At 41.1% G+C, this 125,549-nt stretch overlaps 1 protein-coding gene and 1 long non-coding RNA gene across 4 annotated transcripts; both read left to right on the plus strand.

Annotated features, from left to right (window-relative positions):
* The first annotated feature begins 5,386 nt into the window (after nucleotides 1-5,386).
* LOC138762612 (uncharacterized) lies at nucleotides 5,387-9,543 on the plus strand. The gene is made up of 2 exons (XR_011356975.1): nucleotides 5,387-5,431; nucleotides 7,737-9,543. It is a non-coding gene; the product is annotated as an uncharacterized lncRNA (long non-coding RNA).
* Nucleotides 9,544-12,246: 2,703 nt separating this feature from the next.
* mon1a (MON1 secretory trafficking family member A) lies at nucleotides 12,247-63,254 on the plus strand. Of its 3 annotated transcripts, none has more exons than XR_011357293.1 (8): nucleotides 12,247-12,490; nucleotides 25,279-25,338; nucleotides 33,940-34,085; nucleotides 47,436-47,885; nucleotides 48,444-49,209; nucleotides 50,558-50,705; nucleotides 57,903-58,761; nucleotides 61,771-63,254. XR_011357293.1 is itself a non-coding variant. In XM_069936566.1 (8 exons), the coding sequence occupies exons 4-8, from the start codon at nucleotides 33,959-33,961 to the stop codon at nucleotides 58,041-58,043; spliced, it is 1,632 nt and encodes a 543-aa protein (XP_069792667.1). In that variant the 5' UTR covers nucleotides 12,247-12,490; nucleotides 15,336-15,396; nucleotides 25,279-25,338; nucleotides 33,940-33,958; the 3' UTR covers nucleotides 58,044-60,933. The 3 variants fall into 3 exon arrangements, 2 of the variants coding, with proteins under 2 accessions (XP_069792667.1, XP_069792666.1); XM_069936566.1 differs by lacking the exon at nucleotides 61,771-63,254 and adding an exon at nucleotides 15,336-15,396 and having other exon boundaries at nucleotides 57,903-60,933; XM_069936565.1 differs by lacking the exon at nucleotides 61,771-63,254 and having other exon boundaries at nucleotides 57,903-60,933.
* The last annotated feature ends 62,295 nt before the right edge of the window (nucleotides 63,255-125,549 follow it).

Below are 125,549 nucleotides of genomic sequence, written 5' to 3' on the forward strand. Positions count from 1 at the left end.
TTATATTATCCCTTGTTGCTAGTTCTTTTTCTGTACTTACTATCTCCCTTTCCAACTGTTCTATTTCCCGATTGTAGTCCTTTTTCATCTTAGTTACATAACTTATTATCTGCCCTCTAATGAAGGCTTTTATTGCATCCCATAATATAAATTTGTCTTTCACTGATTATGTATTTATTTCAAAGTACATTTTAATTTGACGTTCAATAAATTCTCTAAATTCCTGTCTTTTATGTAACATGGAGTTTAATCTCCATCTATATGTTCTTGGTGGGATGTCCTCTAACTCTATTGTTAATAACAGGGGTGAATGATCAGATAGCAATCTAGCTTTATATTCCGTTTACCTAATTCTCCCTTGAATATGGGCCGACAACAAAAATATGTCAATCCTTGAGTATGTTTTGTGCCTACTCGAATAATATGAGTATTTCTTCTCCGTTGGGTGCTGCCTCCTCCATATATCCATAAATTTCATTTCCTGCATTGATTTAACCATAAATTTGGCCACTTTATTCTTTTTGCTAATCTTTTGTCCAGTTTTATCCAACTTTGGGTCCAAATTAAGGTTAAAATCCCCTCCTATCAATATGTTCCCCTGCGTATCTACAATCTTCAAAAAATATCTTGCATAAACTTTTGATCCTCTTCATTAGGTGCATATATATTGATCAAATTCCAGAATTCTGAATATATCTGACACTTTATCATTACATATCTCTCTACTGGATCTCTTATTTCCTCCTCTATTTTGATTGGTACATTTTTATTGATTAATATAGCTACACCTCTGGCTTTTGAATGATATGATGCTGCCACTACGTGTCTTACCCAGTCTCTCCTTAATTTATTCTGTTCCTCTTCAGTTAGATGCGTTTCCTGCACAAATGCTATATCTATTTTTTCTTTTTTCAGTAAATTTAATAGCCTCTTCCTTTTAATTTGGTTATATATTACATTAATATTTATAGTTATATAGTTCAACATGGCCATCTCATACTCTGTTTACACCTCATTTCTGCTTCCTCACCACCACCTTTCCCCTTTTCATCTCTCAGTTTTCCATTTTTGAACTCAATGTATGACAACACTTCTAAAACATAAAATACTTCAACAACTCCCACATCTAAAATTCCCTTAACCCAAGTGCTGCCCCCCCCCCTCTCTGAGTTGCCCCTTGTCCCTTGCTGGGCAACCACAACTCCCCTCTTCATTTGGATTGCGAACCCGCTCACAACCGTCAACTGATTTCGCAGTGACTGTTATTCCTTCCCACCCAACCCCCTCCAGAAAAGACTTTTATCTCCACATTTAATGAAGCTCACCCTCTTTTTTTTCCTCCTTTTTTTCTCCCCCTTACTTCCCTTTTCTTTCCCTTCTTTAGTAGGCATGCTTGGATCTTTAGATAAATAAAACCTTTGGGCATTACTTCGTATTTGTGAGTGGTCATTGATCGCGCTACAATGGAATGTCATAACTTCTAAGTGGTAGATGTAGTGTGAAGGGTCATGTGACCTCTCTGGTAGGAACCTGATCGACTCTGGAGAATCGATATCAAAATGTGTGCCAGTAACAGGTGTGGGACTTTTGTGATGCATACTAACGAACCATGTTTTTACCATGTTTCTTCTTAATTAATCTTCGTAGCGGGCAGGAACCATACTAAGATTAATTCCTGCACTGGGTCAAGGGGAGCGGATACTGTGTTTTTCCTCTGCACCATATATGTATATTTAGCATGGTTTCTAGTTATTACCTGTTTAATTGCAGCTGCTGCATGTCCCTTGTGTGAGTGTGTGTGATTCCCTGTGGCAAATTTCCCTTGTGGGCAAATAAAGACTTTTGTTGCAATCAATCTGTGTCCATACTCATTGCTTCTCGGATCTGTTGATCTTGTTCCTTACATAACAACCCAAACCATATCCCTCCACCCTCTTCCCATCCACGTACATGTCCAAATTTTTCTTCATTGTCAAAATTGAGCCTGCTTTCACCACTTCATTTGGCAGCTTTTTCCATGCCCCCTGTGTGAAGTTTCCCTCATATTCCTTTTAAACTTTTCCCCTTTCACCCTTAACCCATGTTCTCTAGTTTTTATCTCTCCTAACCTCAGTGGAAAAAGCCTGCATGCATTTACTCTATACCCTTGATTTTCTTGTGACAACCATTCTGTTGCCAATGTTGGTTTGACACCACAGTAAGAAGGTGTGGGGGAGTGAAGGGTGCCTTCCTCTTTTTTAGCATACCCAAAGAAGAGCTCAGGCTTGAAACATAAATTACCTGCTGCTTTCCATGGATGCTGCGTGACCAAATAAGTTCCTACAGCAAGTTTGTGCACTGCCCTCAACCCCAGCATCTTTAGACTTCTTGTTTATCTTGCATTTGATGGAGTTCATTGCTGTGGTTGAGTGATTCAACAACTGTTTTGTTAGGTTTTCTTAAATCAATCAAACTTAAACCTTTGCTTTTGAAAATGTATTTACTAATCTTTATTTACTTTATTATTGACTTTCTTTCAGGATGATTAAAGTTCCAATGAAACTATATGGACTCCAACCACATTATTAGGGATAGTTTTTAATTTATCTTCATCATTAACATTGTTTGCAACAAACAAATGCATCTGTCAATATTCTTTCAATATCTGGGTTTAAGTCAAATAAATGTGTGGTCACTTCACTTCTATAATTAGTTTTTAATTGCTTTAACATTTTGGTTGCAAAAATTAGTTTCTCTTTGCTCCTGCCTGACTTTGGACACAGTTTTCCTCATTGCCAGTCTTGTATCGTAACAAAGAAACAGCAAATTGCTTCCATACTGTATATTTTTCAGTGTTCAGAGAGGACACCAGCAAACACAGGCTTCACAAAGATTAGTAAAAATGGCAATGGGTAAATATCAAAATAATGGCACAAAATAAGCCACAAACGTGCTGGCTTATAAAATTGGAAACATTGATTTATCTGCATAAATTATATATTGTGATGTTTCTTCTATTGTGATAAAGTTTCTTTTGTATTATTAGTGGGACACATCCATTTTGTGCATCTGACCTGAGGTGGGACCTTCCAATTCGAACACCCTCTAGGGGTCAGGCAGATCACTAACTCCCAATCACCACATCCCCCTTCCTTAAGATATTCAATCTAGCACATTACTCATTCATACAGTATTCATTTCAATTTAAAGTTAAACACAAACACAAATAGCACAAACTTTTTAAGTGTGCAGTTCTTTTTCTTTTAGAGATTCAGCCTGTCAGGTGCTTTGATAATATGTGGATCTTCTCAACACAGGTGCATGTTTCAACTTTGCTGGTCCACTACTGTCTGGCTCTGGTGGTGTTTTCTCTGTTGCGGCGCAGGCTGGATCTTCTGCATTTGTCTATTCTTGCAGTATCACTTGAGTTTTCAGCAGGCTCTTTCAATTCCTCCTCTGTATTTGACCATCCTCTGTTCTGACTGTGTAGTATCTTGGATTTACTTCCTCCAGAACAGTGGCCTTCTTGTCCCATGTGTGGAATCTCTGAGTCTCACTGTGTCGTGTTGTGCCAGTGGCCCTAAGCTTCTTGCTGACTCATCATAATTTGCTTTTTGTCTCCTTTGCAGACACTTTTGTTTGCATTTGGCATCTCTTCTTGTTTGGGTTTGCTGTGGAACTCTTATTGGGTGCTTTGCTCTGTGTCATTGCCCTGGACAATGCATCAACCAGCACAACAGGATTCCCTGGCGTGAACATCAATTCAAAGTCATATCACTGCAGCTTCATCATCAGTCTTTGGATTTGCGGCAAAAACTCACTGAGGTTTTTCTTGATAATGGCTATTAATGGCTTGTGGTCTGTCTCTATCACAAAGTTGTTAGACCATACACATAGCTATGGAATTTCTCGAGTCTATAAACCAGACCTAGGCACTCTTTCTCTATCTGCACATATCAACATTCAAATGTGGTCATCCTCCTTGATGCTTATGCAACTGGCCTCCAATTTTCTCCCACAGACTGAATTAGTACGGCACCTATTCATTTGAAGCATCTGTAGATATTTTCATCTTTCTGGATGGGTCAAAGAATGGCAAAAGCACCAGTTCTGTAGTTAGAATGGTCTTCAGTCATCCCCATTCTTCCTCATGGTTGGCTGTCCAGTTGAATTCCCTTAACTCCCTCAGATACATTGTTTTGGAAGACAGGTTTGGTATGAACTTACCAATGAAATTGATCATTTCTAGCACTCATAACATGTCCTTTTTGTCAGTGGGTCTGGGCATCTCTAGAATTGCTTATACCTTACTCTTGTCTGGCTTCACACCTGCCTCAGACAGCTTAAATCCCAGAAATGAGATTTCCTTCACACCAAACTGACATTTTTCTCTGTTTAACTTTATACTTCTGGATGCGTAGTAGCACTTTGATGAGCCTCTCGTGTTGCTCCGGTGTGGATCCCCATAGGATCATGTTATCCATATACACACATATCCCATTCATGCCTTCTATGATGTGCTCCATTGTCCTGTGGAACACTTCAGGAGCTGAGGAAATTCCAAAAGGCATCGTCAAACAGGAGTATTGAATGTGCAGTATCTTGTGCTATCTTCATGCAGTTTTAATTTCCAGAAGCCCTGTGATGCATCCAATTTGGTGAAAAATTTTCCACCGGTCATCTCACTTGCAATTTTATCCCTGGTTGGAATCTGATAATCTTCCCTTTTTATATTGGCATTCAAGTCTTTTGGGTCCATGCTCAAGCATAGGTTACTGTTCCTCTTTTGTCACCCTGCAGTGAGTCATGTCCATCTGGGACTACTCAAACATGAGGTAGTGCTCTTTATCTTTAACTTTCACCTTGAGTCTCCATGTGCCTTTTGTGCTATTGTAGGCCTTGAGCAGAACAGAAGTTGAATGGATGTGCGGCTTTATCTTCATTCTGATCTAATGCTCACAGATCAAATTGGCCTTTGCCCCTGTGTCCAGCTTGAAAGGAATATTTGCTCCATTTGCATGCAATGGAACCATCCACTTTTCCTCCTCAAATCTGTTCATGCTTGGCTGTTCATTGTCTGTTGGTTTGAAACCATCCTGCGCTACCATGTCCAAAAAGAATGAATCATTGAGGATAGTTTCTTCTATTGTTTGTATACTTTTCCTTCTTTTTTCCCTTTGGAAAAACATTGCTTTGCACAGTGATTCTGTCCTTTGGACTTGTTACAGACTTTTCCATAGGCTGGGCATTGTTTTGGTGCATATTGAGTGCCACATCATTTACAATTGAATGTTTCTTCAACTTTTTGTTGTTTCCTATGTCTCATTTTCTGTTTATGGGTGCGGCCAGACACTGGCTATGGGTGTGTCTTTGTTTTCCACTTTCACCAAACTTTTTTGCGTGCTGCAGAGCTAATTCACTGGTGTGGCATATTTTCACAGCTCCAGCTAAGGTAAGATCTGTCTCTTGTAGCAGCCTTTCTCTTGCTTTCTTGTCAATAATTCCAAACAATTTGATCACAAATCTTGCAGCAATCCAAAACTGCATGTTCTTGCTTTCAATTTCTATTTAAAAATAAGTATCAACGCTCTCTCCCTGTAGTTGCGTGTGTGATTGAAACAGTACCTCTCCAAGGTTTCATTTTTCTTTGGTGAGTCATGTTCATCAAACATCTTGATAACCTTGTCGAATTTGCCCTGGTCTTCTGCCTCGGCAAAAACAAATGTGTTGAAAACCTCGAGTGCTTGAGGTTCCACCATGGAAAGTAGCAGTGCAATCTCCCGTGCCGGTTTGCTGTCGAGTCCAGATACAGCATGAATTGTTGTTTGAATAACCACCACTCATGGTCGACATTCCCAGTCCAATTCACACCCTCAGATGGCTTCACAGTTTCCATAACCCCTGCTGATATCCACTGATACCCACTCCTGGTACCATTTGATGTTTCTTCTATTGTGATAAAGAAACATGGGATCTTTTGTATTAATTATATTTTATTATCAACTCATGACCTCGTGGGACACATCCATTATGCATCTAACCCGAGGTGAGACCATCTGTCTCCGATGCCTGTAGTGGTCAGGAGAATCACCAACTCCCAATCACCACGTATATTATTACATTATAAAGCATTAACAGTTTATTTAAAAAAAATTAATTAGGCATACAGCCCTATAACAGGCCCTTCTGTCTCATGGGCCTATGCCAACCAAATATACCAATTACCATACAACCGCTGGTACATTTTTGAAGGGTGGGAGGAAACCAGAGAGCCCGGAGGAAACCCATGCAGACACGGATAGATCGTACCAACTCCTTTCAGAATCTGAGTCACTGATACTAACTGCCACCCTTAAAGCATGAGATGGTGTATGCTTGAGACCTCAGTGAATACTCAGAACTATTGACCTTCTATTTCAGTGAGTGTGTGTTGATTATCTGTGGCCAACACACATTCATAAACAGTTTCTCCTTGATCGTCTGAAGAGAAACAACCCCAAAGCCAGGTTCATTAATATTTTAATTGCCTTTAATCTTGTGCTTTCAAGCAACTGAGGATATTATTTGCTTAATAGCATAACTTTTAAATATCTCCTCTGTTCAAGTCTTTTATGTGAAGTATTCAGACAAAAGGCTAGGCATATTCAGAAATGGAATTACCTGATTTGCAAATGTTTTTATGTAACAGCAAAGGAGTCTGATTATTGAAGACAGTTCTAAGAACCTTAAAATAATGTATTTAGTTGAGTAGGAGATTGAACTGGTGCACTAGTACCGTTTTGCTCTATTTCTATGAGAAATTACATTTTCTATTGGAATTGTGTTGATAGTTTTATTTTTGTGCATTTAAAACAACGAGAGAGAAAGTGTCTTTGAGTATATGGTGATGTTTTGATATTAGTTAGTGGTGAAAGGAAAGGTTGTTCTCTGTCACAGTACTTCATAAGTAAGATTATGAATATAAATAGATTGATGAGGGAAGCTTATTTTCCTATTGGAACGTATGCAATTTAATTCCACCCTGCACCACCTCTTTCTTGTGAGTGGGGACAGGGAGGGACAAAGGAAAAGAGAGAGGAGATAGGAGAACACAAAATAAACATGCTGGGATATATGGGTATCAAAGTCCATGTCCTTGTCCTTCACATTCCTGTTCTTTCCATATCTCAGGTTGAACCGTACTAGCAATAATTGACAACTACAGTGTGGAGAAAAGATCCTTAGATCCAGTTATTTAGTATTTTTAAGAGGTTGCAGGTGAGGCACACTGGGCAGAGTTGAGTTAACTAAGGCCCCTCCTTAGGTGCATCTAAATTAATATTCATGTCTCTATTAAGCAAGCGCAGTAGTGGCCATGGGTACCTTAGGTCACCGTGCCAGTCCGAATCAGATTCCTGCATCCTTGAGGCTTCCGACAAGAAGGGGCCCTCTAGCTCGTACTGTCTACTCTCAAGCTTTAATCTACATACTTTGTGTTCCATCACTTTTCACAGAATGGAGCGAGTTTAATCACTTTCGGCCATTTTTCACAAACCCGAGTTTCTTGTAGCCAATCATTTGAACTATCCCAACCATTCTCCATTGACATGCCCATCCTTGGCTTTATCCATTGTCAGGGAAAGCCGAAATGTAATTTGAAGAACAAAACATGGTATTCCTCCTGGACAGCCTTAAACCAAACAGTGTGAACGTTGATTTTTCTAATTTTTGGTAACTGCCCCTTTCTCATGATTCCGCTCTTTCCATCTCTTTACCAGAAGGAAGCAGCTTTGAATATGTGATTAAAGACACAATAATTAAAAGATTTATAACAAACACGTACATCAAACTGCAAGAGAAAGAGAATGAGGAAATAAGCTGTCAACCCAAACAAAAGTGGGAACAAGATAAAGATAAAGAATGAAACATGAGAAAAGCTATGCTCCGGAACTATGAGAAATACAATAAACACGAGTTACGCATGATACAATATATTTGGTTACACAGGCTATACACCACGCCCCAAAAGTTAAATAAATGGGACCCAACATTATCAGATAGATGTTTTCGCTGTAAGAAGGAAATGGGAACACCAGTATATGCAATTTGGGCATGTGAGAAAGTAGAAAAGTTTTGGGAAGATCTAAATCAGGTATTAAATAAAATCACAAAAAGCAACATACCAAAAAATCCAGAGATCTTTCTTCTAAGTAATATAAGAAGTAAAGAATTAAGCCTTAAATTGGATGAAGCACAAAAAAGATTTATTATGATAGCCTTAGCTGTAGCAAAAAAATGTATAATGTCAACCTGGAAATCAGAAGAGAGCCTGAGAATACAGCAATGGTACATAGAAATGAATAATGTATTCCATTGGAAAAAATAACATATAATTTAAAAAATAACGTCACAGTATTCGAACAAATTTGGAAACCGTACATGGAACACAACAGAGAGGGCCTACCGCGGACCTCCACCGCCTAAAATGACAGAAGGAGAAGAAAACGAAATGAACTGACCCAGTGTGTAAAAGTAGAAGACACAAATTTCTTGTTTATTTTCATTGTGTGATGACATTGTTTATGTTGAATGTCTAATGGGTAGGGAGGGGGGTGGGAAGGAGGGTGGAAAAAGGGGAGAAAATGACACTGTGCATATTCAAGAGGGAAATGTTTGTGTATTTTGTGTGGTTCATAGTGTGAAAAATTTAAAAATAAAAAAAAAATTAACTACATCCATTTTACTATTGACCATAGCAACTAGGTCCATTTGAGTTATTTCTACCCTTTCTACTTGTCTCTACAGTTCCTATACTTTTGGAGCCCTCCTCCAGCTTCTTTCTTGCTTTATGCCTGAAATTTTACCTCCATCATCTGTCTTTTTTTTAAAATATAAAACCATTTAAACATATCACAATATTTCAAACTTAATCCAAGTACATGTGGTATTTTATAAAAAAGGAAAAATGAAAGTAAAGAAATACAAAAGAAAGAAAACTTCCCCTAAATCCCCCCCCCCACCCCCCAACAAACTAAAAAAAAGAGGAATGAGAAAACCACAACACTTTGCGATATTTTTAAACATATAAATATTCATAGAGACCCCTAAGAGAAAGGGAATGTTACAGATTCATTTAAATTTTAATACCAACAGTTTGTAAGTATGGGCTCCACAAACTCTATTTTTATCTCTTAAATTGTAAGTCATCTTCTCAGTGGAATACGTCTCTGAACTTCTGCATGCCATCTATCCTTTCCCAAATCAGTATCCAACCTCCAAGTTATAGCAATACATTTTCTAGCTATTGCCAAGGCAATGTGAACAAATTTCACTTGGCGCATCGTCAATTTTAATTTAGGTTTAATTCCTCTAACATCACCCAGTACAAATAACATTGGATCCTGTGGGAATCTTACTCCGGTTGTTCATTCAAATAAATAACCCGAATCAAGCTAAAAGGATTTATTTGTGGAACACGGTCGAATGCAAAAAAAAGTACCAACTTTTTGTCCACGTCGAAATATTCATATTATGTAACTTTTGTGGTGTTAAATATAACTGATGAATAAAGTTATATTGAACTGAGCAATATCTCACATTTATTGTCATTTTTATTCTCTCTCTATATATCCGAATCCATCTAAGTTCATCTCTTTGTTTATTTAAATCTACCTCCCATTTATGAACTTTTTGAGCCTTTTTTGGTAATTATGCATCTCTGAAATAAGTTTTTTTTTACACCCCTATTGCTTAATAATAATTCTACGTCTGCCTCAGCTGCAAAATCTTGACCCCCAAAAATTCTCTTCAATTAACAATCACAACATTTTGCATCTCAGCCTTGAGACTGAACTTGGGAGGTCCTGCTTTTTTCCCCCCTTCTGTTGAAGGGAATTGAGTGAAACGGGTTCCCCATGTCTTTGGAAGAGGGGGTTCCCCATGTCTTTGGAAGAGGGGGTTCCCCATGTCTTTGGAAGAGGGGGTTCCCCATGTCTTTGGAAGAGGGGTTCCCCATTTTTAATCACACTTTGTGTGAAGAAGTGTTTCGTGTGGCGCCATGTCTTTGGAAGAGGGGGTTCCCCATGTCTTTGGAAGAGGGGGTTCCCCGTGTCTTTGGAAGAGGGGGTTCCCCGTGTCTTTGGAAGAGGGGGTTCCCCGTGTCTTTGGAAGAGGGGGTTCCCCGTGTCTTTGGAAGAGGGGGTTCCCCGTGTCTTTGGAAGAGGGGGTTCCCCGTGTCTTTGGAAGAGGGGGTTCCCCGTGTCTTTGGAAGAGGGGGTTACCCGTGTCTTTGGAAGAGGGGGTTCCCCGTGTCTTTGGAAGAGGGGGTTCCCCGTGTCTTTGGAAGAGGGGGTTCCCCATTTTTAATCACGCTTTGTGTGAAGAAGTGTTTCGTGTGGCGCCATGTCTTTGGAAGAGGGGGTTCCCCATGTCTTTGGAAGAGGGGGTTCCCCGTGTCTTTGGAAGAGGGGGTTCCCCGTGTCTTTGGAAGAGGGGGTTCCCCGTGTCTTTGGAAGAGGGGGTTCCCCGTGTCTTTGGAAGAGGGGGTTCCCCGTGTCTTTGGAAGAGGGGGTTCCCCGTGTCTTTGGAAGAGGGGGTTCCCCGTGTCTTTGGAAGAGGGGGTTCCCCGTGTCTTTGGAAGAGGGGGTTCCCCGTGTCTTTGGAAGAGGGGGTTCCCCGTGTCTTTGGAAGAGGGGGTTCCCCGTGTCTTTGGAAGAGGGGTTCCCCATTTTTAATCACGCTTTGTGTGAAGAAGTGTTTCGTGTGGCGCCATGTCTTTGGAAGAGGGGGTTCCCCGTGTCTTTGGAAGAGGGGGTTCCCCGTGTCTTTGGAAGAGGGGGTTCCCCGTGTCTTTGGAAGAGGGGGTTCCCCGTGTCTTTGGAAGAGGGGGTTCCCCGTGTCTTTGGAAGAGGGGCTTCCCCGTGTCTTTGGAAGAGGGGTTCCCCGTGTCTTTGGAAGAGGGGGTTCCCCGTGTCTTTGGAAGAGGGGGTTCCCCGTGTCTTTGGAAGAGGGGGTTCCCCGTGTCTTTGGAAGAGGGGGTTCCCCGTGTCTTTGGAAGAGGGGCTTCCCCGTGTCTTTGGAAGAGGGGTTCCCCGTGTCTTTGGAAGAGGGGGTTCCCCGTGTCTTTGGAAGAGGGGGTTCCCCGTGTCTTTGGAAGAGGGGCTTCCCTGTGTCTTTGGAAGAGGGGTTCCCCGTGTCTTTGGAAGAGGGGGTTCCCCGTGTCTTTGGAAGAGGGGGTTCCCCGTGTCTTTGGAAGAGGGGGTTCCCCGTGTCTTTGGAAGAGGGGCTTCCCTGTGTCTTTGGAAGAGGGGTTCCCCGTGTCTTTGGAAGAGGGGGTTCCCCGTGTCTTTGGAAGAGGGGGTTCCCCGTGTCTTTGGAAGAGGGGGTTCCCCGTGTCTTTGGAAGAGGGGGTTCCCCGTGTCTTTGGAAGAGGGGGTTCCCGTGTCTTTGGAAGAGGGGGTTCCCGTGTCTTTGGAAGAGGGGGTTCCCGTGTCTTTGGAAGAGGGGGTTCCCCGTGTCTTTGGAAGAGGGGGTTCCCCGTGTCTTTGGAAGAGGGGGTTCCCCGTGTCTTTGGAAGAGGGGTTCCCCGTGTCTTTGGAAGAGGGGGTTCCCCGTGTCTTTGGAAGAGGGGGTTCCCGTGTCTTTGGAAGAGGGGGTTCCCGTGTCTTTGGAAGAGGGGGTTCCCGTGTCTTTGGAAGAGGGGGTTCCCGTGTCTTTGGAAGAGGGGGTTCCCGTGTCTTTGGAAGAGGGGGTTCCCCGTGTCTTTGGAAGAGGGGGTTCCCCGTGTCTTTGGAAGAGGGGGTTCCCCGTGTCTTTGGAAGAGGGGGTTCCCCGTGTCTTTGGAAGAGGGGGTTCCCCGTGTCTTTGGAAGAGGGGGTTCCCCGTGTCTTTGGAAGAGGGGGTTCCCCGTGTCTTTGGAAGAGGGGGTTCCCCGTGTCTTTGGAAGAGGGGCTTCCCCGTGTCTTTGGAAGAGGGGCTTCCCCGTGTCTTTGGAAGAGGGGGTTCCCCGTGTCTTTGGAAGAGGGGGTTCCCCGTGTCTTTGGAAGAGGGGGTTCCCCATTTTTAATCACGCTTTGTGTGAAGAAGTGTTTCGTGTGGCGCTTCCGAAGAAAATGCAGAGATGAATTCCACAGATGGGAGTGGGGAGCTGGTCGGGCGAGAATGTCCCTGCTTGTTCCGAGTGCAGCGGCGAACTACAAGTCCCAGCAGCCCCTGCGGCAGGGGCGGGGCGGGGCGGGGGAGAGGCGCTTCCTCTTTGCGATGTGCGCTTTGACCTCTGTGACGCAAGGAGGAAGTTTGCGAGGGTCGGGGAAACGAGACGTGTCCCTGGAGCCTGGACGCATTGCAAAGGAAGAAGGAAACACGAGCTCGCCGTATAATGAACGGCCCGAGTCAAGCACAGGGGCAGAGAAAATAATAGCACATTTATAACCCCCCCCCACCCACCCCACCCCCCTCCCCACAACCTCCAGTCCAAAGGCCTGAGAGTGAGCAGGTTGGTACAGGGTATCGTCTCCTCAGGAATTAATCATTGGTATGTTGGGAAAGTCATTTCTTTTTTATTGTTATTTCCTGTCGATTGTGGGGGGGGTGGGGGTGGGGGGGGGTGGGGGGGGGTGGGGGTGGGGGGGGGTGGGGGTGGGGGGGGGTGGGGGGGGGGGGTGGGGGGTTTGCATCGAGTGGCTCATTGAATGTTGGCCATTGACAGTTCAGGGGGACGAATGAATGGAGGGGGAAGTGGATGCAGTTAATAGAAGTGATTCTCAAGATGAGGTGACTAAACTTCGGCTTTCATTCATTGCTTTCTCCCCTGCGAGGGAAGAAGCTGAATGAAAGTTGGCTGGAGGTGAGATTATTGAACAGAATCCTTTCCCCAGCATTAAAAAAAATTGGAATTCTGGAGGACTTGCATTGCTGGCGAGAGGGAGAAAGTTGAAAGGAGATGTGCCAAGCAAGTCTTTTTTTATTATGTGCTGGAACCAGATATGATTGTAGCATTTAAGAGACTTCTCAATAGGTGTACACATATGAAAGGAATCTTAGGGCAATGTACCATGTGCAAGCAGCAGAGATTTCACTGAATTCGCACATTATGTTTGGCACAGACAGAGTGGGCCAAAGGGCCTGTTCCTCTATTGGTTCACCCCACAAGAGATCCACTGTAAGGTGAAATTTCAGACTTGCTCCAGTGGATAGGAACTTGAACATTTCCCTGTTTTTTAAATTTTCAAGATACATACATTTTCCTTCTTAAATGTCGTTTTCTCCCTCCTCCCCTCCCTCCCTCCCATTTATTTAAAGTTCAGAATATAAGATACATGAAACCCGTCAAACAATGTTGTCACTCAATAAAAATAAACAAGAAATTCCACTGAGTCAGTTCTTTTCGTTCTCTTCTCCTTCTGTCATTTTAGGTGGTAGATGTCCACGGTAGGTTTTCTCTATTATGTTTCATGTATGGCTCCCATATTTGTTCAAATATTGTCATGTTATTTCTTAAATTATAGGTTATTTTTTCTAATGGAATACATTTATTCATTTCTATGTACCATTGTTGTATTCTCAAGTTATCTTCAAATTTCCAGGCTGACATAATACATTTTTTTTGCTACAGCTAGGGCTATCCTAACAAATCTTTTTTGTGCACCATCCAAATCGAGTCCAAATAGTTTGTTTTTTATGTTACTTAGGAGGAAGATCTCTGGGTTTTTTGGTATATTGCTTTTTGTGATTTTATTTAATATCTGGTTTAGATCTTCCCAAAATTTTTTCACTTTTTCACATGTCCAAATTGCATGAATTGTTGTTCCCGTTTCCTTTTTACAGCGAAAACATCTGTCTGATACTGTTGGGTCTCATTTATTTAACTTTTGAGGTGTAATGTATAGCCTGTGTATCCAGTTATATTGTATCATACGTAACCTCGTGTTTATTGTATTTCTCATCGTTCCTGAGCATAACTTCTCCCATGTTTCATTCTTTATCTTTATGTTTAGATCTTGTTCCCATTTTTGTTTAGTTTTACCATTTGTTTCCTCATTCTCCTTTTGTAGTTTAATATACATGTTTGTTACAAATTTTTTGATTATCATTGTGTCTGTAATCACATATTCAAAATTACTTCCCTCTGGTAGCCTCAGACTGCTTCCCAATTTGTCCTTCAAGTAGGATTTCAGTTGGTAGTATGCCAACACTGTATCGTGAGTTATATTATATTTATCCTTCATTTGTTCAAAGGATAATAATTTATTTCCCGAAAAACAATTTTCTATTCTTTTGATCCCTTTTTTCTCCCATGCTCTAAAGGAAAGGTTATCTAATGTAAAAGGGATTAGCTGATTTTGCATCAGTATTAGTTTTGGTAGTTGTAATTTGTTTTATTCCTTTCTACATGAATCTTCTCCCAAATGTTGAGCAGATGATGTAATACTGGAGAGTTCCTACGTTGTACCAATTTTTCATCCCATTTATATAATATATGTTCAGGTATCTTCTCCCCTATTTTATCTAGTTCTAATCTAGTCCAATCTGGCTTTTCCCTTGTTTGATCAAAATCTGATAGGTATCTTAATTGTGCGGCTCTATAATAATTTTTAAAGTTTGGCAGTTGTAAGCCTCCTTGTTTATACCATTCTGTTAATTTATCTAGTGCTATCCTCGGTTTCCCCCTTTCCATAAAAATTTCCTTATTATTTTCTTTAACTCCTTGAAGAATTTCTCTGTTAAGTGTATTGGTAATGCCTGAAATAGGTATTGTATCCTTGGGAAAATGTTCATTTTTAATACAGTTTATCCTTCCTATTAGTGTTAGTGGTAAGTCTTTCCAATGCTCTAAGTCGTCTTGTAATTTTTTTCATTAGTGGATAATAATTGAGTTTATATAGATGGCCGACGTTTTTATTTATTTGTTTACCTAGGTATCGCATTGCTTGCGTTTGCCATCTGAATGGTGATTCTTTCTTAAATTTTGAGAAATCCGCATTATTCATTGGCATTGCTTCACTTTTATTTGCATTAATCTTGTACCCCGACACTTCTCCATATTCCTCCAATTTCCTATGTAATTCTTTTATTGATATTTCTGGTTCTGCAAATAGACTGATTTTATATTCCTTGTCTTTTATTTTTATCCCTTTTATTTTATTTTCTGTTCTTATCAGCTCTGCTAGTGGTTCTATGGCTTACGCGAATAATAAGCGAGTTAGTGGGCATCCCTGCCTGTTGATCTGCTTAAGTTAAATTGTTTTGATATATATCCACTTACTGTCACTTTTGCCAATGGCCCCTTATATAATGCTTTAATCCAATTAATATATTTCTCTGGTAAGCTGAATTTTTGTAGTACTTTGAATAAATAATTCCATTCTACTCTGTCAAAGGCCTTCTCTGCATCTAAAGCAACCGATACTGTTGGAGCTTTATTTCCTTCTACTGCATGAAGTAAGTTAATAAATTTACAGATATTGTCTGTTGTTCGTCTTTTTTTAATAAATCCAGTTTGGTCTAGATTTACCATTTTTGGTACATAGTCGGCTAGTCTGTTTGCTAATAGTTTAGCTATTATCTTATAATCTGTGTTAAGTAAAGATATTGGTCTATATGACGCTGGTGTGAGTGGATCTTTCCCTGTCTTTGGTCTGGTTGATTACTTCCAGAAGGGGAGGAATTAATAAATCTTTAAATGTTTTATAGAATTCTATTGGGAATCCATCCTCTCCTGGCGTTTTATTATTTAGTATTTTTTTATTATCTCTTGTATTTCTTCTATTTCAAATGGTTCTGTTAATTTATTTTGTTCCTCTGTTTGTAATTTCGGTAGTTCAATTTTAGTTAAAAATTCATCTATTTTGTCTTCTTTCCCTTCGTTTTCAGTTTGATATATTTGTTCGTAGAATTCTCTGAAGTTTTCATTAATCTCCGTTGGATTATATGTGATTTGCTTTTGTCTTTTTTCCTTAATGCCAATACCATTCTCTTAGTTTGTTCTGTCTTAAGCTGCCACGCTAGAATTTTGTGCGTTTTTTCTCCTAGTTCATAATATTTCTGTTTTGTCTTCATTATGTTCTTCTCCACCTTATATGTTTGTAGTGTTTCATATTTTATTTTTTTATCTGCCAATTCTCTTCTTTTAGTTGTGTCTTCCTTCATTGCTAATTCTGCTATTTCCCTTTCCAACTGCTCTGTTTCCTGATTGTAGTCTTTCTTCATCCTAGTTACATAACTTATTATTTGCCCTCTGATGAACGCTTTCATTGCATCCCATAGTATAAACTTATCTTTCACTGATTCCGTATTTATTTCAAAGTACATTTTAATTTGTCGTTCAATGAATTCTCTAAAATCCTGCCTTTTAAGTAGCATGGAGTTTAATCTCCATCTATACATTCTTGGTGGGATGTCCTCTAACTCTATTGTTAATATCAGGGGTAAGTGGTCCGATAATAGTCTAGCTTTATATTCATTTTTCCTAACTCTGTCTTGCATGCGAGCTGATAACAGGAATAGGTCTATTCTTGTGTATGTTCTATGTCTACCCGAATAATATGAATATTCCTTTTCCTTTGGGTGTTGTTTCCTCCATATATCCAAAAGTTGCATTTCTTCCATCGATTTAATTATAAATTTGGTCACTTTGTTCTTTCTGTTAATTTTTTTCCCAGTTTTATCCATGTTTGAATCCAAATTAAGGTTGAAATCCCCTCCTATTAGTATGTTCCCTTGCGTGTCTGCTATCTTCAAAAAAATATCTTGCATAAACTTTTGATCTTCTTCGTTAGGTGAATATACATTGAGTAAATTCCAAAGCTCCCAATATATCTGACATTTTATCATTACATATCTCCCTGCTGGATCTATTATTTCCTCTTCTATTTTGATTGGTACATTTTTACTGATTAATATAGCTACTCCTCTTGCTTTTGAATTATACGACGCTGCTGTTACATGTCCTACCCAATCTCTCTTTAATTTCTTGTGCTCCATTTCAGTTAAATGTGTTTCTTGCACAAATGCTATATCAATTTTTTCTTTTTTCAGTAAATTTAGCAGTTTCTTCCTTTTGATTTGGATATGTATTCCATTAATATTTAAAGTCATATAGTTCAACATAGCCATTTCATACTTTGTTTATCTTTCCTTTCCGTTTCCTCATCATCACCTTTCCTTCTTATCCATTTATGCTTTCTTTTTTTGAACACTTTATAAGACAACATTTCTAAAACATAAAACATTTCCCTTATTCTCCTATCTAAAATTCCTTTAACCCCACTATCCCCTCCCCTTCCTGAGTTGCCCTTTGTCCCATGTCGGGCAACCACATCTCCCCTCTCCATTTGGATTTGCGAATTCACTCGCAAGCGTCAACTGATTTCGCAGTGACCATAACTCTTCCCCACCCAGCCCCCCCGAAAAGATTTTAATTTTCATTTATTACAAAGGTCACTCTCTTAATTCCCCCCATACTTCCTTTCTTCCCTTTCTTTCCCTTCTTAGCTCTTACCTATATTCTATTTTTTTTATATATACATACACACATATATATATATATCTTTGGCTTGGCTTCGCGGACGAAGATTTATGGAGGGGGTAAAAAGTCCACGTCAGCTGCAGGCTCGTTTGTGGCTGACAAGTCCGATGCGGGACAGGCAGACACGGTTGCAGCGGTTGCAGGGGAAAATTGGTTGGTTGGGGTTGGGTGTTGGGTTTTTCCTCCTTTGCCTTTTGTCAGTGAGGTGGGCTCTGTATATATATATATATATACACCAACATACACACATACATATAGTCTGTGGTCATTTTTGTTCTCGTTACATATCTTCCTCTCTCTGTCTGTTTTGTAGTTGTTCTGCAAATTTTCTTGCTTCCTCCAGATCCAAGAATAGTCTGTTTTGCTGCCCTGGAATAACTATTTAAAGTACCGCTGGATACTTTAGCATAAATTTATATCCTTTTTTCCATAGGATCGTTTTTGCTGCATTAAACTCCTTCCTCTTCTTCAGGAGTTCAAAACTTATATCTGGATAGAAAAAATTTTTTTGACCTTTGTATTCCAGTGGTTTTTTGTCTTCTCTTATTTTCCTCATTGCTTTCTCCAATATATTTTCTCTTGTTGTATATCTTAAGAATTTTACTAGAATGGATCTTGGTTTTTGTTGTGGTTGTGGTTTACGGGCTAATGTTCTGTGTGCCCTTTCTATTTCCATTCTTTTATAAATTCTCTCATATTCTTGCCTTCTTCATCTTCCTTAAGGCCCACTATCTTTATATTGTTTCTTCTATTATAATTTTCCATTATATCTATCTTCTGAGCTAACAGCTCTTGTGCCTCTTTAACTTTTTTATCAGATTCTTCTAATTTCTTTTTTAAGTCACCTACTTCCATTTCTACGGCTGTTTCTCGTTCTTCCACCTTGTCCACTCTTTTTCCTATATCTGACATGATCATCTCTAATCTATTCATTTTTTCTTCTGTACTTTTTACTCTTTTTATTTCACTGAATTCTTGTGATTGCCATTCTTTGACTGATTCCATATATTCTTTTAAAAAAAATATATCCGTATACTTGCCCTTCCCTTCTTCTTCCATTTCTCTATGTTCTTCCTCTTCTTCTGAGTCCACTCCAGGATTTGTGCCCTTTACCTCTGTCTCTTCTGGTTTCTTGTTGGTTTGTTTGTTTTATTTTGTTGAGTATTTTTGGTCTTCTTATTTTTACTAGAAGTGTCTTGCTGCTGGTCTTTTTCCTCTGGGTTGGTCATCTGTTGTTTCTTTGATTTCTTTTTACTCTCTTCTTTCTTGCTCTCGTTATTCTCTGTGTTTTCCTCTTGCTGCTTTGTTGTGGTTGTCAATTTCAGCTGTGGAGATCGACTCCTCAGCTGGTCCCCCCTCCCGTCAGTGTTATTTTTGTCTTGCGCATCGCGCATGCGCGACTCCTCGCGCATGAGCAGTTGCGCACTTCTGTTTGGCTCCGTGAGCCATTTTTGTAGTCCCGAGTTCGGGGCTTCAACTGACCTTAGGGTCTCTCCGCGGCGGGCCTCCTCGGACAGGTAAGGCCTTCACCTTCTTCTTCCGACGTCCTTTCTTCTTCTCTTCTTCCCGTTGCTTTTGGCTTTTCTTTTTTCGCTGCCATTTTCTCCACACCTTTACTGTCACTTTATTTTGGTTTTTGTGTTTGTGCCTTTGTTTTTTCACTGTCTTTTTTTAACTTTTCTGGAGAGGGCTGGAGTTCCCCGACAAGCCACTACTCCATCACGTAACTCCTCAACATTTCCCTGTTATGGGAGTTGCAAGGTTCTCCTTCCCTTGATATAAAGCAAGCTCCAACTGAGAGTTAGTCAAGCAATAAAGTGGGAATTCTACCCCATTAACTTTTCAGTCACAAAGCCAAACAGTGCAAAATGATTCCACTTGGTGTGGCATACCTGCGCCATACCTCTTCTCCATTTGACCACAGTTCTGCATAACTTTCCTTTTTAAAGTTGCAATGGATCCACTTCTTTATATTTTTTTCAACAGTACATTTTAGATTACATCAACCAGTTGTGATTTTTATTGAAAAGAACTTTCCTTGTCTTCCATTCAATTTTTTTTCCCATCAGTAAATGAAAATTTGTATCCTCTGTTAACTGAACTATTTAACGTTGAAAACTTAAACTTTAAATTGGAGCACTTTCTAACAAAAATATTCTATATGCCAAGAAAAGCAAGTTGGATCTATGTTAATTTAAGCAGAAACTGATCTTTATGTAATCCCTGTGCAATATTAGTTTCATGCTTCTGAATTGAATTGCTAATTGTCACATGTACAGCAGTAGAGTGAAAAACTTTGTTTTGTGTGCTATCCAGACAAAAGGGTGCAGGGGTGAGTGTTACAATAAAACAAAAATGCAGTTTATTATACCACATGAGCAACTTGGAGCTGTGCACTCATTCTGGTCCTGTTCACACTACTGACCCATGACTAATGCCAGATCCAGCTCTAACAGAGTCATCAAGTTTACAGTAGTTGTCTCGTCAGCAACAACAAGTCGAGCTACAGTGAAGAGGTGGAAAAACTCTTGAAATGGTGCAAGAGTAACACACTTGAGTCTCATTGTGGACAAGACAAATGAGAGGATTGTTATGGATTTCAGGAGGACTAGGGATGACCAACCTCCACTGCACATCGATAACTTGAGAGTGGAGAGAGAAGAGAGCACCAAGTTCCTTGGAGTCCACTTAAATGGTGACCTATCCTGGACACACAGCATCTTCTCATTTGTCAGGAAGGTGCAATAGCGACTGCATTTCCTGAGGGAAAACTAAGGCAAGTAAGACTACCAGCCACCATCCTGTTGACTTTCTGAAGGAGCTCTATCAAAAGCATCCAGAAAGGCTGCTATGGTTGTTGTGGAGCATGAGCTCAGAGGTCAATTCACAGGGCCATAAGAGCAGCAAGTTGGATCACTGGGGTCTCCCCTCCATTGACATGATCTGCCAGGATCATTGTCTGAAGAGGGCATTAAGGACTCCTACTACCCCACACACAAAGTATCTTCAAGTTACTCCCATTAGGAAAGAGATAGAGGAGACTGCTGAATACATTGCTGAACTGCTCATACCACCCTTCTGAGACACTACTATTATTTAACAATATTTATTTATTTTAATATATGTACTGCGTATCCTGTAAATCTGTGCTCTGTCTATGTATGTTTGCATGGTTTTTTTTTACACAGAGGACTGAAGAACAGCATTTTTCCCATTTGTACTTTATAATGGTATGATAATAATGAACTTGAGCTTGTAACTTAATAAGGGAAAAAAGAAGAAGGGTATCATGTTGAAGAGAAAATTAGTATTAAACAGTCCATTATTTTTTTTCTCAATGAGAGGTCCATTCAAGGGCCTGATAACAGCAGGAAGGGATCTGCTCTTGAATCTAAAGGTTTGTGTTTCAAACTCGTGTATATTCTGCTTGATGGGAAAGGAGAGAAGAGATAGTGACTTTGGTGGGATATGCCCTTCAATATGTTGGCTGATTGCCTTAGATGAAGATGGCGAGGAGGCTATTGTGACATCTGGAGCTATATTCGTAACACTTGGGTAGAGCAATTCCCCTTCCAAGCTGTGATGCATCTGGATACTTTCTACAGTGCATCCATAAAAATTGGTAAAGGGCACTGAGGAAATGCTGAATTTTCTGGGACTTCTAAGTAGAGGTATAGATGTGCTTTCTTGACTGTAGTATCAATGTGGAAGTACCGGATGGAATCAAGAGTCTGGTTGGGTGGTGCCAAAATAACATTTGCTGTAAGCATCACTAAGAACAATAAGCTTATTGTTGATTTTAGGAAGGGGGAAGCCAAGGGACCAGTCACCTGCCTGCATTGATGGGACAGGTTGAGAGGGTTTGTACATTCAAATTTATTGAGTCCATAATATCAGAAGACCTCTCCTGCAGCCAGTACGTTGAGGCAACAGTGAAGAAGGGTCCACGATGGCAATAGTTCTGAAGAGATTTGGCATGTGGTCGAATAGTCTATGAACTTCTACAGAAGTACTGTGGGAAATACTCTGACTGATGCATTGCAGTCTGGTTTGGTAATTCATGTGCCCAGGAATGCAGAAGGCTGCAGAAGGTCATTCATCCTCTCCCTGTGCCTGACGCTCATTATTACAATTTAAAGTAGTACTCCGAGCTCACTATTCCAAAATCCGATTGGCTAAATTCTATACGAATCTCTCTAATAAATGTGCTAAATGTATAACTGAAGAAGGCACTTTGTATCATATGTTCTGGTTTTGTTCTTCTCTTTCCAATTTTTGGGAAGGGGTATTTAGTACCTTGTCATTGGTTCTTAACATTACTTTGACTCCAAATCCTTTTCTCACTCTCTTTGGAATAAGTGGGCCATCTGGTTTAATTCTGACTGCTTCACAATCCCATGTGGTTGCCCTTACCTTCCTTTTCGCTAGAAGGGCCATATTAATGAGCTGGAAAGGTGCTGTCCCTCCCACTCACACTCAATGGTTGTCCGATAAGATGACGTCTGACTTTGGGGGGGAAAAAATAGATATTCCACTATTGTTTTTTTATGCAGTTCCTTCCTTAATTATTTTCAAAATCTGTAAGATTAACCAGTTTCTCGTCTTTGATCCCATTGTTTACTTTCTTTTTTATTTTCTGTTTGTGTTATGCCAGTGGCCTCCGAAGAAAGGGGATCGATAATTAGATAACTGGTATAATGGATTTTTTTTTCTTTTCAATGTAATGTAGATTTCAATACCATTTGTATTACTACACACAACTTATTAATATTTTATTGCCATGTACCTATCTAACATTTATGTGATGAAACCAATAAAAATATTGAAAAAGGAAGAAGGTAGAAAGCATAGCTAGGTCCATTAAAGGCTCTGATTCCTATCCATGGCAACCTGCACCATAAAGGACCCCCATCACCCTGGTCACAAACTCTTCTCGCTGCTACTTTTAGATTCAAGAACAGCTTCTTTCCAGAAGTATCAGGCTTCTCCTTTTGTACTCATCATGAATTGTTCCCCTACCACAATTATAATGCCACTATGGTAACTGAATATTTATTATCTATCTTTCTTTAGATTTATTATCTCCTTTCAATTTACATATATAATGCAGTTGACTTTTTGTTAAAATACTTGTTCTGTTACAGCAAGTAAGAATTTTGATGCATATGTTCATTGTACAATGTATGTGACAATAAACATTATCATTATGGTAGGTTGTTGGTTATATTTACACCTAAAAAAATGCCATTCCTGCTACCCACTAAGGTTTTGGTCTGCATGAAGGTGCTATTATGAATGACAGAGGAGAGGGTGACATGAGGGATATTAAAGAAAGAACATAACAATTACAGCACGGAAACAGGCCATTAGGCCCTTCTAGTCCGCACCGAACCAAACACCCCTTTCTAGTCCCACCTCCCTGCACAATGCCCATAACCCTCCATCTTCTTCTCATCCATATACCTGTCCAACCTTTTCTTAAATAATACAATTGACTCCGCCGCCACTATTTCTCCCGGAAGATCATTCCACACGGCTACCACTCTCTGAGTAAAGAAGTTCCCCCTCATGTTACCTCTAAACCTCTGCCCCTTAATTCTTAACTCATGTCCTCTTGTTTTAATCTTTCCTCCTCTTAACGGAAATAGTCTATCCACATCCACTCTGTCTATTCCTTTCATAATCTTAAATACTTCTATCAAATCCCCTCTCAACCTTCTACGCTCCAAAGAATAAAGACCTAATCTGTCCCATCTCTCCCTATACTCTAGATGCTTAAACCCAGGTAACATTCTGGTAAACCTTCTCTGCACTCTCTCCACTCTGTTTATATCCTTCCTATAATTAGGCGACCAGAACTGCACACAGAACTCCAAATTAGGCCGCACCAACGTCTTATACAATCCACCTCCCAACTCCTATATTCCATGCAATGATTGATAAAGGCCAGCATACTAAAAGCCTTCTTCACCACCCTATTCACGTGAGTTCCTACCTTCAGGAAACGATGTACCGTTACTCCTAAATCTTTCTGCTCTTCTGTATTCCTCAATGCTCTCCCATTTACCACGTATGTCCTATTCTGATTCTTCTTACCAAAATGAAGCACCTCACCCTTATCAGCATTAAATTCCATCTGCCATTTTTCAGCCCACTTTTCGAAGCAGCCCAAATCCCTCTGCAATCCTTGCAAACCTTCTTCATTATCCACTATTCCACCTATCTTAGTATCGTCTGCATATTTACTAATCCAATTCACCACCCCATCATCTAGATCATTAACGTATATAACGAACAACAATGGGCCCAATACAGATCCTTGAGGCACACCACTGGTCACCGGCCTCCAACCTGACAGACAATTATCCACTACCACTCTCTGGCCTCTCCCTTTCAGCCAATGTTCAATCCATTTGACTATCTTAAAATTTATACCTAAAGACTGCACCTTCCTAACTAACCTTCCATGTGGTACCTTATCGAAGGCCTTACTGAAGTCCATATAGACAACATCCACTGCGCTACCCTCATCCACATTCCTAGTCACCTCTTCAAACAATTCAATCAGATTGGTCAAACATGACCTTCCTCCCACAAATCCATGTTGAGTGCTCCTGATCAGACCCTGTCTATCCAGATGTTTATAAGTACTATCTCTAAGAATTTTCTCCATTAATTTACCTACCACAGACGTGAAACATTATTAAAGTGACTGTATGTGCTGCAGATGTGCTATGATTTTTTTCTATAAAGGCAATTTTGGGTCATATGCATTGCTATCTTTCAAACTAACTTGGGAAATAACAATGAACCTGGAGGGAATAAATATAACTTATTGTTTCAAAGTTAATACCTTTATTTTAAGTAGCTAGAACTTATTATGCAAAATAAGATTAAACTTGGTGGATGTGCATCCAAAATGGACTAAAGGTAATGAATCGCTATAGTTGCTGGATACATGAAATAAGATGTCGTGCTGGAAATATTTATCAGGTCAGGCAGCATCAGTTGAGAGAAATAAAATAGAATGCATGTTTCAATTGACTGGGATATGCTTAATGCCAGAACCTTAGAGGGGGCAGAATTTGTTTGTTGTATCCAGGAGGCAGCACATAGATAGTTCAACCAGGGAAGGGATCATACCAGAGTGAAACACGGAAATCTGCCATTGCTGCGATTGTAGTAAAAACACATAGAACGCTGCTAATACATCTTTTCCTCCTTTGGATGTTGCGCTTCAGCATTTCTGTGCCTTCACAAAAGGGATTATATTAGGCCTTGTAATGGGAAATGTGACTGGCCAGGTGATCAGTGAGAATGCATTTCAGGAATAGTGATCACAATTTAAGTTTCAAGATAGTAATGAACAGGCCTGGACCTTGCGAGAAATTGGGGAAGGCCAAGTTATGATATTATTATCGGGGTGGGGGTGGGGGGGAGAGTAATTGGGAGCAGCTGTTATTGGGCAGGTCCTCAGCTGACATGTGGAAGTTGTTTAAGGACCAAGTAATGAGAGTACAAGGATACCTTGTATAACATGGTTAATACATTCCAAACAAGTTCAGTGTAATGGAAAACCGCACTGTTCAAAGCTTTATTACAATATACTTTAATGTAATATGTTCCAATCCTATAATTATTTATTCTTTTACCTAGAATTCTATGCAAACATGTGCATAAAATATTTAAAAGGGATATAGAAAACTGAAAAATGACAGATCTTTATTGGCAATAAGTGAACATTGTTTATTTAAGAAAATATTTGTCTAATGTAGTTTGAACTTTTTTATTTCCAGCTCCTTCTGCCTGACTCTGGCAAACTCAGCCTGCAACGTTCATCGTGCATGATCTGTCAGGTGAGGATGGGTTGGGTGGTGGCAGTCTCGGGGCTCCAGAGACGTAGAGCCAGGTGATCTTTGGATACCTTCCTTTGGCTTTGTTTGAGACAACACTTACCTGAAGTTTTGAGATGATATTACATTGACTGGCCAGGATGGGACCGCTGAGGATGGTGACTACTTGAGACGGCGCCTGCCCAGAACGGGCACTGACCGCATTATATCAAAACCCGTGCTGTTCAAACCCACATTATATAAGGTTTGCCTGTACAGGAGTGGCATGCTTCAATAAGGAGGGAGGATTGGGATGGCAAGGCAAGGGAATTTTGGATTGCGAGGAAGGTAATAAACTTAATCAAGAAGAAAGAAAAAACACATGCAAGGTTCAGGAAGCTGTATTCAGGGCCCTAGAGGAACATTGAGATTGAGGAAAGGGCTCAAGGAGGGGATTGAAACTGAACGTGGGTCCAAATGTTGTCTCATGTAGATCAATTGACCCTCTCTCCATAGTCATTGCAATATTGTACAACTGTCTCTTTTCCTCATCCATTCCATGGCTAGTGTTTTATGCATCATTTTGAGGTTAGCAGTTCATCGTTGACAGGAAGTCACACTTATCTGAAGCTTTTTCTAATTTTAATCAGGATGTTTGTTTTACCCATATTTTACTGCGTTTACCTGATCCTTCTCAGTGTTATACCCGAGCTTGTGACCAGCACATACAGCTTGGATGTGTGCAATTTTATGCCTCCTTTTATGAGGTATCTCTTTCAGATAACACAGTTGAATTTGAGACTGGGCCTGCTGTGTCATTGTGCCTTATGCCAGAACAGAAGGTCAATGCCACTATCATGTGGAACGCCTACACTGGACAATAATTTTTTTCAGAAGATTTCCTGAAAAAAAAATTTTGGGGATTATGATAGGTAACTTCAAGCTGAACACAAAGATAATTTCAGATTTGCCGTATCACGTAGGAAGTTGGAGAAAGATTAAATGAACCTTTATTGAATTTTACATGTTTGATCACATGACACTGACACCTTCTGTTAGTACAACTGACCTAAAATGTTTGGCTACTGATTTTTGTTTGTACTCAGCATCTAAATATCTCTCGTGCCAGTGTCCAACAATAGTCGGCCAGCGTTGATGGATTCTAATTGCCCTGATACCAGTTTTCCATGATAGCGATGTCCTGGTGAAACATTTAACCATGTTTGTCACTGGCTGCACCAAGATCAGCAGGGAGGAAGTCCCAAGTGTGAATGCAGAAAATGAATTTTCAATGACATATTGCCTCTGGTGTTGTATGCTTGAAATGTGTTGTCAATCAGCTGGACGTAATTTGGTGCTCAGCGGTTGCCAGGAAATTCTCAACATCTTTAAATGCCTTCCAGGCCTCAGACAACATTTGCATTGTACCTGCGCTGAGTGCATCCCCAGGCAAGCTTGCACTGACCAAAATGGCTTGCTTTGTGGGCAATATACTAGTGAACTTAAAATATGACATAAAATCACAAAAATAGATTATATCTTTTAAAAAAAAAACGGTACACAAAAGGAAAATTTTAAGGAGATTTTCATGACCAGCAGCCTAAAATCCATAAAACACAACCAAGTGTTCAGGAAGAAAAATCTTCATTGTCCAGTGTAATTTAACAAACTTGGGACTTGATGTTGGGTTTGGAAGAGTATCAGGTTCGCTCACTGAACATTTTTGAATGCTTCTCGGGGAAGGGGAGGGAGTTCCATAGCGGCAAAAATGTTTGAGAATGGTTGGCTTAGAGTATTTGTAAATTTCGCAGCTAAAAAGATTTAAAAAAAAGAATGAGTATCGGGTTCAATGGGTTTACAGAGAGACAATTCTGAACATATGTGTTACAATCACAGGTAACTTTAGTGAATATATGGGAGACAAACAGGAGAATGCCAAATGAGACTCAATTACTAAATTACTAAACACCATAGATATTCACATCGGACCCAGGTTCGACTCCGATACCAGTGACTGCCTATACTCTACTCACACACTCTACAGACAGGGGCTTTCACACGCACACACCCGGTTCCCTGTACCAACAGGGATCCAGCTCTCTGCGAGCACTGATCTGTGGCGGTATTGCAGCTCAGCTTAAGTGTAGCACACACCTTACCCACAACACTTCCAGCGATGTCTACAGTAGTGACCTGGCATTGAGTGATGTCCGGGGCTTGGACCATGAGGCATTGATGCTTTACACAGTTCTGATTTGGGTGCCTTGCCAATAATAACCCGAGGTAATTTAAATGAGCCAATAGCAAGCTGTGCACTAATGGGTGGGCGGATTCCAGCCTTGATTGACAGGTGATGTAACTTCCAAATAAGTTTCAGATAGGGAGGACATGTGACCACCTGCAATACACAATATTCCAGACAAGCAGGGAGGCCACGTGTTTCTCCACAATCCACATATAACACTTGAGAATCTTTCATCCAGTTTTCAAAATTTCTGTTCTCTTATAAGGAATAATGTACTCCTGGGATGATCTCACAGATTTAAATTTTCATCACACAATATATATTGAGCTGAAATTGGAGGAGGGTGTGTGGGTGTGTGTGTGTGTGCGCGCGCGGGGAAACAAGCTAAACAGGAAAGTCTGCAGGTGCTGGGGTCAAGTGTGCTGGAGACACTCAGAAGGTCATGCAGCATCCATATGAAGGAAAGAGTAACAAATGTTTTGGGCCTGAGCCCTTGATCAGGAAATAAGCTATTTTCATGCCAACAGCTGTGTCAGATGACATGTATAACACACCTTCTGCTCATGTTTCGTACATATTTCCTTTTATTTAATCATCCATGGTATCTGTAGCACAAATTACATTTCAAATAAACTTCCTCATCTTGTTAAATTTAAAACCAAATTTAGACATGCACCACAGTAACAAGACCTTTCAGCCCATGAGCCCGTGCCACCCAATTAACCTACATCCCCAATGGGAGGAAACTGGAATCCCCGGGGAAAACCCATTCCTTACAGACATCACGGGATTCGAACCCCTGTCACTGGTGCTGTAACAACTTTGCGCTAATCATGTCACCGTTTTTGTCGGCAGAATTTCGGAAAGATTGTGATGATGCCTGTTGTCTGGAAATGAATGCCTTTTCCATGCTAATTACAAGAACCAAATTATATGCTCAATTAATAGATTAAATTAATTTTTCCATCAAGGTATTTACAATGTTCATCTTGTTCATGTTTAAATACATACTATTGAATATTGTGGCTTTTATGTTTAAAAATTATTTATTAGAGTGGCACATGTCTGAGATCTATAAATAGAAGTTACACATTGGGAATAGAGAAAATGTGACAGCTGCTTGTTAGTTGCAAGCTCTGCCTTTCCCAAGGGTTTCTGCATTGCCCAGAGCATGATTTATCTTATACAGTGCCCTCCAGAAGGTTTGGGACAAAGGCACCTTTGTCCCTGAGCTTCACAGTTTTAAATTTGTAAACAAACAATTTACATGTGATTAAAGTGCACATTACAGGTACCGCAGCCGAGATAGGTAAACTGGTTGACCGTTTTGAGTCAAAACGGTCAACCAGCTTACCTATCTCGGCTGCACCATTTCATCAGATGCAAGGATCGACAATGAGATAGACAACAGACTCGCCAAGGCAAATAGCGCCTTTGGAAGACTACACAAAAGAGTCTGGAAAAACAACCAACTGAAAAACCTCACAAAGATAAGCGTATACAGAGCCGTTGTCATACCCACACTCCTGTTCGGCTCCGAATCATGGGTCCTCTACCGGCACCACCTACGGCTCCTAGAACGCTTCCACCAGCGTTGTCTCCGCTCCATCCTCAACATCCATTGGAGTGCTCACACCCCTAACGTCGAGGTACTCGAGATGGCAGAGGTCGACAGCATCGAGTCCACGCTGCTGAAGATCCAGCTGCGCTGGATGGGTCACGTCTCCAGAATGGAGGACCATCGCCTTCCCAAGATCGTATTATATGGCGAGCTCTCCACTGGCCACCGTGACAGAGGTGCACCAAAGAAAAGGTACAAGGACTGCCTAAAGAAATCTCTTGGTGCCTGCCACATTGACCACCGCCAGTGGGCTGATAACGCCTCAAACCGTGCATCTTGGCGCCTCACAGTTTGGCGGGCAGCAGCCTCCTTTGAAGAAGACCGCAGAGCCCACCTCACTGACAAAAGGCAAAGGAGGAAAAACCCAACACCCAACCCCAACCAACCAATTTTCCCTTGCAACCGCTGCAATCGTGTCTGCCTGTCCCGCATCGGACTGGTCAGCCACAAACGAGCCTGCAGCTGACGTGGACTTTTTACCCCCTCCATAAATCTTCGTCCGCGAAGCCAAGCCAAAGAGAAAAAGAAAGAACAGGTACCGCATCGGACTTGTCAGCCACAATCGAGCCTGCAGCTGACGTGGACATTTACCCCCTCCATAAATCTTCATCCGCGAAGCCAAGCCAAAGAAAAGACAGTTATTATTCAAGGTTATTTGTATACATTTTGGTTTGACCATGTAGAAATTACAGTATAATCTCCTCACTTCAGGGCAGCATAATGTTTGGAACATTTGGCTTCAAAGGTGTTTGTGACTACTCAGGCATGCTTCATTGCTTCATTGGTGCAGGATTAAGGTAGCTACCACCTTTGCCATGGTTTGCATCTTGCAGTGTTGCCTCTGTATTTCTGTTCATGAAATTAGTGGACAGTCGTCATTCACATATCCACACCTGCCTCCTGAAGAGTGTTTCTGATCTGTCAGACATACATTTGGGGATTTTTCTTCATTATGGTGAGAATTCTTCTGTTATCAGCAGTGGACTCTTCCTTGGCCTCCCAGTCCCTTTGCGATGACTGAGGTCACCAGTACACTCTTTCCTCTCAATGATGTTCCAAATTGTTGATTTTGATAATCCGAAGGTTTGGGCGATGTCTCTTACTATTTTATTGTTGTTTTTCAGCTTCATTATGGCTTCTTTGACTTTCATTGGCACAACTCTGGTCCTCGTGTATTAAATTTATTTATTTTAAATTTAGATATACAGCTCGGTAACAGGCCAGTTCGGCCATGAGCCCATGCCACCCAATTTACACCCCATTAGCTACATCCCCAGTACGTTTCAAATGGTGGGAGGAAACCGGAGCCCCGGGGAAAACTCATGCAGACACAGGGAGAGCATACAAACTCCTTTCAGTGTGGGATTTGAACCCTGGTTCCAATCTCTGGCGCTGTAAATGCCTTGGACTAACTGCTACGCCAACTGTAGCTTCAATGGTAACTTCAGACTCCAAAGATGATCAAAAGCTTAGAAGCAAGCCAAGCTCTCTCATATCTGCACCAATGAAGCAATTAAACATACCTGTGAAGTCAAATGTCCAAAACATGGTCCCCTGAAATGAGGAGACTGTGTATAAAAAGTGCTGTAATTTCTACATGGTCAAATCAAAATGTACACAAATAACCTTGAATAAAATCTGGAGCATGCACTTTAATTACATGTGAATTGTTTGATTACAAATTTAAAACTGTGGTGCACAGGGCAATTAATGGAAAAAATGTGCTTTTTTCCCAAACCTTATGGAGGGTGCTGTATCTGCAATGCCTAGAAGCTTGCTTTACCAAATTCACCTTGAGTTTGTGACAGGGTCCAATTTAACAGTTTCACTTTGTGACACTTTAATACAGCGAGTTCCAGATCCCTATGATCCACAGAATGGGGAAATAAAATCTGTTTTCTGCATCTCCTCTAATGTTTCTACCAATTTAAATCAACGCCCTGGTTATTGGCTACACTGCTCAGGAAAACTGAACCTTATTTTCTTGAAGTCCCTTGTTGTTGTTAACTAAGAACCCTCTTGAGCTTCTCTATTCCAAAGGAAACCACTGTAATTATCGCATGTTTCCTCCTCACTACAATTTTCCATTCACGGCAATATTTTCTCTGTGACCTCACTTGAGCAATCACATCTTTAATGTGTTCAAGACTATATCCAGGACAAGTTGAGTCCCAGCCAACGTACAGTTCCAGCATACACTATTCCTCGTCACGGCAAATAAAGGATACATAATATGTATTTTTATTATCTGATTAACCTGTTCTACTCTCAAAGATGGATTTAGAACCTTTCGGCGCGGCCAGTTTAGCACAGCCCAATTTGCTGCAGACCCATTTAGGTGCAGAACTATTTCAGCGCATATTCAGGCTCAGTTAAAAGCATTAATGAAAGCAAGATGGGAATTGATAATACTTTATTATGTTTACATGGAACTAAAAAATGTTTCTTCTCTGTAGTTAAAATGTTAGATAGTAATAAGTTAATTACAAAAAATCTAAAATATAACCTTTATCTCTCTTAAATACCCAACATAATTTCTCCCACTAAATCTTTTTACAAATGTTTATATTCGAGCGTCTGCTTCCCTGAATTTCTTTAATTTCAATGGAATATCATGCCCTTCTACAAGATGTTCATAGTAAATGTCCCTTCCTCCCTGAACTTTTCGTAAGCTGCCAATAAATTTCCAAATAACTGGATGTTCCACTCCAAGTTTGCATTGTAATCTCATGTGAGCAGCTTCTTCATGATTGTTTGTTCTATCCTCATTGTTTAAAGTTCTTTCATATAAATTCTACATTCCAACTGGAAAAAGCGGTGGATGCCTACCATTTCCTCTGCGCAATCTTCTACCTACATAGTTATCTTTGAACCAGTCCAGCAGCAGTTGCAGTTCATCTGGAAGCGCGTCAGCCAAATGTTCAATAGCTTCATCAATGTTTTCATTCGGAATAAATGCAAGACCAATTATCATTTTAGCTCTCAAAGAAAACTCCGAGTCAATGTTATACCTACTCAAGTGTCCCAAACTAACAAAATGTTTTCTAATATTTTTAGCCAGGTGGAAAAAAACATCCCCTGATTTCCACAGAAGGAAAATGCTACTGTAAACTTCTGAAATTTGCAAGTTCAAAGTCACAGTTGATAATGTCAGGGTGACATTCAGGCTGTATTTCCAGAACCATATCAAATAATTTATCATATGTTGTTCGTAACTTATTTGGGAATAAAGCAATCAACAGTGGGAACACCTTTATGTATTTCCCCTAAAATAACATAAACTTGTGAAAATAGAGGTGGGGAAATTTTGAATGTTCCATCAACCTATAACTTATTTGCTTGCCTCAGATACTCGGCATTCCTTTTTCTTCTAAATATAAGAATTCTGCAGGTGGTGCTACCGCTGTGGGCTAGTAAAAATTGTTCTTCGTTATATTCATCAACAGAATATGTTTTAAAGCTATCTGAAATTACAAGTTCTTCTAAATTTCTTGGATTTACTGGATAAGCAGCAATTTCTTTCCTTGTCCTACGGACCATTTTCTTCAGCGTTCTGTTGTTAGGCGTCGTTCCTTAGCAAGCTTCAGACAAATTTTCTAGGCACTTGTTAATCACTTCTGTAGTTCCCTCAACCGGTTCAGCAGCTCGTACTTTTATCTTTGAAATGACGCTATCTCTTTCCACCTTCGATGCCGAAGCTACATGCGAATGTTCATTACTTTGTTTCACTGGTTCACCATTTCTAACGTGAATTCGAGCTTTGCAAATGTCCTTCCTCTCACATCTCCAAAACTTTATCTTATTCAGCAACATATTTATCAAAAACATATATGTAGCCATCGTATTCCTTTCCACGTTTTGTCATAATTGTTGATGGTATTTTAATGCATGCAATAACTACTTGACACTACTTATTTATTAGTTTTGCACCAAAATTGGTCTGCGCCGAAGTGGGCTGCGCCCAACTGGCCGCGCCAAATTGCTCGCACCAATGGTCCCATTCCACTCAAGGATCTATCCACATATACTCCAAGGCTTTGTTCCTCCAGACTGCATAATATCCATCTGTGCTCTATCCTTGGGTATAAACTGGAACTTCTGGTTGTCAGCCATTTTAATTCCCCTCTCCATTGCCATGCAAGCATGTCTGTCCTTGGCATTATCTGTTACCAGATGGAGGGAAAACATAAACTTTAGGAACAACATATCATATTCTGCCTGGTAACTTAAAACCTAAGGATAGAAACATTGTATAAACAGTTTTTTTTTTGCACTACCAATATGTGGTAATTCTGTCTCACCTGCAGAAAAAAAGAATCTCAGGTTTGTACGTGATGTCATGTATATAATCTGACGATAAATCTGTGATTATGCAGGTATTGCTTAAGGTGGTATGTGAGTGGAAAGAAAAAGATTTGAAAATCACTGTTTTAACCATACCTAATTGACTCGTTATGTGCACGGTTTCTTGACTCTGAAGGAAATGAGCCAATGACAATTTTTCTCATGCAAAATATTTCAGTAACAATTGGGTCTTGAGCAGTGGTTCCTAACCTTTTTTCCTCCATTCACAAACCACGTTAAGTAATCCTTTACTAATCACAGAGCACCGATGGCACAGGGATTACTTATGGTTGAATGTAAATTTAGGGGGGCATTTTGAAAACTACTGTTCTAACCTAACTCAAGAGGCTTGAACAATCCAAGTATTACCAGTTCATTATTTAATTTAATGCCCAATTGTCTTGTCTGCTTACAGTCATCCGAGGAGTGAGGACATGGAGGCTGATGTTCGCAACAGGAAAGTATCTTGGGATGTCAATGGCTCTCTGATCCCAGGTGAGATGCAGCGTGACCACAGATCAGAAAGTCCCACTCCAGGACTGCTGGAAGGCACCGAGCCAGGTAGGAGATACTGATCGGGAGCTAGGAAATGAATGCGTGAAAGAGAGCAAGGATTTTCCAAGCTAATGTAATAACACTGCTTTCCAAATGTGGAAAGTTTAAAGGTCATGTTGATATTTGGATTGAATGATTTATTGTCGCATGAACAATGTTTTGTGTGGTATCCAGGCAAGTCAACCAATACTTAAGTACAAGTGGTGCAATAATTAAATAAAAGTGCAGGATGTAGCTGGAAAGTAAGTCCAAAAAGGCGCAGGGAAGAATGTCACTGGACAAAGTACAAGAAAATGCAGTAAAAGCTATGCAAGGGCATCATATTTTACCAACGAGAGTGTGATCATGGCAGAAAAGAAACTGCCCTTGAATCTAGTTGTATGAGTTCTCCAGCTCGTGTATCTTTTGTGCTACACTTCTCGTCAAGAGGTAATGAAACAAGCTGTGCTCAAGTTATGGATCAGGCTGAATTATACTTGCCTGCAGCAACTTATCTTTATATTGTGGACTTTTACACTTTGAAACATGGGCCTGGTAAAAGTCAGTTTATCTGCTGCCAGACTTGCCATAGAGCCCAGTATATGAAAGCTAATGTGCTGAACAGTGGGTCTGGTTGCCTTCTGGATCATTTGGGAGGCAGAAGGGGTGATAGACAGAAGCTAGGGAGATGGTCACTCCCAAAAGTCAGGAGGTAGGTGGTTGGGTGGCTGTTAGGAGAGGGAAGGGGAATAGGCAGTCAGTGCAGAGCACCCCTGTGGCTGTTCCCCTCAACAATAAGTATACTGTTTTGAATGCTGTTGGGGGGAATGATCTACCAGGGACAATTCGTAGTGATCACGTCTCTGGGATAGAGCCTGGCCCTTTGACTAAGAAGGGAGGGGGGAGAAGAGAGCTATAGTGATTGGAGATTCAATAGGTTAATAGATAGAAGGTTCTGTGAACAAGATCGAGACTCCTGGATGGTATGCTCTCCCCCAGGTGCCAAGGACAGAGACTTCTTGGATTGAGTCCACAACATTCTCAAGCAGGAAGGAGAGCAGCCAGATGTTGTCGTCCACATTGGTGCTAATGACAAAGATGGGAGTAGGGATGAGGTCCTGAAGAGGGAATATAGGAAGTTAGGAAGGAAGCTTAGAAGCAGACCTCAAGGCTGGTAATTTCAGGATTCCTGCCTGTGCCACGCGCCAGTGAGGGTAGGAATAGGAAGCTGTGGCAGATGAATGCGTGGCTGAAGAGTTGGTGCAGGGGGGAGGGGTTCAGATTTGAAGATCATTGGGATCTCTCCTGGGAAGGTACGACCTGCACAAAAGATCGGCTGTACCTGAATTGGAGAGGTAAAGATATCCTGGTGGGCAGGTTTGTTAGAGCTGTTGGGGAGAGTTTAAACTCATTTGGCAGGGGAATGCGAACCAGAGTGTAAGGACAAAAGTAGAGCAGAAGGTGAAAAGGATGATGCAATCTGTTGTAGGTTTGTGGGGAAGGACAGGTAGGGGAGGAAGCATAGATGTAGTCAATTAGAGGGTTTGAAATGTGTTTATTTCAATGCAAGGAGTATTAGGAATAAACAAGATGAACAGAGCATGGATCTGTATATGGAATTACAATGTTATGGCTAATGCGAAGGCAGGTTTGGCTGATGAGTCCCCAGGACCAGATGAGATGTACCCCAGGTTTCTGTGGGAAGGGAAGGAAGAGATTGCTGGGGCATTGGCGATGATCTTTGCATCCTCCTTGACCATAGGGGAGGTGTGGGAGGATTGGAGAATGGCAAATGTCCCCTTGTTCAAAAAAAAGGTAATAGGAAGAATCCAGGGAATTGTAGACCAGTGAGTCTTGCATCAGCAAACTATTGGAGAGGATCCTTAAGGAGAGGATTTATGAGCATTTAGAAAAACTAGTCTTCTCCAGGATAGTCAGTATGGCTTTGTGAAGGGAACGTTGTGCCTCACAAGTCTGATTGAGTTTTTTGAGGAAGTAACAAAAGAAATTGATGAAGGTAGGGCAGTAGATGTGAAGTACATGAATTTTAATAAGGCATTTGACAAGAGTCCCATGAGAGAATCATTCAGAAAGTCATGAGGTGTGGGATCCATGGAACCTTGGCGGTGTGGATTCAAAAAATGGCTTACATGTAGAAAGCAGAGAGTAGCAGTGAATGGAAAATATTCTGCGTTGAGTTCAATGACTAGTGGAGCTCTGTAAGGATCTGTTCTGGGACCCTGCTCTTTGTGATTATTATAAATGACCTGGACGAAGAAGTAGAGGGGTGGGTCATTAAGTTTCAGGATGATAAGAAAGTTGTAGGTGATTGTGGATGGTGTTAGACAGCATGCAGAGTTGGGTGGAAAAGTGGCAGATGAATTTTAATATAGATATGTATGATGTGATGTATTTTGGAAGGTCAAACTTGAAGGATACTTAACAGTATGGAAGAACAAAGGGACCTTATGGTCCAAATCCATACATCTTTCAAGTTTGCCACACAGGTTGAAAGGACAGTTAAGGAGGTCTGTGGTATGCTGGGCTTCATTAATCAGGGGATTAAATTCAAGAGTTTTGAGGTATTGTTGCAGCTCTATAAATCTCTAGTGAGACCACACTTAGAATATTGTGTTCAGTTCTGGTCACCTCATTACAGAAAGATGTGGAACCTTGCCTGGATTGGAATATATATCTTTTTAGGCAAGGCTAGCAGAGCCAGGGCTTTTCTCTTTGGAGTGAAGAAGGCTGAGAGGTGAATTAATGGAGGCCTACAAGATTATGAGAGGCATAGAGAGGGTAGACAGCCAACACCTTTTCCCAGGGTGGGAGTAGCAAACACCAGAGGACAAAGTGAAGAAAGGAAAGTTTAGGGGAGACATCAGGGATAAGAGAGTAATGGATGCTTGGAATGTATTGCCGGGGTGATGGTAGAGGGTGGAACAATAGGGGTATTTAAGAGACTCTCTGACAGGGACATGGATGAAAGAAAAATAGAGGATTATGAATAAGAGAGGGTTTAGTTTGTTTTTGGTAGGTATATATAGGTCAGCACAACATCATAGGTTAAAGGGCCTGTGCTGCAATGTTCTATGCACTTTGCATCTGGTCCCTCATATCTCCACCACATGCTCACATATCCCTGACCCTCATCATTTACACTGTAGAGCACACATGTCAAACTCTGGCCCGCGGGCCAAATTTGGCCCACGATATAATTATATTTGGCCCGCAAGATCATTTCAAAAATGTATTAGAGGTGGCCCGCCCTGCAGCGAGAGCCGATGCTGTTTTTTGGTAATGTCACCCCCCACCATCCTCCCCCTTCATTGCACATCCTTCCCCATTGTAACACGTGAAATTGTAACACGAGAAGTCTGTCGATGTCATCAGCCGGCAAGCCAGTTGGAAGGCTCCCCGCACAACCAGTCACTTCTCCCACCTGTCGAGCGGTGCGGCGGATGGGCGAGCACCTGTGATTTTCTGTCGGTGCGACAGGCATGGCAGGCTGCGCACGGCCCCCGAGCAGCGCGAGCCCCGCGCGACTGGCACCGGACGGCCCTTCCACAGCGCGAGCGCACTTCTCCCAGTCGCCACGGCCTTCAGCGCTTGCACCCGTGCGGACTCCAGGGATGGCTGGTTCGGCCCTGCACGTGAAGAGAGAGATGGTGGCTGTCCGCAAAGGCTGATCTGCAACGCGCTGGGCCTGAGTGGATGGGTAAGCAGGGGTGGGCAGAGGGTGTAGGTGAGGAGTAATGGGCAGGGGAAGTTATGGTGGTGCGAGGGGCAGTAAGAGGGAGGGATGAGTAGAAGGAGGGGTGGATAGGGAAGAGGTAAAAGGGGAGGGGCAGGGCGAGTAGGGGAGGGGTGATTAGAGGGTGAGAGACGGGTAGAGGGAGGAACAGGTTGAGGGAAGAGGCAGTAGAGGGGCGTGTATAGGATGGGGTGGGTAGAGGCAGAGCGAGTGGAGTGAGGGGTGAGTAGAGGTTGGGTAAAGGACTGGTCAGGTAGAGGGATGGTGGGTCGAGGGTGAATAGAGGCCTAGAGCCTGAGGAGTGAGCAGGAAATGCTGAGTGCTGATGCAGGCCAAAATGGAAACAGCCTGTAAATGCTGACTACATCTCCACAGGGACCAAATATGTTTCCCTCAGGTCAAGCAAAGGGTGAACTTGAGCTACCTACTCCTGACCTGTAGCATTATCCTCCTACAATTTAACATTACATATGTTGAAAGAAGAGAAAACATGCAGATGTTGTTGAAAATTTTCAATAAATATTTAGTTCGGCCCTCGACTTAGTCCAAGTTTTTAATTTTGGCCCTCCGTGAATTTGAGTTTGACACCCCTGCTGTAGAGGAAATCAAAATAAACATAGATACAAGTGTTTTTGAGGTATTTTATTTTAATGCTTTTTTGTCAATTAATTATTGGTATTTTGAGGTATTTCCAATCTAAGTTTTAAAAATTTTGTTTATTTCAAGCTCTTTCTAAGTAGTTTAAAAAAAAACAGATTATCAAAGGCCTTTGACAGTGATGAGCTATCAAAAGCTGTTTGGATAGTGCACTGTGACTGCTATTTCTTCATTCTATATTCCTCTATCTCACATTCTCCTAAGATCAGGTAAAAAGCTGAGGGAGTCACGTGATGGAGTAGTGGCCGGTAGGGGAATACCAGCCCTCTTCAGAAAAGAAGAAATAAAGTGAAAAAAATACAAAGTTCAAGAAATACAAAACATAACAAATAAAGGATAAAGTTGTAGAGAAAAGAAACAAAATGGCACCCAAGAAGGAAAAAGTAGAAACAATGGAGAAAAGACACCGGAAGAGAAAGGAGAAGGCCTTACCTGCATAAAGAAATAGGGAGCTGTCATGGAAAAGAGAGCCCGTTCTCCAAGGTTGGTGACGACCCCGCAGAGTTGCGACCCTCCAACAGCTGGACTGCAAAAATGGCTCTCTGAGCCAAACAAAAATGCGCAACTGCGCTTACTAAGGAGAAGGAGAAAACTGACAGGAGGGGGGCTCAGCCGAGGAGCGGGCAAGCACAATGCGACCAGCTGAGAGATTCCTGACACCAGGGCTCTCAGCTGGAAGAAGAGGAAAGTGACAGGAAAAGGAGTGAAAGGAAAGAAGAGCAGCAGCAGGAGACCCAACAGATGAGTAGCCCAGAAGAAGAGGACCAACAGCAAGAAGCCAAGCAAGAAGAAGCCCAGCAAAGTGAGACAAGCAACTCATCAGGAAAGTCAGAAGAGACACAGATACAAGAAAGAGAAGAAGACCAAACACAGATACAGACACAGAAGAAGAGGAGGAAGAAGAAGAAGATCTGCACAGAAAAATAGAAGGTAAAACAGATGGACAGAATATAGATAAAGTTCTTTTTCAAGAACAAATGAGTGCATTAAAAGAATGGTTGACATTAGAATTTAGTGAAATTAAAAGAAAAATGAAAAGTACAGAAGATAAAGTGAATAGATTAGAGCTGGTCATTAGAAGCGGCTGTAGAAATGGAAGTGAATGACTTAAGAAGAAAATTGGAAGACAGTGATAAAAAAGTTAAAGAGACACAAGAGTTGTTATCTCAGAAAATTGATATGTCGGAAAATTATAGTAGGCGAAACAACATAAAAATAGTGGGCCTAAAGGAAGATGAAGAAGGCACAGATATGAAGGAATTTATAAAAGAATGGATCCCAAAGGTCCTGGAAACGACAGAAATGGAAATAGAAAGGGCACACAGAACACTAGCTCCAAAACCACAGACACATCAAAAACCAAGATCCGCTTTAGTAAAATTTTTGAGATATACGACAAGAGGAAATATACTGGAGCAGGCAAGGAATAAAATTAGAGAAGACAATAAACCATTGGAATACAAGGATCAAAAAATATTTTTTTACCCAGACATAAGTTTTGAACTGTTAAAGAAGAGGAAGGAGTTTAATACAGCAAAATCGATCCTATGGAAAAAAGGTTATAAATTTATGTTAAGAGATCCAGCTGTGCTTAAAATATTTAAACCTGGGAGCAAAACAGACTGTTCTCGGATCCGGAGGAAACACAAGAATTGGCAGAATGCCTGGAGGACAGAAGGGGAGATGAAGAGTTGTAACAAGAATGAAGAACCGCGATAAAATATATATAAAAATAATGTATATGTAAGAAATAAAGAAGGGAAAAAGAAGTGAAGAAAGGAAGTACGTGGGAAAAAAAAGAGGGTGAACTTTGTTATCTGTGTTAAAAAAAAAAAAAAAAAAAAAAAGTTTTCTGGAGGGGTTGGGTGGGAGAGAATAACCGTCACTGTGAAATCAGTTGACACTTGCGAGCTGGTTCGCAATCCAAATGGAGAGGGGAGTTGTGGTTGCCCGGCAAGGGATAAGGGGCAACGCAGGGGGGTGGGGGGGGGACATTTGGCGCTAAGGGAATATTGGATGTGGGAGTTGTTGAAGTATTTTATGTTTTAAATGTGTTGTCATACATTGAGTTTAAAAAGGGAAAACTGAGAGATGAAAATGGGGAAAAGGTGGTGGTGAGGAAGCAGAAATGAGGTGTAAACAGGATATGAGATGGCTATGTTGAATTATATGACTATAAATATTAATGGAATACATAACCAAATTAAACGGAAGAGGCTATTAAATTACCTGAAAAAAGAAAAAAATAGACATTGCATTTGTGCAGGAAACGCATCTAACTGAAGTGGAACATAATAAATTAAAGAGACTGGGTAGGACACGTAGCGGCAGCATCATATACTTCAAAAGCTAGAGGTGTAGCCATATTAATTAATAAAAATGTACCAATCAAAATAGAAGAGAAAATAATAGATCCAGCAGGGAGGTATGTAATGATAAAGTATCAGATATATTCAGAATTTTGGAATTTGATCATTATATATGCACCTAATGAAGAGGATCAAAAGTTTATGCAATTTTTTTTTGAAGATTGTAGATACGCAAGGAAACATATTGATAGGAGGGGATTTTAACCTTAATTTGGATCTAATGTTGGATAAAATTGGACAAAAGACTAGCAAAAAGAATGAAGTGGCAAAAAATATGGTTAAATCAATGCAGGAAATGAAACTTATGGATATATGGAGGAGGCAGCACCCAAGGGAGAAGAAATACTCATATTATTCGAGTAGGCATAAATCATACTCAAGGATTGATATGTTTTTGTTGTAGGCCCATATTCAAGGGAGAGTTAGGAAAACTGAATATAAAGCTAGATTGCTATCTGATCATTCACCCCTGTTATTAGCAATAGAACTGGAGGACATCCCACCAAGAACATATAGATGGAGATTAAACTCCATGTTACTTAAAAGGCAGGAATTTAGAGAGTTTATTGAACGCCAATTAAAACATACTTTGCAATAAATACGGAATCAGTGAAAGACAAATTTATATTATGGGATGCAATGAAAGCTTTCATTAGAGGGCAGATAATAAGTTATGTAACTAAGAAGAAAAAGGACTACAATCAGGAAATAGAGCAGTTGGAAAGAGAGATAGTAAGTACAGAAAAAGAACTAGCAACAAGGAATGATATAACAAAAAGAAGAGAATTGGCGGACAAAAAAAAACAAAACATTACAAATGTATAAGGTGGAGAAGAACATAATTAAAATAAAGCAAAAGTATTATGATCTAGGAGAAAAAACACACAATATTAGCCTGGCAACTTAAAACAGAACAAGCTAAAAGCTTGTATTGGGATCAAGGAAAAAGGACAAACAAATTACATATAATCCAATGGAGATTAATGAAAACTTTAAGGAATTTTATGAACAATTATATCAAACTGAGAACGACGGGAAAGATGATAAAATAGAAGAGTTTTTAGCTAAAATTGAACTGCCGAAATTGCAAGAGGAACAAAACAAACTGATAAAACCATTTGAAATAGAGGAAATACAGGATATATTAAAAAAGTTGCCAAACAATAAAACGCCTGGAGAGGATGGATTCCCAATAGAATTCTATAAAACATTTAAAGAGTTATTAATTCCTCCTTTCCTGGAAGTAATGAATCAGATAGAAGAAACACAAAACTTGTCAGATTCATGTAAGATAGCAATAATTACAGTAATACCAAAGACAGGGAAGGATCCACTAACACCAACATCATATTGACCAATATTTCTACTTAATTCAGATTATAAGATTATAGCAAAATTATTAGCAAACAGATTGGCCGACTGTGTACCAAAAATAGTAAAACAAGATCAAACTGGATTTATTAAGAAAAGACAAACAGCGGATAATGTCTGTAAACTTATTAATCTAATTCATGCAGTTCAAGGAAATAAGAAACCAATAGTGGCTGTTGCTTTAGATGCAGAAAAAGCCTTTGACAGAGTTGAGTGGAACTACTTGTTTAAAGTATTACAGAGGTTCAATCTCTCAGAAAAATATATTAATTGGATTAAAGCATTATATAATGGACCATTGTCGAAGGTAACAATAAATGGATATGTATAGAACCAATTTAAATTAAGTAGGTCAACTAGACAGGGATGCCCATTATCTCCCTCACTATTCACTTTCACAATAGAACCATTGGCAGAACTGATAAGAACAGAAAATAAAATAAAAGGGATAAAAATAAAGGAGAAGGAGTATAAAATCAGTTTATTTGCAGATGACATCATCGTATACTTAACAGAACCAGACATATCAATAGAAGAACTACATAAGAAATAGATCAACGCAAATAAAAGTGAAGTGATAACGTTGAGTAATGCGGACTATACAGAATTTAAAAAAGAATCACCATTTAAATGGCAAACAAGCAATCTGATACCTAGGTATTAGGTTAGATAATTATTTAAGCCACTTGTACAAATTAAATTATCAGCCAATGAACATGTACATCAAGCTGCAAGATCAGGAAAATGATGAAATAAGCTATAAACCCAAACAAAAGTGGGAAAAGGATTTAAACATAAAGATAAAAAATGAAACATTGGAAAAGTTATGTTCTGGAATTGTCTCTTTCTTCTCTTTGGCTTGGCTTTGCGGACGAAGATTTATGGAGGGGGTAAATGTCCACGTCAGCTGCAGGCTCAATTGTGGCTGACAATTCCGATGCGGGACAGGCAGACACGGTTGCAGAAAATTGGTTGGTTGGGGTTGGGTGTTGGGTTTTTCCTCCTTTGTCTTTTGTCAGTGAGGTGGGCTCTGCGGTCTTCTTCAAAGGAGGTTGCTGCCCGCCGAACTGTGAGGTGCCAAGATGCACGGTTTGAGGCGATATCAGCCCACTGGCGGTGGTCAATGTGGCAGGCACCAAGAGATTTCTTTAGGCAGTCCTTGTACCTCTTCTTTGGTGCACCTCTGTCACGGTGGCCAGTGGAGAGCTCGCCATATAACACGATCTTGGGAAGGCGATGGTCCTCCATTCTGGAGATGTGACCCACCCAGCGCAGCTGGATCTTCAGCAGCGTGGACTCGATGCTGTCGGCCTCTGCCGTCTCGAGTACTTCGATGTTAGGGATGAAGTCGCTCCAATGAATGTTGAGGATGGAGCAGGGACAATGCTGGTGGAAGCGTTCTAGGAGCCGTAGGTGATGCCGGTAGAGGACCCATGATTCGGAGCCGAACAGGAGTGTGGGTATGACAACGGCTCTGTATATGCTTTGTGAGGTTTTTCAGTTGGTTGTTTTTCCAGACTCTTTTGTGTAGTCTTCCAAAGGCGGTATTTGCCTTGGCGAGACTGTTGTCTATCTCGTTGTCGATCCTTGCATCTGATGAAATGGTGCAGTCGAGATAGGTAAACTGGTTGACCGTTTTGAGTTTTGTGTGCCCGATGGAGATGTGGGGGTGCTGGTAGTCTTGGTGGGGAGCTGGCTGATGGAGGACCTCCGTTTCTTCAGGCTGACTTCCAGGCCAAACATTTTGGCAGTTTCCGCAAAACAGGACATCAAGCGCTGAAGAGCTGGCTCTGAATGGGCAACTAAAGCGGCATCGTCTGCAAAGAGTAGTTCACGGACAAGATTCTCTTGTGTCTTGGTGTGAGCTTGCAGGGGCCTCAGATTGAAGAGACTGCCATCCGTGCGGTACCAGACGTAAACAGCGTCTTCATTGTTTTTTTTAAATTTTTTATTTTTCACACCATAAATCACATTAACCATGGTACACACTTTTTCCTTTTCACACATATACAGTGCCATTTTCTCCCCCCCCCTCCCTCCTCCCAACCCACCCTCCCTACCTCCCCCCTCCCGTCCATTTAAGGTATACAATCTAGGATACATTAAACCAGTCAGACAATGTTGTCATTCAATAAAAATACACCAGAAATTCTACTGAGTCCATTCTTTTCATTTCCTTTTCCTTCCATTAACTTAGGTAATGATTGTCCCCGGTAGGTTTTCGCTATTGTATTTAATGTAAAGCTCCCATATTTGTTCGAATATTTCTAAACAGCGTCTTCATTGTTGAGGTCTTTCATAGCTTGGTTCAGCATCATGCTGAAGAAGATTGAAAAGAGGGTTGGTGCGAGAACACAGCCTTGCTTCACGCCATTGTTATTGGAGAAGGGTTCAGAGAGCTCATTGCTGTATCTGACCCGACCTTGTTGGTTTTCGTGCAGTTGGATAACCATGTTGAGGAACTTTGGGGGGCATCCGATGCGCTCTAGTATTTGCCAAAGCCCTTTCCTGCTCACGGTGTCGAAGGCTTTGGTGAGGTCAACAAAGGTGATGTAGAGTCCTTTGTTTTGTTCTCTGCACTTTTCTTGGAGCTGTCTGAGGGCAAAGACCATGTCAATAGTTCCTCTGTTTGCGCGAAAGCTGCACTGTGATTCTGGGAGAATATCCTCGGCGACATTAGGTATTATTCTATTTAGGAGAATCCTAGCGAAGATTTTGCCTGCAATGGAGAGCAGCGTGATTCCCCTGTAGTTTGAGCAGTCTGATTTCTCGCCTTTGTTTTTGTAAAGGGTGATGATGGTGGCATCACGAAGGTCCTGAGGCAGTTTTCCTTGGTCCCAACAAAGCTTGAAAAATTCATGCAGTTTGACATGCAGAGTTTTGCCGCCAGCCTTCCAGACCTCTGGGGGGGATTCCATCCATACCTGCTGCTTTGCCACTTTTCAGTTGTTCAATTGCCTTATATGTCTCATCCTGGGTGAGGACCACATCCAGCTCTAGCCTTAGGGGCTGTTGAGGAAGCTGGAGCAGGGCGGAATCTTGGACTGAGCGGTTGGCACTGAAAAGAGATTGGAAGTGTTCTGACCATCGGTTGAGGATGGAGATCTGGAATTGTGAAGAATATAATAAACACATGATACAGTATGATTGGTTACACAGGTTATATATCACGCCCCAAAAGTTAAAAAAATGGGATCCAACATTATCAGATAGATGTTTTCGCTGTAAGAAAGAAACGGGAACAACAGTACATGCAATTTGGGCATGTGAGAAAGTGAAAAAGTTTTGGTAAGATCTAAATCAGATATTAAATAAAATCACAAAAAGCAACATACCAAAAAAATCCAGAGATCTTTCTTCTAAGTAATATAAGAAGTAATGAATTCGGCCTCAAACTGGGTGAAGAGGAGAAAAGATTTATGATGATAGCCTTAGCTGAAGCAAAAAAATGTATAATGTCAACTTGGAAATCAGAAGAGAGCCTAAGAGTACAGCAATGGTACATGGAAATGAATAAATGTATTCCATTGGAAAAAATACATATAATTTAAAAAATAAAGTCACATTATTTGAACAAATTTGGGAACCGTACATAGAACATAACAGAGAGGGCTTTCCTCGGACCTCCACCCCCTAAAATGATAAGTAAGATAAAATGACTTGATCCAGTGTGTAAAAGTAGATGACACATTTTTCTTGTTTATTTTTCATTGTGTGATGACATTGTTTAATGGTTTTATTATATTGTATATGTTGAATGTTTATTGGTTTTGGAGGGGGGTGGGAAGGGGGGGAGGGAAGGTAGGGGGGAAAAATGGGAGAAAATTCCACTGTGTATATTTAAGAGGGAAATGTTTGTATGTATTTTGGTTGATATGGTTCACAGTGTGAAAAATAAAAAAAATATTTAAAAAAATCAGGTAAAAAGCTTTTGGCCAATCAGATGAAATGCAGATAAAAGAGAATGTTACACATCTCAAGTATTGATACTTTTAATAACCCATGAGGAGAAATTGACAAATTAGATTTAGTAAAAACTGCCCCAAAAGAGTGTGATGCTGAGTGTTAATGAACTTTAAGTTGTCTCTTCAGTTGTGTACTTCTGATATTTCCTGAGAATGCCACAAATAATTGAAAGTTGTCACATCATAGAGAAATTGTCATGTCACAGGCAGCGCAGTTCGTGTAATGGTCAGCACAACGCTTTTACAGCGTGAAGACCTCGTTTCAAATCTAGCGCTGTCTGTCAGGAGTTTGTATATCCTCTCTGTGCCCTGTGTGGGTTTCCATCGGATGCTCCAGTTTCCTCCCACTCTCCAAAACTTGGTAGGTTAGTTTGGAGTAATTGGCTGCCATGTGTTTCATGGGCCAGAAGGGCCTTCTACCGTGCTATTTCATTAAAATTAAGTCATCATTACTGCTCAATTGTAATTTGCTACATGTCCAGTTGCCCTGGAGTTCCCCTTCTGATACTTCTTTGTCCATCCTTCCCATAAGGCTCATGAAAACCAAAACCAATAAACATTCAACATATACAATACAATAAAACCATTAAACAATGGTTTAATCACACAATGAAAATAAACAAGAAAATTGTGTCATCTACTTTTACACACTGGGTCAGTTCACTTCGTCTTCTTCTTATTTTAGGGTGTGGAGTTCCGAGGCAAGCCCTCTCTGTTATGTTCTATGTACGGTTCTCAAATTTGTTCAAATAATGTGACTTTATTTTTTAAATTATATGTTATTTTTTCCAATGGAATACATTTATTCATTTTAAATGATCAAATTTTGACAGATGAGTCTTCTGAGGCACTCGCTGTTTATTACCAAAAGCCCCACAGTTTCTTCCCAGACATTTAGTGATAAAATCTAACTCATCAGTTACATTATAAATGTACACCTGTATTTTTGTGGCAAAATTATCCTGGGTTTCCTGGGCCCTGCTTTTTTGATCTATGCAAAACTTAATCAAAGCACTATTGCAAAATAATTCCTTGTTCCAAGTGCCTATTGTTCTACAAACCATGTGAACTTCATGTTAAGATTACTATCTACTGTGTCTCATTGCCAGAGACATTGTTGTATAGCTAACAAACCTTTGAACCCTTTTGTTTAAAAGACTACTGAAACTCTCTTATGCAGTTATTATTCAGGCCTGCCACTTATCACGAATGGCAAGGCAGGTAGGGGATGGCTAATTTACTCACACATTCCTTTATTTAGGTGCAGGACAGGAGAGTGCAATGTTTGTCCACACAAGGTCCTACGAGGACCTAACTGCAGATGACGAAGCGAAGAGATGTCTGGACAGCGAGGACGAGGGAGGGACTAAGCAATCCCAAATTGAAGAGATCAGCAAAGATTTCAATGAGTTGAGCACCCAGCTGACCGGAGTGGCAATGGATGTCAACAAGGAGATGAGAGACAGTGATACAGAAAATGAGGTGACATGTGGGCGTCCAAGCAGAGAATCCGTGTGTGACAAAGAGGAGGACATGATGGACAACTCGTGGAGGCAGCACCGCAAGCATATCTTTGTTTTCAGCGATGCTGGAAAGCCAATATATTGTCGTTACGGGACAGAAGAAGCTCTTTCCTCCATGACGGGGGTAATGGTAGCCCTTGTGGCTTTTATTGAGGCAAGCAAAGATGTGATCAAGTCCATCCATGCAGGTGCGTTTAGTTTCATTTTATCCTGTTAGCTCTCCTGTTTCATATCTTTGTGTGATTGGGGGGGTGGGGGAGTGGATTTGTTTATAACTTTATTCATTCATGGGTCGTGGCTGTTGTATTTAATGCCCGTTCCTAATATTCTCAGAAGTTGAAGGTTCAGTATATTGGAGGGTATGTGGAGATTGCATGTTGTCCCTGTGACCGGGTGCTCTGGCTTCCTCTCGCGTCCCAAAGGTGAGCAGGATCAGTAGGTTAATTGATCATTGTAAATTCCCCCCGTGTGGACAGATAAATGATCAGATCTAGGATTGTTGATGAGATTAAGATAGGATTAGTGTTTATGGGTGTGCATGTCTCAGTGACCCAATGGTCCTGTATCTGGGTTGCATCAATGACTCTAAATGTTTTAGTTATGGACGGCTGGTACATAGCTTCGGTGAAGCTGTGCCAAAGTAAGTAGTTTTTTTTTATCCAGCAGGATACTATGTTCCTGGACTGATAATCACCTCCCTCTGCTTTCTCAGAGTGCGTTGGCTAAGTCTAACCTTCCTTCCACAGAGGGTTACAAGGTGGTTTTTATCCGTCGAAGTCCTCTGGTCCTCGTGGCAGTCACGCACACCCGCCAGTCAGAGCAGGAAGTAGCCAAAGAACTTCTGTATGTTTATTACCAAATCGTTAGTTTCCTGACTTTAACTCAGCTCAATAGAATCTTTGAGCAGAAGAAGAACTACGATCTCCGGCGGTTACTTGCAGGGTCAGAGAGAATAACAGATAATCTTCTCAATCTAATGGATAAGGATCCTAGCTTCCTCATGTGTGCTGTGAGATGCCTACCATTGACTTCTTCAGTGAGGGACGTGATTAGTTGCAGCCTCCAGCAAGCCAAAGACAAAAGTCTCGTCTTCTCTATTCTGGTTGCCCAGAATCAACTGGTATCATTGGTGAGGAAAAAGGACCAGTTTCTCCATCCCATTGATCTCCATCTTCTCTTCAACCTCATCAGTGCATCTACCTCCTTCCGAGATGGAGAAGTCTGGACTCCGATATGTCTACCCAAGTTCAATTCCAATGGTTTCTTTCATGCCCACATATCCTACCTTGATCAGGAAAACAACCTATGTCTGCTCCTCATCTCCACTGACAGGGAGCACTTCTTTACTATCTCAAACTGCAAAAGTAAATTCCTTGAGCGGCTGAAGAAGCGGAACACTTTCCAGGTGCTGCTGGAAGAACTGCGGACACCGTTCTACAGTGTTTCTCAACTTGGCATACCAGATCTGAGGCACTTCATCTACAAATCAAGAAGCTCAGGTTTGTTCACCAGGTAAGATAACTCCATGCTTCTGCACTATTCACCAGGTTATTCACATTCTCAAAGACGAAGAATAAATTGGATATATACTTGCACACCTCTTGCCTCACAGCTCAAACCTGCCTTCTGCTGCTTTGTGGAATTTGCATGTTCTCCTTGAGACCACATGGATTTCCTTCTAGTGCCCGCGTTTAACCCCACATCCTAAAAACCGAGTTGGTAGGTTAATTGGCTGCTGTAAATTGTCCAAGTATGCAGGTGAGTGATGGCGTGGCGGAGTTGATAGGAATGGAGATAAATAAACCTGGATTTGTGTTGAATTGATTAGAGCAGGTGAGTGGTTGACGGTCGCATGGATTTGCTGGGGCCAGTTCTGTTCTGTCTAACTTCATGATTCCATGAATCAATCAAAATAAGAATACCATCAAGGTTCAGAGTAACTTGTGACTAACTCTCGGTGCACTGTCCCAGATTCAACTCTGAATGATCAGGTGAAAGGATACAAAATTGAAATGTCGTCTCAGTCCAATTCGGAATTAACAAACTCCCAAATTGGATGCAACACTGATTCAACAATGCAGTGCCGGACATGCTCAGTTGTTGTACTTCTTAACAAAGGCACCCCCTAGAAGTAGTGAAAATCACTTCATGGTGAATTACTTATTTTACAGAATATTGTGCCATTTGGCCCTTCATATCCATTCTGTCCCTATTTGTGCTCTTTCCCCAGAGCCCTGCAGATGATTGGAAGTACCTATACAATTCCCTTTTTTCGGCCCTGTCTCCATGATTCCTTCTTGCATTGAATTTTAAATCTACGTTCCCTGGTCTTTGCATCTTCTTCTAATGAGAAATACTTTCTCTTGTTTACTTGAATTAAATCAGTAACAGTTTTGTATACTGATTGAATATTTGAACCATAAAAAAGCAAAATACTGTAGATTCTGGCAATTTGAAATAACAGCAGAATACTGAGCAACATATCGACTTAAAACATTAAAATCCATTTCTGCTTCCACAGTTGCAGTGTTTGGAACATTTTCTAAACTCCGCGTAACCACTAACCCTGAGGCGAACTGCCGCATTTTCTCCAGTCTCACCTCCACCTGAAGAGCTTTATTCCTGTAAGCCAGCCTAATGAATCCCTTTGTAATCGAAAAGGGAGAAGGTCTCTCTACATGCAGATTAAACCACGTAAATGGATGGTGTGGTGAAATTTGTCAAGCTTTTAATTGAGAGAATCCTTCCTCAAGTTCAGCCAAGGCAAGACGAGCGCCATATTCTGTTCCCACCTGATCTGAAACTGTCTCAACGATTTGTATGAAGCAATGACGTGCATGCATTTTGTTTCCTCTTGTAGTCCTGAACTAGAAGCACCTTACACAAGTGAGGAGCAGCGGGAAAGACTCCTGGAACTGTACCAGTATTTGTACAGTCGCATTCACAACTCTGCAAGGCCTCTGAAGTACATCTATTATGCAGGAGAACAGGAGAACCTTTTAGCATGGGTAAGAAATTACACTCGTATGATCTCTGAAAGGCACCCAACCTTTGGACAGAAGTAGATTATTTTCATCAATGCTCCACAAGAAACTCATTCCAACATTAATAAGACCTCCCCTCCCTCATCATAGAAATTGAATTCCTCAGATGCCAGTTAGAACCTTTTGCTTGATGTCATACAGTATAATATGTGTACAGAAATTCAGATCATAATTAAATAAAATTATAGGTCAGGGACGCAAGGGGAGCAAAAGAACACGGCAACAAGGTATTATATTTGTGACAGGCTGCACCAAAGGAAAACACAGGCACAATATTGTTTGGGGCAACACAGCTTTATTCCACTCACATAAAGATCTAGTTGGCTGCTAGCTGTGCTGTGTTTGCAGTGATCCTGGAGAGAGAGAGAGCGAGAGCACACAGTCAGGACCTCGGCTTTATACCATAGGCCCTCTGGGCCCACCTGGTGGTCAGATATCATTCGACCGAGTGCCGTGTCTCTAGGCCATCTGTTGGCTGAGTGATGTACCGCAGCGTATCATCATAATATTGACATCTGTTCTCCCAGATCCAGGTTAGTGGGAGGCCCAGCCCAGGAGCTGTTCTTGCATTGCTATTTTCAAGAGAAACACAAGGATTGCAAATGCTGGAGTTTCGAGTAAAATGAGCTGCTGGAGGGATTCACTGGGTCAGGCAGCATCCATAGAGAGAAATGGTCACTCGACATTTATCGTGTCCAAAGTAAAAAGGAGTTGATATGTGTATGAGGGAGGAAAAGAGCCGCGGAGGGGCCAAGAGTTGGTAGGGTGTGGAACACATGGTGGGGAAAGGTGGTGCGACAGGAAGAAGGAGAGACCATTAGGGGTTAATGACAGCACTAGGTAAAGAAGAGATGAAAACAGTGGAATGAGATAGAAAAGAGATTACCTAAAATGAGGAAAAATCTATATTCATCCCATTAGGTTCAAGTCTGTCCAGGAGGAATATGATGTGTTGTTCCTCAAGTTTGTTTATTGAGAGTAGACCCACAGAACACAAATGTAGATTTATCAAACTTTGCCCATCAGTAGTACAACAGTTTTTGTATCATCTTTTCTGCAAATAGCTTTACGAATCTCTGAATTTCTGGCAATTGCAAAGTTTTTAAATCATTGGGCATTGAAACCTTCCACATTTTGGGTTCATTTCCTACAAGAGCCATAAATAATAATCAGACTCCAAGTCAAAAAGTATGTGGGAACATTAACATGGTTAAGGGAGGATTGAAAAAGGATGTTGAAATGGCCAAGAATGTTGAACTCCAAACTTGTGCTGAAACTGATATATCACTGTTTGACAATGCAAGTTCAAGTTTCATTTTGTTATCACACGATTGGCATGGTTTGTACCAGCGATTTGGTCCAGGGTTCGAATCCCGCGCTGTCTGTAAGGAGTTTGTACGTTCTTCCCATGTTTGCATGGGTTTTCCCCGGGGGCTCCGGTTTCCACCCACCATTGGAAACGTACCAGAGATATAGGTTAATGGGGTGTAAATTGGGCAGCACGGACATTTGGGCCGAAATGGCCTGTACGTCTAAATTTGAAAAAAAAAATTAAATTTAACTAAATGCAAGGATGCAGGGAAAGGATTTAAATTTGAATGATATCAGGAACAGCGAGTTTAAATTTAGTCATATAGATATACAGCATGGTAGCAGGCCGTTTCGGCCCACTAATCCATGCCGCCCAATTTATACCCCATTAACCTACACTCCCGGTAAGTTTTTGAATGGTGGGAGTAAATCGGAACCCCCGGAGAATACCCATGCAGTCACGGGAAGAATGTACAAACTCCTTTCTGACAGCGCAGGATTCGAACCCCAGTCCGGTTACTGGCGCTGTCAAGGTGTTGTGCTAACCACGAGTTTGTTTCATGAGCAATCCATCAAGTCAAGGCTTAACATGCATATAGAAGTGCAAAGTCGAAGAGTAAAGAGAGTAGTGTTTAGATAATCAATTAGAACATTCCAGAGGCAGCACAAGATTTACTATTATGAGGCCCATTTAGAAGCCTGATCACTGCAAGGAAAAATCTGTCTTTGAACCTGTTGGTGCGCAATCTCATGCTCTTGAACCTTCTCCCCAATGGGACTGTGGCCAGGGTGGGATCAGTCCTTCAGTGTCCTGGCTGCTATTCAGAGGCAGTGGGAAAGTGTAGAGAGTTGATGGAAGGGAGAGAGGTTTATCTGATCTTCGGAGGTTCATTCACTGCCTTCTGCAACTTCTGAATTGGGCAACATAAGAAATCTTAAAGCAAAATGCTGGGAATCTGAAATAAAAATGGAAGTAATAAAAGCACTCGGCTTCTAATGTAGGGAGAGAAAAGCCAAGAACAATAACATATTCTTATAGAAGCTCATTGACATTATTTTTAAAATGGAAGCGCATGAGGCTGCAGCGGCCAATTCTACTCTGTTTAATGGTAAAATCCACGATCCTACATATCATTTATGATCATCAAAAACCCAAGGAAATTAGAAACACAACATGGAATTTTAAAGCAGAGAGGATCGGGCTGCTTAGATACTGAATGATTTGGACTTGCTGAAGCAAGAGGACCAGTCCGTAGTAAACTGTGGAGCAGACTGTTGATGACTTGAGAAAAGCCACTGTAGACGTGAGGGAGGCTGTCGGACGTGCTGTGCGAGAGGGCAGAAGGCAAGAATGAATCCCTTCAGACTCGCGGTCCTGTCGATATTACTCGTAAGTGTAAAATCATTGGAGAAAAGATGGATTACCTGAGACTGCATATGAACTAGAAGGAACAGCAGGGCTGCTAGGCTCTAGTGTCTGTGTGGTAAAGATCTGCTCAGCAGAGATAGAGTATCTGATGATGCAATGTTTAGGCCCTCTACCCGTCCAGGGAATTAACAGCCACACCGATTGCTGTAGTCTACATTCCGCCTTCTGCTAATGAGTGTGAAGCCAAGAAGGAGTTTTACGGTGCTATCTGCAAAGCCTATACGTCCCACCCTAACCATGCCATGTTTGAAGCTGGTGACTTCAACCATGCCAACCTGAAAGCAGTTCTACCACGGTTTCAACAGCACATCAACTTAACCACCAGGGCAGAGAACACCCTGGATGGGGTGTACATCAACATTCCTGGTGTGTACAAGGCTGCCCCTTGCCCCCATCTTGGATGCTTGGATCACATATCCATCCTGTTGACTCCAGCATACAGACCGCTGGCAAATGAACAAAGCCAATTCACAGGGACATCAGGATGTGCCCGGGGGGTGGGGAGGAGGGGAGTGGTACAGCAGCACTACAGGACTGCTTTGAGATAACGGACTGAAACCCTTTCAGGCAGGTGGCTATATACAACCAAAAACCATACTTTGATGAAGGGCTCAAGCCCGAAACATCAGTTATGTATCTCTGCCTTTGCTACATGTTTGACCTGCTGAGTCTCTCCAGCATTTTGAGTTTTTACAAAAACTATGGTTGGATACAGAGCTGAAGATGCTGCCTTCAGGACAGGAGACCACATGGCACTAAGATCAGTCAGGGCTGAACTCTCCCTTGCAATCCAGAAGGCAAAGAATGGGTATGCACAGAAGATCCACAGACAGCTGTATGAGTCGCATATGGCAAGGGATCAAAACTATAACGGACCACAATGCCTCCCTTCTAGGCAGACTGAACATTTTCTGTGCACATTTTGATGAGAACAGGCTGAAGCTGAAGAAAGCTCTGTGTCCACCTGATGAACAGCACCCCCTGCATAACCGCAGCCAAGGAGAGGAGAACCCTATCCAAGGTGAATCCACGCAAGGTAGCAGGACCAGTCGACATATCCAGTCAGGTACTGAAGGACTGCGCAGACCAATTTACGGAGGTCCTTACAGACATCTTCAACACCTCACTGCAGCAGTCCATCGTTCCCGCAGGGTTCAAGACAGCACCATCATCCCGGCACCAAAAAGGACAACAGTAACAGGCCGCAATGACTACTGCCCAGTGGCACTGACCTCCACCATTATGAAGTGGTTCGAGAGTCCGGTGATGGAACCCATCAAAGTGAACCTCCCAGAGTCGCTGAAGCCACTTCAATTCACCTACAGATGGAACCTTTCTACTGATGATGCAAAAGCCTTATCCTTCCACTCTGTCCTGACCCCCATGGAGATTAATGCCTCATACGCCAGGCTGCTGTTCATTGACCAGCTTGGCGTTTAATATGATTATTCCCTAAGGCTGGTGGAGAAGCTGTCCTCGCTGGGACTCCATACTTCTTTCTGTAACTGGATCCTGGACTTGCTAATGGAAAGATCCCTGTCTACATGGGTTGGCAGTAGAACGTCGAGAACCATCGTGTTGAGCACTGGAGCTTGTCAGGGCTGTGTACTCAGCCTGCTCCTGTTCGTGCTACTGATCCATAACTACTTTGCTAGATCCAGCTCCAAGAGTGTCATCAAATTTGTAGATGACACACTGGTAGTTGGCCTCATGAGCAATGAGTTGCATTATAGCGAAGAGGTGGAAAATCTCATGATATGGTGTGAGAATAATAACCTGAGTTTCAATGTTGACAAGACAAAGGAGATGACTGTTGACTTCAGGAGGACCAGGGATGACCACTGTTCACTACACATTACTATCTCGGTAGTGGAGAAAGTAGCGAGCTCCAAGTTCCTCAGAGTCCACTTAACTAGTGACCTATCCTGGAGAGAAAACATCTCCTCACTTGTCAGGAAGGCGCAACAGTGACTGCATTTGCTTATAAGACTGAGGTGGGAAAGGCTACCAGCCATCATCCTGTCAGCTTTTCACAGGAGCTCTATTGAGAGTGTCCTGGACAGCTGCATCACAATATGGTATGGTTGCTGTAGAGCAGGGGTCTCAAACTCAAATTCACGGAGGGCCAAAATTAAAAACTTGGACTAAGTCGAGGGCCGAACTAAATATTTATTGAAAATTTTCAACAACATCTGCATGTTTTCTCTTCTTTCAACATATGTAATGTTAAACTTTTTCTTATTAAAATAAATGTTTAATAATAGTTTTGGATAAACTCTTTCCAGAAGCATTAACAAATGAGAAATAAAATATTCAATAAATAATATTTCTCTATAGAGGATTTGTCAAATGTTGCTAGTGTGCTGTCGAATAGTAAAATCTGAGGGCTATTGAGAATGTGGGAGAATAACATGATTCCTGAAACAATCAAATGGGTGACTGATTGTGGGCATGAACTCTAGCAGGGTTATTTGCCATGCCCTTTTTCCATTGGTACAGCTATCCTTTAATTTACACACTTTTCAAGTTTTATGCCTAATGAGCTTGTATCCAGGTGCAGGACCATTTTTAACCAGGAATATATTTATCACTGTGACATGAAACTATTGGAAGATCGTTTTATCCTGAGATTAAAATTCATAATCCTTACTCAGGCCTGTGCGCGGGAGGGCGGGGTTTGCGGGCGATCGGGTTGGACAACGACAGTGCGGGGGCATCGGCTCTCGCTGCAGGGCGGCATCTCGGCGGATCAGAGGCCCCGTCACCGTGAGTCGTGGGTCGGCCTGCAGCAGGGAGGGGGTGTGGGCAACGGTCCTGGCGAGGTCAGGCCCGAGGCCTCCGGTTCCGGGCACTGGGAAGCGGCCTTGGCTTCCCCTGACACTGGCCAGGCCCCAAAACCAGAGTCCACGGTGAGACCCTGCAACGTAAACAGAGGAAGTGGGGGCGATTAGCGGGCTGACGCCAATGCATTCTGGGATTTATAGTATTAGCTGTGCATGCGCTATACTGGCGCGGCGGCCAGCGGGCCACCTATAATACATTTTTGAAATGATCTTCCGGGCCAAATATTTGGCCCGCAGGCTAGAGTTTGACATGTGTGCCCCGCCCCCCCCCACCATCGTTATGATCTACAAGGATCTTTGTCTGAAGAAGACTCGCAAAATTCTTAAGGACCTCGACTACCCACAAACAGTATATTTTACCTGCTCCCAACAGGGAGGAGATACAGGAGTATCAGAGCTAGAGCCACCAGACTGAGAAACAGCTTCTTCCCTCAACCAGTGAGAATGCGGAATAATCAATGAACTGCTCATACAAACCCTTCAAGACTCTACTATTTATTAAATAATATCTTTAATTTTATATATCTCTATATGTACCACATATGGAATTCTTTGTAAATATATGTGCTATGTCTGAATGTGTGTTTCAATGTTTTTAAATGGAAGACTGGAGAATAGTGTATTGTCGGATGATAATAATAAATGCATTGGCTTAAAGTCATTGGTGGAAGGATTTGAGGGAAATTGGGAAGAAACTTTGTATCCAAAGAAGATCATGGTGGAATTCCAGAATTTAGGATGACAGTGGCCCAGCAATTGAGCATCAGAAAGCCCGAAATATTTATCAATTTCTCCCTATACAAATGTGTGGGTTTAGTGTTTCCAGCATCTTCTGTTTCATTAGACACAAAATTTCCACTCCGTAAATGGTTATATGGTTACAAAACAAGACAAGGACCCAGGGAGATACTTGATTTCACATGGTAAATGTAAAGGCTGTGACCCAACCAATCCAACAGCAGGTCCAGCATTACACGGGTCAAGTGAGCTGTTTCTTGTATCAGAGTGGAGGCTCCGTGGGGACTGAATCAAACCAACTCTTCAAACCAACTCTTGCAAAGTGACCAGCCTGATTGCAGCTCACATTTAATCCTTCCTCGCTGTGATCTGAGTATGTTTTGTCAGAGATTGCAACAAAAGCTCTCACTCACTGCGCATCTGCTTGGGTGACTCAATATCACTGTTTAATAAAGTCCCCATTATCTAGAATTCAAGCAATTGGCAAAAAAAATTGTGGAAAATAAATAGGTAAAGAATATGGAAATTTAAAATAGGCACCCCCTAGCGGTCAGTTTGCCAATCCGCACAACACACAATTTCATGCAACTGGAAAATTCATTTGTCCAGCATCTACCAATCCCCATTGGTGCTGGAAACCGTGGGTTTTTACTGTCTATGGAAATGAGCTAAGTTAAAAGAGCTGTAGCCGTCCTTTATATAGTGCTGGTCAGAAACTCCTGGCCCTTGATGACTTGGCTAAATAGAAACAGGAAGGACAAACATTAAAAAAGGCAGAAAATCTGTTCTTTAGAAGAATTTGTTTACTAACTCATCCCCTGTGGTTCACTTCCTGTGTAGGTAACAAATGGATTTGAGCTCTACATGTGTTTTACTCCACTGGGAACCAAAGCAGCAGCAGCAAATGCTATCACCAAACTGATGAAGTGGATCAGAAAGGAAGAAGACAAGCTTTTCATTCTCAACCCAGTGACATACTGACACTGTCTGCCCTGACCGTCTCCCTCACAAGCTGCAGAGAAAACCACGGTGGACTGGCTGCTGAGATCATGGTGTGCCAAGTAGTTTGAAAGCTGACAGGCCTTCCAGCTGGTTTTAACACCAAGAGTGAGGAACATGCTGTTAATTGTTTGTTTAAGAAAAAAACACTATTTTCATTTCAAAAGCTTTCCCGTTTCATTTCAAAACTTCTCATCTTCGTCTCCAGTGCTAAATTGTGTGGGTATATTTGTATTAGTAGAGCAATAAATAAACCCATAGGACCCAAAGCACTGATAGAAAATGGTCAGTGTTTGAAATTGGTGAGGGATCGTGCACCTCACCAGGAGTGAAAAATCAACCATTGGAGCTTGATTCGTTTATCGCAAATAGGAGTCTCCATTTAAAAAAAAACTACATGAAATATTGTTCAAAACAACAAATGGGTTTGCTTCTAGTTTGATACTTGAGTATGCAGCTCTTCAGTCCTGAGCATAAGGATTCTGACTCCAGTCTTGTACCAAAGACTGCTGCACCCTGTCTTGGATGTTAAGGATCTCAAGGCCTTTGGGAAGAGAGGAATCTTGGCCAGTTTGTCTCACAATTAGCGTCATAACATGATAGGCGATCTATTCTTTGTCACATTACAGTTCATAGGATTGTGCTGTTGAAGCTGACTGCCATCTTTTGTCCCTGATAGCAGACACTACTTTTAACAAAGGTATTTCAAAGATTTTGTGGTATCCTTCGATTGTCAGAAATGATATAGAAAGTACACTAAACTGTCCTGTACCCTGATGTGGATTTTGATATGTGTGGACTCTTTTGTTATACAAATGAGCTTTATCACCTTGAGAAGCCTCTGGTGGGGGAAGTGTAAACGCTGAAACGTTTGGAGTTCCCCAGATCTTGAATCTTTAGAGCATTTCTGGTTACAAAACTGATTGAAGTTTCCGTTGATTTGAATTAAGAGAAAACCAAACTAGCTGACCTGGATTTGTGACACTTCTAGTCAAATTCCCATCTTTAATCTGTGCTCTAAGAGGGAATGTCACCTCAAGTGGAGAAAATGGCAAAGACGTAGCCAGTGGGCTCTACTGGCTTCCATTTCTATTGCTTCTTTAATGGTAAAATGTTCACGGGAGGGTTTCCAAGATTTAGTATACAAGTGACAGAGGCAGACAACAAAAAACTTGGATCAAGAAGTTGATTTTAAGGAGCTCCTTAAAGAAGGGGATGGAAGTGGTCAGGTTTAGGGAATTAATTACAGGACTGAGATCTTTAGGGGCTGAAGACACAGCTGCCAGTGGTGATGCTTTTAAAATTGGGCATTATAAAACCCAGGCAATTGTGCAGGTATCTTGCAGGGTGGCAATAATGAATATGGGAGGAGCTGCATTCTAATGTGCTTCTTCAAAGCTTTTAGTTTTTATACCATGTCTGCTCAGAGGTGGCTTTTTTTTCTCATTCAGCTGTCCATGGCATTATTCCAACAGGCTATTATCAATTTGTCTGATACGTTACCTATTCCTCTCCACCCCACAGAAGTATGTCCTGACTGTGACATGAGATTGGTGTTGATAAGTAGCACTGGACACTGTGGCCACAGAGCCTGTTTTTGTACTGTATGATTGCGATACTCAAATCTCTATCTACTTAACCTATTCTCCTGCCCTTTCCTCATCTATTTCCTTATGTCTTTTTTGAATATCTTGCTTTAATATAAATATCCAGTGTTTTAATATGCTTTGCATTGCAAAGTGAAACAAAGCTTATTATGTTTGCATTAAGTATCCTGCCTCCCACGCAGTTTACTACAGAGTAGAGCAGAAGGAAGTCACACGATAGGCTGGCAAGAGGAAGGGCCAATAGACTGGCAGTCATTGAGACCACACAATGCCAAATTACAATCTGCTTCAAATTACTATATAATCTATTTCAAATAGCCCTTGTGATTGTGTTTTGAAAACTGCTCACAAGCAGGAGGTCCACTGAGGACGTGTAGGTGCAATGTCGTGACGCTCAGTCTAGTCTAAGAATGATTAGGCAAAGGTGTCTTGGGGAGGAGCAATTAAACCAGATCCCTGATGTTGCATCTCGATGTACAGGCTTTCCATCTACATGGAGTTATTGTTTGTTTGATACCAAATGGTATTACTGGTTCTTGATTAATTCTCCATTTGTTCCTGGAGATGAGTAAAGATGGCTGACCTTAATTTTATCTATTTTTCAATTATATCATTTGGAAACTGAGCCCTTTCATTACGTTTTGCTCCTGGAGTGTTTGTGTGTAAAGGTCTATTTGTGTGTGCTTTTGGAGTGTTAAGTTTGAGTAGTGTATATTCAAGCCAATGAAGAAAAAGCACAGAAATGCTAGAGGAACTCAGCAGATCTTGCAGTGTCCATAGGAGGTAAAGATATATAAATGACATTTCAGGTCTGAACCCTTCTTCAAGGTGTGAGCAGAAAGCAGGCCTGAATGAAAAGGCTGGGGAAGAAGAGAGGAAAGGGCTGGAGGGTGGGGAGAAGACTGGGGGAAGAGCAAGGAGCACAGGCCCACAGACAAATGGTGATAATTGGCAAGTTTCTTTTTGTCTGTGGGCCTCTGCTTCACCCCCTTCCCTCCAACCCAACCCAACCCCCCCCCACCTTTTCCTCCCTTCTCGCCCAGCCTTTTTATTTGGGCCTGCTTTCTGCTCATACCTTGAAGAAGGGCACAGGCCTGAAATGTCAGTTATCTTTACCTCCCGTGGACGCTGTGTAACATAATGAGTTCTCCCAGTATTACTACAATTACAGCTTCTGCAGGCTTTTGTGTTTCACTTCATGCAAATGAATGTGCTTTGACCTAAGATCGTTCCCACGTTCTCTTATTAAAAATGCCAGAACAATCCCTCCCATTTATTTTATTTCTGTAAAGGTTGCCATTTGAGGCCTTTTCCTGGAGATTTATGGTAGTGGGGCCTGAGGATTTAATAAGAGCATGGAGACAGAATGAAATAGAGGGATTACGCATTGTCCTAAAGCAGATTGCCAACACTTGGTTCACTCTTCTTTGGGTACTCTGGCCAGACTGGATGGGCACTAATGGATGTTATTGAACCAGGTTTGTATTACAGAAACAATTTTTAATTTAAAATTTCTAGATTGATTTAAGTACTTGAATTGCCTCGGTGGGATTTGAACTCGTATTTTTGATTCAATGAATTAGTAACTTGTCCATTATGCTATGGTATCCCATAAAATGAGGAGCTCAAGAAGGCAGCAACCTAATCGGGCAAATGGTCAGGGAATTCTTTATTGTTTGCAGGTTTTGTTCCTTTGTGGGCATATTTGCCCTTGCTACCCATTTTGGTGGGGAAGGGGGAGTGGTGGGGGGGGGGAATAGTGGGTGGGGGAGTGGTGGGGGGGGGGAATAGTGGGTGGGTGAGGGTTGAGAGTGTGGTGCTGTAGAAGTTGGAGGATAGGAGGGAGAGGGTGGTTATTTGATCGTGCATCTTTCCAGTGCTACAAAACACAGGGATTTAAAAACCTTGTAGCAGGTTGCCAGCTTGGTGAAAGCTTCAATTTAGTGAAAGCAGGCATTGATTGAAGGGTAGGGGAGAAGAAGTACACACTAATAGGAAAATTATCAGGTCTTAAATATAATGATGGGGAAAAGCTAAATGCACATCACCCATAACTATGCTATTCTGTCGAAGTTCATTCTTTAATTGACGTGTTTTTACAGGCAGAGTGGAATTCATTGCCTGTAAGATTGGTGGAAACAGAATAATCACTGCCTTCAGAGCAGAATTGGATAGGCACTTGAGAGAGCAGGAAAATGGAATTGAGCAGATCTTGTGTTAGCACTATCGACTCCTTTTGTGCCTTGACAATTCTGTGATTCTAGGCCCACCAACTGTACTGCATTGGAAGTGGAAGCAAGTGTCTGTCTTATAAAGGTGAGCATTAATATAAAACTGAGTTTGGGGAGACTAAGTACCATGAACAGCTACTTTTGTGGGAGGAAGATTTGCAAGTGGGGAGAAAATACTCAAGAATTGATTAAGTGTTCCTGAAACGAAGGGGTTTCCTTCCATTACAGTTTTAATGCCTTTTGAGTTTTCAACCCAACAAGCGCCAAATGTGATTGTTCCAAGATATGGAGTCGGACTTCGTTCATGAGTTTGGATTAACGAATTGCTGGAGTCAGACTTGCTTCAGGAATGATCTGTCTGGTCTTTGGTTTATAGGTTGTTGGGATGTGCCATCTGTTAAAACAATCAACTGCTCACTGTCACCCCACTGATAGTGAGATGGACAGGGTGGTCTGTCATTTTTATCTCAAGTACCTCCCGGCCAGAGGTACAGCAGTGGTATGTGACCCAGAAGTCTAGACCAGTTATAAAACAAAATCTTGTCAAGGGTTATACATCTCTCTTGGCAAGGGTTATACATCTCTTCTATGCTCCCATTGATGCAATGGTCATCAAGTGCAGCCACCGTAAATCTGTACCACACAAAAGCTGCAGATGCTGGAATATTGAAGTTCTGAGAGAAGTCTTTGCTTTACTTTCCAAAGTTGCACCAGTTCTGAGCAACAGGGACTTCAGGAAAATAAACCAAGTTCTCCCAACCCTGCATAACGTTTCTGATAATTACTTGCATGCTTCATCAGATGGAAAATACTCCTCTGATTTTGGGATGGTGGGATGGAGTTTCTGGGGAAGCTTTACAGAATTGTATTCTAAAACTGGATGCCTGCAGATTAATACAAAAGCAAGGCAATTGCTTCAGAGAAATTTAGTGATAGTTTTGAATCTGTGTTATCAATCACAGACACCTACAAAATCAATTGTGATTAGTAGCCAGGGAAATTAAGCGATCACCTAAATTCACACTGGCTAAGATATTGGTGCAGTGTGCAGCTTCGTAAAACTCAGCTGTATTGGCTGACCTCGTCAAGAAACGATGGTCTTGTTTCACGGCTCTCTGCCACCACTTGACAAAAGTGTGACAATTTAGTGGTGGGTTCAAGTTGGCTTCATTTGAAATCGGAAATTGGAGCCTGAAAGATTTAATGCTGACTGTAAAGATTTTTTTTTGTTGACTGACATAATTTAATCTTCAATTACAAATGTTTGATGATTGATGTAAAACTGATTCAGGTAGGATGTGTAATGGTGGGACCTGATTTTGTCATAAGCTATTAAAAACATGCTTTTGTTGGTATTGTTCTTGTATACTTTTATTTGCATGTTGATTAATACAAAGGTATATAAAATATAGTAAGTGAATAGAATCATTCTGAGGTTCATTAGTCTGCTACTAAAATTGGAGTGAGACAATGCTCCCTCTAGTGGCAAATAAATTTAAATAGAATGAAAAACTCAATGCTGAAAATCATTTTAATCAAACATGGAAATAAATTTACTATTTTCCTTAAAATTTCTAATTACTGCTTTTCAGTGGAAAATGGGGAAAAACAGTTGTAATTTGAATGAAATATTGATAGTAAATGAATTTTACCATCAATTATTTTGCAAATATTGTATAATTCAACTTCATTTGCGATTCTTTGGGTACTACTAGTTGATTGAAAAATAATTAGAGTCAAGTTGATTTAATTTGATCGGGGTTATCAAGATGCCATAACATTTGAATCATGACGTACAAACCTGAACTTGTCTCATACAACAGGTCAATAATGGCAAGGTAGCATCTTTTGGATTGGCTTGCACGGGTGTAAGTGAGCATCTAATACACAAGTTTGCCCACGAATCTGGAATATTTCCCAAATCTATGCAATTTACCATTCAGAGATAAATGTTTATCTCCTTTACTACTGCATTGTTACATAATGTAGGACAGTACAAAGATACATGTCTGTCCATGATCTACCAGACTGAGACCACCTGCAGACTGGAGGAACAATACCTCACCTTCCAAATGGGTGGCATTAGCATTGACTTCTCCTGTTTCTGTTAGCCCCCTCCTCGCATCTGCAAAGTCTCTGTCTCCCTTCCTCCAGGTCTGCATTCACAGAGCCACCCCCCAGCCCCCTGATCAATTCCCACCTTGCCTCTTCTGACCTATCCATATGCAATTATTACCTGTTGCCCTGTGTTCCTCCCCCTGCCCTTTCTTCCCTCCTTCCCCAGCCTTTTTATTTAGGAGCTGGCCTGCTTTTGCTGATACCTTGACTCAGGGCTCAGGCCCAAAACATTGTTTATATATCTTTGCCTCCTATGGGCACTGTGAGACCTGCTGACTTCCTCCAGCATCTCTTGTGTTTTTACTATAATCACTGCAGGCTTTTGTGTTTCACTTTAGGTTCACACAGGGACAGCATTCTGCTGATCATTGTAGCCCGATTCCACCAGAACCAAATGAGAGCTGTGTCTGGGGAGACCACCTCAAAACAAATGCCCACTTTGATCTCAGATCCTTGCGGTCTGTTAGTGGATGTCGTACAGGAGAGGTCCGCTGCAGGCCATGGCCAGTGAGGTCTGGAGCTCTGGCAGTGCGAGGGTGAGTTGCCGCTGATATCTCCGCAATGAGGTGAGGGTGGTGCATAGGATCATCTGGAGAAGCGGTGAGAGCAGCAGTCATTGCTGTGCAGGTACCTCAGATCCTTGTGCACGTACCCCAGCTCTGACCTCACTGGGACAGATTTTCGTTGGAGCATTCAACAGAGGATTGAGAGAGAGAGAGAGAGAACAATGCAGACATATAGTCAGTGGATATTGTTAATAATTACCATTTAATAATTAGCAAGCATTATATTTCATTTATTTCTATTTTATCTTCAATTAACATCACAGAGGTCCCACTCACAAAACATTAATCAGCATTTGAAATCACCAGGACAAAACTATCAATAAAGATGGCTGGTGTATTTGAAAGGCAATGGCCCTATGTGTATACGGTCTGCAGCCACTTGACACATTACTTTTTGTTCTACCTTGCTTCCTGTAATTCTCCTTTTTCCTCTGTTTCTGTTGCATTTGCAGACAGGTACTTCTGAAATGTCTTCTCTCTAACTGAGCTGTGGCTTTCCTTCTTTCACTGTTAAGAAAGCTCTTGACTGCATCACATCCATTTCCTGCATCTCTGTTCTCACCTGCTCTAACATCGTGGACAGAACAAAGATAGAGTTCCCTTGATCTGGTCCTTCCATTCCACCACATCCTCTGTAATTTCCACCATCTTCAAAGAGATTCCACCACCTGGCAGATCTTTCCCTTTTGTCCCCTTTCAGCATTTTGCATAGGCTGTTCTCTTTGCGATTCCTCAATTCACCTTTCCACCTCTTTTTACAGCACTTTCCCTGGCAACTGCAGCAGACTGCTTCATGTCTTACCAGCCTGGGACATAGTAAGTGAATCAATGCAACAAGAAAGTCTGTGGATCCTGTGATTGTAGTTAATACACAAGTGCTGGATGAAATTCAGCAGGTCTTACAGCATCCATGGTGTGGTGATTGGGAATTAGTGATCCTTCTGACCACTAGAGGGCATCAGAGATGGAATGTTCCACCTTGAGTTAGATGCAAAATGGGTTGTGAGTTGTTAATAAAACAAATAATACAAGAGAACCTAAGTTTCTTTCTTACAATAAAAGAAACATCATATGGTACCAAGAGTTGGTATCAGCAAAAGACATGGAAAGTGAGAAGTCACCTGACACTGTGAATTGGACTGGGAATATTGACCATGAGCAGCGATTGTTCAAACAACGATTAATGCTTTATCTGCAAGCCATTGGACTGTATAGCAAACCAGATGCATGGAAGTTTGCACTGCTACTTAGCGTGGTGGGACCTCGAGAACTAGAGGTTTTCAACACATTTGTTTTTGCCGAGGCAGATGACCAGGGAAACTTTGACAAGGTTATCAAGATGTTTGATGAACACTACTCATGAAAGAAAAATGAAGTGTTCGAGAGGTACATGCTTCATTCACGCATGCAGCTGATACTTTTTTAATGAACTTGAAATTGAAAGCAAAAATGCAATTTTGGATTGCTGTATGATTCGTTGATCCATGATCAAATTGTGTTTGGAATTATTGACAAGAAAGTAAGAAAGAGGTTGCTATGAGAGCTGGAGCTGTGAAGATGTGCCATGCCAGTGAATTATCTCTGCAGCATGCAAAAAAGTTGGGTGAGAGTGAAAGAGCTGGTGAAAATAAAGATACATCTATAACTACAGTGTCTGGATGTACACATAAACAGAGAATGAGACATGGGAAATAGCAAAAAGATGGAGAGACATTCAATTGTAAATGATGTGGCACCCAACATGCATAAAACAATGCACAGCCTATGGAAAAGTGTGTAATAAGGGCAAAAGACAGAATCAGTAAGCAAAACAATGTTTTTCCAAAGGGAAACAAAATAGAAGTGAAAGTTTGAACACTATAGCAGAAACTGCCCTTAGTAGTACATGGTACATTCTGCTAGCACAGGAAGTTTCAAACCAACAGACACTGAACAGCTAAGCACGAATAGAGTTGAGCAGGACAAGTGGATGGTGCCATTGTATTGCAAATGGAGCAGATATTCCTTTGAAGCTGGACACAGGGGCAAAGGCCAATTTGATCTATAAGGAAGACATCAGGGCAATGAAGATAAAGCCACACATCCATCCAAATTCTGTTCAGTTCAAGGCCAATAATGGACAGCACATTGAAGCGAAAGGCACATGTAGATCAAGGTGAAAGTTAAAGAGCATCACCTCATGTTTGTAGTAGTCCTAGATGGAAATGACCCACTGCTTGGTAACCAAGCATGTGAAAACCTAGGTCTAGTCTAGACTGTGTACTGCAATAATAGTGCCAATGCATAGAACAGTGCAGAGGAAATACTGGATCAATTTCCAGACTTCTTCAAGGGGTTTGGTGTACTACCATTCACCTAAAAGATACAGTTAAAGAAGAACACACAGTCAGTAGGGCACGTCCCAAGGCGGGTTCCAGTGCCACTAAAAGACAGCCTCAAGCAGGAACTAAGGGCATAAAGAAAGTGGAAGAGCCCACAGAATGGGTGAATTCAATGGTGTCTGACAAAATGAAGAACGGTGAATAAGTATGTGCATGGACCCAAAAGACTTGAATGCCAGAAAAAGAAGGAACATTATCAGATTCCAACCAGGGATGAAATGCAAGTGAGATGGCCGGTGCAGTTTTTCACCAAATTGGATGCATCCCAGGGCTTCTGGCAAATTAAACTGCATGAAGATAGCACAAAATACTGTACATTCAATACATCGTTTGGCTTATACTCCTGTCTGAGGAAGCCTTTTGGAATTTCCTCAGCTCCTGAAGTGTTCCACAGGACAATGGAGCACATGAATGGGGTATGTGTGTACATGGATGACATGATCCTATGGGGATCCACACAGGAGCAACACAAGAGGCTCATCAAAGTGCTATGACGCATCCAGAAGTATGGATTAAAGTTAAACAGAGCAAAATGTCAGTTTGGTGTAAAGGAAATCACATTTCTGGGATTTAAGCTGTTGGAGGCAGGTGTGGAGCCAGACAAGAGCAAGGTGAAAGCAATTCTAGAGATGCCCAGACCCACTGACAGAGGGAATATTGAGAGCGCTGGGAATGATCAATTTCATTGGTAAATTCATATCAAACCTGTCTTCCAAAACAATGTACCTGAAGTAGTTGTTACATGACAAATGTGAATTTAAGTGGACAGCCAACCATGAGGAAGAATGGGGATGACTGAAGACCATTCTAACTACAGAACTGGTGCTTTTGCCATTCTTTGACCCATCCAGAATGGCAAAAATATCTACAGATGCTTCAAAAGATGGGATAGGTGCCGGACTACTTCAGCCTAACGGAGAAGATTGGAAGCCATTTGCAAGTGCATCAAAGACGATGTCCACATCTGAATGTCAATATGTGCAGATAGAGAAAGAGTGTCCATGTCTGGAGTATGGACTCGAGAAATTCCACAGTTATATGTATGGTCTACCAACATTCATGGCAGAGTCAAACCACAAGCTATTAATAGCCATAATCAAGAAAAACCTCAGTGAGTTTTCACTGAGAATCCAAAGACTGATGATGAAGCTATAACATTATGACTTTGAATTGGTGTACACACCCGGGAAACTTATTGTGCTGGATGGCATTGTGCAGGGCAACTACATAGAATGAAACTCACAATAAGAGTTCCACAGAGACAGATGTAAATCTCTTCCTGTGTCTGACATGAAATCCAAGCAGATTGCAGCTGAAATGGAAAAGGACAGTTTTACAGAAGATCATCAAGGATCTGAATGAATGTTGGCCTAGAGGTGAATGTCAGCCACACTACAGCATCAGAGAACAGCTGAGTGTTGTCAATGGGCTTCCACTCAGACAGAGCAGAATTATCATTCCTCAATCTCTGCGACAAGATATGCTGAAAAGGTGCATGAGAGGTACCTTGGAATGGAAAAATGCCAGAACTGCTGTTCTTTGGTGAGGGATAAATGCTGACATCGACAGAATGGTCTCAAGCTGTGAGACCTGTCTGAAACATCACACAAAGCAGCCGCTGCCTGTGCGATCAAATATATGAAGTCGATCTTTGCAAGACATGGAATTCCTCAAATCGTCTGCAGTGACAATTAAGTAGAGAATTAACTACAGTTACAGAGAATTCCAGAACTTGCAGAAGAGTATGATTTCTGACATGTCTTCTGCATCCCCAGTCAAACAATAAATCAGAGAAGAGTTCATATAGGTAAACACCTGCTCAAGAAAGCACAAGACAGTGGCTCAGATCCTTATCTAGTTCTGTTGAGTTAGAGAGCTTCACCACTTGAGCATGGCATGTCACCCACTGAGCCTCTCATGAGACATAGACTACACTCCACACTTCCTTAATCTGCAGACCCAAACAAGGAAAGATGTCCAACGGAAACAAAAGTAGACAAAAAGTAAACTATGACAAGTCAGCAAGAAGCTTATGGGGACGGTACACCACAGTGAGACTCGGAGATTCCAACACATGGGATAAAAAGGCCACTGTTCTAGAAGAGGTAAATCCAAGATCCTACACTGTCAGAATACTGGTCAAATACTGCGAAGGAATCGAAAGCATCTGCTGAAAACGCAAGTGACACTGCAAGAACAGACAAGTGCAGAAGATCCAGCCTGCACAGCAACAGACGACATCTGTGCTGGACAGTAGTGGACCAGCGGGGTGAAACATGCACCTGTGTTGAGAAGATCGACACACGTTATTAAAGCACCCGACAGGCTGAACCTCTAAAAGAAAAAGAACTGAAGATGTAAAAGGTTTGTGCTGTTGATGTATGTATTTAACTTTACACGGTAATAGAGTTTTCATTTCAATTTAATGTTGCTAGATTGAACATCTTAAGGAAAGGGGGTGCGATGATTTGGAGTTAGTGATCCTCCTGACCACTAGAGGGCATCAAAGAATAAAGTTCCACCTTGGGTTAGATGCAAAATGAATGTCCCTTGAGGTCGTGAATTATTAATAAAATATAATTAATGAAAAAGAACACAAGTTTCTTTATCACAGTAGAAGAAGCAAAGGTATATAACCAACATTTGGGCTTGACCCCTTCATAAAGGTATGATCAAAAAGCAGACTGGTGCCTGAATAAAAAGACTGGGGGACGAGGGAAGAAGGGGCATGGGGAGGAGCATGGGCCAACAGAGAAGAGGCCATAGGTGGACATGGATAGGAGAACAGGAGAGGAAAGCAGAGATTGATTGGAGAGTGGAGTATCTCTGTGAATGCAGAGCTGGAGGAAAGGTGACAGGAATAGGGAAAGAGAGAAAGCAAGTGGAGCTGAAGGAAAGGAGATATAGCGATAGGGAAAAAAGAGTTGGGGTGGGGCTAATGGAAACTGGAAAAGTAGATTTTTCCTTCTCCACCCAGAAAACCTCATCACCTCTGGTTGCATCCCTCTCACGGCCTCCAATTATATTGTTTCCCAACCCTTCACTGCCTGGTTCTACCTCTTAAACAAGATACATAAACCCAACTATCCGGGTAGACCCATTTTCTCTGTTTGTTCTTGCCTCATTGAAGTGTAATCATCTTATCTCAACTCCATCTTTTCTCCTCTGGTCCAATCCTTCTTCACCTGCATCTGTCATACCTCACATGCCCTCCATTTCTTCAATGACTTCAGATACCGAACTTGACTGCCTCATTTTCCCTATGGATATCCAATCCCTTTACACCTCCATCCCCCATACAGAAGATCCAGAGTAGCCAGCTGGCCAGGATGAGGTGTCCACAAAGAGGAAGAAGGCTTAAAGTGGGTGAAGGGGTCTTGGGTAGGGGTGGAGGGTCACAGTTATGGAAGTAGGCCCGGAGATGGAGGCGACGGAAGAAGAGTTCAGCATCATGGCACTTGCGGAACTCATTAAGGTATGGGTAGAGAGGGATGAAGGTAAGGTCTCTGTTGAGGACCAAGCGCTCCGTCTCAGAGAGGGGGAAGTCAGAGGAAATAGTAAAGACCGCACCTTGAGAGATTGACACCATGAGCCACTGCTGAGATAGGATAACAATGGATAAATGAAGTAGGTGTGGAATATACCGAGAACAACCACACAGAGGAGATGGGCAGGGTGGAATTGGACAAGGCATTAAGATCACGATGTTTATAAAAATTAAGATACTTGGCACTGTTGCCCAGGGGCAGGGACCATCTGTTTCAAACTTCTGCATTGTCAAAAATGGTCATGGTCACATTTAATGGTCTGCCAATCACTTGCACCTTATTGAAACTGAAGTGTAGTCACGACGAAGGACCCCAACCCAAAACATTGACTGACCATATCTCTCCATGGATGCTGCCTGACCTGCTGAGTCCTGCCCAATTTTCTTTGTTCACGCACAAGTCCAGCATCCGCAGTCCTGTTTCCTTTTTGTATTGAACCTTGATGTTTGATTCTCGAGGACTCTCTCCTGCACTTGTTGTGATTGAGTGAAGCCTGGATATATGTGTTGTTCTGAATGGCTCTTTATTCATAATGTGAGTGTGCTGTGAAACTCCATGTACCTGCTTATAAGCATGAGGCACAGGATGATCAGAAATCTTGACGAAGGGCTCAGGCCCGAAATGTTGGTTATATATCTTTGCCTCCTGCAGACACTATGGGACCTGCTGAATTCCTTCAGCGCTTTTGTGCATTAACCATAAATCTTCAGATGGTTTTACAACTATCAGGAAGAGTTTAAAAATCAACTGGCTTAAAGAAGCAATTGTGTGTGTTTAGAAGGAGTGCTGTTCAGTTTGAGATTAATGTTCCGTCAAAAAGTAAATGAACCAAATCATCTGGCTGAATTGTACTGTTCCAGTTTGACCTGAGGTGCCGGAAGCATCAGAGTCTCCAACAACTCACGTTCATTCTAACCTCTGGTATGTCCTTGAGATGGAGTGGGTTTCCTCAGGAGTTCTGCTCTCCTCCAATAGATGTACAAGTGCGTAGGTTAACAGGTCACAATAATGCCCTCAGTATGCCAGTGAGTGGTGGAAGCTGGGGGAGGGATGGGATCTCAGATTTGTCAGAATACATACATAAATGACTCGGACATACAAATGAAACGGTTAGTGCAAAACCTTTACAGTGCCAGCAATCGGGACCAGGGTTCAAATCCCGCGCTATCTGTAAGGAGTTTGTGCATTCTCCCCGTGTCTGCGTGGGTTTTCCCCAGAGGCTCCGGTTTTCTCCTACCATCTGAAACATACTGGTGGTGTAGGTTAATTGCGGGTAAATTGAGCGGCACAGACTGGTGGGCCAAAATGGCCTGTTACCGTGTTGTATATCTAAATTTTAAAAAATTAAAATGACTTCATATACAACCCTGAGATCCTTTTTCCTGCGAGTGAGGCAGAATTACCACTCATTGGTACTGCAAGAAAATGTGTACTCAATGTATACATTTAAACAAATAAAGAAATGTTAACAAACTGCAATACAAAAAAAATGAATAAAGTCTGCAAATAAGAGTCCCTGAATGAGTTTGTTGTTGAAGAATCTGATGGTGGAGGTGTAGCAGCTATTCCTCAACCTAGTGGTGCGAGTGTTATGGTATCTATACCTCTTCCCTGATGGTAGCAGCGAGAACAGAGCGGGTACTGGGTGGTGTTCCCCCTTGATGTTTGCTGCTGCTCTCCGACGGCAGCGTTTCCTGTAGATCACACATGTCAAACTTTGGCCCGCGATATAATTATATTTGGCCCGCAAGATCATATCAAAAATGTATTAGAGGTGTCCCGCTGGCCGCCGCGCCAGTATAGCGCATGCACAGTAACCGCTGTGTCCCAGGGTGAGAGAGAGAGAGAAAAATCCTGGTCCTTGAAAAGTAGTGGTGGGTGGTTTTATAAACACGCTGTCATGTCCCCCCGCCCACCCCCCCCACCACAGCACGGCCTGGCCGGTGTCAGGGAAAGCCAAGGCCGCTTCCCAGCGCCCAGAACCCCAGTGGCACAGCGTTTCTTGGAGCTACAGATGGAGTCGGGACGCCGGAGGGAAGATTGGGGCTCCCCGCCGGGCGATGGGGGCGCCGGCTGCTGGCCACCCTGCGCTTTCCCACCGGACCAGCAGCGGGTGCCCGGAGTACACGTGGAGAGCGAGGCTGGTTGGGCAGGTAGGGTGGAATCCCCCGCCAATCTCGGGAGCGGCGTGGGCTGGATCGGGATTAGCCGCGCTCACCTGCTCCTCCACCGCTGACCGGGATTCCAGCGTGGTCCTGAGCGCAGAGGCTGCCCTGGAAAGGTCCTGGGACACCGGCACGGAAAGAAAAGGGGGTCCGGGAGAAACTCAGCAGGTCAAGGGAGGTCCGGGAGAAACTCAGTAGATCAAGGGGGGTCCGGGAGAAACTCAGCAGGTCAAAGGGGAATCCGGGAGAAACTCAGCAGGTCAAAGGGGAATCCGGGAGAAACTCAGCAGGTCAAAGGGGGGTCCAAGAGAAACTCAGCAGGTCAAAGGGGGGTCCAAGAGAAACTCAGCAGGTCAAGGGGAGGGGTCTGGGAGAAACTCAGAAGGTCAAGGGGAGGGGGTCTGGGAGAAACTCAGCAGGTCAAGGGGGGTCCAGGAGAAACTCAGCAGGTCAAGGGAGGTCCGGGAGAAACTCAGCAGGTCAAGGGGGGTCCGGCAGAAACTCAGCAGGTCAAAGGGGGATCCGGGAGAAACTCAGCAGGTCAAGGGAGGTCCGGGAGAAACTCAGCAGGTCAAGGGGGGTCCGGCAGAAACTCAGCAGGTCAAGGGGGGTCCGGCAGAAACTCAGCAGGTCAAGGGGGGTTCGGCAGAAACTCGGGGGGGCCTGACCTCGCCAGGACCGTTGCCCACACCCCCTCCCTGCCGCAGGCCGACCCACGACTCACGGTGACGGGGCCGCTGATCTGCCGAGATGCCGCCCTGCAGCGAGAGCCGATGCCCCCGCACTGTCGTTGTCCAACCCGATCGCCCGCAAACCCCGCCCTCCCGCACACAGGCCTGAGTAAGTATTATGAACTTTAATCTCAGGATAAAACGATCTTCCAATAGTTTCATGTCACAGTGATAAATATATTCCTGGTTAAAAATGGTCCTGCACCTGGATACAAGCTCATTAGGCATAAAACTTGAAAAGTGTGTAAATTAAAGGATAGCTGTACCAATGGAAAAAGGGCATGGCAAATAACCCTGCTAGAGTTCATGCCCACAATCAGTCACCCATTTGATTGTTTCAGGAATCATGTTATTCTCGCACATTCTCAATAGCCCTCAGATTTTACTATTCGACAGCACACTAGCAACATTTGACAAATCCTCTATAGAGAAATATTATTTATTGAATATTTTATTTCTCATTTGTTAATGCTTCTGGAAAGAGTTTATCCAAAACTATTATTAAACATTTATTTTAATAAGAAAAAGTTTAACATTACATATGTTGAAAGAAGAGAAAACATGCAGATGTTGTTGAAAATTTTCAATAAATATTTAGTTCGGCCCTCGACTTAGTCCAAGTTTTTAATTTTGGCCCTCCATGAATTTGAGTTTGACACCTCTGCTGTAGATGTTCTCGATGGTGGGGAGGGTTTTTCCTGTGATGTCCTGGGCTGTGTCCACTACCTTTTGGAGGGCTTTACACTCAGGGGTATTGATGTCCCCATCCCAGAACGTGAAGCAGCTGGTCAGCACACTTTCCACCACACACCTGTAGAAATTTGCCGGGGTTTCCAATGTCATACCAAACCTCCACAAACTCCTGACCAGGGCCAGATTAACGTGGTAGTGAAAGTAGCATATGTTATGGGCCCCAGATTTTCAAGGGCCCCGTATTTATGTACTCTGAATTATGAGAAACATTTCTGTTTTCATTTTTGTGCAGTGGCTATGAGATACCACACTGATAATCTCTGTTAATAGCCCTGATTAAAGGTGATAATAGGCTAAAGTGGCTAATCTTAAAGGGGGGGGTGCCACTGTCCTCACCTCATTTGACCTCCTCACCCCAGCCCATCCCACTCCTGATGTGGCAGCAGGGTTGCAGTGCTGCTGGGGTTCACTGGAATGCCATTCTGGCACCTGATCGGGCTGCTTCAGGGCCGCCCCAGCAGCTCGTGGCGACAGCTCAATGTGGGAGTAATGGCTGCCTTCGTTACCCATAATCCCCCATGCAGCTGGAACTGCTGTGCCAGCACCGGGAAGAGCAGTGTGGTTCCAGTTGCATGGGGGATTATGGGTAACAAAGACGGCCTTTGCTTCTGCATTGAGCCAGATGCTGCTGTAAGTTTTGAGGAAGTAGAGATGCTGACGTGTTTTCTTCACGATGCCATGGGTGTGTTGAAAATGGCATTAGCTGATGAAAATGTGGAGAGAATAATAAAGGGCTTGGTGTAGAATTAGTGTAAATGGATGGTTGATGGTTAGTATAATGGCAGAGGGGCCTGTTTCCATGCTGTATTTCAGTGCATCTGCTTGGAATGGATGCTGGGGGTTACTCCCATTCCTGCTGTAAGTTGTGGCCAATCTTACAAATGCCCAAGAAGTAGAACATCGAAGTTCCAACCTGGAAATTCCTGACCACTGGCAAAGCTGGGTGCACAGTTTCTCCACTTCTCAATCTTGCTGAGTCGAGCAATCCAGCTGAATCCCATAACCTTTTTTTACACAGAGACCCCATTTAATTGGCGTGTGAACGACCTATGTTTAAAGCCAGCTTGGGTCATTCACACTGAACCAAGAAGCGGTTAATTCCCATCTTTTAATGGCTGTGTAAAAGGGGTACCAAGTTCCTGCCTTTCCCTGACAATGCACAAAAGTTCAGTATTCATTTCAGACTGGACCAGTTCAATCGATGTGTTGTGGTTTCCAGCTTCATGTACTTGTATGTGGGGAGAAAGGTTTAGCTTCAAAATGTCACCAATCTTGGATAAATTTATATTTTATCCCAGTTCATTCTAGCCAATGCTGCATTTCCGGAGCACAGGTAACAGAGGAGGTATGATAGAGCTTTGCAGCATTGTGCCTGTCTTTCTGGTGCAGATTACACATGTCCTGGAAGAGATCCATGAAGCTGAAGTCCTCTCTTCAGCACCAGCTCTCTAGGTGTGCATTTAACTGTAAGTACTATCATCCTATTTCTGCCCTCACTAAAACATGGCAGAGGGAGGAAACCCAAGACTGCAACCCTACATGGTCTACCTCATACCCTAAATTTTCTATGCAGGACCTCAGCTCTTTTTCTGCCTATGTCATTAATTCCAACATAGACTGTCACCTATGACAGTCCGCTCTGACTGAAAAACGAAAGTCTGCAGAAGCTGTGATTGGAGTAGACACACCGAAATGCTGGAGGAGCTCACCCGGCCTTTCAGCGTCCATTGGTGACAAAGATATATTGCCAATGTTTCGGGCCTGAGGAATGCTTCCTTGAAGAAGGGCTTACACCCAAAATGTCAGCAATATATCTTTGTCTCATATGGACGCTGAAAGAGCGGCTGAGTTCCTCCAGTATGTAAGTGTGTTTTTATTACCTCTGGCTGCTCACCCTCCTGTTTTTTTTAGAATGTCCTTGATCCTGGCACCAGGGAGGCAACAAACCAACCTAGAATTTCACTTGTGGTTACTGAAATGCCTGTCTGTACCCCTGATCAGAGTGTTGCCTGCCTAGTTTCTGACCTACTTAAGTGTACAATATACATAATCATAATGCCACTGACCTGGTTGCTGCTATTACTTTCCCTGGAGAAACTGACACCACAACAGTACCCAAAATGGTATTTTGGGGAATACCAAGAAGAATTGCTCTTACCTGAGTCCATCTTCCTCAGCTCTCTGGCCTGTCCTCCTATTATCTCCTATTTTCTTACTTTCTCCTCCTATTTCTTCCCCTTTCCACACAATTCCACATCACCTGCCACCCTGAGCTTCCCCACCCTTTTATTCAGGCTTCTACACCTTGCTCTCCTGATGAAAGGTTATGGCCCAAAATGTTGACTGTCTCTTGCCTTCCATGGGTGCTGCCTGAGTTCTCCAGCAATTTGTGTGTGAATCCAAATGTTACACTTGTTTGTAAGGGGGATGGTTCAGATTTCTGATTTATTGTCAGAGTACATACATGACAAAACATACAACCCTGAAATTTTTTTCCTGCAGGCGAGGCAGAATTACCACTAATTGGTAGTGCAAAACAAAACTGTAGACACCATATGCATGCAAACAAATAAATAACAGTAAACAGATAACAAATATAAACAAACTGACTGTGCAGGACAGAGAGAATAAAAAATTACGAGGTGCACAAGTAAGAGTCCTTAAATGAGTCCCCGACTGAGTTTGGTGTTGACGAGTCTGATGGTGGAGGGGCAGCAGCTGTTCCTGAACTTGGTGATGTGAGTCTTGTGGCACTTACACCTCTTTCCTGATGGCAGCAGCGAGAACAGAGCAGGTGCTGCATGGTGTGGATCCTTGATGATTGCTGCCGCTCTCCAACAGCAGTATTCCCTGTATATGTTCTCGATAGTGGGGAGGGTTTTGCCTGTGATGTCCTGGACTGTGTCCACTACCTTTTGGAGGGCTTTACGCTCAGGAGTATTGGTGTACCCCATCCCAGACCATGATGCAGCCAGTCAGCACACTTTCCACCACACATCTGTAGAAATTTGCTAGGGTTTCTAGTGTCATACCAAACCTTCACAAATCTTGAGGAAGTAGAGGCACTGACGCACTTTCTTCATGATGCCATTGGTGTGTTGGGTCCAAGAAAGATCCTCTAAGATGGTGATTCCCAAGAACTTCAATTTGCTCACCCTCTCCACCTCTGATTCCCCCCATGATCACTGGATTGTATACCTCTGGCTTTCCTTTCCTGAAGTCAACAATCAGCTCCTTAGTTTTGGTGACATTGAGTACAAGGTCATTGTTGGTGCACCATTCAACCAAGTTTTCAATCTCCCTGCTGTATGCAGATGGTGGGCTAAAAGGCCTGTTTCACTGTATGTTACTCCAGGAAGTGGTGGAGGGAGGTGAATGGAAACTAGCTAGGAGCTGACATAGATGTCATGGGCCAAATGGTCTCAATTTATACTTTAACAATTCAACTATGGAGGAGTCTCGTGATGGAGTAGTGGCCGGTCAGGGAATTCCAGCCCTCTCCGGAAAAGTTGAAAAAAAAACGCACAAAACACAAAGGTACAAGAATAAAAATTAAAACAAAGTAAAAGTAAAGGTGAGAAAAAAATGGCAGCGAAGAGAGAAAAGTCGAAAACTACGGGAAGAAGAGAAGATGAAAGAACGTCAGAAGAAGAAGGTGAAGGCTTTACCTGTCCAAGGAGGCCCGCTGCGGAGAGAGAAGCCCGCTCCCTAAGGTCAGTGGAAGTCCCAAGTTCGGGACTACAAAAGTGGCTCGCAGAGCCGAGTAAAAGTGCGCGATGCGCAGGAAAAAAAACACACTGACGGGAGGGGGGAGCAGCTGCGGAGTCGATCTCCACAGCTGAGAGTGACAGCTGCAACACAGCAACAGGAACAGAACAAAGAAAATAACGGCAACAAGAAAGAAGAGAGCAAAAAGAAAACAAAGAAACAACAGATGGCCAACCCAGAAGAAGAAGAAGAAGAAGAAGAACATAGAAAAATGGAAGAAGAAGAGAAAGGCAAGACAATGGATATATCTTTTTTTAAAGAATATATGGAATCAGTGAAAGAATGGCAAGTACAAGAATTTAATGAGATAAAAAGAAGAATTAAGAGTGCAGAAGAAAAAATGAATAAAATAGAAATGGTCATATCAGAGATAGGAAAAAGAGTGGATAATGTGGAAGAACGAGAAATAATTGTAGAAATGGAAGTAGAGGACTTAAAAGATAAATTAGAAGAATCTAATAAAAAAGTTAAAGAGGCACATGAGCTGTTAGCTCAGAAGATAGATATAATGGAAAACTATAATAGAAGAAATAATATAAAGATAGTGGGTCTTAAGGAAGATAAAGAAGGCAAGAATATGAGAGAATTTATAAAAGATTGGATCCCCAGTGTCCTAGGAAAACCTGAATTACAGGAAGAAATGGAAATAGAGAGGGCACATAGAACATTAGCCCCGAAACCATAACCGCAGCAAAACCAAGATTCATTTTAGTAAAATTCTTAAGATATACAACAAGAGAAAATATATTGGAGAAAGCAATGAAGAAAATAAGAGGAGACAAAAAGCAACTGGAATACAAAGGTCAAAAAAATTTTTTCTATCCAGATATAAGTTTTGAACTCCTGAAGAAGAGGAAGGAGTTCAATACAGCAAAAACGATCCTATGGAAAAAAGGATATAAATTTATGTTAAAGTACCCAGCGGTATTTAAAATAGTTATTCCAGGGCAACAAAACAGATTATTCTCGGATTCAGAGGAAGCACGAAAATTTGCAGAACAACTACAAAACAAGCAGAGAGATGAAGACATGTAATGAGAGTAAAAATGACCACGAACTCTATGTATGTGTGTATATGGGTATATATATATATATATATATATATATAGATGTGTATGTATATATGTGTATACATGAGTGTATCAGTATTTAGAGGAAAATATATAGAGTATAGATAAGAATTAATAAGGGAATGAAAGGGAATAGAAGGAAAAAGGAGGGAATTAAAAGAGTGACCTTTGTTATATATGAAAATTGAAATCTTTTCCGGGGGGGCTGGGTGGGGAGGAGTTACGGTCACTGCAAAATTAGTTGACGCTTGCGAGTGAATTTGCAAATCCAAATGGAGAGGGGAGATGTAGTTGCCCGACAAGGGATAAAGGGTAACTCAGGAGGGGGAGGGGAGAATGGGGTTAAAGAAGTTTTAAATAGGAGAATAAGGAAAATGTTTGATGTTTTAGAAATGTTGTCTTATAAAGTGTACAAAACAAGAAAGCAGAAATGGATAAGAAGGAAAGGTGATGATGAGGAAACAGAAAGGGAAGATAAACAAAGTATGAAATGGCTACATTGAACTATATGACTTTAAATATTAACGGAATACATATCCAAATCAAAAGGAAGAAACTGCTAAATTTACTGAAAAAAGAAAAAATTGATATAGCATTTGTGCAAGAAACACATTTAACTGAAATGGAGCACAAGAAATTAAAGAGAGATTGGGTAGGACATGTAACAGCAGCGTCGTATAATTCAAAAGCAAGAGGAGTAGCTATATTAATCAGTAAAAATGTAACAATTAAAATAGAAGAGGAAATAATAGATCCAGCAGGGAGATATGTAATGATAAAATGTCAGATATATTCGGAGTTTTGGAATCTACTCAATGTATATTCACCTAACGAAGAAGATCAAAAGTTTATGCAAGATATTTTTTTGAAGATAGCAGATACGCAAGGGAACATATTAATAGGAGGGGATTTCAACCTTAATTTGGATTCAAATATGGATAAAACTGGGAAAAAAATTAACAGAAAGAACAAAGTAACCAAATTTATAATTAAATCGATGCAAGAAATGCAACTTTTGGATATATGGAGGAAACAACACCCAAAGGTAAAGGAATATTCATATTATTCGGGTAGACATAAAACATACTCAAGAATAGACCTATTTTTGTTATCAGCTCATATGCAAGATAGAGTAAGAAAAACAGAATATAAAGCTAGAATATTATCGGACCATTCACCCTTAATATTGACAATAAAGTTAGAGGACATCCCTCCAAGAATGTATAGATGGAGATTAAACCCCATGTTACTTAAAAGGCAGGATTTTAGAGAATTCATTGAAAGACAAATTAAAATGTACTTTGAAATAAATACTGAATCAGTGAAAGATAAGTTTATACTATGGGATGCAATGAAAGCGTTCATTAGAGGGCAAATAATAATTTATGTAACCAAGATGAAGAAGGACTACAATCAGGAAACAGAGCAGTTGGAAAGGGAAATAGTAAATATAGAAAAAGAATTAGCAATGAAGGAAGACACAACTAAAAGAAGAGAATTGGCAGATAAAAAAATAAAATATGAAACACTACAAACATATAAGGTGGAGAAGAACATAATGAAGACAAAACAGAAATATTATGAACTAGGGGAAAAACGCACAAAATTCTAGCATGGCAGCTTAAGACAGAACAAGCTAAGAAAATGGTATTGGCATCAAGGAAAAAAGACAAACAAATCACATATAATCCAAAGGAGATCAAGGAAAACTTTAGAGAATTCTATGAACAATTATACCAAACTGAAAACGAAGGGAAAGAAGGCAAAATAGATGAATTTTTAACTAAAATTGAACTACCTAAATTACAAATAGAGAAACAAAATAAATTAACAGAACCATTTGAAATAGTAGAAATACAAGAGATAATAAAAAAACTACCAAATAATAAAACACCAGGAGAGGATGGATTCCCAATAGAATTCTATAAAACATTTAAAGATTTATTAATTCTTCCCCTCCTGGAAGTAATCAACCAGATTGACAAAACACAGAGTTTACCAGATTCATGTAAAATAGCAATAATTACAGTAATACCAAAGCAAGGGAAAGATCCACTCGCACCAGCGTCATATAGACCAATATCATTACTTAACACAGATTATAAGATAATAGCTAAACTATTAGCAAACAGATTAGCAGATTATGCACCAAAAATGGTAAATCTAGACCAAACTGGATTTATTAAAAAAGATGGACAACAGACAATATTTGTAAATTTATTAACTTAATTCATGCAGTAGAAGGGAGTAAAGCGCCAACAGTAGCAGTTGCTTTAGACGCAGAGAAGGCCTTTGACAGAGTAGAATGGAATTATTTATTCAAAGTATTGCAAAAATTCAGTTTACCAGTGAAGTGTATTAATTGGATTAAAGCATTATATAAGGGGCCATTGGCGAAAGTGACAGTAAATGGATATATATCAAAGCAATTTAATTTAAGCAGATCAACAAGGCAGGGATGCCCACTATCAACTTTATTGTTCGCGTTAGCTATAGAACCACTACAGAATTGATAAGAACAGAAAATAATATAAAAGGGATAAAAATAAAAGACAAGGAATATAAAATCAGTTTATTTGCGGATGATCTTATAGTATACTTAATAGAACCAGAACTATCAATAAAAGAATTATATAAGAAATTGAAGGAATATGGAGAAGTGTCGGGTTACAAGATTAACGTAAATAAAAGTGAAGCAATGCCAATGAATAATGCGGATTTCTCAAAATTTAAGAAGGAATCACCATTCAGATGGCAAATGCAAGCAATAAGATACCTAGGTATACAAATAAATAAAAATCTCGGCCATCTATATAAACTCAATTGTTATCCACTAATGAAAAAATTACAGGGTGATTTAGAGCATTGGAAAGATTTACCACTAACACTAATAGGAAGGATAAACTCTATTAAAATGAATATTTTCCCAAGGATACTATACCTATTTCAGGCATTGCCAATACACTTGACAGAGAAATTCTTCAAGGAGTTAAAGAAAATAATAAGGAAATTTTTATGGAAAGGGGGGAAACCGAGGATAGCACTAGATAAATTAACAGAATGGTATAAACAAGGAGGCTTACAACTGCCAAACTTTAAAAATTATTATAGAGCCGCACAATTAAGATACCTATCAGATTTTTATCAAACAAGGGAAAAGCCAGATTGGACTAGATTAGATAAATGGGATGAAAAATTGGTACAACGTAGGAATTCTCCAGTATTACATCATCTGCTCAATATTTGGAAGAAGATTCATGTAGAAAGGAATAAAACAAATTACCAATTACCAAAACTAATAATGACGCAAAATCAGTTACTCCCTTTTACAATAGATAACCTTTCCTTTAGAGAATGGGAGAAAAAAGGGATCAAAAGAATAGAAAATTGTTTTTCAGGAAATAGATTATTATCCTTTGAACAAATGAAGGATAAATATAATATAACTCAAGATACAGGGTTGGCATATTACCAACTGAGATCCTACTTGAAGGACAAATTAGGAAGCAGTCTGAGGTTACCAGAGGGAAGTAACTTTGAATATGTGATTACAGATACAATGATAATCAAAAAATCTATAACAAATATGTATATTAAACTGCAAGAAAAGGAGAATGAGGAAACAAATGGTAAAACTAAACAAAAATTGGAACAAGATTTAAATATAAAGATAAAGAAGGAAACATGGGAGAAGTTATGCTCTGGAACGATGAGAAATACAATAAATACGAGGTTACGTATGATACAATATAACTGGATACACAGGCTATACATTACACCTCAAAAGTTAAATAAATGGGACCCAACAGTATCTGACAGATGTTTTCGTTGTAAAAAAGAAATGGGAACAACAATTCATCCAATCTGGACATGTGAGAAAGTAGAAAAATTTTGGGAAGATCTAAACCAGATATTAAATAAAATTACAGAAAATAATATACCAAAAAAACCCAGAGATCTTCCTCCTAAGTAACATAAAAAACAAACTATTTGGACTTGTTTTGGATGGTGCACAAAAAAGATTTGTTAAGATAGCTCTAGCCGTAGCAAAAAAATGTATTATGTCAACCTGGAAATTAGAAGATAATTTGAGAATACAACAATGGTATATAGAAATGAATAAATGTATTCCATTAGAAAAAATAACATATAATTTAAGAAATAATATTGAAATATTTGAACAAATATGGGAGCCATACATGAAACACAATAGAGAAAACCTACCGGGGACATCTACCACCTAAATTAATGAAAGGAGAAGGAAATGAAAAGAATTGACTCAGTGGAATTTCTTGTTTATTTTTATTGAATGATAACATTGTTTGACTGGTTTAATGTATCTTAGATTTTGTACTTTAAATGAATGGGGGGGGAGGTAGGGAGGGTGGGATGGGAGGAGGGAGGGGGGAGAAAATGACACTATATATTTGAAAAGGAAAATGTATGTATCTTGGTCAATGTGGTTTGTGGTGTGAAAAATAAAAAAATTAAAAAAACTATTCAACTATTCTATGATCAAAAATTATCACTGAGAAAACTATTGAGAGGGTTTCCAGGGACTCAGAGGAGCATGTGGTAGGGTCCATATGATGTGAGTAACCGAGATCGAAAGTGAATAGTAAGTTCTTAAGTTTGCTGTAAGCAAATAGAAGTAACAGTAAAATATTTACAAAGTGAGATCACATGAGATAAAAATAATTTGAAATTTCCCACCTATGAGTTAATTTTATTACATATTGCTTAGAGCCACATCCATCATATCTAATGACAGGGTGAAAAGGACAAAGATCTGGAGATTATAGTCACAAGTTTTGATTTCTGCATCTTTTTTTTGTTTTGAACATTTTATTTAATTTCACATATGCATTGAAAAGCTTAAACATAAATTTCTTATTTGAAAATAATGAAAAAAATTAATATGTAGTGATTTAAATATTTTTCCCCTCCCATCCTCCCCTCTCCCCCCCCAAAAGCCCAATAGAAAAGAAAGAAAAAATCTGGATAGTATTTATAAAAACTTACTAAAACTATCAAACAAAATCTAACATATCTTAATTTTCTCAATTTTAGAAATTGGAAAGTTCAGGTCGGGCGATTACAACTTAATTCCTACAATTTGTAAATATGATTCCAAATTTTTTCAAAAATTTCATATTTGTTCCATAAATTATATGTGATTTTTTTTTTCAAGTGACATCTACCCATTCCCAAATGCACATCTGATTTAATGATCTCTGCATCATAATATAAAAATAAGCAGGAGGAGTAAGAGGATATATAACCAAAATGTCAATGCAATTCTGGGAATTTCCAATCCATTAGCCAAATTCCAATGGGAGGAATGTCTAATGATGCAGCAAAAATTCTAATTCTGCTCTTAATAGGACCAGCAAGTTATTTATTTGGCAGTGTTCACATTGTTCATTAAATCTAATGAAATATTTTTTGTAGCTTTGACATTATTATCTCATTTTATTGCTGATTTGGGATTGAATTCAGACCATTTCCAGGTGAAGACAACATCACCGATATTGGCTTTTGAAAGTACAATTGGTAAATTTCATCAAATTAATTGAAGTGTTGCCAATTTAATGAAAATTTCATAAATGCAGGAGACAAAAATTCCTGGGTGTCAACATCTCTGAAGATCTGCCTTGTGGCCTTCATATCAATGAAGAAGGGTCACAAGTGACTATACTTTGTGTGGAGTTTGAGGAGATTCGGTATGTCACCAAAGTCGTGCAAATTTCTACAGCTGTACTGTGGAGAGCATTTTGACTGGTTGCATCAATGTCTAGTATGGAGGTGCCAATGCCCAGGATAGGGAAAGATTACAGAGAGTTGTGAACTCAGCCAGTGCCACCCATGGGCATTAATCTTCACTCCATTAGGGACATCTACAAGAGGCAGATCTCAAGAAAGCAGTCTCTATCATCAATGACCCTCACCACCAAGGCAATGCCCTCTTCATACTGCTGCCATCAGCAAGGAGGTACAGGAGCTTGAAGATGTTACAAAAACAGCTTCTTCCCTTCTGTCATCAGAATTCTCAATGGACAATGAACCACAGACATTATCTCACTTTTTTCTCTCCTTTTGCATTAATTTATTTTTTAAAATAGTGTATTTATGCAAGTGTAATTTATTGCAATTTTTGCACCTGTAATGTATAATAATGCTGCCGCAAAACAATACATTTTGTGACATATGTTAAGAGGCCAAAGGACCCCAAAACCCAGCAGCAATAGATATTCAACACGACAAATGGTTACTTAAAAAGTTGTTTTTAATTATCTTTAAACATGAAAACAGAATCAAACTTTAACGTATCACTATTAACTTAACTAACCTAACTTAACCCCCTTCTAATTCTAAGCGCACATGCATGTAATGTGTGTGTAAATTTAAGAAAAGTTACTTGGTTCACAGTTCAATCTCACTTCTCATTCTTCCAAGTTCTCTGGTTGCAGGCAATTCTCATACTGTGCACAGAATTTAACATGTATAAAGTTCACCAGGCTTTGGTGCTCGGAAGGTAAATGGTTACCACTCAGGAAGGTTCTTGAAGGTTTGCAGAGAGAGATGTGTGGTTCCAGGATTTCTACAATTGACTTACCACCATTAGTCACCTCAATGTCTCACTGATGAAACTTGCCCCATCAGGGTTCTCCAGATGATAACCTCTTTCTTTCAGGTTAACAGTGAGTTCCTTTCTGTTCCACTTATTCCAAGAGAAACATCAGACAGATAGCACTTCCAGCCATCTGCCACTCTCGAGCCTCTGTTTCAGTTCTAACAAGCTTGTTACAGCTTTCTGCGTCACCCCCCAGTCAAAGACTCCCTTCTGTTTTTCTCTCTCTCTCTGAGACTCAAACTGCCAGGCAGCACATCCTTCTCTCTCACTTGCAAAACCCCTGACCTTCTTCAGGTTCATCTGTTGTTTTAGGTAAACAATAACCTCTCAATGACCTTTCTGTGAAGAGGTATTAGGAGAGAACAGCGACTTGTGAAATCTCCATAGCATTCTTCATAACTTCTGTAAAGTCACTGTGAATATGAAATCTCCAGTATTTCAAATAAGATCTGTTTTAAAGTGTGTGTATGTATGTAACTCTCTCTAATTTTACCAATTTATCTCCCAAATATATTCCTAAATATTCTGTCACAAATGTTCTTGATGATAATCCTGATTCTGATTCAGATTGAATTTAGAGATACAGAATGGTAACATGAGTTTGTGCCATTCAAATACACCCATGCAATCAATTAACCTAGTAACCCCGTCCATTTTTGGAATATGGGAGGAAACCGGAGCACCCGGAGAAAACCCACACAGACACTGTGCATACTCCTTAAAGACAACACTGGATTCGAACCCACATTGCTGGCGCTGTAATACAATGCAATAAATTGCTGTTTTATGCAGTAGGAATTGCAATTCAACCAGAATGAAACATACATAATTCTAGACAGGTTTTGGAGCTGAAAAAAACCAAAAACTTAGTAACACCCAACTTTGTTTTTCGGTGTCATTATCCTTCAAAGGAATTGACAAGTAAAATACTCTTCTTTGATCTTTGTGCAAGGAATTTCTAAAACTCAATATATCCTGGAAAAGTCTCACCTGGAGTGGAAAATAACTGGTCAACAAATTAAAAGCAAGAGGGAAAATAAGATTATGTGGTATTATGGAGAATTTCTTGGGACAGTTGGCACAGAAACAGGAGCACAATTGCACAGGCTGTAACTGCAGATACTGGAATCTGGAACAAAAACAGAATGCTGCATGAACACAGCAGCAGTGGAAGCATTTCAGGTTTGCGACCCTGCATTTATTTCTGTGAATTTGAGTCCGGTGCTCCCCTTGTAGTCTTCTTCACATCCGGCGCAGACTGGGAGATCACTTTGTTGAGCATCTCGGCTCTGTCTGCCGCAATAGCCACCCATTTCAACTCCCCATCTCATGCACTGCCAGACTGAAACCATCCGCAAGTTAGAGGAACAATACCTTTTCTTCTGACTGGGCACCCTCCAACCGGATGGCATTAATAGTGACTTCTCTGGCTTTTGTTAAACCACCCCACTTCTTCCCCCATTGCCTTTCCCTATCTCTGTCTCTGCACTCTGTTTCCTTTTGCTCAAACATGATAAATTCTTACCTTGTCCCTTATTTACACTTTTTGTTGGTCTGGATTCTTAGCCCAGCCAGCATTATTTTGAAATCTGTGACTTTCTGAGATTTCCTGCTTCTGGCTTATTCCGAGGCCCAAAACGTTGGCCATATATCATTGTATCCTAAAGACGGCTGAGTTCCTCCAGCATTTTGGTGTGCTTTTACCACAATCACAGCGTCTGCAGACGCTCGCGTTTCAGGCCTTGATGAATTCTTCCAGCTTTCAGTCTTTTGAGGAGGAAGGGGCTCCCGTTGCAATTGTCCAGGGTTACGATGAGACCTCAGCTGGAGTGGTCAAGTGCAGTTTTGTTCTCTGTGCCCAGGAAAGAGATGTTTGCCTTGAGGCTGTGCAACATAAAAGCTACTCAATAATGGTGACTGTGATACTACCATGTGTGAAAGTTGCCCTTACCCTGTAATGGCAATCTTCATTCATATATCATGGAGGTACCTTTGACATTTTGCTACATTCATCTCTGAACTTAAGGGGGCTGACAAGACAAATAATAAAAGATATGAAATGGTGGCTGTTCCCCTGCCCCTGCAGATACTGTTTGACCCTTTGTCTTCCTCCAGCAGTATATGTATCACACCAGATTCCAGTATCTACAGTATCTGAGCATTTATTTATTTTTTATTTTCTTCCTGTTATATCGATTGCCTTTACATCTTTCTTCCAATACATCATATGTGTTAATTATACTTAAACTGTTGTTCATTTGTTTTATGTACCTTGGAAGCTGTAGCATGTAAAACTTTCATTGCGTCGGTAATTTGCTTTTATGGACATGACAATTAATCATTCATTACTTCAATCAATCATTCACTCATTCAGAATTTCTTCTGAGCCAAACATGATTCAGACGTATCGGTCAGTTCAGCCCCTCCGTGTGGGGAGTGCAACAGGAAAGTCTGCAAATGCTGTGATTGTAGTAAATACATAAAAGTGCTGGAAAAACTCAGCAGGCCATGCAGTGTCCATAGGAGGTAAAAATACATGGGGGGGGGGACCATGTGATGACGTGGGCTTAGACTGATAATCCCTGCTCTCCTCAAAGAAGTTGAGAAAAAGTGACAAAAAAAGTTATAAAAGTTACAGAAAATATATGAAAGAACTGTCTGAAGACACATAGAAGACATTAACAATGCCACCAAAGAAGGATAAAGGCCTTACTGTTGTACAAGAAACTGAGCAAGGAAAGGAAGTGAGGCCTACCTTAAGAAAGGATCCTGGAACTGTCCTTAAGGTAGCACCCAAAGGGGAGAAGCCAGAAGCCGGGGAGACCTTGGACACTGCTGCACAAGGTCTCCCCGACAATGGCCACCAACATCGGGTGAAGAAGTGACTGCGCATGCCCGAGGAGTAGCACATGCGCAGAGCACAAAAAAATGGAGGAAATTTAAAAAGAGATTCCAGACACCCACAGCTCCAATGATCAAGAAGAAGACCTGGAAAAGCAAAGGAAAGAACAAGAACAACCTACAATCAAGAAAAAAGTAGAAAAAGGTGCAGAAGATATTTTGGTGAATTAAAGCAAATGTTAGACTTTTTTCGACGATCCATGGAAATGGTAACTGATGAAGTAAGGAAGAATTGTGATAAGATGGAAAGATTAATGCAACAGTTGGACACTAGATTTGAAATAGTGGAGGGAAAAATTAGAGGGAATGAATTCGAGATTGAAAATCAAATAAAGAAAGCTCAAATAGAAGCAGCTTAATGATCAGTTAATGCAAAGGATAGACATTTTGGAAAATTTTAGTGTTTGGAATAATATCAAGATTGTTGGACTTAAAGAAGGGGATGAGGGTCAAGACGAAAAAAAATTCTGCAATGGTGGATACTGGAATCATTAGGTCAGGTCAGGGGTAGATCATGCTTGACAAACCTGATTGAGTTCTTCGAGGGGGTTACAAAAAAGGTTGTTGAAGGGAAAGCTGTGGATGTTGCCTATTTTGACTAGTAAAGCTTTTGACAAAGTTTCCCACAGGAGGTTAGGAAAAAACGTGGAGGCATTAGGTATAAATAAAGAGGTAGTGAAATGGATTCAGCAGTGGTTGGATGGGAGGTGTCAGAGAGTAGTGGTAGAAAATTGTTTATCCAATTGGAGGCCGGTGACTAGTGGAGTTCCTCAGGGATCGGTCCTGGGTCCACTATTATTTGTTATATATATTAACGATCTGGATGTAGGGGTGGAGAATTGGATAAGCAAGTTTGCGGATGACACAAAGATTGGTGGTGTTGTGGACAGTGAGGTAGATTACCGTAGATTAAAAGGTGATTTAGGAAGGCTGGAGGTGTGGGCTGAGAAATGGCTGATGGAATTTAATACAGATAAATGTGAGGTGCTACCATTTGGAAAGGCAAATTTAAATAGGTCATATACATTGAATGGTAGACAATTGAGGAGTGCAGAGCAACAAAGGGATTTAGGAGTTATGGTAAATAGTACCCTCAAGGCTGATACTCAGGTAGATGGTGTGGTGAAGAAGGCATTTGGAATGTTGGCCTTCATAAATCAGAGTATTGAATTCAAGAGTAGGGAGGTTATGATGAAATTGTACAAGGCATTGGTGAGGCCAAATTTGGAGTACTGTGTACAGTTTTGGTCATCAAATTATAGGAAAGATATAAACAAAATAGAGTGCAGAGAAGGTTCACGAGAATGTTGACAGGATTTCAGGGTCTGAATTACAGGGAAAGGTTGTGCAGACTGGGGCTTTTTTCTCTGGAGCGTAGAAGATTGAGGGGGGACTTGATAGAGGTGTTTAAGATTTTAAAAGGGACAGACAGAGTAAATGTGGATAGGCTTTTTCAATTAAGAAAGGGGGAGATTCAAACTAGAGGACATGGTTTAAGATTGAAGGGGGAAAATTATAAGGGGAACATGAGGGGAAATTTCTTTACGCAGAGGGTGGTGGGGATGTGGAATGAGCTTCCGGCAGACGTGGTCGAGGCGGGATCATTGGTTACATTTAAGGAAAGACTGGATCGTTACATGGATAGGAGGGGATTAGAGGGGTAAGGACCGGGTGCTGGTCAGTGGGACTAGGAGGGAGGGGATTTACTACGGCATGGACTAGTGGGGCTGAACTGGCCTGTTCTGTGCTGTAAGTGGTTATATGTTTATATTGGATTTGGGGATAGAACGAGCCCATAGGGCATTGACACCTAAACCTCAGCCTGACCAAAGGTCCCGTCCAATACTTGTCAGATTCCTTCGATATGAAGTAAGAGAGAAGATATTGGAGCTGGCAGTGTAACAAGCTAAAGAAAGACAATTACCTTTGATTTATAATGGAAATAAGATTTTCTTTTATCCAGTTATAAATTTTGATTTGTTGAAAAAGAGAAAGGAGTTTAATCCAGTTAAAGGTATATTGTGGAAAAAAGGCTCTGCCTTTATTTTGAGATACCCAGCTGTTTTGAAAGAATTCGTCCTGTGAGGGAGGAATAGATTTTTTTACTAAGCCTAATGAGGCAAAGGTATATGCCGATTCATTACCTGTTAAAGATCAGCAGATGGTAATAGACACTTGAATTCATTCTATAACTGAGAGGTTTTGCTGTAACTGAAAATACATTGAATTTCGAGAGGGTTTAAAAGGGAAGGAAAGTTTAACCTATATTGTGCGTGATCTAATATACTAGATGGGATTAATGGATTAAAAGGTCTATTGATAAGCTTATAGTAAGGGATGGCATGATATTTCGAGTGAGTTAGTGGGGAATGAGATGCTGACCATGACGCTGTCATGGGCACTAATGTGACTAGTTTTGCATCTCGTACAGATCAGGGAGATAGAGGCACCTTAACATCACACACCTCTGGGTTTTTTCTTTATCTTCTTTTTTCTTCCTTTCTTTTCTTTTTTTTGGTTCTTAGCCTGGACTGTTTATAGACATAAGATATATTGAGAGGGTTGGGTTGGATGGGGAGATGGAGGGGGACGCTGGAGGGATATAGGTTTTAATTTTGACGTCTCATGGCAGGGAAATTGTCATTTATTAGTAGGAATTCAGAATCCGATAAAGGGTAAAACGTTATTGAATTATATGAAAAAAATTAAAGTAGATGTGGTTTTTATACAAGAAACTCATTTAACAGAAATAAAACATATGAAATTAAAGAGAGATTGGGTAGGAGGGTTATTCTCTTCTTCATTTAATTCTTAAACTAGAGCAGTAGTCATGTTAATAAATAAAAGTTTACCAATTGAAATTGGATGTAATGACTGATAAAGTGGGGAGGTATGTGATGATAACTTGCAAAATATATTCTGAATATTGGACCTTGATGAATATATATGCACTGAATGTAGATGATGGAAAATTTATACAAGATGTTTTTATGCAGTTAGTTAATGCAAAAGGGAAAATAATTATGGGAGGAGACTTTAATTTTACCTTTGATTCCAAGTTGGATAGATCAGGAGGAATTATGGTTAAAAATAAGGTGACAAATGATGTGAAAAAGTTTATGAATAAAAGGAAACTTGTTGACAGTTGGAGGAGATTATTTGTTTTATTCATATAGACATAAGACATATTCCCGTATAGATATGTTTTTATTCGCCTCTCAACTCCAGACTTCATAGTATTGAATATCAAGCGAGGATAATGTCTGACCATTCACCTTTAGTTATGCCAGTTTTATTGGAGGAGGAGCAAAATATTGGTTAGAGATGGAGGTTTAATGCAGCATTGGTGAAAAGGAAAGATTTTTGTGACTTTATAAGGCAACAGATAAAACTTATGGATCTGAATGAACATTCTGTAACTAATAGGTTTGTGGTATTGGATTCTTTGAAGCCTTATTTAGGAGAACAAAGAATAAGTTATATGGCTAAGGTTAAAAAAAGAATATATGTCTGAAGTTAATTCTTTGGAAAAGGAAATAAGAAAGATCAAAAAAAAAGAATTGCAACATTGAGGGAATGATGAACAAAGGAAAATGTTGGATTTGAAAAAATTGAAGCTTAATATAACACAAACATATAGAGAGGGATATAAGACTGACCTGCCAAAAATATTACAAATTGGGAGATAGAGCATGACAATTGAAGACTGAACAAGTATTGAGAACAATAGTAGCTGTAAAACAAGATTCGGGTCATCTTACTTACAAAACACAAGGTATTAATGATGTATTATGAAATTTTATAAGAAATTATATAAATCAGAATCTTTGAAGGATGGGGATAAAATAGACAAATTTTTGTCAAAAATTACTTTACCACAGTTAAGCAATGAAGAGAAGACAGAATTTACAAATCCATTTACAGTTATAGAATTATATGATATATTGATGTCTTTACCAAACAATAAAGCTCCAGGGGAGGATGGTTTCTCTCCAAAGTTTCATAAAGAATTTAAAGAGTTATTAATTCCAATATTTATGGGGTTGTTAGATCAAATGAATCTTTGGGACTTACCTGAGTTGTTTAAAACTGCATTAAGAATAGTTATTCCAAAACAAAGGGAAGGATCCTTTGCTTCCATCTTCATATAGATCAATTTCACTATTGAATACTGATTATAAAATGATGTCCAAACTAATAGCTAATAGATTAGCTAAATATTTACCTACATTGATTAATGTGGACCAAACAGGTTTTATTAAAAATAGAAAATCAGCAGATTGTTAGATTTTTGTTTAATATTTTTTTAACTTTATTTATTCATTCAAAAAACAAATAGTACATAACATATACAAAAATTAACCATAAACATGAACATTATTTTTTATATATAGAAAAAAAAGAAAAGAACCCCCCCCTTCAGCCAACTCTCCTAAGGAGAGCCATAAAGAAAGAAAAAAGAAAAAATATTTAAAAAAATTAAACATACATATTAAAATCTAATCAACATAAATTGAAATGTAAATATTCTGAATATAACAACCACTTATTAATAAAAAAATATAATTATCACGTGAAACATATGTAATTTTTTTCCATTATTAAACAATATTTCATCTCATTATGCCATCTATTAATATCAATCATATTTGTATCTTTCCATGTACTAGGAATACATTTTTTCACTACAGATAAAGCTAAATATACAAAAGCAAGTTGAAACTTATCTAATCCCAAACCTTTCAAAGATCGCAAACTACCCAATAAAAATACTGTCGGATCTAAAAGTATTTTAATCTTATACAGGTGTTCTAAAAACAATTGAATTTTTTTCCAAATAGATTGTATATGTATACATGACCAAAGAGCATGAAAAAAAGTTCCAACAGAATTACCACATCTAAAACACAAATCTGATTCATGAAAACCATACTTTTTAAAATTTTCAGGTGTTAAGTATAATTGATGTAAAAATTATAGTTAATCATTGCATAACGTGCATTTATCAATCTAGTTACACTATCATAACAAATATCTAACCAATCATCCTCGGAAAAAATAAAACCAGTATCCGATTCCCATTTACTTTTAGATCTATCCCAACCCTTTTTATCCATACCATCCTGTAATATTTGATACATAGATGAAATATAACCCTTTTCTGGTACCTTCAAAAGAAAAATCTCAAATTTAGTCATTTCAGGTAAAATCATCTCTACCAAAGATTGAATTTGATAATAGAGAAACAGAGAGTTCTTATCAATACCAAAACTGTCCCTCATCTGATTAAAAGATAAAAATTTACCCTCTTTAAAGCAATCTCCCAAATTTTTCACACCTTTAAATCTCCAATGCAATAAACTTTCATTATGTATTGAAAAAGAAATAAGTTGATTATTATACAATGGAGTCAAAGCCGATAATTCACCCCTAGAGCCTATCATTTTATTTTTCTTAATCCATAACTTCATTAGATGTTTTAGTATAGGCACATTCTATTGCTGTAACAAATTTATATTCCATCTAAACAAAAATTGATGTATTTCAAATTCAGAAATATTTGCGATCTCAATTTTGGCCCAACTAGGAGGCCGTTCCAAATCCATCAATGAACTAATAAATTTAAATTGGGCTGCTTCAAAATAATTTTGAAAATGTGGTAAACGTAATCCCCCTAACTCATATTTCCAAGTTAATTTATTCAAAGCTACTCTCAAAAATTTACCTCTCCATAAAAACTCCCTAACCATTTTATTCAAATCTCGAAAAAAAATATTATCAAGTAACTACGGAATAGATTGAAACAAATATTGCATATGCAGAAAAATATTAATCTCAATTGTATTTATCCTACCCAATAAATTAATAGGTAAATCTTTCCATTTATTCAAATCAGTTTTAATTTTTTTATTAATGGAACATAATTTAATTTATATAAAGATTGATAATTAACATTCAAAATTATACCCAAATATTTAATTCGATCAGTGCATTTCAAATTAATAATATTCTTATAAACTGAATAATCTCCTTCACTTACCGGTAATAATTCATTTTTTTCCCAATTAACTTTATATCCAGAAAGACATCCATATTGTATTAAACACTCCTTCAAGTGCAAGAGTGACTGAGCTGGGTTTGTTAAATACACCAATACATCATCAGCAAATAAATTAATTTTATACTCCTCATCTAAAACTTTCATACCTTGTATCTGTGTATTTTGTCTTACCAGCTGTGCTAAAGGTTCAATCACTAACGCAAACAAAGCTGGTGATAAAGGACAACCTTGATGAGTTGATCGAGTCAATTTAAAAGGTTCCGAAATCAAGCCATTTGTCAATACTCTAGCTACCGGTTTACTATATAAAGCCTTAATCCAACCAATAAAGAAAGGACCAAACTTAAACTTCTCCAGAACTTTCAACCGAAAATCCATCATCACCAGGTGATTTACCATTCGGCATTTCCATCATAGCCATCTTAATTTCCAAATCAGTAAATGGTTCTTCTAGCTCCTGTATATCTGCATCCTCTAATATCAGTAAATTCAACTGTGATAAAAAAAGATCAATCAATCCAGTTTCTTGTTTTCCTTCAGATGTATATAACTTTTTATAAAATGAACAAAATTCATCATTAATCTCAGGAGGTTTATAAGATAATTCCATCTAACAGCATTAATAGTCCTCGAAACCTGTTCTTTCTTTAATTGCCACGCCAATACCTTATGTGCTTTCTCTCCCCATTCATAATACTGTTGTTTAGTCCTATTAATCTCACATTCAAATTGATAAGATTGCAAAGTATTATATTCTAATTTCAACCTAGATAATTCTATTTTATGATCTTCTGTAGCATCTTTCTGGAATTCCTTTTCTAACTCATCAATCTGTTTCTCTAATTCAATAGACAATAGACAATAGGAGCTGGAGTAGGCCCTTCGGCCCGTCGAGCCAGCACCGCCATTTTACAGATCATGGCTGATCACTACTATCAGTACCCCTTTCCAGCCTTATCCCCATAACCCTTAACTCCTTTGCCCACTAGAGTCTTATCTAACTCTCTTTTGAACATAATCAGCGAATCTGCCTCTACCACTCTCTGTGGCAGAGCATTCCACAGATTCACACTTCTCTGGGTAAAAAAATGTTTTCTCATTTCCGTCCTAAAGGGCCTACCCTGTATTCTTAAACTATGCCCTCTAGTCCTCGTCTCCTCCATCATTGGGAACAAGTAATCCAACTTCACCCTGTCTATCCCCCTGATGATTTTGTATACCTCAATCATGTCCCCCCTCATCCTTCTAAACTCCATCAGATACAAGTCCAGTTTTTCTAGCCTTTCAGCATATGTCGACCCCGCCATCCCTGGAACTAACCTTGTAAATCTGCGCTGCACACCCTCTATAGCTAGTATGTCCTTCCTCAAAATTGGAGACCAGAACTGGACGCAATATTCCAGGTGGGGTCTCACCAGGGCCCTGTACAACTGCAGAAGGGCGTCTCTGTTCCTATACACCAATCCCCTCTTTATGAAAGCCAACATGCCATTTGCCTTCTTCACAGCTTTCTGAACCTGCATGTTAGCCTTCAGTGACCGGTGAACAAGTACACCCAGATCCATTTGCACCTCCCCACTCCCTAGCTTGTCTCCATTTAAATAATACTCAGCTTTCCTATTATTGCCCCCAAAATGGATAACCTCACATTTGCTCACATTGAACGTCATCTTCCATTCAGCAGCCCACTCCCCCAACCTGTCCAAGTCCCTCTGCATTTTCCTGACATCCTCCTCACACCCCACACCGCCACGCAATTTAGTGTCATCTGCAAATTTGCTCAAATTATTAATAATCCCCTCATCCAAATCATTTACATAAATTACAAACAACTGAGGACCCAATACCGATCCCTGCGGCACTCCACTCGTCACATCCTGCCATCCTGAAAAAGACCCGCTTACTCCAACCTTTTGTTTCCTATTTCTTAACCAATTTCCTATCCATGTCAGCACCTTACCTCCAATACCATGCTCCCTGATCTTACCCACTAGTCTCCCGTGCGGTACCTTATCAAAGGCCTTCTGGAAGTCCAAATACACCACATCCACTGGCTCTCCCAAGTCCACCCTCTTTGTCACATCCTCGAAAAATTCCAGAAGGTTAGTCAAGCATGACTTACCCTTAAGGAATCCATGCTGACTAGCCCTTATACTATTATTTCTGCCTAAGTGTTCTGCTATTACTCCTTTTATGATAGATTCCAATATCTTCCCCACCACTGACGTCAGGCTGACCGGTTTATAATTTCCCGTTTTCTCCCTCCCTACCTTAAAAATCGGCACCACATCAGCCACTCTCCAATCCTCAGGGACCTCCCCCGAATCTATGGAACTTTAGAAAATGTCGACCAGTGCCTTCACAATTTCCATAGCAACTTCTTTAAGCACCCTGGGATGCAGCCCATCAGGCCCTGGGGATTTATCAGCCCACAGTCCCAACAATTTACTCACAACCTCCTGCTTCTGGATCCGGATATCCATTAGATCCCCTACTTCCCCAGGAAAGTTTCCCAAGTCTCTTGATACCACATGACCACTACCCCCTAACTGACCATAACCTATATCCTCCTTGGTGAAGACAGTTGCAAAGTATTTGTTAAATTCCTCAGCCATCTCCTTGTTTCCGGTAATAATTCCACCCTTTTCCATTCTTAATGGACCAATTTTAGACCGAACCAATTTCTTCCTCTTCACATATTTAAAAAAGCTTTTGCTATCCTCCATTATATTATTTGCTAATTTCCTCTCGTACTTCATTTTCCCCTCTCTTATGACTTTCTTAGTTACCCTCTGATGCTCTTTGAAGGTTTCCCAATCCTCTAACTTCCCACACCGCTTCGCTATCTTATACTTACTCCCTTTGGTTTGATATTGCACTTGATTTCATTAGTTAGCCACGGCTGCCATTTGCATCTCCTAGAGCCTTTCCTCCACTTTGGAATAAATTTGTCCTGAATCCTGTGAAAAATGTCTAAAAATACCTGCCATTTTTCCCCCGTTGTCCTCCCAGCTAGTGTATCTTTCCATTTTAATTTGGCTAGCTCCTCCCTCATAGCTGCATAATCCCCTTTATTTAACTGCAGTACAGATGCTTCCGACATCCTTTCTTTTTCCCTTTCTAATTGCAGCTCAAAAGTAACCATACCATGGTCACTATTCGCTAATGGCTCCCCTACATCGAGGTCACTTATTTACTCTGCGTCGCTGCACAGCACCAAGTCCAGAATCGACTTCCCCCTGGTAGGTTCCTCCACTAGCTGCTCCAAGAAAGTATCTCGTAGACATTCAATAAACTCAGTCTCTTGTGTTCCTGACCCGTCTGATTATCCCAGTCCACCTTCATGTTGAAGTCCCCCATAACTTCCGTATTGCTACCACTTTGACATGCCACTCTTTATTCCTGATTTATACTTCTACCGATATCTGAGCTACTTTTCGGAGGCCTGTAAATGACCCCCATTATGGTCCTCATGCCTTTACAATTTCTTAATTCTATCCAAACAGACTCTACCCCTCCTGTTTCAATGTCTTTCCTTTCAAATGCCTGAATTTCATTTCTTACCAACAGAGCTACCCCACCTCCTCTTCCTAACTTTCTGTCATTTCTATAGGTCGTGTACCCAGGAACATTTATTTCCCAATCCTGCCCTTCCCGCAGCCATGTCTCCATTACTCTGACAATGTCATAGCCTCCCATTGCCATTTGCGCCTCAAGCTCATCCATTTTATTCCTTACACTCCGTGCATTCATACACAATACCTTGATACCATATCTCCTTTCTCCCTCCACCTTTGTTCTCGATGCACTTGCCCCTACTCTCCTATCACTTTTAGTTCCCTTTTTCCTTATTGTTTTACCGTCTAACGGAACCACCCCTATATTCACTCTCCTATCTGCTTCCCTATCAGTCCTGTTCCTTTCCCCCTGCCAAATTAGTTTAAATCAAATCCGACAGCATTATTAAACCTAACTGCCAGTATATTGGCCCCCGTTGCATTCAGGTGTAAACCATCCCTCCTGTAGAGGTCTTGTCTTCCCCAGAAGAGATCCCAATGGTCAATGAACCTGAATCCCTGCACTCTGCACCATTCCTCCAACCACACATTTAACCTCCTGATTTTATTATTTTTGCCCCCACCCACGCACAGCACAGGTAGCAGCCCCGAGATTACAATCCTGGAGGTCCTGCTTCTTAACCTCCTTCCGAGCTCACGGTAGTCCCTCTTCAGGATCTCCTCCTTCAGCTTATCCACGTCATTTGTACCCACGTGTATCAGGACTTCTGGCCATTTACCTTCCCCCCCCAGGATACTCTGAACCCTATCCGAGACGTCTCGCACCCTGGTTCCTCTCCTCTCCTCTCCCGACTGCTCAAGACTCTGATTTAATCAATTCTTTTTTATTTTAAAAGTATAACTAATTATTTGACCTCTCAAATAAGCTTTCATAGCATCCCATAATACAAACTTACTTTGAACAGAATTAGAATTTTCTTTAAAAAAAAATTAATTTGTTTTTTCAAAACATCAATAAATTCCGTATTTTTTAAAAAACATTGTATTAAATCTCCAACGATAAGTCACTTGAATTTTCTCAGAAGTTGCATATGTAAAATATAACAAAGAATGATCTGAAATCACCCTACTTTTATATTCCACGTTGTATTATCCCTTGTAAATATGCCGATACTAAAAAAAACTCAATCCTTGAAAACGATTCATGTCTAGATGAATAAAAGGAAAAATCTTTCTCTGTCGGATTAAGACGTCTCCAAATATCTACTAAATTAAGATCTTTCATCAACCCTTCAACCTGAACTACCATCTTAGATTTCCTTAACTTTCTTCGGAGATTTATCTAACAAAGGTTCCAAAACACAATTAAAATCATCACCAACTAAAATATTATAATTAGCCTGACCCAAATATAAAAATGCATCTGAAATAAATATTTCATCATCTACATTTGGGGCATAAATAATAAGTAAAGTCCAAAATTCGCTAAAAATCTTACAATTCAATTTAAGAATACATCCTGCCTTTTCCTCCATTGATTATAATTCAAAAGATAAATTTTTATGTATCAAATTTGCTCTGCCTTTAGCCCTAGAATTAAATGAAGAAGAATATACATGCCCAACCCAGTCCCTCTTTAATTTCATACATTCAAATGTGTTTCTTGTAAAAAAGCAACATCAATTTTCATTTTCTTAATATACGCCAAGACTCACTTACGCTTGATTGGACTGTTTAATCCTCAAACATTAAAAGTAGCAAACCTCAACTTTGACATATCTACTATTATTACTAAATACCAATAATATCTTTATATGAAAACTCAAATCAACGTATATAGGCCCTCCAATAGGAGAAAAAAAATCACAAATTAAAATCTAACTAAAATGAAAATAAAAAAATAATTAAAAAATCCCCCCCCCCAAAAAAAACTACCAAAAGGTAGAAATCCCTAAACAAAAATTGGATGTGGGTCACCCACCAGTGGCTGATGACTAGTAAAGAACTTAGAGCAAATCTCTCCCTTCACAGCCAAACAATGAATAACATCAAAATATCATAATAACAAAAAAAAGTAGAATAATAATAAGAAAATTCTTCTATTCATCCAAGAGATTCCAATCTCAGAGATCCCATTTCAGAAGAAGTTGGACTCTTTCCATTCCCGTTTTTCCCATTTCTGCCATTTCTTCCGTTTCCAGAACAACCAGATTTTTCTTTAGGAGACAATGATGGACTATGTCTTTGTCCTCTTATATCTGGCAATGAATCAGCAAAAATCATTGCTTCACAATCATTCTCAAAAAACCAAAATTGATGGTCTCCATAAAACACCTTCAACACTGCTGGGTAACGAAAAGTAGACTTATAACTTTTACGCCACAAAACTTCTTTAACTGGATTAAATCGACGTCAACGTTGAATGACCTCTTGACTCAAATCAGGATAAAAAAAAACTCTGCTATTCTGAATCAATAACGGAGTTTGTCGTTGTCTCGCATTTTGCTAATCAAAGTATTGCTTCTCTGTCCAAATAATTCAAACATCGAATTATTACCGGTCTTGGTGGTTGACCAGGTAAAGGTGTTCTTCTTAAAGCTCTATGAGCTCTTTCCACTACCAAGCCTCAAGAGAAAAATTCTTGCCATAATACTTGTGGGATCCAGTCTTTAAAAAAAACGAAGATGATCTTGTCCTTCTCTACCTTCTGGCAAACCAACGATTTTCACATTATTCCTTCTACTTTGATTCTCCAAGTAGTCTATTTTCCTCTCTAACTCCTTCTCACGTTCTCCCAATTCTATGACTGATTTTTCAACCCTCAACACTTTTTCTGTGTTAGAAACCACTTGTTGTTTACAGTCCAAAAAAGCAGTCTGAAATTTTTAAAATTCTCCATAAGATGCATCCACACGTGCTTTAACTGTATTCAATTCTGAACTTATCATTTGAACCATCTCATTCATTAAAGGCTGAATGATTGCATTTAGTTGCTTACACTGTAAATCAGAAAAGCTCAGCCCTGCTTTCTCTGACGTAGTGGCAGAACCAGGTAACTGCATCTCCTGCTGCAACTCAACAAAAGGTATTTTAAAAGTTTTACTGCAGGTCTGGACTCTCAGCGACGGCACCCCGACTTCCTCAGGGGGTCGCCGCTGGTCTCCCCCCGCAGCTTGTTGTTTTTTCACAAAATCACGGAGGAAAGCGATATCTTCAGGTTGAAATGCTTCCTGATGCATTTCCACCAATGGAGTCGTCTTCCTGCGTGCTCCCTCCATTAAAATCAAAAGGCTTTCAGAATCGGGATCCACTTCTTGGGAACACGCACCTTCTTCCAGAGAACGGGTAATTCCAGCGCCATCCTTCACTTGGTGAGTAGTAGACATTTTTTTTTTCAGCTCCCACAGACAGTCTTTGTGGTTTAGACACTGAAGAAATTAAACGTGAAGCTGTATCAAGTCGTCTAGGCCCCAACTCTTCAGCACTTCGAAAATGTAACTTCTTCTGCACTTGAGGTTTAATCCTTTTACCATTAATGGGCATAATAGTTCCTTAATATTTTAAACTAAAATTTAAAAAGTTTAAACTTGAAAACAAAGGGTTAAAAAATGGGAACTTAAAAGTCTGGCCAGAGAGGTCAAGATTACATGTCTAGACTCTACACCATCTTGCCACGCCCCAATTTTTGTTTAATAGATATGGCTCAGAAAAGAATAAAATACTATCAGTGGCTTGAGCTTTAGATGCAGAAAAGGCACTTGACAGATTAGAATGGGATTATTTATTTAAAGTACTGAAGTTTTTTGGAATTACGACAAATTTTATAAATTGGATAAGGCCATAATATAATTCTCCAAAAGCTAAGGTGATTACAAAAAGGCAAATATCAAAATTTTTTTTGTTGTAATGATCATCTCGACAAAGATGTCCATTATCTCCTTTTTTATTTGCATTAGCTATAGAACCTTTAGCTGAGGTGATTAGAAGTGACAATGAGATTGAGGGTTTTAAGATACATGATAAAGAATATCAAATTAGTCTTTTTCAGATGATGTAATATTATATCTTACAAATTCTGAAAGCTCTACAAAAAGTAAATGATTGATTGGCGGAGTATGGGTTAGTATCAGGTTACAAAGTAAATATTGATAAAAGTGAAGTGATACTAATGATCGAGACAGACTCTGTTCAAGTTAAAAAAAGGACAACATTTAAATGGCAGACTGGTGCAATTAAATATGTAGGAATTAATGTTGATAATAATTTAAATAATTTATTTAAGTTAAACTACATCCCTTTAATGAGGAAAATTAAAGAAGATTTATTAAGGTGGAAAGATTTGGCAATTTCTTTAATCGAAAGGATTAACTGCGTGAAGATGAATATCTTTCCTAGAATACAATACCTTTTTCAATCTTTACTGATTTTTGTACCATTAATGTTTTTTCAGGATTTCAATAAAAGTGAAAGAAGATTTATTTGGAGGGATAAAACACCTCAGGTGGCATTGGAAAAATTAACCTGGAAATTTGATTAAGGGAGACTTTGATTGCCTAATTTTAAAAATTATTATAAAGCAGCTCAACTTAGATTTTTGCCTTCTTGTTATCAGACCGATAAAAAGATTGCATGGGTGAAAATTGAAATGAGTAAAATTGAAGAAAGTAATTCTGAATACATTTTATATAAATGGCATGAGGGATTATTAAAAGAAAATCAGATACATCAATTTTGAAGAATATACTCAAAATATGGAATGGAGTACATGTAGAAATAGGAATGAAGAATTAACAGATGGGTAAAATGATATTAAATCAAAATTCTTTAATTCCTTTTAAGGTTAATAATCATTATTTCAATGTTTGGTCTAACTGTGGAATAAAAAAAGGGATTGTTTTTTGGGATCCATTTTTTTGACATTTGATCAATTGAAAGATAAGTATAATATTACCACATAATACTATTTTTTCTTATTATCAACTTAAATCATATTTAAAAAGAAAATTGGGGAGGAATTTTAAATTACCAGAATGAAGTCCATTTGAATATTTAATAATGGATACATTTATTGAAAGATTTAATACTAATATGTAAATGAAATTACAAGAGACTATTCAGAAAAGGATTTAGTTAAATTCAAATCCAGATGGGAAAAATATTTAAATATATAGATTAAAGATGAAGTATGGTCAAAATTATGCTATGAATGTGTAACTAATACAATTAATGTTAAATATCAAATGGAACAATTTAATTTTTTACATCAATTATATTATACTCCATATAAATTGCATGCACTTCATTCGAATTATTCTGATCAATGTTTTAGATGTGATAAAGAAGTAGGAACTTTCCTGCATGCAGTCTGGCAATGTGAAAAAGTAGATAAGTTTTGGAAGGATGTAAGTATTTTATTGGGGCGAGTTTTGAAGATGCAGATTTTGAAAGATCCCAGAATATTTTTATTGGGAGATGTTTCCCAATTGAAATTAGATATTTATAAAAAGAAGTTTTTAAGTGTACCAATAGCAAAGAAATCTATAGCAGTAACATGGAAATCTGATGATATTGTGAGGTTGAATAGATGGCAAATGGAATTATTAAATTATATACCATTAGAGAAAATAATGTAATTTATGAAATCAAGCAGAAAAATTTAATAAGATTTGGAAACCCTACGTGGATTTTATTGATATGACTTTACCTGCAAAGTCCACCATACCCCCATCCAACCCGACCTAATTAGTTATGGTTTAAGATTGTTATGTAAATTGCAATTAATTAATTAGAAGATATAGGTTTATTAGCAGGCTTTTTCTTTTCTTTTTTTTCCTACTTTTTTGGGGAAGGAGGGGGTGGGTGGGGGGGGAATAAAATATATAAAAATTGTATTTTGTGTCATAGTTTATATTATTTTTGTTATGGATAAATATTGTATATGATTTGACGCAAATGGAAAATATATTTTTTTTTACAAAAGATACATAACCAACGTTTTGGGCCTGAGCCCTTCATCAAGGTGTGAGCAGAAAGCAGGCAGCCCCCCTAACCCCCCCCCCCCCCCACCCAGGGAACAAAGATTGTGAATGAGCAAGCAGACCATAGGTGGATATAGGTAGGAGGGCAGGAGAGAAAAGCTGATCAGTGGAGGAAGGTGGCTCTGTGAATGCAGAGATGGAGGAAAGGAGAGAGAGAGGGATGTGAGAGAGAAGCCCCTTTTCCACTGGCATCCCAGTTAATTGGCTGTGCAGTGTCCTGGGATAGGAGTCCCTTTGAGATGTTTCCACTGGACCACCCCTAAATGGGACATGAATTGCTTTTCTACTGAACACAACTTATCCCTGAGGATCGGCGTGTACTACCATCAAATGGAAACTGGGGCCTTTCTGCTATCCCTTTATCAGCCCACTAGTGTCAGCAAACACTGGAGATATGAGTAGGGGTAGAGGTGGTTAATCCTCAGTGTGAAATGACGTCATTTGACGCCAGCATTCGGACGGTGTTCCTTTTCCACTGGGCCCCGTCCCAGAAAAATCCCAGCTAATTCCTGTGGAAAAGGGGCTGGAGAGCGAGAAGGAGCTGGAGGATAGGAGACATGGTGCTCGGGAGTGAGAGTGACTGAGATGGGGAGGGGGCGGAGAGTGCAGTTTGCATGTGTGTTGTTTTCCTCCAGGTACTCTAGTTTCTTCCCACAACCCCAAGAATTTTAGCTGAATTGGGGTGGAACCTGGAAGAGGGGAATCATAACTGGTGATATCCTAGCTACCACTGGAAATGAATTAGTGGATCAGTGTGGTCCCTCCTAGCTGGACTACAGAGGAGAGTGTAGAAAGAGTAGGGTATCTCCCCAGTCAAATATATTAAGGTTACAATTCAGTCATTCATTACTTGCCATGTTTTCTTCATTGCCAAAGTCCCTTACTGCCTCATTATACTCTGGGTTTGCAGGTGGTGGGTCCAAAGTGCACACCAAATCACTTGAGGAAACAGTCCAGGCGGCTCCTTCCCGGGGGGGGGGGGCGCACTCTGACTGATGCCTCATTTTGGGTTTTTTTTAAAAAATGAGGCATTAAACCTCGAAGCATGCTTTTGATGAGGCTCTCTTTAGTCAAGAGACACGCAGATACTGGAATTGGGGCTATTTCAAAGCCTGTCATTATCAATCCTTTCTTTGGCTTGGCTTCGCGGACGAAGATTTATGGAGGGGGTAAAAAGTCCACGTCAGCTGCAGGCTCGTTTGTGGCTGACCAGTCCGATGCGGGACAGGCAGACACGATTGCAGCGGTTGCAAGGGAAAATTGGTTGGTTGGGGTTGGGTGTTGAGTTTTTCCTCCTTTGCCTTTTGTCAGTGAGGTGGGCTCTGCGGTCTTCTTCAAAGGAGGCTGCTGCCCGCCAAACTGTGAGGCGCCAAGATGCACGGTTTGAGGCGTTATCAGCCCACTGGCGGTGGTCAATGTGGCAGGCACCAAGAGATTTCTTTAGGCAGTCCTTGTACCTTTTCTTTGGTGCACCTCTGTCACGGTGGCCAGTGGAGAGCTCGCCATATAATACGATCTTGGGAAGGCGATGGTCCTCCATTCTGGAGACGTGACCCATCCAGCGCAGCTGGATCTTCAGCAGCGTGGACTCGATGCTGTCGACCTCTGCCATCTCGAGTACCTCGACGTTAGGGGTGTGAGCGCTCCAATGGATGTTGAGGATGGAGCGGAGACAACGCTGGTGGAAGCGTTCTAGGAGCCGTAGGTGGTGCCGGTAGAGGACCCATGATTCGGAGCCGAACAGGAGTGTGGGTATGACAACGGCTCTGTATACGCTTATCTTTGTGAGGTTTTTCAGTTGGTTGTTTTTCCAGACTCAATCCTTTAATCAGACACTATTAACTGTTGCCTGGCTGCTTTGCTCAGGTTGCTGTCTGCAGTTACTGAGGGACCTGCTGAGTTTCTCCAGCAGTTTTGTGTTCAACATTATCCGTTGCGGTTCTTGCACGCAGTCACACTTATTTTATATTTGCAACAGCCGCAAATATTGGTTCCAATCAATTGGAGCCTGATGCAGGGCTCCGCTGGGTTGGAGACGCAGCGTGAGTGAGCGAAGGGGACTGTCCGTAGAGGGCGGCACAAGCTCGAGTTGCGCAGAGTCAGAGCCTGGGTGGGAAAGTTGAGTCAGTCGGACGTCCGGTAAGGCACAAGCCCGTCCTCAGTGCCCCAGCTCCTCGCCGGGTTTCAGGTATGCGCTCAGGTAAGGGGGTTGTGGCTCAGCGAGACAAGTCCACCGGCTTCCACCCCCCCCCAGTCAATGTCCTCGGTGTTCGACCCGGTCCCTTCCAGGTGTGGCCGTTCCTCCACTGTTGGCACACACCTGGGGCAGGTAAGTGAGGCTCGCTCGATCCCCCCCCCCCCCTCTATCACCCCCCCTCCCCCGGGCTCGGTGACCCCCAAATCTCCTGGGAAATTGAAGATCAAAGGGTCCAGCCTTTGGAAAAAGGCGTTTTAAAAATGACCTCCTGATAATAAGCTGAGAAGTGCTCAGGGCGTGGGGAGACAGGCTCTCTGTCCAAGGCAGGGTCGAAAACCTGTCTACCTGGGATAGAGTGGCAATCTCGACACAAGTTTTACGGACGAAGCACCAGATTTATAGTTTTAATCCAGGGCAGGAGTGGGAGAAGAGTGAAAAGTGTTCGTTCTTTGAATCATCCTTACAATGGCTTTGAATTAACCACTAACCAGAACATTGGATGTGTGTGTGTCTTGGAGACGCCACCATCAAGGAAGAAGCCTAAAAACCTGGATTGCCAGGCTGGGAAACAGCTTCTTCCCACAGACTGCCAAACAACTCTGGAAAACTAATTTTTTAAATAATATATCTACAGTAATTTATTTAGGATTTCTATGTATATATGTCATTTGTACTGTGTGCACTATTGGTCTGGAGATGCAAGGTTTTGGGCTGTATGTGTATACAGATTGCACTTGTGTGAGTGAGAGATTGATGAATCACAGACCATTTAGTGGAATTAGCAAGCAGGTGTGAAATCCACAACTTCCTCCCATGGCAGTAATTCTCAGAGCTCACTTGCAATTGTTTCGAGCAGTGGTTTTCAAACTTTTTCTTTCCACTCACATTTCACCTTAAGTAATCCCTATGCCATAGGTGCTCTGTGATTTTAAAAAGGTAAAGGTTCCATCATTATCACATGAGATTCTATGTTTAGAATGCAACATGTCTGAAATTCGTTAACTTTGTCCACCGTAAGTCGCCACTTGATCGAGTGCCCCTCACGGAGGATTATTTAAAATGGTGTGAGTGGAAAGAAAAAGTTTGAAAACCACTGGTATGGACCAAAAAATGTAGGAGTTGGGAAATGCAGACCAGGAAATCATGTCTGGCATGTCCTCCACTCCCAGAGGGGATAAATGAAAAGCAACCAAGGTGACCTAATATTGCTGATGGATGACTGAATTTGACTGTAGCTTATAGAATTCAGTATTAAACCCAGATGATTATAAGTGTAACGTTAATCTTCAGAGCTGTAAATTTCATATGTTTATGGACTGCGTGGAGTTTAGTAGGACCTTTACAAGGTACCACTGGGAAACTGATCTCCAAGGCACAGACCAGGTGGATCATCAAACAGAAATAGACATTGAGCTTCACGGAGAGATTTACCGTGAAGGTAGCAATAGGCTTGGTCAAAGAGGTGGATTTTACACAAGGAGAGTGATGGATGGAGAGGATCAGGGGTGAGAACCCAACTGCCGGTGATAATGCCTGGAAGTAGAGGGGCCTCTAAGATTTCTGAGAGTTGAAAAAGCGGCAAGGTCACTTGAATATGAGGGTGAGAATCTTAAACTCAGGCTTTAAGCAGCCAAGGGAGAAGGGCAATTAAGGAGATGGAGAGTGGAGTATTGGATGATTTTAGTGACTGGGATTGGCCAGGACTGCAGCCATGGACATTGCAGAAACAGGTTGTTCAGCCCACTGTGCCCATCCTGACCATTAGGTCCACGTACACTCATGTCATTGACCAGCATTTGGTCCTCATCCTTTTATACCTTGCTTATTTTAAATGCCTGTGCCTTTAAATGCCTCTGATTCGACCTCTGGTGGCACTGTTGAGCGCAGCAGTTAGCACAATGCTGTTACAGTGCCAGTGACCTGGGTTCAAATTTGGCCTTGTCGGTAAGGAGTTTGTACATTCTTCCTGTGTCTTGTTGAGGATCGCTATTGATCATCCATCCTGATCCTAGGGCGACTTCAGTGCAGGCTTTCGCGGTGGTCATTCGGGGGCCATTCCCCCCCCCCCGCCCACCCGCAGCACTGGCGTCGCGGTTTTGTCTCTGCGCTATAAGCACGCATGTTTGACTGTTACATCGAAGGGAGGGGAAGTGCGACAGCAACTCACAGAGGAGGTTCATAGCAGGTATGGCACCCACTTCTCCCCCTCCACCCCCCCCACCCCAGCTGAGTGAGTTTTCAAATGTACTTTTGCACCCCCCCACCTCCCTGCGGTTACCCTAATGACCCTGATTAGACTTGTTCTGACGCCAGCTCTGCTGCAGTGGTCTCTTTTCTTGAGGAATGGAGGGCACAGACACTTTTTCTTCTGTTAAACCCTCTTTAATACACAACCTTGTGAGCGGTATGTCACCCCCCCCCCCCACCCCCAAATTAGAGGTTCAAGGAGCTTCCCGAACATGCCAAGTGCATGCAATCTGACGTTAACCAATCTCAAAACGGTCTCCTTCCTTGTGGCAAGCATCAACCGATCACCATTAAGCTGGGCAATATTCGTCTACATGTTGCATCAGTTTCTGGACCGATCACGAGGACTTGTCACCCCTTCCCTTGGCTCTTGCTCTTGGGAGTCGCATGATTTGGTGAACTCTGGGCCAGTGGAAATTTACCAGCTAGGCTGTTGTTGCCAGGCAGTGATGTCATTGATACACTGGGGCATCTGCAGCCATATCAGCACACCTCCACAAGGCACATGTATGCTTTCATCAAGTTGTATTAATCAACATCAGTCTAAACTGGACAGACCCTTGCTTCATTTCCCCCATAGTCTCACACAATACAGTCTTGTAAACGTCAAGCGTTACAAACTTTCAATTTTCTCCTTTCGGATTGAAGCGTTACTTTGAAATCCCCAGGTCAGGCACATCACCTGACTCCACAGGGTTCTTCTTGGCTGGGGGTATCTTCTTATCAAATAGACGTGGTTCTTCCCAGAACTAGCGCAATGTCTTTCCGAGTTTCATAGCCATGTATGTCAGGCCTGCAAGGGCTTGACTCTAGCAGGCCACCTTCCTCATGCTTGCTGTCTGAGTCGTGGCCTCTATGGGAGTGTGGTCCCTCATAGTCGGGTGCAAGGTTTACATCTGGGTACCTGTGGATGCCTGCATCAGGTGCTATGGGGTCAACTCTCTCTCTCCAGCATGGTATCAAATCTGTCGTCATCTTAGCAGTTGGTAGGGTTTAAGTCTGACTGACTTTATTTAACCAATAAGGTGTGGGAGGGACAGCCTCAATCCCATCTTCCCAGGCAGGTAATTCTATATCTTGTCTCTGTTGGATAATCATTCCTCCTCCCCCCTGTATTGGTCTTACTCAGCAGATCAATATGGCTTAAGCACATGTTAGTACTATGGTGCATCCACGAACAGCAGAGCTGGAGGCCACAGCTATGGACATATCAAGATTATGGACTAGCATAGTTCCCCAGGCTTCTAAATGATTGGTGAACCACCCTAACAGATGATTCTCTAATGCTTTGGAGAGTGCTAATCACGCTGGTCGTACAGTATTATCTTCCGAGTCTGGGATCAATGTCACGTGTTCATCACCAGTCAAATTTAATATAGTGCAGAGTCTATCTTGTTTGGCTAAATATTCCAAAGCCATTTCATGTTTAAGCAGTATTAGTCCGCGGCATTTCTGGGTGGCCAAGAGTGTTTGGAATCCTTTAACAGTCTGGATTGTGTATGCTGACATGGTATAAATAATGTTGTCTGTTTGATCAGCCAGAAACATTACTCCATACCAAGGGAATAGGCCAATAGGAGATCAAGGCACCTGCCTTCACTTTGCTCAAATCTTGATGAAAGGCTCTTTATCTTTGCTATATTAAGAACACTCTTTGACCTGTTGAGTTTTTTCAGCATTCAGATTTATTGTGTCTCTCCCCTGCACCACCCTTCAACCACTGGTCCATAGAAGACTGATATATTGCTGACATTTTGGGCCTGAGCCCTTCTTCAAGGAAATCTGAGAAAGCCTCAAAATACAGACAATGCTGGCTGGTGGAGGAATCCAGACCAAAAAAGGGATGGAATGGAGAGGTGGGGAAGAAGTGGGGTGGGAGCCAAAGAAGTCGATATTAATGCCATCCGGATGGAGGGTGCCCAGAACAAATACACAGATAAAAAAAATAAATAAATATTATTTTGTAAATATGAGAGTCTTGGATGGTGAGTGGGAGCAGTTCCTTTGGTTGTTCAGCATCTCACTGCCCGTGGGAAGAAGCTGTTCCTCAGCCTGGTGGTGCTGGCTCTGATACTCCTGGATCTCTTCCCCATCAGGAGTAGTTAAAAGGTGCAGTGTGGAAGGGGTCCTTAAAGATTTTGTGTGTCCTCTTCAGACAACGATCCCAGTAGATCACTTTGATGGTGGGGAGGAAAGGAGACTCCAGTGATCCTCTCTGCCACTCTTATGGTCCTGTGGATTGACCTCTGATCCATTTCTTTGGAGCAACCGTACCACACTGTGATGCAGCCAGCTAGGATAGAGCTCCTATAAAAGGTTGATATAAAGGTGGTCGGTAGCCTTGCCTGCTTCAGTCTTCTCAGGAAGTGCAGTCGCTGCACCTTCCTGACAAGTGAGGTGATGTTGCGTGTCCTTGATGGGTCACTCGTTAAAGAACTTCAAGGAACTTGTACTCTCTGCTACAGAGTTGTTGATGAGTAGTGGAGGATGGACATTTCCTGGTCCTCCTGAAGTCTACAATCATCTCCTTTGTCTTGTCCACTTTGAGAGTCAGATTGTTATTCTCACACCATATCATGAGGTTATGGGGACAGAGTGATGGCTTGGTCACTATCCAGAACACTGTCCCAAGTTCTAGGCAGGCCCTGAAATACCAAGGCAGAGCCTTCTGCTATTTGGCCCTCTTTCAGCCACTGGCTACTCTTCACAATTTCCTTGCATTCTTCTTAGTTGATGGCAGAGTTAAACCCACAGTTTCCAATCTGTTTTTTTCTCTCAGGCCTCTTTTGTATCCGTGTACTTTGGGGCCCATACCAGGGAGTCCCCTTACTGGCATTGTAATCCTGGCACCACCCTCTTTGAGACTTTTCTGAGGTACATTCTCTGATTCTGCCTCTACATGCAATTCTTATGGATATGAGTTCCCTTCCTTTTCTAGTCATTTCAGATGCATTGTAAATACGGCCTCCAGCAAGGAACATACATTTGCCTGGTTGTGGGCAGGTCACTTCTCCTTGCTCTCACACAAAACTTCCTGACTGGTCTAGTGCCTTTGTTACATGCTCTGAGATATGGTGGATATGCATTCAGGTTGCTTGACAAGTGGCATCCATCAAATCCTGTGATAGATTTTTGTTCATTTGAAAAATGAGACTCATCATCGCCACTCCAAGAGTGACACACTCCAAACCTTGGGTTGATTTCTTTCGCAAGCATTTTTACTACTATTTTGCCATCTGCATGCATGATGGAAAATGCTTCAACCCACCTCGAGAACCTATCAATTATCACGAGGCAGTCGCATTTTCCTTCTACGCAGTCCATCATGTCTACGTCGTCCATTACTACATGAGTAAATGGACCCAGCGGTGAGCCTGGTGTGGTAGGAATTCCTTTCTTTATGTTTGTTTCCTGGCTAATTTGGTATTACACATTCAGTCAATTTTGGTATATTTTATTCATCTCCCCCTTTGCAGAGTGGCTCACTCTTTGAGCTGCTCTGGAAATTTCCTGTATCAATGAGCTGAAACCATGATTTTCTATCATATCATTTGTCTCCATTGACCTACTGATTAGTCCAGGGTGCACCCATTGGGTTCCCAATCTTGTTTCTCACTAACTGTTGTGGCCTATTGTGCTTCAGTCAAATCCTGCACAGCTACCTCGTTGACTTCTACCAACATTGTTCGATTTGCCTGAGGTCAGCACTCCTGGTGGTGTGCAAAACTCACAGCTGCAATTCTTCACAGCCTTGTCAACACGGTCATTACCAATGAACACTGGATCAGTGCCTCGTTTGTTTCACTGCTGCCAATTTGGATGGTAGTTTCGTGGCCTCCAGCAATTCTCTAATATCGTGTATGTTTCTAACAGGGTTTCCTCCTTCAGTGGGGAACCCTCTCTTAGCCCAAACCATACCCCAGTGGTGGACCAATCCCTCCCCCCCCACCCCCAGGTGTATGCGGAATCAGTGCAGATGCTGGCTGTTTGCCCTTCGCAAAGTCTGCATGATTCTGCCAATGCGAAGAGTTTGGCTTGAGCGCTGCTGTCTGAATTGAGCTGCTTCTTCAACAATCTGATAATCCCAGGTGCTTCTTTTACAACAATTGGATATGCAGCCTTTCTTACATCAATAAAGGATGATCCATCAATGAACAGCACTTTATCTGGACTTGGCAGCGTGTCTGAATGCAGGTCACCTCTCACTAGGGAGTGTTGTTCCACCATTGCCTGGCACTAGTGCTCTTCTCCATTGTTTGGAGTCATTCCTCTTCTCCAACTGTTTTTCTTGTGCCCTCCTTCCCTTATCCACCTACCTATGCTCCTCGCCTCCCACCATTTTATTCAGGCATCTGCCTATATTTACTCATAGCTTGTTGAAGGGGTCAAGCCCGAAACCTTGGCTATGTATCTTTATCTTTGCTGTATAAAGTACATGGTTTGATCTGCTGAGTTTCTCCAGTGTTGTTTTTACTTCAATCACTGCATCTGCAGACTTTTGTGTTTTACTCCTCTCATCATTAATTCTGCTGGATTGACAGTCTTGCATCTCACAATTGTTAGTTCTGGTTGGGTCAGCAATATCTCATATCTTGTTGCTCTCCTGTGTGTGAAAGAAATTTTCCTCTGCTCAGTCATCGTTCTATTGCATGTGTTACATATAGAGTCACCATGTCTGACTGTTGTTGGAGTGGCCCTTTCTACTGCAATTGTGGCTGCTGCCAATCTCCTTTCACATAGATGCAATGCTCTCTCAACTGAGTCCATACGTGTGCTATGAAGCGCCACAGGTTTGTACCTGCCATTTTCCCTCTGAGTGGGAACGACGGTTGCGAATTCCACTTTTTCCCTGCTGAAGGGGAGAAGGGGAGTTCCAGTACCGGTGCCTGTTATAAGTCTTTCTTCAGATCTTCAAATGCTCTGTTTTCCATGTGGGACCAGTTCAGCCTCTGGGCGTTGACTTTACCAAGGCACGAGCCCCTGGGCGTTGACTTTACCAAGGCACGAGCCCCTGGGCGTTGACTTTACCAAGGCACGAGCCCCTGGGCGTTGACTTTACCAAGGCACGAGCCCCTGGGCGTTGACTTTACCAAGGCACGAGCCCCTGGGCGTTGACTTTACCAAGGCACGAGCCCCTGGGCGTTGACTTTACCAAGGCACGAGCCCCTGGGCGTTGACTTTACCAAGGCACGAGCCCCTGGGCGTTGACTTTACCAAGGCACGAGCCCCTGGGCGTTGACTTTACCAAGGCACGAGCCCCTGGGCGTTGACTTTACCAAGGCACGAGCCCCTGGGCGTTGACTTTACCAAGGCACGAGCCCCTGGGCGTTGACTTTACCAAGGCATGAGCCACAAATCTGCTCTGCAATAACCAATCATTCCTAGGAAACTTTACATTTTCTTCATAGTTCTTGGCTTTGGTATCACCATGATGGCTTCAATTCGGTCCTGGGAGATTTGTTTATCCCCTTTCTTCAGTACATGCCCAAGATACATCATACGTTCCTGGCAGAACTAGAGCTTTGTGTTCGACACTTTGTCCTTTCTTAGCCAGTAGTTTAAGAAGGGTTTTGCTGTCTTCCCAGGATGCAGTCAGGGATGAGCTACACAGTGGTAGATCATCTACATACTGGATAAAGTGTACTGCCATTTGATGTCATGCCCTTACCATTCCATTAAATATGCTTGTATTCTTGGGTACATTGGCTCCAGGTGGGCTGCTGGCCTCAGTAGGTAAACACAAATGATGTTGTGCCTTTGGATGGAGTGGAATGAAGATAAAAAGCTGAGCATGGGTCTATCATGGTGTGGGACCACTGGGTAGTCTACAACAACCTTCTCATTCAGAGGTTTTGGGTCTTGCACCATTCCTCATTTCCCTTTGCTCTATCTGATGGGCAGGGGCTGGATGTTGGATAGATTATACCCACTTTCAGTTGGTCCTGAATTGTTTTACTGATACCCTCTTCTGCTTTATTAAACGGACACTGCCTTACCCTTGGACCTTGCATTCCTGATTTAAGTTGAATTTTTACCAGTCCTGCAGATTTCATCTTGCCTATGTCCAACCTAGGGCGGCACGCTTTGCATAATGGTCAGCACAATGCTGTTAGAGCACCAGCTATCAGCAATCAGGTCCATGTCCGCATGGGTTTCCTCCAGGCGCTCAGGATTCCTCTCTCAGTTTGAAATGTAATGGGGGTTGTAAATTAATTTGGCGGCACAGGCTCATGGGCCGAAATGGCCTGTTACCCTGCTGTATGTCTAAATTTAAAAAAAAAAAATCTGTCATGGTCCTCTTTTGGCTAAAGGCTTTTAGGTACATCTTCAAGATATGATTGTTCTTCAGAAGTCAGGACTATTATATGGCTTCTACTTTTATTTCCTTCCTTTCCAAAGTGAGCTTGCATGAGATGAGCCATGATCCTCTGAGTAAGCCTGCTATAGTGAATGTTTAGAACATTTCAAACCATGTGGAAGAATGTCTGGGAGCCCACCACTGTGTCAAATGGTTCATCCCGATTAGAGAGCAAAGCTTCTTGCACCCTGACAGAGAAATTGAGAGAAGGGAATAGAATCTTTGTCAGACAGGGCGTGACAAAGTGTAGTCAAGGTAGTCGCAGGAGTTGGTTGGAAAGCTTGTCTCCCGAGATGGAGACAGAGGTCCAGGAAGGGAAGAGTGTTGACAGAGATGGATGTAACATCCCAACTTCGATATTCTTTGCAAAATAAAATTGAGTTGCTGGATGAACATGAGTCTACAAGTAGGGTAATCTGGAACAAAAAAAAAACACTCAATGGGTCAAGGAGTGTCTGTCAGAGAAAAATAATGTTTGCCCTTTCTAACTGGAATCTTTCATCAGGTGAACTATTTTTCTCCCACTGATGCTGCTTCAGTAAACTATATACTTTTAAATCATTGATCAGCACATCTTTCCTATCCCGCAGATTTCAGATTTCTTGTCAGAGTACATAACGTCACATACAACCCTGAGATTCTTTTTCCTGCAGGCGAGGCAGAATTACCACTTATTGGTAGTGCAAAAAAAAACTACACAATCATAAACATGTAAACAAATAAAGAAATTTAAACAACCCAAGATGGTTATCTTTCATGTCAAATGTATTGTAATCTGATTGTACAAGTAAAACCTGACGAAACAGCGTTCTCCCTCCCTCAGTGCAAAACAGACTGATACACAACCAGACATAACACACATACAGACAAAAAAATACATATGCAGGACAAGTATTCTATATATAGTCATTCACCATTCTCACTGTACGTGGGAAGAAGCTGTTCCTCAGCCTGGTGGTGCTGGCTCTGATCCTCCTGTATTTCTTTCCCAACGGGAGTGGCTGAAAGATTCTATGTGGTGGGTTGGAGGAGGTCACAATAATTTTGCGTGCCCTCTTCAGACAACAATCCCACAACATTCCTTCCTCATGAGGACAGATCACTGTTCATTTTGAACCTTTTGAACATTTTGCCCTGGTCCCACACATAATCGGTCCCCTTGAGCACAGACGCGTGATGTATTTCTCTGGCTACTCCCTTATTCTGATATAGGCTAACTTGGGAATCTCCTGAATCTTACTTGCCAAGGATATTTCATGGCTGGGTTTTAGCCATATAACCATTTACGGAGCGGTTTTGATTTCTTAATTTCTTTAAGTTCTATATGCTTTAAGAGGCTCCCTTAATCTATGTTGGTTTTAAAAGAGTATGTTGATGGGAGCTAGAATGGGGAATGTTTGCTTCCGTGCTTGCCCCTTTAAAGCCATAGAGCCTAAAACAGTGGTTCTCCACCTTTTTTGTTTGCCCTAGGCCCCACTTTAATTTTTCAAAAAAACGTATGCCCCACCATAGCGGAAAAATGTTATATATTCAAAAGAAGTTTTAATTAAATCATTTACTACAAGTGTATTTCAATGCAATTAAAGTCGGTAATACACTGGAACACATTTTATATTTAACGACTACAGGTACTTCAATATGTTGACCATCTCAAATACACATTCAACAATTGTCGTCACTTCAGTGGGAACCTTGCCCCTGACGCTGGCTGCAGATTTTTTGATTTGAGGGACTAATTTTGTTAATTTCAACTTCAAGATACATTCAGATAGAGGTTTCATTCGCGACTGAACTGAAAAGGTAAGGGGTATGGATGGAGACATGATTGTTGAGATAATTTGGAATGGATGATAATAAGACCAGTCAGACAAAGATATAATGATAACATTAAGCAAGGTTAACAACAGTTAAAATAAGAGAAACATCGGAAGAGCAAAAATACATTTTATGAAAATAAAGAGAACAAAGTAATTTTACTTGGAAGGTACCACAATTGTGTTGTACTGAGGGTTTCCAAGTCACCAACGTAATGAGTATTTTTTTCAAACCAACTTTTCATTTATTTCCCAAAATATCCCTATGCCCCACTAAAATACTAAGCCCCATATCCCACCAAAATATTCTCATGTCCCACAAGTGGGGCGTACACCCCACCTTGAGAATCTATGGCCCTAAAGAACTAGTTAAGGATCTGCTTCCAAAAGGCTATCCCCTTTCCATTCTGTGTAATTCACTTGTCAATTAACCTGCACTGGTATGGTGCTGGAGAGTTGACCTTTGCCTGAGTTTTGCAGGAGATGTTCAATCCTGGAGGTGACCTCTTTGTTGCCTGGAAGTTAATGCTACTCACTAGTTGGCCGTTGCGTTCATCTGCTTGTGATTGAAGAGAAATGTGTGGGGAATTGACTTTTGGCTGACATCATTTTCATGCTGAAAATAGGATTGTAATCAAGATTGCAAATCATGGTATTTGGTAAGAGAAGACATTAAGGAGTTTACCTACACAATTCCTGAAATAATATTGCAGGACACGGCTGGAAATTGTGTGACAATGCTTGTACGTTCCTTTATTGATTGAGTGAGCCATTTTGTTTTGCCTTGCAGTGTATTGCAAGATTTGCTCTTTGCTACTTTAGTTTCTGAGATCATTAAAATATTTTTAATTGCGGCATCAATTGTTTGTTATGGTGTATGGGACATTCGGCATTTACCCTTCCCTGATGAATTCTGGTTGTAGTTAAAATTTAGGAATGAAGGCAAAGATCATGCTAAAATGGAGCATTCGTGAAACCAGAAATCACAGAAGCAGGTTTCCTGTTCTGCTCAATTGCCTGTTGTGAAGGTGTGACTGTAATTTTGCCTTAAATATCTTTTCCTGCCAGCTCTTTTTTCCCCTTCTGCTATGAATGCTCAGTCCTTGCTAAGGTGTGGCAATCAAAGCCACAAATGTTGCCTCAGCCAGGTGTACACTGTGGGTTTTATCATTAAGAATGACAGACCACTTCACCAGCATAACGGGGGAATGCCAGTTCTGTTAAAAGGAGGCCAAGTTTGACTTATCCAGCATCTTTTGTTTTTGACGTAATGGCCATTAGTCATAAGCCAAATAAGGGAGGGACTTTTAAGTGTTATCTCTGGAAGTTTACAGAAAGCAATCAGTAAGGTTCCAGTCAAAAATCATGCACTTCACTGATGGGCTCAAGCCCAAAATGTCGGGTACTTATCTTTGCCATATAAATGACACTGTTTGACCTACTGAGTTTCTCCAGCTTTGTGTTTTTACTTTAACCATGGTGTCCCCAAAATCCAGCAGCAATAGATATTCACCATGACAAATGGATACTTAAACAAAATATGCTTTTAATTATCTTTAAACATGAAAACAGAATCAAACTTTAACTTATCTCTATTTTGAACCCTCTTCTAATTCTAAGCGCATGTGTGTGTAAATTTAGGAAAGTTCTTTGGTTCACAGTCCAATCTCACTTCTCATTCTTATACTGTGCACAGAATTTAACATGTATAAAGTTCACCAGGCTTTGGACCTCAAAAGGTAACTGGTTACTGCTCAGGAAGGTACTTGTAGGTGGTGTTCCAGGATTTCCACAACTGAAGCATTACCATTAGTTATCTCAGTGTCTTGCTGATGAAACTTGCCCCATCAGGGTTCTCCAGATGATAACCTCTTTCTTTCAGGTTAACACGGAGTTCCTTTCTGTTCCACTTATTCCAAGAGAAACACTAGACAGCTGGTACTTTCAGCCATCCGCCACTCTGGAGCTTCTGTTTCAGTTCCAACAGCTTTTGCTTCAGTTTCAGCAAGCTTCTCTGCTTGTTACAGCTTTCAGTGTCCCACACACTGACTGAGACAACTCTCTCTCTCTCTCTCTCTCTCTCTCTCTCTCTCTCAAACAATAGAAGTCAGTCTTCTGGTTCATCTGTTGTTTTTCGGCAAACAAGAACCCATCAATCTTGTCAAAAGCCTTGCAAACAGGTATTAGGAGACAGTATGTCTCTTGCTGTTGCTTTAAAGACAAGAGTCCATTCATTCAACAATTAACACCAACTTGTGAAGTTTCCATGAACATTCTTCAGTTTCTGCAATGTCACTGTGGATATGAATTCTCCAGTATTTCAAATAAGATTTGTTTTTAAAGTATGTGTATGTAACCTACTCTAACATTTCCCAATTTATCTCCCAAAAATATTTCTATATATTCTGTCATGATGTCCAGTCAAAGAGCTTCCAGCAAAAGCGAGAGAAAGGATCAGTCTTGGGATGTTCACTTCAATAAGAGATGAGGAGGAGAGAATAGAGAACAAGGAGAAAGAATTTGAAAGGTGTTTTCAGTATTGTGTTTCAGGGACTCCAGTTTTCTTCTATAACCATGTTAATGGCCAGGCTGGAGAAATTGAGTTTTATAGGTTCAGACTTGCCCCTGATGTTCCTGATAGTAAAGGAGTGTGGGTGAAAGTGATAAGCTGCAAAGGGAGATGGACACATGAAATACATGGTGTGCAGTTTAACAGGGGATGTACAGGTTGGCCACTTCAGTTGTAAGAAAGGAAATTACAGATGGTGAGAACTGAGAAACCAATATTCAAAAATCCAAGCAATAATTTGAAACTTTCTGAAATGTCAATTCTGGCCGGTTGCATCACGGCCTGGTGCGAAGGTACGAACTCTCAGGGCAAGCATGAACTCCACAAGGTTGTTAACTTAGTCTGTGTCTTGGATAAACTTATACCTCTCATTTTGTTCATTTTAGATTGGTCACAGTGAGCTACCGAAAGAAAATAGACACACACACCGAGAGCAGTTCAGTTTATACAAATGTTTATTACAAATTCAAAAGCTGATTTCACACTACAATATGCAAGCCCTTCCCAACTATACTTATCAACGCTTGGACTTTCAACTGCCGAAGCGAGGCAATGACTGCACACTTGTAGTAGGTTGTCAGGGCGCCGGTAGCAGCTTCTCCACCTCCCCTGACCGGGACGTTGCTCGGACTCTGGCTGTTCTTCCTTCTTGACAAGGGGTGTTCCCACCTCTCGGAGAGTCTAAACTTCAGCAGCAGGACCACAGGCTTATATACCCCAAAAACAATTAATCATGCGCCTACTCCTTAAATCTTCCCACAGGACATACCTGCAGGGGATGTAATGAGACACAAGCATTAAAAAATAAAATTAAAGAAATGGAGTTGCAGCTTGATGATCTGAGGCTTATCAGGGAGAGTGAAGAATTTATAGATACAACTCTCAGGGAAGTGCTTACCCCTGGATTGGGAGGGTCAGGTAAGTGGACTACTGTCAGGGGAGGGGGGAAAGTTGCTAGCTCTGTGGTGAGCACCCTGGTGGCTACTGCTCTTAGCAACAAATATAGTGTATTGGATGTAGTTGGGGAAGATAACCTGCCAGAGGTTGCACCAAGGGAACCGGTGGTGCGGAAAGGAAGGGGAACAAGGTGGTCATTGGGGACTCCATTGTCAGGGGAACAGACAAAAGATTCTGCGAACCTGACAAGTGTTCCCGTATGGTGTGTTGCCTCCCAGGAGCCAGGGTGCGAGACGTCTTGGATAGGGTTCAGAGTATCCTGGGGGGGGGGGGGGAAGGTGAACGGCCAGAAGTCCTGATACACGTGGGTACAAATGACGTGGATAAGATGAAGGAGGAGAACCTGAAGAGGGACTACCGTGAGCTCGGAAGGAGGTTAAGAAGCAGAACCTCCAGGATTGTAATCTCGGGGCTGCTACCCGTGCTGTACATGGGTGGGGGAAAAAAATAATAAAATCAGGAGGTTAAATGTGTGGCTGGAGGAATGGTGCAGAGTGCAGGGATTCAGGTTCATTGACCATTGGGATCTCTTCTGGTGAAGACAAGACCTCTACAGGAGGGATGGTTTACACCTGAATGCAACAGGGGCCAATATACTGGCAGTTAGGTTTAATAATGCTGTCAGATTTGAGTTAAACTAATTTGGCAGGGGGAAGGGAACAGGACTGATAGGGAAGCAGATAGGAGAGTGAATATAGGGGTGTTTCCGTTAGACGGTGAAACAATAAGGAAAAAGGGAACTAAAAAGAATAGGAGAGTAGGGGCAAGTGCATCGAGAACAAAGGTGGAGGGAGAAAGGAGATATGGTATCAAGATATTGTGTATGAATGCACGGAGTGTAAGGAATAAAATGGATGAGCTTGAGGCACAAATGGAAATGGGAGGTTATGATATTGTCGGAGTAACGGAGACATGGCTGCGGGAAGGGCAGGATTGGGAAATAAATGTTCCAGGGTACACGTCCTATAGAAAAGACAGAAAGTTAGGAAGAGGAGGTGGGGTAGCTCTGTTGGTAAGAAATGAAATTCAGGCATTTGAAAGGAAAGACATTGAAACAGGTGGGGTAGAGTCTGTTTGGATAGAATTAAGAAATTGTAAAGGCATGAGGACCATAATGGGGGTCATTTACAGGCCTCCGAAAAGTAGCTTAGATATCAGTAGAAGTATAAATCAGGAATTAAGAGTGGCATGTCAAAGTGGTAGCAATACAGTAGTTATGGGGGACTTTAACATGAAGGTGGACTGGGATAATCAGACGGGGGCAGGAGCACAAGAGAGTGAGTTTATTGAATGTCTACGAGATACTTTCTTGGAGCAGCTAGTGGAGGAACATACCAGGGGGAAGTCGATTCTGGACTTGGTGCTGTGCAGCGACGCAGAGTTAATAAGTGACCTCGATGTAGGAGAGCCATTAGCGAATAGTGACCATGGTATGGTTACTTTTGAGCTGCAATTAGAAAGGGAAAAAGAAAGGATGTCGGAAGCATCTGTACTGCAGTTAAATAAAGGGGATTATGCAGCTATGAGGGAGGAGCTAGCCAAAATAAAATGGAAAGATACACTAGCTGGGAGGACAACTGGGGAAAAATGGCAGGTATTTTTGGATATTTTTCACAGGATTCAGGACAAATTTATTCCAAAGTCGAGAAAAGGCTCTAGGAGATGCAAATGGCAGCCATGGCTAACTAATGAAATCAAGTGTAATATCAAATCCAAAGGGAGTAAGTATAGGATAGCGAAGCGGAGTGGGAAGTTAGAGGATTGGGAAACCTTCAAGGAGCATCAGAGGGTAACTAAGAAAGTCATAAGAGAGGGGAAAATGAAGTACGAGAGGAAATTAGCAAATAATATAAAGCAAAAGCTTTTTTAAATATGTGAAGAGGAAGAAATTGGTTCTGTCTACAATTGGTCCATTAAGAATGGAAAAGGGTGGAATTATTACCGGAAACAAGGAGTTGGCTGAGGAATTTAACAAATACTTTGCATCTGTCTTCACCAAGGAGGATATAGGTTATGGTCAGTTAGGGGGTAGTGGTCATGCGGTATCAAGAGACTTGGGGAACTTTCCTGGGGAAGTAGGGGATCTAATGGATATCCGGATCCAGAAACAGGAGGTTGTGAGTAAATTGTTGGGACTGAGGGCTGATAAATCCCCAGGGCCTGATGGGCTGCATCCCAGGGTGCTTAAAGAAGTTGCTATGGAAATTGTGGAGGCACTGGTCGACATTTTCCAAAGTTCCATAGATTCGGGGGAGGTCCCTGAGGATTGGAGAGTGGCTGATGTGGTGCCGATTTTTAAGAAGGGAGGGAGGGAGAAAACGGGAAATTATAGACCGGTCAGCCTGACGTCGGTGGTGGGGAAGATATTGGGATCTATTATAAAAGGAGTAATAGCAGAATACTTAGGCAGAAATAATAGTATAAGGGCTAGTCAGCATGGATTCCTTAAGGGTAAGTCATGCTTGACTAACCTTCTGGAATTTTTTGAGGATGTGACAAAGAGGCTGGACTCGGGAGAGCCAGTGGATGTGGTGTATTTGGACTTCCAGAAGGCCTTTGATAAGGTACCGCACGGGAGACTAGTGGGCAAGATCAGGGAGCATGGTATTGGAGGTAAGGTGCTGACATGGATAGGAAATTGGTTAAGAAATAGGAAACAAAAGGTTGGAGTAAGCGGGTCCTTTTCAGGATGGCAGGATGTGACGAGTGGAGTGCCGCAGGGATCGGTATTGGGTCCTCAGTTGTTTGTAATTTATGTAAATGATTTGGATGAGGGGATTATTAATAATTTGAGCAAATTTGCAGATGACACTAAACTGCGTGGCGGTGTGGGGTGTGAGGAGGATGTCAGGAAAATGCAGAGGGACTTGGACAGGTTGGGGGAGTGGGCTGCTGAATGGAAGATGATGTTCAATGTAAGCAAATGTGAGGTTATCCATTTTGGGCGCAATAATAGGAAAGCTGAGTATTATTTAAATGGAGACAAGCTAGGGAGTGGGGAGGTGCAAATGGATCTGGGTGTACTTGTTCACCGGTCACTGAAGGCTAACATGCAGGTTCAGAAAGCTGTGAAGAAGGCAAATGGCATGTTGGCTTTCATAAAGAGGGGATTGGAGTATAGGAACAGAGACGCCCTTCTGCAGTTGTACAGGGCCCTGGTGAGACCCCACCTGGAGTATTGCGTCCAGTTCTGGTCTCCAATTTTGAGGAAGGACATACTAGCTATAGAGGGTATGCAGCGCAGATTTACAAGGTTAGTTCCAGGGATGGCGGGGTTGACATATGCTGAAAGGCTAGAAAAACTGGACTTGTATCCGATGGAGTTTAGAAGGATGAGGGGGGACATGATTGAGGTATACAAAATCATCAGGGGGATAGACAGGGTGAAGTCGGATTACTTGTTCCCAATGATGGGGGAGACGAGGACTAGAGGGCATAGTTTAAGAATACAGGGTAGGCCCTTTAGGACGGAGATGAGAAAACATTTTTTTACCCAGAGAAGTGTGAATCTGTGGAATGCTCTGCCACAGAGAGTGGTAGAGGCAGATTCGCTGATTATGTTCAAAAGAGAGTTAGATAAGACTCTAGTGGGCAAAGGAGTTGAGGGTTATGGGGATAAGGCTGGAAAGGGGTACTGATGGTAGTGATCAGCCATGATCTGTAAAATGGCGGTGCTGGCTCGACGGGCCGAAGGGCCTACTCCAGCTCTTATTGTCTATTGTCTATAGTCTATTGTCCTTCTAACATTTGTCAGTCAAAATCAAAAGTGAACATACTATTCTACAATTTAGAAGATTAATTATTATGGAACCAGAATGTTATGATTTCCTGGTTTATCTCGTAGATACAAAGACTTACTAAAACTTCTCGAGCAAGACAGGTTGTGACCAATTCGTCAATTTCAGGGTGTTGCATTTGACAACTGCTTTCCCTGGGCCTCACAGTGGAATTCCATTTCAAAGTGTATCTTCAGATAAATCCCCATGGCTGAGTTTAATTTCATCTGCTAGTTCTGAAAGTAAGGTGACCTGAGTGTGGACCCAGTGTCATCAGTTCCACATAAGCAAAAAGCATCTGGGCACATGGTTTTAATCCTCCATTACAGCCTGCGACATCACAGGCACCAGACTTCACTCCGTTGAGAACATCGACACGAGGGGGTGTCTTAAAAAAGCAGCCTCGATCTTCAAAAGGGCCCCCCACCACCCAGGCCATGCCCTCTTCACTCTGCTAACATCAGGGGATAAAGGTACAGGAGCCTTAAGAAGAGCTCTCAGAGGCACAAGGGCAGCAAGAGAGTGAAGAGCTAGCCTTGGTTAACTAAGGAAATAAAGGAAAGTATAAAATTAAAAGCTCGTGTACAAAGTGGGAAACTGAAGGATTGGGAAAACTTTAAAAGGCAACAAAGGAGAACTCAATGGGAAGTAAGGGCAGGGAAGAAGGATTATGAAGGTAAATTAGCACAAAATATAAAAACAGATAGCAAAAAAATTTATAAATATATAAAATGGAAGAGGGTGGCTGGAGTCAACATAGGTCCCTTGGAAGATGAGAAATGGAAATTGATATTGAGCAATGAAGAAATGGCCGAGGCATTGAACAGATATTTTGTGTCAGTCTTCAGGGTGGAAGTCACGTCCAGCATGCCAAAGAATGGTGTTATGGATGAGAAGGGAGGTGAGGGCCTCAATTAAAAATAATTGTTACAACAGAGACAGGCATGAGCAAACTAATGGGACTGAAGGCAGACAAATCCCCTGGTCCTGATGGGATGCATCCCAAGGTACTGAGGGAAACGGCGGGACTTATAGTCGATGCATTGATAGTCATTTACCAAAATTCACTGGATTCTGGGCAGGTCCCGGCAGATTGGAAGACAGTAAATGTCATGCCACTTTTTAAAAAGGGATGTAGGCAGAAGACGGGTAACTATCAGCCCGTTAGCTTGACACCTGCAGTCGGGTAAATATTTCAGCTGTCATTAAGGATGAAATAACGAGGCATTTAGAACGAAAGGGTTCCATCAGGCAGATGCAACATGGATTCAGAATGAGCAGGTCTTGTTTAACAAACTTGCTGGAGTATTTTTGAGGATATAATGGGTGCGGTAGTGCATTGGGACTGCCCTACCTCTTCGGAGGACACACCAGCTGCCAATCAAGGTTTGGTTCTGCTCCACCCATTAGTGCATACCTTGCTGTTGGCTCAATGTAAATTTATCTGGACTGGACTCTCCAGCCTTGTACTTGGCCTTGT

Source organism: Narcine bancroftii, chromosome 5, assembly GCF_036971445.1.
Source record: "Narcine bancroftii isolate sNarBan1 chromosome 5, sNarBan1.hap1, whole genome shotgun sequence".
NCBI classification, from domain to species: domain Eukaryota; kingdom Metazoa; phylum Chordata; class Chondrichthyes; order Torpediniformes; family Narcinidae; genus Narcine; species Narcine bancroftii.

Bases quoted from the DNA above. Each gene is read 5' to 3' on its own strand.
- mon1a (XM_069936566.1), top strand. From the start codon at position 33,959: ATGGAGGCTGATGTTCGCAACAGGAAAGTATCTTGGGATGTCAATGGC. The intron at 47,886-48,443 runs GTGCGTTTAGTT...TTCCTTCCACAG, and splicing joins GATCAAGTCCATCCATGCAG to AGGGTTACAAGGTGGTTTTT. The intron at 50,706-57,902 runs GTAAGAAATTAC...CTTCCTGTGTAG, and splicing joins AGGAGAACCTTTTAGCATGG to GTAACAAATGGATTTGAGCT.